General features: G+C 45.1%; 7 protein-coding genes and 1 long non-coding RNA gene across 14 annotated transcripts in view; 2 read left to right on the top strand and 6 right to left on the bottom strand.

The window, feature by feature from the left end:
- EMC8 (ER membrane protein complex subunit 8) overlaps window positions 1-2342 on the bottom strand; it is an 11201-nt gene extending 8859 nt beyond the window's left edge. The window contains exons 1-2 of one of the 3 annotated variants that reach the window (XM_032974965.2): window positions 2171-2342; window positions 719-865 (exon numbers count right to left, since the gene is read on the bottom strand). In XM_032974965.2, the coding sequence (XP_032830856.1) occupies window positions 719-796 (78 nt within the window). In that variant the 5' untranslated portion in view covers window positions 797-865; window positions 2171-2342. The other 2 variants (XM_032974975.2, XM_032974983.2) reach the window with 2 other exon arrangements.
- A 5127-nt stretch (window positions 2343-7469) lies between these two features.
- On the bottom strand, window positions 7470-34987 carry LOC116958204 (doublecortin domain-containing protein 2-like). Of its 2 annotated transcripts, none has more exons than XM_076074446.1 (10): window positions 34487-34987; window positions 30724-31053; window positions 24767-24833; window positions 23579-23658; window positions 22474-22605; window positions 16206-16352; window positions 14115-14160; window positions 13688-13763; window positions 11757-11857; window positions 7470-9318 (listed from the first exon to the last, which is right to left on the bottom strand). In XM_076074446.1, the coding sequence occupies exons 2-10, from the start codon at window positions 31044-31046 to the stop codon at window positions 8707-8709; spliced, it is 1584 nt and encodes a 527-aa protein (XP_075930561.1). In that variant the 5' UTR covers window positions 31047-31053; window positions 34487-34987; the 3' UTR covers window positions 7470-8706. The 2 variants fall into 2 exon arrangements, with proteins under 2 accessions (XP_075930561.1, XP_075930557.1); XM_076074442.1 differs by having other exon boundaries at window positions 11757-11860; window positions 34487-34954.
- Window positions 34988-35046: 59 nt separating this feature from the next.
- On the top strand, window positions 35047-46108 carry LOC116954473 (poly(U)-specific endoribonuclease-A-like). The gene is made up of 7 exons (XM_032975017.2): window positions 35047-35199; window positions 39360-39459; window positions 40995-41106; window positions 41525-41646; window positions 42118-42224; window positions 43793-43946; window positions 44541-46108. Exons 1-7 carry the CDS (start codon window positions 35153-35155, stop codon window positions 44817-44819), a joined length of 921 nt encoding a protein of 306 aa, XP_032830908.1. The 5' UTR covers window positions 35047-35152; the 3' UTR covers window positions 44820-46108.
- Window positions 44080-54531, bottom strand: INTS12 (integrator complex subunit 12). 2 transcript variants are annotated; one of them, XM_032975005.2, is made up of 7 exons: window positions 54357-54531; window positions 52522-52761; window positions 51335-51457; window positions 50482-50747; window positions 50079-50238; window positions 48991-49152; window positions 44080-47271 (listed from the first exon to the last, which is right to left on the bottom strand). In XM_032975005.2, the coding sequence occupies exons 2-7, from the start codon at window positions 52693-52695 to the stop codon at window positions 46576-46578; spliced, it is 1581 nt and encodes a 526-aa protein (XP_032830896.1). In that variant the 5' UTR covers window positions 52696-52761; window positions 54357-54531; the 3' UTR covers window positions 44080-46575. The 2 variants fall into 2 exon arrangements, with proteins under 2 accessions (XP_032830896.1, XP_032830887.1); XM_032974996.2 differs by lacking the exon at window positions 54357-54531 and adding an exon at window positions 53696-54327.
- Window positions 54532-54974: 443 nt separating this feature from the next.
- Window positions 54975-59318, bottom strand: SSNA1 (SS nuclear autoantigen 1). The gene is made up of 3 exons (XM_032975030.2): window positions 59102-59318; window positions 57408-57607; window positions 54975-56322 (listed from the first exon to the last, which is right to left on the bottom strand). The coding sequence occupies exons 1-3, from the start codon at window positions 59151-59153 to the stop codon at window positions 56221-56223; spliced, it is 354 nt and encodes a 117-aa protein (XP_032830921.1). The 5' UTR covers window positions 59154-59318; the 3' UTR covers window positions 54975-56220.
- A 4354-nt stretch (window positions 59319-63672) lies between these two features.
- On the top strand, window positions 63673-99934 carry LOC116954486 (transforming growth factor-beta-induced protein ig-h3-like). Its single transcript, XM_032975041.2, has 16 exons — window positions 63673-63848; window positions 67036-67134; window positions 77361-77425; window positions 79259-79416; window positions 80519-80683; window positions 81787-81933; window positions 82362-82503; window positions 88349-88567; window positions 91310-91447; window positions 93376-93524; window positions 94293-94432; window positions 95132-95262; window positions 96678-96808; window positions 97889-97985; window positions 98160-98263; window positions 98499-99934. Exons 1-16 carry the CDS (start codon window positions 63721-63723, stop codon window positions 98616-98618), a joined length of 2133 nt encoding a protein of 710 aa, XP_032830932.2. The 5' UTR covers window positions 63673-63720; the 3' UTR covers window positions 98619-99934.
- LOC116954494 (uncharacterized) lies at window positions 88510-95227 on the bottom strand. The gene is made up of 3 exons (XR_004404720.2): window positions 95102-95227; window positions 93321-93384; window positions 88510-88623 (listed from the first exon to the last, which is right to left on the bottom strand). It is a non-coding gene; the product is annotated as an uncharacterized LOC116954494 (long non-coding RNA).
- Window positions 99935-106752: 6818 nt separating the features above from the next.
- On the bottom strand, window positions 106753-116958 carry LOC116954501 (3 beta-hydroxysteroid dehydrogenase/Delta 5-->4-isomerase-like). 3 transcript variants are annotated; one of them, XM_032975062.2, is made up of 6 exons: window positions 116824-116958; window positions 115981-116108; window positions 112825-113030; window positions 111691-111953; window positions 110136-110297; window positions 106753-107878 (listed from the first exon to the last, which is right to left on the bottom strand). In XM_032975062.2, exons 4-6 carry the CDS (start codon window positions 111899-111901, stop codon window positions 107055-107057), a joined length of 1197 nt encoding a protein of 398 aa, XP_032830953.1. In that variant the 5' UTR covers window positions 111902-111953; window positions 112825-113030; window positions 115981-116108; window positions 116824-116958; the 3' UTR covers window positions 106753-107054. The 3 variants fall into 3 exon arrangements, with proteins under 3 accessions (XP_032830953.1, XP_032830946.1, XP_075930580.1); XM_032975055.2 differs by lacking the exons at window positions 115981-116108; window positions 116824-116958 and having other exon boundaries at window positions 112825-113210; XM_076074465.1 differs by lacking the exons at window positions 112825-113030; window positions 115981-116108; window positions 116824-116958 and adding an exon at window positions 112293-112803.
- Window positions 116959-123458: the final 6500 nt, after the last annotated feature.

Below are 123458 nucleotides of genomic sequence, written 5' to 3' on the forward strand. Positions count from 1 at the left end.
AGGAGCTGTTTGCAAGTTCTTATTAAGGCCTGCAGAGCACATGAGGGAATGGTATGTAAAACACCACTTGTTAAAGAATTAATTCACCACCCGTGGTTCAGCGTTTCCAGCTCACACGCTGTGCATTTGGAACCACACAGCAAGACTATTCTAAACCATCATAACGTTTTCCTCTCTTTTAAATAACTTTAAAAGCATCTTGGAAATGGTCACTACAAAGCACTAACATTGCAAGCATAATATTTCAGACATAATTTAGTGTTAGGAAACTATTTGCATATGACAGAGTAGTACTGGATATTCTAAAGGTGACCATATCTGGCATATGAAGGCTTTTGAAGTGGCCCCCCAAGCAATAGCTCAGCAATAGATATGGCTTGCTGATAAATAAATAGAAACATTAATGAGAAGAAAGAGATAGAGGTGAGAGAACTGTAGACAAGAGATGGAGTTTAATGAGATGAGTGAAATAAACAACCTTCAGATGAGAGACCTGGAGTTAAGAGGTAAAAATTGGTAGTCAGATTTTTACTATACACTGGAATGTTTGACAAATGACATCACGTGGCCTGTCAGAACATGCTTATCATGAAAATACTTGAAGAAACCTGTAAGTACGGTAGTAGTAAAATATGAACATAATTAATCGGCATAGCATCTCCCTGTAGAAAATTTTCAGAAAATGTTGGCCAGAGTGAAAAGTGTGGAGATTATTCACCTTGGCGGCATGAAGGATCATTTTGCTGTATGCTTGCACAGAAATCTCAACCTCCGCTTCACCAATGTTGTTCTGCATTTTCCCGTTTGCGTAATTAACTTAACATTTAAAAAGTTGAGTTTTAGTGAAATGTCCGTTCTGTCTTGTCTGGAGAATGATAAACACAAAGTCATATCAGGTCAATAAAGACAAGTCAATATAATTATGTACACACACCACACACATCCATGCAGTGACAAGTACACAAACTTGCATACCGTGTGTAAAATACATGCACAAACATTCTCCCTAACACATATATACACTCGAATGTGTAAAAAAACCCCACAAAGATAGTCAGCTTAACCTTAGAGCTTGTGCAAGCGCTATGAATTCACACATATGCAAAGATCCACTGTAAATCCTGAACATACTTTGGGGTGGAGGGGGGGTACTGTTAAGGGAGCACCTATGAAGGCCAGAACGACGTACGAGGGGGGTTGGTGTGGCCAGGACTACACCCGGCCAAGTTGACCTCGGGGAGGGCCAAGACTGGTTCAGATATTCATCGCTGGTGTCGGCCGTGCCGCGCCCGTTAATCCCCACATCTCTCCGGCCAAATAGAGAGGCTGCTTTGCTCACGCGGTGTGGCTGGACATGCGGGCTACATGACCCAGCCAACGGAGCCTCGTTTTGTCAGATGTCTCTGCGAGCTCCTCACACGATGCAAGCAACCCAGGAGGGATCGTGGGTCAGGCTATAACGCGGTCACTCACGCACACATCGTCTCTCTTATAAAGGTGTATAACTCCAGTATAGCGTTTAATAGACCATACCCGCTCACTTACGCAACCCCCTCATACAGTCACTCTCTCAACTCGATGCTGTGTCGCTAAGCTTCTACGGCACCACGAGGGGGGTGGTTGATATGCAAACTATGCTCGGCCGCCTTTTGAGGCTGAGTAGACCTTGGGGAGACCCAGGACCGGTTCAGATAAATTGTCACTTAGCGTTGGCCGTTATCGGGGCATCGAACTCTGGTTACCGGGTTCGTCGTGAAGCGAGCTCGCTGCTACAACTACCGCTCACCTCGCACAGTCTCTCACACCCTCACAAACTCTCAACCCTCGCACTCGCCCACAGGTAACAAAGATCCCCCGTGTAGCCTTCACAGACTGATGGGGCAAGTGTTGTTAGCGAGCACCTGTAAAGGCCGGCACGGTACAAGAGGGCGTGGGTGGCCAGCACCACGCCCGACCGCCTTTGTCTCCCCAGCGGCGATGTTTTACTACACACACCGCACCAGGTGACTCATTTGAGGCTGAGTCGAGCTCGCCCACGGGACACTCCACCCTCACGCCGTCTCACCTCACACAATCTCTCGCAGTCTCACGGAGTAACCCTCACACCCAGTCGCACTCCCTCACGCTGTCGCACGTTCACGGTATGACCCTCTGACACAGTCTCTCTCACCCTCCCTCAGCCCCTCCTCCGCCTTCTCTTCCTCCAAGCAGCACCGGGGGAAGGTGTCGACCCGCGGCCTCCTCCTCCACAGCTCCGCGTGCACACGCGCGGCCCCGGCTCTCCCGGCGCCCGCGAGCTCCACGCGGCGGCCATGTTGGGTGGGGGGAGCGCCCCGCCCGCGTCTATCCATGACGCGCCAACGGACCCCGCCCCCTCCCCGTCCACCAACTCCGCCCCCTCCACCAACTCCGCCCCCTCCACCAACCCCCTCCACCAACTCCCTCCCCTCCACCAACTCCGCCCCCTCAACCAACCCCTCCACCAACTCCGCCCCCTCCACCAACCTCCTCCACCAACTCCGCCCCCTCAACCAACCCCTCCCCCTCCACCAACTCCGCCCCCTTCACCAACTCCGCCCCCTCCACCAACCCCCTCCCCTCCACCAACTCCGCCCCCTCAACCAACCCCTCCCCCTCCACCAACCCCTCCCCTCCACCAACTCCGCCCCCTCAACCAACCCCGCCCCCTCAACCAACCCCTCCACCAACCCGCCCCCTCCACCAATCCCCCCCCTCCGCTAACCCGCCCCTCCACCCCCCCCCCTCCTACAACAACCCGCCCCCTCCACTAACTCCCCCTCCACCAACCCGCCCCCTCCACCAACACCCCCTCCGCTAACCCGCCCCTCCACCACCCCCCCCTACAACAACCCGCCCCCTCCACTAACTCCCCCTCCATCAACCCCACCCCCTCCACCAACCCCCCCCTCACCCCCCCCACCTCCACCCCCTCACGAGGACGGCGCGACTCCCCACCCAACATGGCCTCCGTCTCCTCCTGGGCCCGCCCCCTTTGTATTGATGACGCAACACAAAATGAAGCGGGTTGGTGTACGGTGCTTTTTTCAGGAATATTTTTTGCTGGTTTTTTTTCCCCCTGGATTTTCTGTTTGCACAGTCACATAAAGTCACTTTAAAATGTTTTCTTGTTCATGTGTTTTGTTTGTTGCGGTTGCACCCGATTCAAGAGCCGAATGGCTCACAGGGCTATACCAAAACAAATAAAACTGAAAACTGAACCGAGCTCGCGGTTCTCAAGAGTCGAAAGGTGCGCGCGGGGTTTGTTGTTGTTATTATTTACTTATCAATTTAAATCGGCTATAAAAGCGGGGCCGTTATCGTGGCGACTTTGTTGACGTTTGAGCTCGGATATATAATTGCGATTAATGTTCTCCCGCGTTTTGAGGCGCGCGCCCCGGACCTTGAGTGAAGCTTCACGTTAAAAAGAAAAATCGAAATTACATTTCCACGCCTTTTCACCTTTATTATCTTAACTTAAAATAACTGCCGTTTGTGAGCTATCCATTAACCCCGTTTTAAACTTAGTTGGATTTAAAGACACTGCGACGTTGACGATAGCCACGGAATTTAACAAACTCGCACGCGATTATCTGGGAGAAATTAATCCCAAATAAATCCATTAATCTCAAATCCGTTAATCTTGGGACTCGGGTCACGGTCCCGACCACCTCGTTGTACGTGTTACGATTAATGAATCAAAACGCAATTCAAAAGCTCACGATCACCGCGCCCACCGAATGGAACGTGATGACAACGCGCGAGAGGGGGCCCTGTGAATTAGGGGCCGTCCATAAATGACGTCACGCACCTGGAGGGGGGGAGGGGTCAGACATTTGTGACGATTGACCCCATTGGAACCTCCTTTGACAGTAGCAAAATAAGATCATTGGTTTCTTTTTTACCCTTTTATCTGGCAACAAACTAGGCTGTAAGGAAAGCTTTCTCGGGTGTGGACCAATCAATTTCAAGGACAGTGCCACATACTTTATCAGAGTTGTTGTTTTTTTGTTTGCATTCCGACTGCAGGTATTGTGGTCAATGCAAACATGACTCCTTGTAAAAAAAGGTGTTTGTTGCCAGATAAAAGGGTAAAAAAACAATGATCATATGTGACGGGGGGGGGGGTTTAAGAAATGTGACGTCACATCAAAATGCGCAACTTTAAATAAATATAGACAACACGTTCTACTTAATTAAATAGACTTTTTAATAAATGTTTTCTCCTACAACATCAGAGTGCAGCGCCACATTAAATACGCACTACAATGACAATAGTTTAAAGCGATTTGAAGCATGTTTTATATTTTTCTTTGGGGGGGGGGGGGCAGAGCTTTGTGACGTCATATTTGAGGGGGGGGTCTGACTTTTTGTGACGCCGTGTGACGAGGTGGGAGGGGGGGGGTCAAAAACCGTCCAAAATCGCGTGACGTCATTTATGGACGGCCCCTTAGTCACTTTGAGTCGGACGAACCCCTCTTGCCCCACCGACTGATCCTCAGCGTTAGGCTGCGATTAGACGAGAGGGCATGCCAGAAAGCGGCTGTTACGGTGTGAAAGAAGTTTAACATACACGTGTCCTGCTTGAGTCTCCAGCGTCAGGTCGGGGAGCCACGGTGGCGAGACGTTAACTACCTCGCTTGGTTTGAAGCTTTCGTGACTGCAGGAATTCATGTTCTATGGTTCTTTCGGTAAAGTCACGTAGATAGAAATAATAATAAAAAGAAAACACGACGTTTCGGTCGCAGCACAAGTGGCCGTCTTTAGGTGAGAAAAAATTATCTGCTTTTTTTTTCTCACCTGAAGACGGCCGCTTGTGTTGCGATCGAAACGTCGTGTTTTATTTTATTATTTTTCTATCTACGTGACTTTACCGAAAGAACCAGAAAGTACCTCGCTTGGTATACCAGGGAGGTCGTGGATGCGATCCCGACCCTGACGCCTGCTGCTGGAGTTTGCGGTGTCTCTCCGGTTCTTCCCTGCACATCTAGAAACGTGCGTTTAGAGTATTTGGCTGCTGTACATTTGCACGCGAATAGCCACTTCGGTGAGCTGTCATTTGTGGCCAGGTCCCTTCTGAAAATGAGCTATATTGCTCAGCGGTTCTTACCTGGTAAAAAAAAATGTTTATAGGTTTTGTTTATGAATGACGTCCATTTCGCCAAGATGACGGTATTGTGTTTAAGGTAACAAGAACACGTAAAAGGTCGAACCACCGCGCGATGGCTACCTCCCATCTCCCACCCGTAAACTGTCGTCAAAACCACCGCAGTCTGCACCCCTTCAACGGAGGAACGGCAAAAACGAAACGGAATTCTCTCACGAAGCCCTCTCGGTCATGGCTCACAGACCTCGACAGCGGCATTCAGCTCCTGAACATATTTGCCACACGCAAAAGTAGACTATCGTCAGGCTTTACTTCCCCGGGTGATGGTGGCACAACAGAGATCGATTTAACCCCGCTCGCCCCTCCCTGACCTCTCGGGAGGATGCGGTTGTGCCTATACATGTCAACCCATACGATTTATCCGTATTCTTGTACTGAGAAAGTGATCGTTCAGGTCCATACGGCGTACAGCCGTTTCAATACGTGTCTCTCCCTTGTGATGGGACTTTGTAGGATGAACGTTGAGACTTATAAGGGCACGGGGTGACCAATAAGGTCTGAATTGGTTTGTAATGAGGTAGGCACTAATAAGGGGTTGACAGGTATGTATACAGTACAGTACTGCACAGTTCCGATAGATCTAGAGGCATAATGAGACATTTGTTTGGGGTTGGTCTTTAACGAGCAGCAGCTTCACATGCTGGTGCAGTGGTCCAACAATGAAAACGTTTCAATTGCAATCAGTACTTAAACAGGATTTACGTAAAAGGGTTTTACAGTGCTTACAATTGTGGAGGGTTTAAATATTTTATTTGCGGAAACACTTTTTTTTCAGGGGAAAAATCCACCGCAAGCAAAGAAACGTTACGATCCTACATTCAGCAAACCAAAAAACTCCAGTTGGGACGTATAATGATGCATAAATCATTACTAATATCGGTTCTTACACTAATATATGCATCAAATCATAAGTGTGATCATGCAAATGATATGCGCACGTTACATTCAGGCTAACAGAGTTAACAATACTGGGCAAACGACACGGAACATTAAACGATATAAATGAGACGGTAATAATGGGACAATAATGAATTCTTCAATCAAACCACGACCCAAATCATAATGACTCATCGAATCGCTGGGAGTGTGAATCTATACACAACCAACATTGTGGAGCTGAGACCAGAGGCGATAGTGTATCCTTAAACCCAGGCAGATGAGCCCCTGCTAATTGTTTTTTTTGTGTGTCCAAAAATGCCTCAACGCAGTATATAATGTGGATTTTCACTTAACAGCCGAATGTCTCACGGTCACCCTCCTTCGCTGTCATTATTCCCGCTCGCTCTGCTTCCGAGCCCCGAGCGTGTGTGGTTACTGCCACTGCCACCTCCACCCACGGTAACTCTGGATGTGGCCCTTGTGCACCTTCCGTGGTGGTGCTGCCAACGCGGATGCCAGGATGCTAGTTACAAGGCAAGCATGCATTGCTTTGCATGTTTTTAAGCCACAGCCAATCATCGGCTGCTGCTAAACAAGAATGGGAATTCGTTTTTTCGTAGTCCTTGAGCTGAGACCAGATACGTCACTCGTCGGTACTGAGGTGACACAAATATTGTGGTTCCAATTTCTTAATGTGGTAAATACAAGTGAATTACGTGATAACAATTTGAAATGAATTGCCTATCAAATAATTCACTCAGCCATACTCGCAACCGTTTGCCCATAGCACACCACAAGAGCCAAGGGAATTATGTAAGGAAGACAAAGGAACGTAGAAAAAAAGTGGAAAATTAATGTAAATTGTCGATTAAGAAGGGTCAGGATAGATGGTAGGGAAGAAAGGCTACCTAATGGCCTGGATACTGCCCAGACGTGTCCCTTCTCACACGGGACGTGGAGAAGGGAGGGAGTATGGGGATGGTCGCATATGTCACGTGATTTATGGGAGGCTTGAGCTTATTTATATTTATATAAATCGGTACTCCTAAAGTTTTGCTAACGTATGTTCAACATCTTTTAACAACAATTTTTGCTTTGACCCATGATCTGTCATGGCCGATAACTGTGGCTGGAGCATCTGGCTTTGTGTGAGAAGTCGCAGCAGTCATGAGCTTCACGACCGTAAAGAGTATGTGTTCATAAACAATAACAAGTTTGACAGTCACCCATTATTCATAAAATGCTTGCAACTTTCAGCATTGATAAATGTTTAAATATAAATGTTTCCACGATACTACAGTAAATATTGTAGCACTGCATCTCAGAGAGTAAATGAATAAATATATAGCTAGTTAAGACATGTCTCTTTAAATAGCAGGCTTTTTCATTACACGTTTTTTTTAAATTTTGGAACCCATAAGTAATACAAATTGGAAAAGCTCCTGCACCAGATGGTATAACAATGCACATCATCAACGAGTAAGTGCTTGCTCTGTATGTATCACTTGACATATTGGACACCCTCTCAAAGCATTATTATCCAGAACAAATATTTTGATGAATAAAATAAAAAGCCGGACCGTATGGAACAAATTAACAGATTTGTTCATGGTATGTTTACACTGAAATGACATACCACAATCATGGAATGATGCCTCAAACATATGAAGGTCAATTTAATAATTAAAACTGTTAAGAAAAGTCTTGGGGAGGACACTTTGCTACAAGGTATGATCGCCAATTATCAATAATAATGGCCTGGGAAGCCAAGGAATCGAATACATCTGAGATGGGGGGGTATGAAGCAGGTGGATCTTAGAATCATAAGATGTGGCTTCAGCAGTGGATTGATCATGGCTGATAATTATGACAATGGTTCAAATAATGACACGTGCTCATTATGGCTGCACTAAGCGGTTACATCCTTTTACAATGGCCAAGGGTTTACAATGGCCAAGTGAGAGCAATGAGCCAGCGCCATTTAATTTTGGGTTGAAATATTTTTTATTGTTGTCACGAGATGATGGAATAACTATTCAGAGCTTTAGCAAACAGCAGTGGAACATCACCCTGTGTTAGGAGAACAGCCTTCAGAAGATGGACATCACAGACCTACTCATGAGATCCCTTCAATGCATATACTAGTGGTGGATAATATATTCATTGCATGGCATTCATATGGAAATATTTGTTTTCAGTGGTGGAATGTTTCGTGCCAAATGAATAAAAAAATTATCTGTGTTTTTGTACAGTTATTGGTGTTTGGGATGAGACTATTATCTACACTTGAGATCCTAGATAAATCTTGGGTGGCTTATACCAAGATTTTAACCCAGGATCTCCAGTAATCCAGCTCAGTGCTCTCAAGCAGGATTGACCCCAAGCTATATTGCCGCCTCTGGGCTGAAGTCACGGGGCTCGGAATCTCTGTCTTGGGGACTGTGATAAAGCAAGGAACCAGGAATCAAGTGTCAGACACCTGCTGACTTGTAATTACATTAGGGAATCATTTACAGTCAGTGGGATAGTATCGGCCCATTCATCATCAAGGTACATAACAACTAACCCATTATGCAATACATTTTGATTTGTAGTTGATTCAGTTCAGTGTTGGCCATTGTGAACGGAGTGAGGAAGACACATCAGTACACGGAAGAAGCGGCGCTGATGGGGCGAGAAGGGGAATCACATAGTCCTCTTCCCGGAGAGTCACGCGCAGGCTCACGTGGGGAGCTACGTGGGGAGTTGCATGGAGACTCACGCTGTACCCTAGAGGATTCACGTGGATATTCACGTGGGCTCCTAGTAGGAGAGTTACGTGGAGACTTCTGTTGGGAGTCACGACGTTTCCTTCTCGGAGAGTCACGCTTGCGGTTACGTGGGGAGTTACGAGGGGAGTCACGTGGGGAGTCATCTGGGGAGTCACGACGGTTCCTTCTTGGAGAGTCACGCTTGCGGTTATTTGGGGAGTCACGTGGGGAGTCACGTGGGGAGTCATCTGGGGAGTCACGACGACCCCTTCTCAGAGAGTCATGAGTGCGGTTATTTGGCGAGGCACGAGCATTGTCACGTGGGGAGTCACGTACGGAGTCACGTAGATAGTTACGAGCGCAGTCTTTTGGGGAGTCACGTGGGGAATTAGGCGGGGAGTCATGACGGCCCCTGGCAAGCGCGCCACGTACAAGGTGACGTGGAGATTGCCATCGCTCATGACATTCCTCCTCCATCTCCTCTTCCACAATCTCTGCCACGAGCTGTCAACGCAAAGCGGAGTGTTCATGAACACAAGCACTGGGGAGGCACAGGCAGTCACGAGTGTGCAAAACTCCCATTACTGCCATCCACGCCACATCATTCCTGCATTAATAGGCATTTGATAACAGTACATGCTCCCACAGTGAACCGCAATTAACTTGGTGCTGTACTTTTGTTTTTGTGGATCACAGTGTATGTTTACTTGTAACCATACTGGGCTTCGCCGCTTTCTATGAACTGTCATTTTTGGAGGACCAAATTCGATAATATTCTTTGGTTTTATTCGGTAAAGTCACGTAGATAAAATAAAACAAAATAAAAGAAAACAATTAAATCACGACGTTTCGGAGGCAACACAAGCTTCCGTCTTCAGGTGGAATAGTCAACGCAGAATATCTGTCAGGAGCACAGTTCAGAGATGACCGGGATTATATACAGGTTAAGGGGGGGGGAGGAGTCAGTAAGGGGGGTGGGTGGGTGGGAGGGCTGGGTTAAGCAGCCTTTTGATAGACTGCTGCGGCTAACAACCACTTCGCACTGCACGAGAGTGGGTGAAACCCACCTTTTGTTATGCTGCGTGGGGGGTCGGGGGGAGGAAGAGACATGCTGCATTTTTTTAAAGCGGCGGCAAACGGCTGTTCAATTATAAGGTAGCTAAAGTTTGATATACAACCACTGAGAAAAGGAAATGGCTGTACAAAAAATTGAAAGGCAGCTTACGTTTGACTTGATTTATAACATCTTTCCAGTGATTGCTCAATTTGAAACCATCCTCTCGGTTGAAGTTGTGTCTGTGTTTGTAAATCTGGATGGCCTCGTGGACAAATCTCTGATAATAACCGGTAGGTTTGCAGAGCACCTTGGTATCGGAGAAAACAATATCATGATCACTCACAGCGTTGTAACAATGATCAGCCACGGCAGAATAATTCATTCTGAATAATTCATTCTGCCGTGTTTCAAATCTGATTTGTGCTCGCGAATTTGGTCAGAGATATGTCGCTTCGTCTCCCCGATATAGCAGTCCCTGCAGGTACAACTCAATTTGTAAACACCGGGGTACTCTAAGTCAGGAATAACATCCTTTACTGATGGGATCAGATCACGGATTTTGTGCACTGTGTTGAACCGGACCTGGATCTTGTGTTTGTTTAGAATTTTGGAAATCTTTTTAGTAGCGCCTGCTATGTATGGTAACGTAATGATTTTGATCGGAGTGTCAAGTGGTTGTTTCTGTATGGTGGGAGAAACAGCTTGGCGGATGGTACGGTCAGAGTAACCGTTCATCTTGAGGGCCAGATGTACATGTTTTAATGCACTGGTCAGGTGGTGTTTGTCATAAATGCAATGAGCCCTATGGATTAACGTTTTGATGAGAGAATTATTCTGAGTCGGGTGGTGGTGGGAATCAGGTTTCAAGTAGGAGTCTGTGTGGGTGGGCTTCCTGTAAACAGAATGTCCCAAAGAGCCATCAGTCCTTCTCTCAAACAGGACATCCAAGAATGGTAGCTTGCCATCTTTCTCCACTTCCATGGTGAATTTGATGAAAGGGTGTCTGGAATTGATGTGGTCTAGGAAAAGGTTCAAAGCTGGGAGGCCATGTGGCCAAATGACGAAAGTGTCATCCACATATCTCTGGAAAGATGTTATAAATCAAGTCAAACGTTAGCTGCCTTTCAATTTTTTGTACAGCCATTTCCTTTTCTCAGTGGTTGTATATCAAACTTTAGCTACCTTATAATTGAACAGCCGTTTGCCGCCGCTTTAAAAAAATGCAGGATGTCTCTTCCTCCCCCCGACCCCCCACGCAGCATAACAAAAGGTGGGTTTTACCCACTCTCGTGGAGTGCGAAGTGGTTGTTACCCGCAGCAGTCTATCAAAAGGCTGCTTAACCCAGCCCTCCCACCCACCCACGCCCCCTTACTGACTCCTCCCCCCTCCCTTAACCTGTATATAATCCCGGTCGTCTCTGAACTGTGCTCCTGACACAGATATTCTGCGTTGACTATTCCACCTGAAGACGGAAGCTTGTGTTGCCTCCGAAACGTCGTGATTTAATTGTTTTATTTTGTTTAATTTTATCTACGTGACTTTACCAAATAAAACCAAAGAGTATGAAAGCTTCAAATCTATAACAAATTCGATAATTTTGCTTTTCAGAAATGTTCCAGTTATAAGCACACTCGACTATACCTGTGCCAAATTTCAGCTTTCTAGAAGTTCTAGATCAATATAAAAATCCACACCTCTCAGTTACAATCAACTAAATGTATGGTTTAATTGTAGCCATGGTCATGTGAACTCATTTAATAAAAAATATACAAATTGAAAAAAACATCAGTTATTACAAGCACAACTCGATGAATATATTGTGAGCTCAATAATTTATATGAATCGGTGATCCAATGCATCGTTACACCTGTGTTAGATATATACCTGGTCAATAGGTAGTTCAACTTTTGTGTCTTTATCTTCTGACACCTCTGTAACGTCGTTATTATCTTCTCTGCTCTCCGATGCTTGGAAGACACTTCTGTCTTCTGAAGAAGGGACATATGTGTTATCATCATCATGATCATGTCATCAACATCTTCATATCAACACCAGTGACAATGAGAAACCACCAAACAAGATGTGTAGCTTCAAAATAATGTCATGATAATTTAAAGTTATTTCTCAATCTACTGCTGGATGGAGTTCTCCCCACAGCTTTCGGCCATAGGGGTTGTTTGATCATATTTCACCACGCTGGTTCAATGTGGGTTGATAAAGGCGTGGGTGGGAGCCAGAACCATTTTGGATATCACTCGCCGCAAATCTTACTTGGGTCACTGGTTTCATAGGGCGGTGCGTTACCCACTGCACCACCGCTCCACCCACACAAGATAACTAACAGTCATAGAACTGCACTTAATGCTATACTCCATTAGCATAACTTGAACTGGGCAATTCCTGCAGGAATCACAATTCGTCTATGGGCGATTCTATGTAAAATTTACATTCACTTGAATATTGTTACAAGACTTCATCACCCTGAATGCAGTAGTCTTGTCGGAACTCAGAATGTAAACAGGTTTGAGCCTCTACATCATTAGACCTCCTTTGCCAGTACAAAAATATAAGAATAGGGTTTCCCCCCCCCTTTTTTCTGGCAACAAAACTGAAACCTTTTTACAAGGATTCATGTCTGCATTAACCACAATACCTGCAGTCAAAATGCAAACAAAAAACATACTATGATAATATATGCATTGTCCTTGAAACTGATTGGTCCACACCAAGGGACGGCTTTCTTTTGAGCCTCGACCCAATTGGTACTCGACCAGATGACGCCAAAAGGCGTACAGCTCAAAGACAATGCTTTGATAGTGCATTGTCTTTGAGCCATGGCAGATGTGTTCTGCCATGGCTCTTGTAGTGGCCCGCCAAGCCGTGGCTCGCCAAGAGATATGTCTCACCATGAATAAAAAGGTACAGATTCGGGAGATTAAAGAGAAAAATGAAAGAGAGATGACACGAGTGACCTGTCAATTCCTGGCTACCTTGTAGGCCAGTGAGTGTGGATGTTTCACAAATCCGTGTGATTCTCCAACATTCTTCTCTCGAGCTTAGGATCACAGGCGTTTGCCACCACGCACCACTAATGCGACCACCAGGAACCTATTCACTCATTATGCAATGATAACCGATGCATGTGTTGTTACATGGTTTATAGTCTTGACATGGCCATTAGTAGCCTCTGATTAGGGACAATAATATACCTAAGCCTCAGCACACGACGCTCATTGTTGGTGACACGAACATTAAGGGCATGGTACATAAAGACAATTTCAGGACACTCAGCTTAGGCATTCGTCACCGACTGGTTGCCGCATCATTAAATATTGTAAAAAAAAACATAGCTATCCAAATTTGGACAAATTGCTTCTGGACTGGTGCTTCCTCCAAGTCGGCAACAGGGATGGCACCTTCCAATCAGATCATAGAGAGAGACCACATGACTACCCTGGATTGTGTGCGATGTAGACCACTCTTTTTACATTCAACACAATTTGGTTCTTTCGGTAAAGTCACGTGACTTTACCGAAAGAACCAAAGAGTATGGATTCCTCCAGTCACGAAAGCTTAAAATCAATTTTATTAATACTCTATTTTAATTGATTAAACGCAATCACGTCTCTCTATGCCATTGTAATACTGTACCAAGTTGCCATAGCTGCTCAAAGTATACAGTATATATGTTATGGGTGATGCCCTACGATGGTACTAGCTTGTCATGACATTCACGATCCTCCTGAGAGACCGAGGCAGATGATAACGATGCCAGACAATTACGATGAAGTGATAGTAAGAGGGTGGATTCTCACCGTCACCAGAGAAAGCTCCCTCCCGCTGGGAGGATGTCTCCCTCAAGTTAGCGGTGTAATCAGATCTCCCAGACGTCTGCCAAGGGAAGACACACGTGCATCTTCTTCATCACCATCATCATCTCCATAATCACCATCTCCATCCATATCACCATTAGCAAAATCATAATCATCACCACTACTAGGTATATAACAATTCAACCCCTCCAGCTATTCAATGAATTTTTATGATTCGGGGTCATGATTTTATTCAGAAATTAACTTTTTTCTGTCTCATTTGCATTGTTACGATTAAGACCATCAGTATCATAATTTGTATTCACTGTGCCAATGTCATTTCATCTGCTCTGCCAATGTTACAACTCTAAACACAAAGCAGAAATTATTGGTATAAATGTGTATGCTTCAAAATGTGCACTCCACTTACTCTCGATAGCTTCTTTTTAATTGGAGGCAGGAAAAGAGGTTTGGGCCTGCAAAAATAACAGATTCCCGCAAAAGTAAGTCAGGGTCACAGGGCATAGAAAATGTTAACGTTTTTAGGGCACTAAGCCAGTAGCTTCGAGGGCCCCTGTTCAATTATTGGGCCTTGGTGTCTCAATGAACTCACAACAGCCAAATTGGGGACATTAATTAGAATTGCTGCGAACCTTCATGTAGTGCTTTTTAACAATTTAGATTTTTCATATTACTTTTGACTACAATTGTGCTAAATTTTGATTTAAAGCTTTCGTTACTGCAGTGATTCATATTCTTGGTTCTTTCGGTAAAGTCACGTTGAAGGGAAACAATAAAATAATAAAATATATATAAAACAATTAAATTATCACGACGTTTCGACTACAACACAAGCAGTCATCATCAGGTGTGAAAACCAACGGCAAGAACATTTGAAAGAAGTGGCGGTTTGTATTTATTTATTTTTAAACGTTAGCACCACGGATAGCGATTTGACAGTTTGTTTAGATGGACGAGTCCATCTATGTTCGGAAACGTGACTTTACCGAAAGAACCAAGAATACAATTGTGCTATTGTCATCATGCATGAGTAGAAGGGTCCATTGGGTATTATCGTAGAGCTGTGCTTCGCACCGTGTGGCTGAGAGAGGGTCATGCTAAAGAAGTTAAATGCTCCTGAGGTTCCTTCAAGTGAACTTTTCATATTCACACACTTTGTATGGGTCACACTTTTCCATACATCCTGCGATGCAGACAACATCGCTGTATATGAAAAATGATAAGAGATTTTACCCTTTTTAGCAATAAAACAGGTGGTAAGATGTTCAAACACCAAATAGATACCTTTTGCAAGGAATAAAGTCTGCATTAACCACACACAGTACTTGTGGTCAACATACAAACAAACATCCTCTGATTATAATATATGTATTGTCTTTCAAACTGATTGGCCTATACCAGAGACAGCCTTCTTTTTGTGTAGGCCAGTCAGTGGACAAAGACAATGCATATATTATCAGAGCATGTTTGTTTTCATGTTCACCACAAGTACGTGTAGTTAATGCAGACTTGATTCCTTGCAAAATTATCTATTTGGTGTTTAAACATCTTAACACATGAACCTTATGGCAGTACCCTGGGGTACCATAGTACCCGGCTCACGCATAATGTCCGTGATGCAATAATGTTTAGTCTGTTGATGGTCGCCGATGCGGCAATCGACTCATCTCGACGAGCTGTACACGATGCACTGCTGTGCGTACGAGCGTTCAGGGTTTCAGCGCAATCGTCCTCGCTGCGTTTCGACATCGCGGAGTAGCAGCGATGTCGGATTGATTATTACCCCAGTTGCGGAAAAAATAGTGTCCCAAAAATAAAATATTTAATTTCCTCGGCCATTTTGTATTATTTGGTACCCCGGAGTACCGCCAGAAGGATCACATGTTTGATTGCCAGAAAGTGTAAAACCTATTATTAGTATCATGAAACATCGCTGCATGGCAATGAAACTGATATTATACATTTGTAGAAGTGGAATTGACCTAAATTAAGTTAAAACAATATTTTATTTGATAGGTTATTTTGTTGACTGAGCTGACATCAACTCAATAAATGTAAAACCCAGTTTAATCAAGACCCCTAAGTCACCCGACCACATTTAATTTACTATTTGTATAAACCCAAATATTGATCTCAGGTTTCCTTAACGAAAGGGTTATGCTATTTAGTGATCTTTATTTACATAACACCATGTATCTGGACTACAGCTACCATACAGCTGTATTTAGTTACTCTCGTGTTGCAGAGGAACATTTCACTTACTGGGGGCCAAAATGAATTTTTTATCATCTTTGGTGGGGTCACACTTTACACGATACAAATCTTTGATAATGCTAAGTCTGTATGCATTGACTGTGAGTGAGCCTGCGAAATATAGAAACATAGTGGTTACAGGTCCAAAATATTCCCCTCTGGTACCAAATCAGTGCACTTAATATGCTTGCAGTATTGGGTACACATTGTTTTTGTGTGCGTGCATGCATGTGCACTCGCCACGCACCCGTTCGTTGGCTGAGGGAAGTATTTTGGGTGTGGAACTTCGCCGTAGGGAAGATTCCGAAACTTTTCTTTTCCGACGGCAACATAATGGAGGCCACTCTCCAGGAAAGATCCGCTCATGACGGCGGTGCCGTCCAGAGTGCACAGCCTAAGGGGCACCGAGAGGATGGAGGTGAGAGGACACAGGCCAGGGCAATCGCCACTGATGATCAACACTGGAAAAGAATGCTGCTTCCAGATTCCGCGCCCACACTCATAAACCATACCACCCCAACACTCCGAAAGCTCCTCTGGCTTCCGATACAATTAAAGATCACACCATCTTCAAGTTCCTACATGGACTCGTCCATGCCTACCATTCCCCTCTCATCGCACTCTACTCCAGCTCCACTCACTCAAGCAACCAAGACTTTCAGTAGACGCCCCCAGTCAACTTTTGCTCAGTGGCAGGTCACTCGTGCTCCTCTGCTGCCCCGAAAGTTTGGAACTCCCTTCCCAGATCCATCCGTGCTGTTGGCTCCCTGTACCTGTTGCAGTCCAGTCTCAAGACCTTAATTTTTTCTCTGCTTATGACTTACTGCCTTTCCAAAATAAATATTCACAGTTACTCTACAGTGTCGTGTGAGCTTACATGTATGTGCATACATATGTGTGTGTATGTGTGTGGCTCTATACATGTGTGTATACGTGTGTGTGTGTGTGGCTCTATACATGTGTGTATACGTGTGTGTGTGTATGTGTGTGGCTCTATACATGTGTGTATACGTGTGTGTGTGTGTGGCTCTATACATGTGTGTATACGTGTGTGTGTGTGTGGCTCTATACATGTGTGTATACGTGTGTGTGTGTATGTGTGTGGCTCTATACATGTGTGTATACGTGTGTGTGTGTATGTGTGTGGCTGTATACATGTGTGTATACGTGTGTGTGTGTATGTGTGTGGCTCTATACATGTGTGTATACGTGTGTGTGTGTATGTGTGTGGCTCTATACATGTGTGTATACGTGTGTGTGTATGTGTGTGGCTGTATACATGTGTGTATACGTGTGTGTGTATGTGTGTGGCTCTATACATGTGTGTATACGTGTGTGTGTGTATGTGTGTGGCTCTATACATGTGTGTATACGTGTGTGTGTGTATGTGTGTGGCTGTATACATGTGTGTATACGTGTGTGTGTGTGTGGCTCTATACATGTGTGTATACGTGTGTGTGTGTGTGGCTCTATACATGTGTGTATACGTGTGTGTGTGTATGTGTGTGGCTCTATACATGTGTGTATACGTGTGTGTGTGTATGTGTGTGGCTGTATACATGTGTGTATACGTGTGTGTGTGTGTGTGGCTCTATACATGTGTGTATACGTGTGTGTGTGTATGTGTGTGGCTGTATACATGTGTGTATACGTGTGTGTGTGTATGTGTGTGGCTCTATACATGTGTGTATACGTGTGTGTGTGTATGTGTGTGGCTCTATACATGTGTGTATACGTGTGTGTGTGGCTCTATACATGTGTGTATACGTGTGTGTATGTGTGTGGCTCTATACATGTGTGTATACGTGTGTATGTGTGTGGCTCTATACATGTGTGTATACGTGTGTATGTGTGTGGCTCTATACATGTGTGTATACGTGTGTGTGTGTATGTGTGTGGCTCTATACATGTGTGTATACGTGTGTGTGTGTGTGGCTCTATACATGTGTGTATACGTGTGTGTGTGTGTGGCTCTATACATGTGTGTATACGTGTGTGTGTGTATGTGTGTGGCTGTATACATGTGTGTATACGTGTGTGTGTGTGTATGTGTGTGGCTCTATACATGTGTGTATACGTGTGTGTGTGTGGCTCTATACATGTGTGTATACGTGTGTGTGTGTGTGGCTCTATACATGTGTGTATACGTGTGTGTGTGTATGTGTGTGGCTGTATACATGTGTGTATACGTGTGTGTGTGTGTGTGGCTCTATACATGTGTGTATACGTGTGTGTATGTGTGTGGCTCTATACATGTGTGTATACGTGTGTATGTGTGTGGCTCTATACATGTGTGTATACGTGTGTGTGTGTATGTGTGTGGCTCTATACATGTGTGTATACGTGTGTGTGTGTGTGGCTCTATACATGTGTGTATACGTGTGTGTGTGTGTGGCTCTATACATGTGTGTATACGTGTGTGTGTGTATGTGTGTGGCTGTATACATGTGTGTATACGTGTGTGTGTGTGTATGTGTGTGGCTCTATACATGTGTGTATACGTGTGTGTGTGTATGTGTGTGGCTCTATACATGTGTGTATACGTGTGTGTGTGTATACGTGTGTGTGTGTGTGTGGCTCTATACATGTGTGTATACGTGTGTGTGTGTGTATGTGTGTGGCTCTATACATGTGTGTATACGTGTGTGTGTGTATGTGTGTGGCTCTATACATGTGTGTATACGTGTGTGTGTGTATGTGTGTGGCTCTATACATGTGTGTATACGTGTGTGTGTGTATGTGTGTGGCTGTATACATGTGTGTATACGTGTGTGTGTGTGTATGTGTGTGGCTCTATACATGTGTGTATACGTGTGTGTGTGTATGTGTGTGGCTCTATACATGTGTGTATACGTGTGTGTGTGTATGTGTGTGGCTGTATACATGTGTGTATACGTGTGTGTGTGTATGTGTGTGGCTCTATACATGTGTGTATACGTGTGTGTGTGTATGTGTGTGGCTCTAAACATGTGTGTATACGTGTGTGTGTGTATGTGTGTGGCTGTATACATGTGTGTATACGTGTGTGTGTGTGTGGCTCTATACATGTGTGTATACGTGTGTGTGTGTGTGGCTCTATACATGTGTGTATACGTATGTGTGTGTATGTGTGTGGCTCTATACATGTGTGTATACGTGTGTGTGTGTATGTGTGTGGCTGTATACATGTGTGTATACGTGTGTGTGTGTGGCTCTATACATGTGTGTATACGTGTGTGTGTGTATGTGTGTGGCTGTATACATGTGTGTATACGTGTGTGTGTGTATGTGTGTGGCTCTATACATGTGTGTATACGTGTGTGTGTGTATGTGTGTGGCTCTATACATGTGTGTATACGTGTGTGTGTGTGTGTGGCTCTATACATGTGTGTATACGTGTGTGTATGTGTGTGGCTCTATACATGTGTGTATACGTGTGTGTGTGTATGTGTGTGGCTCTATACATGTGTGTATACGTGTGTGTGTGTATGTGTGTGGCTCTATACATGTGTGTATACGTGTGTGTGTGTGTGTGGCTCTATACATGTGTGTATACGTGTGTGTGTGTATGTGTGTGGCTCTATACATGTGTGTATACGTGTGTGTGTGTATGTGTGTGGCTCTATACATGTGTGTATACGTGTGTGTGTGTGTATGTGTGTGGCTCTATACATGTGTGTATACGTGTGTGTGTGTATGTGTGTGGCTCTATACATGTGTGTATACGTGTGTGTGTGTGTGTGGCTCTATACATGTGTGTATACGTGTGTGTGTGTATGTGTGTGGCTCTATACATGTGTGTATACGTGTGTGTGTGTGTATGTGTGTGGCTGTATACATGTGTGTATACGTGTGTGTGTGTATGTGTGTGGCTCTATACATGTGTGTATACGTGTGTGTGTGCATGTGTGTGGCTCTATACATGTGTGTATACGTGTGTGTATGTGTGTGGCTCTATACATGTGTGTATACGTGTGTGTGTGTATGTGTGTGGCTCTATACATGTGTGTATACGTGTGTGTGTGTGTGGCTCTATACATGTGTGTATACGTGTGTATGTGTGTGGCTCTATACATGTGTGTATACGTGTGTGTGTGTGTGGCTCTATACATGTGTGTATACGTGTGTATGTGTGTGGCTCTATACATGTGTGTATACGTGTGTGTGTGTGTGGCTCTATACATGTGTGTATACGTGTGTGTGTGTGTATGTGTGTGGCTCTATACATGTGTGTATACGTGTGTGTGTGTATGTGTGTGGCTCTATACATGTGTGTATACGTGTGTGTGTGTGTGTATGTGTGTGGCTCTATACATGTGTGTATACGTGTGTGTGTGTATGTGTGTGGCTCTATACATGTGTGTATACGTGTGTGTGTGTATGTGTGTGGCTCTATACATGTGTGTATACGTGTGTGTGTGTGTGTGGCTCTATACATGTGTGTATACGTGTGTGTGTGTATGTGTGTGGCTCTATACATGTGTGTATACGTGTGTATGTGTGTATGTGTGTGGCTCTATACGTGTGTATACGTGTGTGTGTGTATGTGTGTGGCTCTATACATGTGTGTATACGTGTGTGTGTGTGTGGCTCTATACATGTGTGTATACGTGTGTGTGTGTGTGGCTCTATACATGTGTGTATACGTGTGTGTGTGTATGTGTGTGGCTCTATACATGTGTGTATACGTGTGTGTGTGTGTATGTGTGTGGCTCTATACATGTGTGTATACGTGTGTGTGTGTATGTGTGTGGCTCTATACATGTGTGTATACGTGTGTGTGTGTGTGGCTCTATACATGTGTGTATACGTGTGTGTGTGTATGTGTGTGGCTCTATACATGTGTGTATACGTGTGTGTGTGTATGTGTGTGGCTCTATACATGTGTGTATACGTGTGTGTGTGTATGTGTGTGGCTCTATACATGTGTGTATACGTGTGTGTGTGTATGTGTGTGGCTCTATACATGTGTGTATACGTGTGTGTGTGTATGTGTGTGGCTGTATACATGTGTGTATACGTGTGTGTGTGTGTGTGGCTCTATACATGTGTGTATACGTGTGTGTGTGTATGTGTGTGGCTGTATACATGTGTGTATACGTGTGTGTGTGTGTATGTGTGTGGCTCTATACATGTGTGTATACGTGTGTGTGTGTGGCTCTATACATGTGTGTATACGTGTGTGTGTGTGTATGTGTGTGGCTGTATACATGTGTGTATACGTGTGTGTGTGTGTATGTGTGTGGCTCTATACATGTGTGTATACGTGTGTGTGTGTATGTGTGTGGCTCTATACATGTGTGTATACGTGTGTGTGTGTATGTGTGTGGCTCTATACATGTGTGTATACGTGTGTGTGTGTGTGGCTCTATACATGTGTGTATACGTGTGTATACGTGTGTGTATACGTGTGTGGCTCTATACATGTGTGTATACGTGTGTGTGTGTATACGTGTGTGTATACATGTGTGTATACGTGTGTGTGTGTGTGGCTGTATACATGTGTGTATACGTGTGTGTGTGTATACATGTGTGTATACGTGTGTGTGTGTATACGTGTGTGTGTGTATGTGTGTGGCTCTATACATGTGTGTATACGTGTGTGTGTGTGTATACGTGTGTGTATACGTGTGTGTATACATGTGTGTATACGTGTGTGTGTATACGTGTGTGTGTGTATGTGTGTGGCTCTATACATGTGTGTATACGTGTGTGTATACGTGTGTGTGGCTCTATACATGTGTGTATACGTGTGTGTGTGTATGTGTGTGGCTCTATACATGTGTGTATACGTGTGTGTGTGTATACATGTGTGTATACGTGTGCGTGTGTATACGTGTGTGTATACGTGTGTGTATACGTGTGTGTGTATACATGTGTGTATACGTGTGTGTGTGTGTGGCTCTATACATGTGTGTATACGTGTGTGTGTGTGTGGCTCTATACATGTGTGTATACGTGTGTGTGTATACGTGTGTGTATACGTGTGTGTATACGTGTGTGTATACGTGTGGCTCTATACGTGTGTGTATACGTGTGCGTGTGTATGTGTGTGGCTCTATACATGTGTGTATACGTGTGTGTGTGTATGTGTGTGGCTGTATACATGTGTGTATACGTGTGTGTGTGTATGTGTGTGGCTCTATACATGTGTGTATACGTGTGTGTGTGTATGTGTGTGGCTCTATACATGTGTGTATACGTGTGTGTGTGTATGTGTGTGGCTCTATACATGTGTGTATACGTGTGTATGTGTGTGGCTGTATACATGTGTGTATACGTGTGTGTGTGTATGTGTGTGGCTGTATACATGTGTGTATACGTGTGTGTGTGTATGTGTGTGGCTCTATACATGTGTGTATACGTGTGTGTGTGTATGTGTGTGGCTCTATACATGTGTGTATACGTGTGTGTGTGTATGTGTGTGGCTCTATACATGTGTGTATACGTGTGTATGTGTGTGGCTCTATACATGTGTGTATACGTGTGCGTGTGTATACATGTGTGTATACGTGTGCGTGTGCATTTGTGCATACCTGCGAGCAGCCCCAGTGCGTAGGTCGACCCTGTCTGTCACGACCTTGAGCACATTCTCCCAATTACCCAGAATCCTCTGTGTGAGGAGTATGCGGACTGCAGGCCGGACTGCGTCTCCGTTAGTAAACACACTGCATACACATACACATACAAAGATTAGCCTGGCCGCCTATGTCTACCCAGTGGCAATGTTTACACACTGCACCAGGTACTCATTTTAGGCCGAATTGACCATGGGGAGGCCCAGAACCAGTTCAGATAATCATCACTGGCATTGGCTGTGAGCGGGAATCGAATCGAACCGAGTTCACCATGTTTGTAGTGAAGTGAACTCACACCTACACTCCGGTTCCCCACACATACAAAAGAAAGACCCCCACACCCCCCGTATAGCTTAAACAGACTTTTGGGGAAAGTGCTGTTAGTGAGCACCTATGAAGGCTGGCACGGCACACGAGGCAGTCGGTGGCCAGCACCACACCCGGCCGTCTTCGTCTCCCTAATGGCAGTATTTGCACATCACACCTCATTTGAGGCTGAGGGACCTAGGGGAGGCCAGGAAACCAGTTCAGATAATGGTCACTGGTGTTTCCGTGAGCGGGAATCGAAATCGGGTCGCCGGTTTCGTAGCACGGCGCATTAACCGCTGAACGACTGCTCCCCACATTCACACACAAAGAGACTGGTCACTCATCAAGTGAGTTGCTATTGAGGTGAGCAAGGTGGTACATGTCAACAACACAAGAAATAATTAAATGGGATAAACCACACCAGTGATGAAATCATATATCCAACATGCTGTCGATTATTGCAAAGTCATGTTTGGAAAGCACTCATTTAATAGGTAACAGTTATTTCATGATTGTGCTTTTGTTATTTAATAAATATGAAGAAAAAGCATGAAGGAGCCGAGATAAGCACTAAATAACAAAACAAATTATCACGATAATCATATCGTCGGTAGATCATTGTAATGCCAAATCATGGCAACGCTCGATTGAACTCAGGCCGTCATTGGGTGTGGGGTGAGTTTTCTCGGCCCCACGACCTCTGCTCGTGATCGACATTAAGGAATGAAACTGGAGCCAGAGTCGGTGTCCGTACAAGATGGTGATAGGCTCCTCGGTCGGCCTCTTCCAGCGCGAGGAGACGACGCGGTGGCGGCGAGGCTGGGACGGCAGATCCTGACAGAGTAAAGAACAAGCTGATAGGATTTACAATCATTGCGCGAACCACTGCACCAAACCGCTCCCACCCTCAGGCATCATTTTGGGGTCCGCAAAATGTTGAGGAGTGTGCAGTGGGTCTCAGGCACCGAGCGCAGGGTTTGTGTTAGATCTACACACTCATGAGCATCCGTGTGTTATGCACTGTGTGTGGGGAGTGTATTTCACCTTACTGTAGAGCATAGGGTGTTCACACATTGTGCATCGAATGGCATACTGTGCATGGGTGTGTTGTGTGTGCATTAGGAGAGCAGTGGCACAGTTTGTTAACTCACTGCGCTACAACACCGGTGAACCAAATTGTATTTGTGCCACGAACAAAACGAATGGTTAGCATTATAATATCTAGTCTTGGAACTTTCCTTGGTCGACGAACGTTACATGGATACCTGATGCGGTAAGTTAACATCAGTATTGGGGAGACGAAGGTGGCAAGGCATGATGCGGTAAGTTAACATCAGTATTGGGGAGACAAAGGTGGCAAGGCATGATGCGGTAAGTTAACATCAGTATTGGGGAGACGAAGGTGGCAAGGCATGATGCGGTAAGTTAACATCAGTATTGGGGAGACAAAGGTGACAAGGCATGATGCGGTAAGTGAACATCAGTATTGGGGAGACACAGTGGCAAGGCATGATGCGGTAAGTTAACATCAGTATTGGGGAGACAAAGGTGACAAGGCATGATGCGGTAAGTTAACATCAGTATTGGGGAGACACAGTGGCAAGGCATGATGCGGTAAGTGAACATCAGTATTGGGGAGACACAGTGGCAAGGCATGATGCGGTAAATTAACATCAGTATTGGGGAGACACAGTGGCAAGGCATGATGCGGTAAGTTAACATCAGTATTGGGGAGACAAAGGTGGCAAGGCTTGATGCGGTAAGTGAACATCAGTATTGGGGAGACAAAGGTGGCAAGGCATGATGCTGTAAGTTAACATCAGTATTGGGGAGACAAAGGTGGCAAGGCATGATGCGGACCACACCACCCCTTTGTGCACTTTTCCGGTTGTAATCACACTGGGGTGAGAAAGAGACAGAATATGTGTTTTGAAACACATACGGATTTTTCCTCTGAGTTTGTCTCCTTCCGAGGAGGGTTTTCCTTCTTTGCTCCATTCTGCTTGTACCTGCACAACACAAGCACACACCACATGACGGGTCCTATTTACAAACCACGCCACACTGATGTAGTACCGGGTGGCGTATATTTTCCCTCAACTCCAGTTCTAATGACCCATCGCCAACGGTGCAGCTTGCCATGATCACCAACCATCAGGTGCATGTAATGTGATGGAGCCTATTTTGCATACAAACGATTGGTAATCATGAAGAGGCGGACTGTGGGAAATTTCGAGGACTGGAGTTGATAATCGCTGGTCTTGAGACAGTTTTGCTATTGCCATCATCCCATGAGACAAAGCGTCTCTTCGCAACTTTCGCAGAGTGGTGCATTACCACGTGTGAGAGAACGGCTCGTGGAAAGAAGGCAGATATCACAGAATTCCCGAGTTCCCTTCAGATGCACTCTTTTATACACACTCGTGGCAGTGAAACCAATATTTGTAATTCTGAGAGCTGGAAATGGGCAAAATTAATTGAAAGACAAAATGAAAGTGATGTTTTTGTGTAGTCATTTGAGGCTGGCAGAGAACGTGAGCTTGCTACACTTGAAAACGCAGTTTAGTCACGTATGGCTGACATCCATGTTTGAATGAACGATGTCAGCGATGCCAGTTCTGTGGTCGACAGGGAGCACTGGATAGTGACGCACAAGAGAGATGAGTGGTCTAGACTCTAGAGGGAGCACCTATGGGTTGAAAGTCACACCTTTAGACACCGGTCCCAGGCCTCAAATTCAAGTCCTTAGAGAAAACGGACTCAATTATCTGATGACATGCCCATTATGAGCCCGAGTGGCACCTCGTTGTATTAACTACGAATAACTGGTAACCTTCTCAACTAAAACCATCACTCTCCAGGGGTTCATATTCTAAATATTGGGTTATCATATTCATCTAGTTGTATGCAATAACTTTATATTTGTGCCAAACTTGATCTTCGAGCCCTTCTAGAACATAATTAGAATATGCATCACTCAGTAATGATCATCTTTACATTTTAGTTGAGCCTTTGTTCAAACCGTCCAGACATTGATTGGCTCTTTTAATTAAAATTATTGCTCAACTAATTATCCTGAAGGTGACCACAATTAGTCATTAGGAACTGGTCCCCTTCCAGTGTCATTCATTAAAAACAAACACTGACACAAAGAGCCGTAGTTAAGCACACAAAGCCATCTCGGATTGTTTTCCCGTCATTTGATCTTTACACGCATCACTTAGAAATGTGACACGAGACACCTGTCCGAGTGCTATAATGGCCGTGTCCTCACAAAGCACGAGCAGAGCCCATACTCTGTGAGGACCGAGGTTGGAGTCCTGGTGCTGGGTGTCTCTCTCACTCAGGGGCTCATATAGGCGACAATGTCCGAGCGCTGAGACAGAAACCTTGAGTCAATGTCTAAGCGCTAGGGCCAAGAGTTTATCCCTTAGGCTCCTGGTAAGGTAAAGGTGAAGCCCTACAAAATCTTGCTCACGCTTCTGCTGATGGAAGGGCCTCCGCTATTAGGAGCTCTAGAGAATTCCTTGAGCGGGTATTTGGCCTATCCTTCCTTGCTGGCTCGAGGTCTTGGAAGAAGAAGGGATATCTACATGTTACACCACCCTATGCGACCTGCCCATCGGCTTTGGTGTTACTATTTACACTGCTGGGTGGTCAGAGGTAGGGGAATGTAAGAAACTTGACTATTGTTTAAAGAGCTATATTGGGAAATCTAACCAGCAATGTCCAGTGTGCGAACCATTACACCTCAACTGCATTCGTAACTGTAGGAAGCTGCAAATGTAAATGGTCGAAGCAGACTCTTATAAATAATCAAAACAAATCTCCAATATGATGAACATGTACAGAGGACGAGCGTTGGTGACAGGCTACCACTGCTCACGGTGCTGCGAGGATGAGCAGAAGGTTGAAGAATAGATCAAGAAGAAGCCGGTCAGCTGATATTACATTTAGGCTAATGTAGCAAAGTACATCGTACAAAGCAGACAACAAAACACAATAAGCACCATAAAGGAGGCGATCAAAACGAATCGCATCTATTAATCGTGAAAATCGTATTGCTTTGGCAGGGTGGGGAGGCGGGGGGTGGTGAATCATTGCATGGCTATAATAATTTAAACACATTCACGAGTTACTTGAGAATGGAAACCCCAAGAATGTTTGGGGGGGGCGGAATTTACCGCCTTCTCAGCCCAGCTCCACGATCCACTGCCGTGGGTGACTAATGGCCGATAAATAATGCACGTGGCGGGGCGCCACTCGCGTGAGGATTGACGCGAGGCTTGACATGGCCCCGGCATCATCTCCTGAAAGGATGATACCTCCAGGCCTCGATATTGAGATACAGATCCAGTTTCACTCGCGAGAAGGGCGGCGCTGGGGAACTAGAGTGATGGCATGAGCTGGAAGAGTGGATTCGGAGCCGTGCCGATCTCCGGTGCCCGAGCCCTGCTCTGGAAATCCTCAAGTCACCTCAGCGAGCCCTTTACCGTGAAACGCTCAAACGAGCCATCACATCAACCGTGAAATTCGTGCCATATATCTATCTATGTAATGATGCATTGAGTCATCGATTAAAATCTATTGTTACGTCTAAGATAGGTGCATTGAATCGTGTGTGTGGGTATTGATTATTTATAGTTGTTTTTGTTAATTATAAGCAAATGGAATGCTTTGGAGAAAACAAAACTGTCTATGAAGTGTCTTCACTCTTCTACCTTCGTGTCATCTCAACTCTTTCTTTGGCTCGTGTAATTCCACCTTATTCCCTGCTTTAAAACGAAAAACATGTGAACAATGTTTAAATGCCTCTAAACACAGAGGCATTTAAATGTGAACAATGTTACTTTATTCGTACGGCATCTTCAGATGCGTCCACATTTTGTAACGCCATGAATTAAAATTGTATTGTACCTAGTATCAATAACCACATATTAAACTCTCAAAGCAATGAGCAAAGTAACTGACTTAAGTATACAATTACGTAAATATATTATTTTCACTTTCTTTCAAGATCCCTCTCTACCCCTCATTGCCTAGATTCTTGCCCAGGAAAGGTGCTCCCTCCCTGGGTTTATAACGAGGCCAATGTGCGTGAGATGAAGGAAGGTTATAGCGTGGGAGCTACGCAGCTCACGAAGACAGGGGGACGTGTCATTTCATATCAAAAAGACGCGGGACTTGCTGTGCAGCACGATGTTTTACAAGGACCGCATTAATATTGCCCGTTGTGCCATCGCTTGATTTACGTCCATGTTGTCTGCCAGCGCACGACGCTGGTCGCATGTAATTATTATCGCTCCTGAAACGTGACCTGAACAGAAAAAAAACTCAACAGCCCGACAGGGACGAGCCGGGTTGGATCGCGTCCAGTGTCGGGCCGTTCCACGTTTCTGTGCGCCTCCTGGGCTCGATATGTTTACGCGTTGCTAAGCAAGGAACGTGCCAGGCCCATCACTGACACGTGTCTCCTCCTTCATTACTTATTCACGAGGGGGGCATGGGGAGGTGGGGGGGGCAAAACGCGTAACCGGCGTTTCCAGTCACACTGCTGTAGATGCGTACCCCGGACAAGGGGTCATTGGCAACGCGACCACCACAACCACGACCTCCACGGTGACGCACAAACCCGGCAGCGTGGGTGGCATAAAATATCGTCGTGGGTGCTGCTACCTCTGTTTAGAGCCTGGTCTTGTCAACTCTCACAAGTGGAAAATTGCCTAAGGAACAAGTTGCCAAATGCTGCTAGATCGACCTTCTAAAGTCGTCAACAATGTCACTTCAAAATGTACCAAGCACTGCGCACAATAAACTGAAGCAAGATCCTGAATACACACCTGGAATTGTGGTCATCAAACAATTTACCGCGTTTTACGCATAGTGTCAACTGACACAGGATCCTTATTAAATGTCTGTAATCATGTCACTGGACAATGTGAAAAATGTATTACGTACAGTGAACAGGACCCTTATCGCACACCACGAAACCAAGCACTACGCAGAGTAAACTGATACCGGATTCTTATTACACACCTGTAATAGCTCCTAAATCTGCCATCAGTTCATTGTCTCGGAAAGTCGCAAGAATTTACATCATATAGTTTATAGGTAAATCCAAAAAGTCGCTAGAACTAGTAACAAAATCGATAACTTGGCAACACTGAACTCTGTATAAACACCGTGGGCGCTGGTCAGCGCTGAGCCAGCACTGAGATCATGCAAGGATAGATGCCTTTGCTGCAGTGGCTTTATGAATGCACACGAGCATTTGGTGGTGGAGAAGAGCGTAGACGTCTCCGCAACCTGTATCAACTTCACTGCAAGGGAAATTGGAGCCATGCCTCCTCTTATCCGCACTGATGGGGCGCTATTGGCGAATCCTCACGTTGATCCACGCAGTAAAATGTCGATGAATGTGGATCAGAGGATGAATCAGGTGCAATTTGTGGATGATTCCTCTTATCTGCATTTTCACAAGGATACGAGGGTAAGAGTTTGCAGCAAGTCACGTGTGATGATAGATCGAGTCCTCAACACGAGGGGAGGAATGAACGGGTGAAATACACAGACACCGGAACCATCGCATTAGCGCCAGAAGTGTGACCACAGTTGAGCGAGTGACTGGAGTAACGGTGGCAGTAATGGTAGCAGTAGTAGTAGTGATGGTAGTAGTAGTTGGTGGTAGTTATGGTAGTAGTGGTGGTAGTAATAATTGTAGTAGTAATGGTAGTAGTAGGTGGTAGTAATGGTAGCAGTAGTAGGAGTGATTGTAGTAGCAGTTGGTGGTAGTTATGGTAGTAGTGGTGGCAGTAATGGTAGCAGTAGTAGTAGTGATGGTAGTAGTAGTTAGTGGTAGTCATGGTCGTAGTGGTGGTAGTAATGGTACTAGTAATGGTAGTAGTAGGTGGTAGTAATGGTAGCAGTATTCGGAGTGATGGTAGTAGCAGTTGGTGGTAGTTATGGTAGTAGTGGTGGTAGTAGTAGGTGGTAGTTATGGTAGTAGATGGTAGTAATGGTAGCAGTAGTAGTAATGGTAGTAGCAGTTGGTGGTAGTTATGCTAGTAGTGGTGGTAGTAGTAGGTGGTAGTTATGGTAGTAATGGTAGCAGTAGTAGTAATGGTAGTAGCAGTTGGTGGTAGTTATGGTCATAGTGGTGGTAGTAGTAGTAGGTGGTAGTTATGGTAGTAGGTGGTAGTAATGGTAGCAGTAGTAGTAATGGTAGAAGCAGTTGGTGGTAGTCATGGTAGTAGTGGTGGTAGTAGTAGTAGGTGGTAGTTATGGTAGTAGTAGGTGGTAGTAATGGTAGCAGTAGTAGTAATGGTAGTTGCAGTTGGTGGTAGTTATGCTAGTAGTGGTGGTAGTAATGGTAGCAGTAGTAGTAATGGTAGTAGCAGTTGGTGGTAGTCATGCTAGTAGTGGTGGTAGTAGTAGGTGGTAGTTATGGTAGTAATGGTAGCAGTAGTAGTAATGGTAGAAGCAGTTGGTGGTAGTCATGGTAGTAGAGGTGGTAGTAGTAGTTGGTGGTAGTTATGGTAGTAGTGGTGGTAGTAGTAGTAGGTGGTAGTTATGCTAGTAGTAGGTGGTAGTAATGGTAGTAGTGGTGGTAGTAGTAGTAGGTGCTAGTTATAGTAGTAGTAGGTGGTAGTAATGGTAACAGCAGTAGTAGTCATGGTAGTAGTAGTAAGTGGTAGTTATGGTAGTAGTGGTGGTAGTAGCAGTAGGTGGTAGTTATGCTAGTAGGTGGTAGTAATGGTAACAGTAGTAGTAATGGTAGTAGCAGTTGGTGGTAGTCATGGTAGTAGTGGTGGTAGTAGTAGGTGGTAGTTATGGTAGCAGCAGTAGTAGTCATGGTAGGAGTCGCTGGTAGTTGTCTCTGCTGCTCAGTCGGGTACTCACGAGAGCTTCTTGAAGCGCTCAGTACCCGTCGCCACGTACTCGCCACCGCTGCTCAGCTCGCCGAGAGCCGAGAGGCGGTGTCCGCCGCGGGGCGTGAACACGGAGCGCACCGCACCGAAGTTGGCCCCGAGCCCTCGAGTGAGAACCCCCAGCAGGTTCTCGTAGGAGCCGACCTGCTTGGCGTTCACCACGAAGCGCCGGCCCGAGAAGTATGCGTCGCCGTTCTTGTACACGGTGATGTGCTTCACAGCCGCCGCCGTCGATTGCTGCTGCTGCTGTTGTTGTTGTTCGGAGGAGGAAGGCGCTGACGAGACCTCGCTCATGGTTGCGCTGAGAAGATCGAAAGTGAACAGCGAGGCGTGGGGCACAGAGACGCGTTCAGACCGCGCTCGTGGATTGCCTCTCCGCGGTGGTCTACGGATTCACGGGCCCCGCGTTTCAAGGTCGTTCTACTTCGTGGTTATTTTCCCCTTCCATTGTTGTCGCGAATAGCGGCCGCTCGTGGCTGGAAGAGTCACGCTGACGCGTGCCAACGTACATTTAGAGATATACAAAAGCAAAGAATAGATTCTTCTGAAATTACTTGTTTGGGATTATGAACAGCAAGCATCGAGCCCCTCCTCCTGCAAAAACTTGGCAGGAACCTCCTGACAAAGAGTCAGAAGACTCACTGAGACTTTCCTGAGTAAACGAACATATTCATATTTTTTTTAAAAAATCATACAAGCACCATTCCATACCTGCTAAGATAATTTATATTAATCGATGACTCAGCACGTCGTTAACATCTTTAGGAATGAACCACCGTTACCTCTGTAAGAAGGCGCATAGGCCGATGCAGTCTATTTTATGTATTTAAAACAAATCTCATAGCTTGTTGTTTGTGAGGGAGTTGCGTAACGCTGTGTGTATCTACCTGGTCTGTCGCTCCGCACTAAGCTTCAAGTCTTCTCGGCCACGGTCATTCCCTCCTTTCTCTACTCTTGCGAAACGTGGACCCCCCTAATGGAATATCTTCGCCGGTTAGAGACATTTAGGCTGGCCTGCCTACGATCCATCTTGGGTTTAACCAGACTGGATTGTGTGAGGAGCTCACAAATCCTCGAAAGATCTGGACAAGGTCCCATCGGTGAGCTCCTCCGGCGGGGAAGGCTGTGTTGGCTGGGTCATGTAGCCCGCATGCCCAGCCACCGCATGCCGAAACAGCTTTTGTTCGGCCGGATCGAGGGGGCTAAACGGGCGCGGCACGTGCTAGAGAAGAGATGGAGTGATGTGGTACAGGAGGCACGGGGCTAGAGAAGAGATGGAGTGATGTGGTACAGGAGGCACGGGGCTAGAGAAGAGATGGAGTGATGTGGTACAGGAGGCACGGGGCTAGAGAAGAGATGGAGTGATGTGGTACAGGAGGCACGGGCTAGAGAAGAGATGGAGTGACGTGGTACAGGAGGCACGGGCTAGAGAAGAGATGGGGTGATGTGGTACAGGAGGACGTGGAGCTGAGTGGACTTGCCGATGACTGGTACCAGCGGTGTCAAGATCGGCCTCTGTGGAGGAGGCTCGTGAAGGACGCTGCTACTGGGGAGTTGGAGGCAGTCGCCCTCCAACAACAACAGAGGGCGGAGGAGCGACGCTCACAACAACGAGCAGAGCGCCGGGTGGATAAAGCACATCAGGTTGGCACAGTAGGGGGCACAGGTGGTGCATCGGCCAGCAGTCATCTCAGTCAGTCGACCCGTGGCACCTGGGTCTGCCCCGTGACCTCCTGCCAGCGGGCGTTCGACACTTCACGTGGCCTCAACGTGCACATAGCCTGGCACAAGCGTCGTGGTGACGTTACCGCCACTTAGTGGCGAATGGCGGTTGTTGTTGTTGCACAGTGGTCAGCACACTGCACTATGAACACAGAGACCCGAGTTCGCTTCCTACCCACGACTAACATCAGTGGCAAGCGATATATGAATTAATTTTGCCCCAACTCCCGGTCGCCCCCGCCGCCCGCCTTCACCAACCCGCACTGACCGGCGCGATGAAGTATGGTCAAACAACCCCAACGACCGACGTGATATTGGGAAGCTTTCATCATTTACTACATTGATGAATGGCTGTAAATGACTATCAGCTTATACGAACTCAGCGTTCCTTCAACGAAGGGATCGTCAGTGTGCCGGACACCACGAGCGTGAAGGTTCGATTCCCGCTCGAGTCGCCGCTAATCTGAACGCGGCTTCATCTTTACCGTTACGCCAGTAGCCAGCAGCGTGTTTTTGCCCGCTCTCTATGTGCGTTAACGTGACTATCATTATGATAGTGATAGTCATTGTGATAGTCAAACGCAGGCAAGTTACTTCATTTACGAGGTTCACTGATGATGCGTAGCGTCTGTTTGTGCAGTTTATTTTACGACGAGACTTTACGCAATGTAGACCTTTATGCTGACTCTGCCCTATGAGTGAAAGCAATCAACCTCGGGGTCTTAATTGTTGGTTTTCGATTGCATTTCTCCAGTGATAAGTATAGATTCAACTCGCTACGCACAATGTTAGCTATCTGGCCCGCCTAAAACACCATTAGAATTGGCATCGGTCGCGATCACCGTGATGAATTACAGTTTCAGCGCGAAACATAATTCGGGACCATTTTCACTCGACAAAATTACGCGTTACCAGGACCCGACTAGTGTGGCTAAAATGTTCTCTTCGTGATCCATCAACCCTGCCTGATAGAGCGCTGCTATCGGTGTCTCGTCGGACAAAATGTCAATTATAAACAAGCCGACGACGAAGCAGGCGATTTAAGGCAACTTCCAGTGTGTAGTTTGGGAGGATTCGACTGCATATAAAGAAAGACGTGCGCACGGAAACTCGGGCACGCGTGCGTTGCGTGCGCGCGTTCTAACACCAGCGTGCGTTCTAACACCCGCTTAACACGGTTGGCTACGTAGGAAAGAAGTTAAGCATACAAAACACACAACACCGCCGCGCTCCAAGACCACAGTGCTCCAACACATTGGCGGACCACTCTGGTTACGCATTTGATGGAACATTTTTTGTTGTTGTAGATAACTGTGACCAAAATATATTACACTTGTGGTCCTTGGTGTTGGTGAGCTGCGTGGTAAGTCGTGGCGAGAGGTTCGGCATGATTGTAGTGTTGGTAAACACTAGAGAAGAGCTCTGAGAGGGACGTAACGTCTCATCACCACTGCCTGTGGGCTCCCTTGAACACACCGCGCGTCCCTGCTTTTAAAATCAACAATCATCAACGGACCCTGTGATAGAGAAGACACTTGCATGTCTAAACTCCTTGACTGGACAAAACTGGTATTATAGTAAGTGTGTGGCGATGATGGTTTTGATGATATGACTATTTTGATGATGATAGCGATGAGAATAGGGATATGGCGTTTTTATGTGTGCTGCTAATGGTGGTGATGAAAAACAAACATTTGTAATCATGATAATTAGGGGGATTTTTCATCACTCGTCTGAAATTTTCATGATGATTTCACGGTGTTGATATCAATGGTGGTGATCAAATGATGGGTATTGGTGATTTTCATGATGCTAGTGATGGTGGGTGATGTTCAAGGTATAGATGATGCTGATAGTGATAACAATGCTGATGTTCATGATAATGATGCTGAAAATTGCTAGCCTGGTCGCTGTTCCTGATAATGATTATAAAGATATTGATGGTAATGTTGACGGGTGATGTTGACGATGGTCGTGAGAGAGGTGATACACACACACACACACGCGCGCACCTCGGTTAGTGCCGCTTTGTTGAGGATGAGTGCCGCTCGTCTGGACTTGTCCCGATGCGGCAATGCTGAAGTCTGGACGTCACCCGGTCTTTAACATCATCGCAATCATCCTCCAGTAGAGTGGGGGGAGGCTCCAGGAACAGGGGCGGGGCTTCAGCTGAAAGTAGGCTGGGCCTCGACAGGAGCGTATCTCAATGGACAACTAATAGGTAACTCTTCACTTGCCAGTTTAAACTAACTGTTCATCAGGACACACTTTTAAAATGTGATTCTTATCAGACCATATGGTGTAAAGTGCAGTCTACAACTCTTAACCACTCTATCTCTCTAAAGGGCCATTGCCCGAAACATCGCCGATTGTTTTTACTTTTAAGGCCACGTGTTTTTTGTTTGACTGAAGGGCCATTGCCCGAAACATCGCCGATTGTTTTTCCTTTTCAGGCCACGTGTGTTTTTTGTTTGTCTCATTTGGCGTGGTCTCGGGAAGGGGCGGGACAGAAGTGGGCCGGGGTCTGGCGAAGGGGGCTGGGCTCGGTTTGTGGGGCGGAGCTTCGGGGGAAATGGGGCGGTGCCACATAAAGCTTCTTTTGCTCCAGATCATCATCATCGTCGTCCGCTATTCTCTATCCACTGCTACATTTGAGACAAGAGGGCGTTGAGGAGTGTATGTACACGCGACAGTGTCTGGCACCTCCGCTAGCTGCAATGTCAAGGTGAGTTGGTCTTCGCTAGTTCTGTCACAGTCCTCAACTCAAGAAGTTAATGAGCGACACGCGTGATGATGACGGTCGACGCACTGAGCTGTTTTGATTAGTAAATGAAATGACCACAATGGCCATCACCGGGTGTGCCAAGGCTGAGTCGATGAGCCGAGAACAGGACCACAAAGGCCATCATAGGCTATGCCGGGATGCACTGCAGGGAGACCGAATGCCAAATTTAGAGTGGACAACTTAAAATAGACCAGGCAGCCGCCATGCGTGCAGTTCGCCCCATCTGTGTGCACGTGGTGTTTGTGTCTATACGGCAGAGGATACATTATACGGATGTAACTTTCAACAACCTGTCAACTTCATGATACGCTAGTAACTGGTAACGGGCTTCTCCGCTTTCAATTGTATGTAGCGTCACACTCGATAGAAAGCGAATTATTTAGATTATTGATAATGAACCAATGTGGGAGTTCGATTCGCAGCTAATGCCCGCATGGCATCATGATTACTTTCAAGCACTACGCTAATTGCAACGTGCTTCGCCAACTTTTTCATCGGCTCAACTGGAAGCGAATCTCTGCAATTACTGATGATGTGTGCCGTGCGTTTGGAAGTGTCTAACACGAGACGTAAGTAAAGTATAACTTTAGGTTGACCCTGACCTATGAGTGAAACCAATCAACCTCCAACCTAATATTAGTGAGCCCAAATATTAAATACATGTACCGGTAGTTAGTTTTCGGGCGGGTCTAGTTATAATAATATACTCGAATGCATTTTTGCCAGATTTAATATTTCTATCCCTTCTAGAACGTTATAATGTAGGTTGTCGATAAGTACTTTAACATAGATTTAAAGCTTTCGTGACTCAAGGATCCATACTCTTTGGTTCTATTCGTTTTTTACGTGACTTTACCGAATAGAACCAAATTATCTGCTGGGTAGCGCCTGGTTAAATACTGGTCCAGCGTTCATTGGTAAAATTCTGTTGTCACGCAATAAATTTAACATTTTCGTTTTTATCTGATTACCTTAATTAAATCGCGCAAGTGCGAGGTGACATTCGAGCTTGGAACGTCATCCATCTGTGTGGGTTTTCTCTGGGTACTCCAGTTTCCTCCCAAAAAGCACTCGTTAATTCAGAATCTGAATATTTATTAATACAGGACGAATCCTATGAGCTACAGTGAGGGAAAAAAAGTATTTGATCCCCTGCTGATTGTGTACGTTTGCCCACTGATAAATAAATTATCAGTCTATAATTTTAATGGTAGGTTTATTTGAACAGTGAGAGACAGAATAACAACAAAATCCAGAAAAAAAATGTTATAAATTGATTTGCATTTTAGTGAGGGAAATATTTGACCCCTCTACCAAACATGACTTAGTGCTTGGTGGCAAAACCCTTGTTGGCAATAACAGATATCAGACGTTTCATGTAGTTGGCCACCAGGTTTGCACACATCTCAGGAGAGATTTTGTCCCACTCCTCTTTGCAGATCTTCTCCAAGTCATTAAGGTTTCGAGGCTGACGTTTGGCAACTCGAACCTTCAGCTCCCTCCACAGATTGTCTATGGGATTAAGGTCTGGAAACTGGCTAGGCCACTCAGGACCTTAATGTGCTTCTTCTTGAGCCACTCCTTTGTTGCCTTGGCCGTATGTTTTGGGTCATTGTCATGCTGGAATACCCATCCACGACCCATTTTCAATGCCCTGGCTGAGGGAAGGAGGTTCTCACCCAAGATGTGACGGTACATGGCCCCGTCCATCGTCCCTTTGATGCGGTGAAGTTGTCCTGTCCCCTTAGCAGAAAAACACCCCAAAAGCATAATGTTTCCACCTCCATGTTTGACGGTGGGGATGGTCTTCTTTGGGTCATAGGCAGCATTCCTCCTCCTCCAAACACGGCGAGTTGAGTTGATGACAAAGAGCTCCATTTTGGTCTCATCTGACCACAACACTTTCACCCAGTTGTCCTCTAAATCATTCAGATGTTCATTGGCAAACTTCAGACGGGCATGTATATGTGCTTTCTTGAGCAGGGGGACCTTGCAGGCGCTGCAGGATTTCAGTCCTTCACGGCATAGTGTGTTACCAATTGTTTTCTTGGTGACTATAGTCCCAGCTGCCTTGAGATCATTGACAAGATCCTCCCGTGTAGTTCTGGGCTGAATCCTCACCGTTCTCATGATCATTGCAACTCCACGAGGTGAGATATTGCATGGAGCCCCAGGCTGAGGGAGATTTACAGTTCTTTTGTGTTTCTTCCATTTGCGAATAATCGAACCAACTGTTGTCACCTTCTCACCAAGCTGCTTGGAAATGGTCTTGTAGCCCATTCCAGCCTTGTGTAGGTCTACAATCTTGTCCCTGACATCCTTGGAGAGCTCTTTGGTCTTGGCCATGGTGCAGAGTTTAGAATCTGATTGATTGCTTCTGTGGACAGGTGTCTTTTATAAAGGTAACAAGCTGAGATTAGGAGCACTCCCTTTAAGAGTGTGCTCCTAATCTCAGCTCGTTACCTGTATAAAAGACACATGGGAGCCAGAAATCTTTCTGATTGAGAGGGGGTCAAATACTTATTTCCCTCATTAAAATGCAAATCAATTTATAACATTTTTGACATGCGTTTTTCTGGATTTTTTTGTTATTATGTCTCTCACTGTTCAAATAAACCTACCATTAAAATTATAGACTGATCATTTCTTTGTCAGTGGGCAAACGTACAAAAGCAGCAGGGGATCAAATACTTTTTTCCCTCACTGTATAAAGTATTTTTTCACAGATTTCCAGTAGGGGCGGGTAAGAGCATTACACAACAAACAATACAAAAACACGATAGTAGTGCAAATTACAGGAAAGGCAAACAAATCACCCAAAAACATAACGAAACTAAACCATCCCTGTCTTACCAGGAAAAGTCCACTGAGGTATTAAGTTATTTTTCAAAAACGACCTGGCCACAAATGATAGTTCAACAAAGTGGCTTATCATGTGGAAATGTATAGCAGCAAAATAATCTAAATAATTTCAATGCATGTTTCGAAATGTGGAGGGAAAAACCGGAGGACCCGGAGAAAAAAATCCAAGCGACCACAGTGAGAACATGCAAACTCCAAATATACAGCGGGCGTCAGGATTCGGATAAAAACCCCCACCTCCTTCATACCAGGCGAGGAAGATCACATGACACCACCGTGGCGCCCCTGAAATAAATTTAATATTTTTCAATTCCCAAGCTTGGGAAAGGCAGTAAAACAGCAACAGTCCCAGACCAAATTTTGATTTAAAGCTTTCGTGACTGCAGTGATTCATATTCTTGGTTCTTTCGGTAAAGTCACGTTGAAGGGAAACAATACAATAATAAAATATATAAAACAATAAAAACACAGAGACAATTTCAACCGAGAAGATGGATTCTGACTTAGCAATCATTGGAAGGATTTGATAAACCATTTCGGGTCTTATTTGATTGTTCACGCTTACGGTGGCTTTCAGACAGCATACATTAATTTTTCGTCTCCCCCCTCCTCTTTTCCGAACATAGATAGACTCGTCCATCTAACAAACTGTCAAATCGCTATCCGTGGTGCTAACGTTTAAAAAAAATACAAACCGCCACTTCTTTCAAATGTTTCTTGTCATTGGTTTTCACACCTGATGATGAGTGTTTGTGTTACAGTCGAAACGTCTTGAGAATTTTATTGTTTTATATATTTTATTATTTTATTGTTTCCCTTCAACGTGACTTTACCGAAAGAACCAAGAATATAGTCCCAGACCACATCACTTCTCAATACAATACCCGCCTGAAATTGAGTTTTGAGGAATTCGCTTTTCCAGCGCACAATCACGCAGCCCTTTTGACAATCCACTGCAAGACGAGGGTCGCCCGACGCCGTGCGGGTCGTCTGGGTTATTTGACTGTGCTCCATCACGCTGGTCAGGGCTGGTAGGCGCATAATATAGGACAACAATGGATTTAACTCCACTCCTCTCTGCTGCCAGCAACGTGGCGGAGCCCTGCACACCCGATGGCAACCAGGCTCACATTTGCTTAGCTTGCGAGTTCAGACGAGATCTGGTCATAAGGCTTGCTGGGTACAGGGCACTCGTGTATTGAGGAGATATGTCGGGGGTTTGGGTTTGTGCATTGCAGCCGCGTGGAGCTGTCCGAGCTGGAGGGGGTGCTGAACGAGCTGTGGAAGGCGGACGTGAACCGTTTAACTCCTGGGACTCACTACGCCATCTCTCCACAGGTGATAATACCTACTATAATCACCCAAGAATTTATGTCCTTAACGCTGGTGACGTCGCTCCACATCGACCAGCCCCCATAATATTCGTGAGCAGATGACGTTCTCCAAATTGACACCCCCGCCATTCTCTTTGGTTCTTTCGGTAAAGTCACATAGGTATAAAATAAAATAAATCACGTTTCGGGCGCAACACAAGCGTCCGTCATCAGGTGACAGACGCTTGTGTTGCGTAACTTTACCGAAAGAAGCAAAGAGCATGGATTCCTGCAGTTACGAAAGCTTCAAATCAAGATACCCCCGCCATTATTATTATTACCTACTGAGCCAAGAATGTGTGTGCAACGCTCGTGACGTCACTCCACGTCGACCAGCCCCCCTCATTAATAATCATGAGCAGGTGACGTCACTCCACATGGAGCATCCTCCCTCATCATTAATAATCATGAGCAGGTGACGTCACCCCAAATCAAACAGCCCCTCTCATTAATAATCATAAGGTGACGTCCTCCAAATGGACACCCCCCCTCCCATTCATAATAATTAGCGGCTGACGTCACTCCACATGGGGGGGGGGGCGAGGCGCCTCCTCCCCCGTCCTCGGCATGAACTTACAACCCTCACTAGAAAGGTAGAACCCTCACGTCACGCAATCTCCATAACGCTATTGAGACATCAAAGTAAAAAGGACGTCATGATGAACAAAGGATTATAACCTTACAATGAAATAAGTCTGTGTCACCGCGCCCTTACAAATTGCACACGCATTAATGCAATGAATATCACGTCGCGGTCTGTTTTTCGCTTGCAAGTTTCAGATTTACTGCAATACACCCGTCCTTGGAAGGTCAAAAGGCCAGTAAATAAATAGGGACGCATGGGAATACGCAAGTTATCACTGTAATCAATTACAACGTTGCGTATATGTGCTAGATCATACAGCACATTTAATGTACAACACATTTCTTAATAGTCATGTATGGTTACCATCGTCACCATCAGTCATGATCAATCCACTGCAAGATGTTCTCATCAAGCCCACTTATAAAACATTTTCACCTGACCTGACTCTTCCTTTGATGCTGGAAAATCTTAAAGTCAAACTAAAAAACAAACATTAAGAAATACTGCATAACATTTTTGCTTTAGTTGTGTAATTAGTTATTACGCATTAAGTTGATGTTTCAGGTGTTAATTACGTATGTATTCATATTTTTTAACTATAAAACTCATATGCTGGTAGAGGTACGCGCACAGTTGATAGGTCTGGTAGGCGTTACATGACAAAGGGTTGGAACGACTGGTCTACACTATAGAGCAACCATTGCGCCTTTTAGAGTGAGCATGTATGTTTGTCGCATACGACTGATATCAATGTGCTAGACTGTAAAGGTATATCACTGCTTGTTCTAAGCTGTAGTGGCGTCGCTGTGAGGTCTCGTTGGGTTCTGTAGCGCTGTTAGGTCACGTTGGGTTCTGCAGCGCTGTTAGGTCTCGTTGGGTTCTGTAGCGCTGTGCCGGGGTGTGGTGTCTCACAGGGCAAGGCGGGGTACGTTCCCCCAGGGAGCGACTCTGCACGGGACTGTGCCGCTCGTCCTTTGTTCATCTTCGTGGACGAGGCTGCGCTTCAGAGCCGAGACACCTACAAGAGTGAGAGAGCCCATGACAATAAGTACATGTGCTGCCTCTCTACCTTATGTCGTGCATTAAGTGTTTTTTTTCTAATTGTCAGGTTTCTGGACAGCCCGCCCCTCCCCTCCTCCCACGCGACTTGAGAAGCTTTTAGCTCCGCTTTTGCCTTAATAGGTGCTCGTGACGTCACTCCACATCGACCAGCCCCCCCCTAATTAATATTTTGCCTTAATAGCACTTACTCTTTGGTTCTTTCGGTAAAGTCACGTAGGTATAAAATAAAAAATAAATTAAATCACGACGTTTCGAAAGAACCAAAGAGTATGGATCCCTGCAGTCACGAAAACTTCAAATCTAGATTAATAGCACTTGCTCCAAGACGCTGTATAGCTATTGGGGGGGGGGGGTCTTTATCTTTGTGTGCGTGCGCTGCCAGCTTTCATCGCATTACTCGACAATTACGAGGAGCAAACGGGCACCACCGAGACGGTGACGGCCGAAGAAGTGCGGGAGAACCATCGCTTCCTCGACGCCGTCATGCAGACGGCCGTCATGCAGGTGGGAAGGCCCGCCGGACAAGGCAGCTAGCTGGACTGGGGGTTACCCATAAAATGTGACATCACAAATTCATCATCAACCGTGACCAATCCACTGATGGATAACATACACAATACAAAGTGTATTTATATTGTAATAGCGGGGATGGCTTGAGTGGGGGGGGGAAGGGAGTTCTCGGCTACGAGGGCAGCAGAGGAGAAGCAACCGCCCGCTGAACAAAGGTTGACTGCGAGATTTGACAGAAATTAAAACGTAACGCAGCGTGGTTTCCATTCCTTTTAACACAGAGCAAAACGAAACGCGCAGTTGAACAACTTCACCTCCTTGTTTTGGGCTGTCACCAGTGGGAGAGATGGTTGAGATGGTAACATTAATCATGTATGAACGTCCGAGTAATAGGGACAGGGTTCATTTAACGAGAGTCGAGCGTATGAACACGTGGAAATGTTTGCGGATGCAATGTTTGTGTAGATCGCCCACGAGTTCCTGGCGAGCAAAGGCCTGGCGAGCAAGGATCCTGGAAAGTTCAAACAGCACCTCTACCGCATCTGGTTTGAGCTGTACTCGCGTGGAGGCTGGTGAGCGGACATGTATGGATTAACCGATTAAAATAAAATGTTACACTCACGTGCGTGGATCTAAACACAGGGATATTCCTATTCCAATACTATCGGCGGTGCAATTTGAAGCTACAATATTTTTTTGCCATGACCATTGGTTATTTTTGGAAATTTCCCCAGTATTATCCCGATTGTGTTCTTGGTGTCATGTGATGCGATACTACTTCCATTTGGATATCTTGCAGAGCATTTCAAACCCTTTGTGTTAAGAGTGATCTAAGTAAGCATTTACCAGAGCTACCTGTGATCTATTCAAATGATCTGTGGTCCACACAGTCGAGGGCAGTACTTGGCCACCAACGAAACAAATGATGTTCGTCACATGACAGTAAAAACTAAATATTCTCAGCGATGGAATTTAGCCAAATTAAGTCGAAAAGCTATTTTAATCTCACGATTTTTGTCGTCACTTGCGAGTGGGCTGAGACCATCAGCTTACCACACGTGAGAACCGTTTTCTTTACGTCAACTCCTCAAGTTGCCCACTCTCTCGTGTTGTGTACACATAATTGCGTCTCGTTGGTGAACCCAGCGTCTTGTCCTCAAGAGGCGTTCGGTGGCAGTCTACACTGCTAGGTGGTGGAACATTAACGCCTATAGTGGGAAGCTATCTGTCTCGTAACTTGGTACCAATTGTACTGGGCCTGGAGAGGCGTTGCGCCGAGTCGATCACGGACTGGGATTGAAGCTCACAACCTTCCAAATGCAAGTCGAGTGCTATACGGCTGAGCTTTCAGCACGAGCAGTTTTTCTTCCACTGCAACACTTGAGAACATTGGGACAAGGCTGAGAACAAGGGCTGCATCTATACACACTCTTGTCCTCAAACTTTGCAATTTTTGTCATTATCAACCATGATCTATTCACTGCTACGTGAAGGCATCCCTACACTGTTGCCATCTCGCACTGTCCTGTGATATCACAACCTGTTTTACCCCTGTGCACGAGTTAATGTTATCGGCCCATCTCTGCAAGTGGTTTTCCTTTTGGCATGTTTTATTAGACTCTGTCCACACACCCACACTGCGCGTACAATTAAATTGTCGGGAAAGTTTAGAAGGGGTATTTTGGAACATCTGGCACAGGCCCATCCAGAAGTTCATAGCGGCCCAAGCACGAGAGTGAATTCCAGAAAACAGGCCCGTTGCAGGGTCCTATCTACGTGTGATACCCGGGGCAGACTTCCCCCTTTGCCTCCTACTCTCGACGGCCCTGCAGTACAGACATAGCCACTGGAAATATGCACGTTCGTGACTTGCTGATACAGGCGTATGTTAGTGCAAACAAATGTTCTCTGAAAATAACTACCTATTTAAACACCCGTCTACTTAAATTTTGATTTAAAGCTTTCGTGACTGCAGGGATTCATATTCTTGGTTCTTTCGGTAAAGTCACGTAGAAGGGAAACGATAAGATAATAAAAATATATTTTTAAAGAACCAAGAATACCCGTCTACTTGATACAGACTTTCAATGACATGAATAAAATCGCCGTCAACAAACTTGTTTATTTATGCTTGTATCAGCGCCGACTCGAGTGGCTTCGAGCACGTGTTTGTGGGCGAGACGAGGCGCTCTCGAGAGCTGCTCGGATTCCACAACTGGGTGCAGTTCTACCTCCAGGAGAAGCGCGGCAACGTCGACTACAAAGGCTTCGTCGCCCGCAGATACAAGGACAAGGTCAAGGCACAAATCCGTAAACATGCTGGTATAGCGCAGCAATCGGTGCTCGAGCCAGACCAGACAACCCCAGCTATAAGAACTATACACTCCAGGGCGACCTCGAGCGCAGCCCATGCAGACCACGCAACCCTCCCTGATCCATGTTTATTATTTAAATGGAAATGTTATTCATGACAAACAGCACGCATCTGATGGTTTATATGATGGAAGGCCATGGGGAGGGGAAGTGGGGACCGAAGTTGAGTACTTCTCGACACCACCGAGTGCTACCACTGGACCTTTCAGCGCTAACTCTAGATAATAGCCCAGCTCGAGCTTAATCTCTCAGTCGCAATGATCCCTCTTATCTTATAGTCCACTCTGCACTTAAAATCTCCCTCTGCTATGCCCATCTGTAAGGAAATGTTTCCCCGTTATCTATCTGTATGTCCTCATTTCTATCACTGCATCACTTTTTATCAATCTGGTCTCACTCCAAGCGGTGTCATCTACATTGTATTGGCCATAACCTCTTGACCTTTTCTTCTTCCGCACCACAACTCTATTCTTACCCCTATCGTTTTTTCTCTCTGCTGCCCACCCCCCGCTCAGCCTGATGAGGACGACCACCTGCTCACCCTGCAGTTCAGCTGGAAGGCAGCTGTAAAGCCTGCGGGCAGCTCCTTCATCGGCTGCAGCCCCGAATTTGAGCTCGCCACTTACACACTGTGCTTCCTGGCTGGCGGAGGCGGCCGGGATGGGGAGCGTTCATCACGATATCCCCTACGTCTCGATGAATTCCGTCTCGAACTCGTATGCCACCGCCATGGCACACACATTGGCACAGTCTATCCCGTACTGCTCGAACACAACCTTGACACTCAAGCCTGAGACATGCAGACACGAGGGCTCCAGAAGGCCAGATCTTAGGATCAATGTCTAGGGTCAGGGTTCCAGGGTGAGTGTTTTCGGGCCAGGTTTGCATTTAATTGTTTTGCAATTCGACTACTCATGATAGGGTTAGAGGAACTCAATATTTCAGAGGAAAATGGGTTTAAAGACAATTATCTTAAAATAATAAATTAGGATGTGTACATTGAGACCTGGCTATATGAGACTGAGTTTCAGAACCAGGGTCCTGAGACTTATCCACAAAAAAACAGGATTTGGACCAGGCTACAGGCACACCAACCAGCAACTCTTAAATGTCTGGCTCCGAGTAAAGTTTAAACGATATTCTCACATGTGGCAAAGTGACGGTCCCAGCCTAGTCTAGTTAATACATGAAGATGGCCAACACGGTTATTAGGGTGTATTCACGATGGGGGCAGAACGCATATTTTCATGGTTGTGGCAAGGCAGACCCTGGAAGGATGTTTTCAGCAGATATACGATTGCTTGGGACCCCGGTTAGGGGAACGCAATCCTGTGGTTGTTATAAATTACCCTTGAAGGATGTGGAGGAGCAAGGTCTATGCTATTTCACTCTGCTGTCACTAGATAAACGTAGGAGTTTTAAAAATACTTTAACCTGTGCCCAGATGCCAACTCACAAATTTAAAATGTATAGAGTGCTTATAAAGAGGATGGTCTACTAAAATCAACCTGTCAGCCCTTCCTCTGGGTGTAAATACAAATGTTGGGACTGGTAATCGTAAATATTATCAACATGCATTTCATTTCAATCCCTTTTGTATTTTTTATCACAGGACAATACTTGATCGCTTATTTTGGTGACAAAGTAAAGATTGTGCCATAAGAGTGTGCCACTGTTGTGATGGCCGGAAGTTCACGTTAGAATCGTTACCAAAAACTATGCATTTAATTAAGTCACAATGCTCCTTAAAGTACAACTGTTATATGGGTCTTTATCGGTGACTTATCAGTGGGAGACTGCAATGCCGATGACCAACAGTCTCTAGAGACATTCTTTACACAATTGTTATTATTGTAATCAGGTTGTCACCTGGCTAAATAAAGGGTGTCACTCGTCTAATGAAACGTTCTGAATGCTTTTGTATAATCTTTCAAGCTTTCCAGGTGTTTGTTTTTCAGTTGAAAGGTGTCTGAGGTGGCAGACATACAAACTGGTAACTTTACAATGGTGAATACCAATATTAAAATACATCCTAGCAGACTCGAATATAGTTTTATCATTACAATAAAAGTTGCCGCAATTGCCTGAGGATGTTGCATTTCATTTTAGAGTCCCAGTTTCCTATGCAGGAGAAAAAGTAACAGTTTTTTTACTAAGTTCCCACAGTACTCTTCTCCTCCATCGCAATGACATTCTGTTTAAAGTTGGCTCATGGGATGAGGCCAAGAGAGTGAGTCAAGTCGACTGAGCACAGAAAGAGTCAGAGAGAAATATGAAAGAAAAATTAGTGGGAGTGATCGTGTTGAGTGTGAGCAAAAACGAATGCAGGAGAGTAGTAGTGAACATGAGAAAGATGAGAGGATATAAATGTAAATTAGAGAGATTTTAATGTCTGAAGGAGAGAGCATAAAAGTTATAGCAAACCAGGCTGAGAAGGTGAGAATGAGGGAATGAGTGTTATATGGAAAAATAATATGAATGGTGGAAGACAAAACGGAGTGTGAGTGCCAACTGTAGAGCTCTCGCGCTACCCGACCAAGCGCCATCTTTTCACTTCTTTAGCTTCTTCTGAGCCGCCTTCTTCTTCACGAGGTGCAGCCTCCGCAGGGCATTCATCTGCGACTCCTGTGACGTCGGCGCCTTCCCTGCACCATTCCCTGAGCTGCTGCTTCCCCCACTGCCCGCAGTGATTGCCGAACTCGGCGCTGCAATCACTGTAGCAGTAGCTGCCCCCACTGTCGCACCAGCCCCAATGCTACCAGTTCCAACACCGGACATTCCCGCTGTGCTGATGGTGATGCTGATGCCACCGCTGCTGTTGCCGCCAGCACTAGTTTTCCCCAGGCTGCTGCTGCTTGATTTAATGGACGGCACGGCCATCAGGCCTGCTGGGGACACTGGCCCACTACCACCTCCTGTTGCTGCTGCTGTTGTTGTTGTCCCCACTGAGGAAGCTGAGGGCGACGCCTTGAGGAGCACCTTGACAGAGGGCAGCTTAGAGGCCTTGGTAACCTGGACTCCAGGAGGGGCAGCTGTGGAAAATGATGAAGAGGAGACTGAGGGCATCTGCGATGACAACGTTAATGACGACGATGATGACGACGTTGAGGATGACGATGAGGTTTTGGTGTTGAAGTTGGCGGCCCACCCCGCGAGTCCACCTGCCCCCGTGGGGCCGGCAGCCGACGCTGTGGAGCAGGAGGCTGGAGTCGACTGCAAGGGGGCGACGGCCGAGGAGGATGTAGCCTGAGTGCAAGGGAACACAGAGCAAGCCATCCATATATACAGACACAATTTCCACCGAGAGGATGGTTAAAAACTCAGCAATCATTGGAAAGATGTCATCAACCACTTTCGTTCATGACTTTATTTGTGTTTTCTTGTCAACCTCCAATGTCAGCAGTTTGGGTGTGTGGAGCGAGGTGCAATGATTGCCTGGCGACCCTTTGATTGGTGTAGTTGCTTATCTTCTCCTACATTTACATTAGCTGCCCCGCCCATGCTGCTGACACACTTTGGCTACGCCCATCTCTAAACCTTTATAAACAGTTTGCCTTTAGAGGCTAACCCCCCTTTTCCTGATGACGACCGCTTGTGTTGCGATCGAAACGTCGTGGTTTTTGTTTTTAATTGTATTTATTTTATTTATATTACTGAAAGAACCAATAATAAGTCTACATTATAGACTGCCAGTACACTCACTCAGGTTAAGAACCAGGCTCCAGTCTACATTATAAACTGCCAGTACGCTCACCGAGGTTAAGAACCAGGCTAGTCTACATTATAGACTGCCAGTACACTCACCCAGCTTAATAACCATTGCTACAGTCTACATTATAGACTACCAGTACACTCACCAAACTTAATAACCAGGCTACAGTCTACATTATAGATTGCCAGTACACTCACTCCGATTAAGAACCAGGCTTCAGTCTACATTAGTGGTTTTGTTTTTTATTATTTTATTTTTATGAACTTTATATTTTTTTTCTATCGACGTGACTTTACCGAAAGAACCAAATATGAATTCCTGCAGTCACGAAAGTTCAGTCAAAATGTAACACAGAGAAACATAAGAATCTTGTTTCTCACAAGGAACACCACAAAGGTATGCAGGTATTTCAGGCTTGAGACTCATAGGTGGCCAGAACAGGAGAAGGCCCTATAGCAATGGCTTTAGTCCACAGGTTCAACAGATTGGATGTATCGACGGCCTGAATCTATGAGCGGAGTTTTCTGTATTACCCCTTGTGCGCATGCCTCTTCTCCAGGTACTCTGGTTTCTTCCTACATGCTAAAAAGTTCATAATTAAACTGGGCAAACATCCCAATGCAGCACATCCCAAACAACTAAAAACTCTTCTACAATAAAAAAACTCGAAACCTAACATTTGTCAGTTCTCATTAACAAAGCTTTATACTCATGTCAGACAGTCTGGGGCACAATGCCTAGGAATGCACCTCGAACACAATAAGACTTTAGGTTTTATTTTAGATTGTGCCTTCCTTATTTCAATTTTTTTTTACCAAAACTATGCAATATCACATTATGCCTCATTATCTACAGGTCCGCAAAAAGAACAATGCCATGAGCATGTTAAGTTAATATATGATTTCTCTGTAGGAAAATTATGAGCATGTAGATGTCGCAAAAAAAATCCTGAATAATTTGACGAGAAAAATTCCGTTAACTCAAGTGAGGCAGCATGGAATGTGAGCACTCGTACAACAAGATGTGGCACACCAACATATAAGCTGACAATTTAGACATTCAACTACAGTGAGTGGTGTGTAGTCTGAAGATAACAAAAGTTGATGTGCCCCTTTCTGTTTAATTGTAATGCATCTGTATACTTGTTTTTGCCGTAATCAATGTAACACGTCCATGGAATTACCCAAACACAGTACAATACAATATAACATAAGCAACCGTACAGGTGATTTGGTCAGCTCATGGCAGTGCACCTTGAGTTCGGAGCGCTTGAAGGCCTGGAAGGAGAAGTCCGATGGGCTCTTGTTTTCTGGCTTCTTCACGGCTGCCTCCTTGGTCACGTAGGGGCTCGGTGCTGACGACAGCGACATCGAAGCTTTGGCCACCACCTTCTGCAGCTTGTGGGACTGCACGGCCTGCAGACGCACCCACCGCACGCACACACACAGGCACACGTGTACTTATAACCTTACACACAACCATCATCATCCGTTACAAGGACGCAGTGGCGTGACATAATGGGCATGGGCGCTCTTGCAAACAATTAAATGGGGCTCCATGTCTTTAATTTCTTCCCTGGTGCCTGGGCCCCTCCACCCTTGGGCTCCAGTACAGTTAAACTGCCTGCACACTTGATAGCTATGCCAACACGTTCTCACATACAGTCAAATCTGTACGAGTCAGTCGGCATGCACTCTTAAAATCCAGTGAGCTGAATATTGGGAATGGTTCATCACACAGAGATATAAACATGAATAATATGCATGTAACAAAGCTGTTATTCATTGATTATGATGAATTCTCACTATTGCTAATTTATGAGTTAGGAATATTATATGGAAATTACATTGTTAACAAGTCTGTATCAAGTCAAGAAATGAAAAATTAGAAATAATACAAATTTTATAATAAACGTGCGACCAAAAAGGAAACTCCTGAATCGAATCGTGACTCCGAAGCGAATTAACTGATCGTTCACTTGTGGGGGCGGGAAAATCGTTACACGATTAGTGAAGATTTTTGAGACATGCATCTGAAAATATACATTAGAGGTACATATTTTTTTAACAGTACATGCACGTTAACAGTACATACACTTTCTCTGTAACAATTTTTTACATAAAAAATTCAGGATTTTTTTTTACATAAAAAATTGTTACATAGAAAGTGAAAAGTGTGAATGTTAAAATGAGATTTCACCTGCAATAGATTCTTATCATGTAATTAAATGCATTTGTCAAAACGGCAACAACATTTTTTGTTGATGTGTTGCTCCACCCTCGCTGTTCTGCGTGAGAGCATGTGACCATGTGAGAGTGTGTGGGTGTCTGTGTGCTCGTACCATCTTCTTCATCTGCTTGGTGCAGCGAGCACAGTACCATACAAGGCGGGGGTCAGTGGCCTCCTTGTCGGAAACGCCTGGGCGGTGGCATTCCTGGTGATACAGGTCGTGGCAGTCCTGGCACTCAACCAGCTGGTTCCCCGGGCTCACTGTCATCTGCCTGCTCAGACGCAAGCACACCACACAGATAAATGAACTCGCACTCTAAGGACGTGTGTAAAATCGCTACTTAACCCTCTGAACAGGGGTGAGGAATATTTTCCTTTCCAAGGGTCAAACAAGACTTTCACATACCTTTGGTGGGCTACACATTAACACATCTGACCAACTCGTGACAAGTTTGTTACAAAACATACGTATACAATAATACACTCCACAATCGCCCTCACACCCTCACACTCACCGGCACACAACGCATGCCAGTCCCATCTCCATGGCGAAATCGTCGGCGTTGGTTTCATCAGACAACTCGGGGCCTCCGGTGATGGGGGCTTCCTGTGCCGGGCTGTCGGCCACACGGCTCGGGGCCGGCTGCTGCGGTGCATGCAGCAAGGGCAACAGCGCAGGGGAGTTTCCCCCGCCACCAGCACCATTCCGGCCACTGTCCACTCGCTCCAGCTTCGGCTTCTTGGGGGGCTCATGAGCCACATCCAGCCCCTCCGGCCTAGCCTGTACAATCGCATCCAACACCATTCACTTGGTGATGATTCATGGATTAAAAAATAATACATTTTCGAATCGATTAATTGGTAGGCATTTAAAATGGAGAACACAGGGCACGCGCCTCCTAAAAATTAAGAATTCACTGCAGTGCGTGTCCAGCGTGACACAGTGATGACGTGATCAATCCTTCCTTACCTTGACCTCGGGTCTAGTGTCATTCCAAAGATTCACTCAAGATTAACCAGAATAACACTCATAATCTAGATTTGAAGTTTACTTAAGTGGCAACAATTAAGATCACTTTCAGTGCAAAAAAACTAACTCTTGCACTTAAAACACATATTTGGAGAATTATATGTGGAAATTGTTTATTTAATAAGGCAAACACTATATGCAAATTGCATGATTTAAAAAAAATGCTTCATTGATTGACTTGCCCAATAATAAAGTCATTATTTCAACAGCTTAAGGTTGCGGTTTTGAGAATTAAATGACTATACATCCTGTGCACGTGGGTCCTCTGTATGTGCATCCTGTGGGGTGCATGTGTGTGTCCCATGTATTTGTGTACGTCTTGTGTATGTGTGTCGTACCCTGTCCGTCTTCCTGTCCCCGTCTCTCCTGCTCTTGTCCGAGGGCGGTCGTGACCCATGTTTTCCCTCGTGATGCTTGGAGGACGAGTGTCCTTTGCTTCCTTTGACCGCACCTTCCAGGTCCTGCAAATGACAGACTCAATCTCTTGGCCCGCAATCGAAGGGAATCCGGTATACACACTCGGCCTTCTGCATTATAGAGTTTGTATTCGCATCAAACAAAAAGCACATGTACCTTTGCACAGATGCAACAAATTTTCAACGGTGGAGACATCAATTACTGTAATGTACCTTGGCACCAGTGCCATGTTTATTGCACGTCGTAACCAAACATCCATATCATACACGTGCATAAGTGTATAACCGTACACTTGCACATACACAAATACACTTATAACGTACACGTTACATAGGAACACAATCCAATACAAAAAGACCGAGATCCCCCATACAGCCAGTAAAGGGCGTCACCTACTTTCTAGAAGCATGATCGTCACACTCCATGGGAGACAAATTGTTTAGCACAAGACTTAACACAATTTACAATGTTAGGCTTGACCCAAGCCTTTCAAGTAAAACCAATCAACCTCCAGGCTGTAATTCCTAGGGACCCACCTTTCATAATTTAAATTGTATACTTATAGTTACATAGACTCGTCTTTGGTGCCAAATATCAGAGAAACCTTCTTTAACATCACTAGAATTTACATAAGTCACTCGCTCATTTTGTCAGTCAGAAGCATATAATATAAAGAATGTGATATTACCCATGGCATTAAGTTAGTGTTGGTAATGGGTGTTGTGGACGCATGATACTGATTATATTAATTAACAGCAGAGTTGTAAGAAGTTGCTCTTTCTTACTTTGCTGTATCTAAATGTATATTATCCCTCAATCGCAATATATAATTTGTTTTAGAGCAATGACTTCTAGTGTATTATCATTCATTGTTTTGTTTAATAGAACATATAGTATTCTATAAGCAAGGAAGTAACATGCATTGCATGTGATTGGCGTGATAAAAGTTCAGTGCAACTTTTTTTGATCCTGGCTCACCACATTTCCCCGCGTCCTTCCGGAGAAAATAAAATTAAGTGCTGTGACTCATAGTCCAATGACGATGACATTGGACAATGTTGCAAGTTGCAGGGAGTCTCGAAGGTTGGGGTGGGGGGGGGTTGCTAACCCTGTGGGGGATGCGAGTGCCCGGATCTCCCGAGCTGCGTGTCAGGGCGTCATCGAGCAGCGTGCGGAGTCGCTCGGCCGAGTCGCGCGAACGCGAGCGGAGGTACCCGAGGGCGCGCACGAACAGGGGGTCCAGCTCCCCAGCCAAGACTGGCACTGCCAGGGGCTGCACCATCTCTCGCTGGCACGCCCGGGGGCTGGGGGTATGGGGTGTAGGAGGGAGAAACCCAAAAAAGCCAACCTATGGAGGGTGGAGAGAAGAGGCAAAAATAGGCAGTGACACGAGAGTGAATAAGTAATATTTTTTTAAAAAACTTAAAAAAACACGCTTTAATGAAATGTACCGTACTAGTAATGGAAGAACTCCACGACTCCAGGAAGTGGCCCCGAAGCTTGCCATAACGTAAGGGACCGTGGACAATTATACCCAAGCCGAAACATAACATCTAAAAAAATAACGTTTAAAATATATATATTTTTATGATAGAATATAGTTTTGTCATCAGTATGACATAAGTATACCAAGTTTGCAGTCGACACCACATTGGTAAGTGGGTTAAAATTGAGTTACAAGATCTGAGGATACAACAACAGAGTGCGTTAAATAAAAGCGTGTAAAAAGAGTTGCAACGATCCATGAGTTGTCCTTCACATTTACTTGGTCAATGCTTCCAATAACTATGATAATTCCCTTTATCCAGAAAAGCCACACTCAGTCTCTGCATTGGGATGTTTGGTAAATTTTAGAAAGATAAAAATACATAAATGTATAATCTCGAGAATGTATTATTAGCCACCTGTAGTGGTTTTTATTTTCCTTCATACCATCATGTTAGTGATGTAAGTATATTCTGGGGTCTTTCGATGATGAACTAACAAGTTAGTAGGGTCTAGGTTTAGAGACCAGTCTCTCCTTAGAAATATTACAAAATGTTGCCACTTTAGAAACGTAAGAAAAAGCCTATGTATCGGACACACACATTAAACACTGAACACCTTAAGGGTGCCTCGTGTGGTTTAGCGACTGGACAATTAAATTGAACCCAGAGTATTCTAACGGCGTCTTCGTCGTATTCAGAAGCCTTAGAAAACTACACTGAATCCAAAGAACACTATGGCAGCCTTAGCCTGGGTATCGGTGCCTTCGTCCGCATTAATGGGCTTCAGATACTAACCCTATGCATCCTATGAATGCCTTATAGTCTCGATCGATGAGCGTTCAGTATGAAAAGTGAACCATCACGAATCCAATGCATCACTGCCTTTCGTCCGGTTCAATGAGCAATAGAAACACTAAACAAAAAACCCCGCTAAGGATCCGTCGTCGTGTTAAAAGTCTGTCTCGCCGAGAACTTGAGCGTTAACAATGTGGGGCAGAGCTTCAGCCTGGCCTCCTGCGAGCCTTGATCAATGATAATTATTCCCAAGTATTCGATCGGTAACCCCCCCCCATCCCATCCCGCCGCCGCCTCCTGTGAGACTCAGGCGCTCACAATGAAGCTGCTGGGGACCCCCGTGACACAGCGAACCCTAAGAATCGCAAGGTTACCTCCCCGGCGTAAGGCCTGTGAACTCGTTATCAGCGACAATGAAAGGCACTGCGAACAAAAAGGCGAGATCGTGACAATGCGATACGCGTGTCCTACTGCGGACACGGTTCTAAGTATAACTTAAATTGCACGTTTTAATTTTAAAGTATAAGCAAATTAGAAGTGTACATTGCACGCGGCCTACGGAAAGATACCTCCACCCCACCCCCCTCGACTGGCTTTAGCCGGAAAGGAATTACATCAATATATACAAATGTAGAAAAATACAATTATTGAGTTCACGAACCGTAAAGAGAGACTTTGTTTTAGCAGCGGAAACCTTGCTCTGTTGAAGTTGTACTCATTAAACGCTTTCCTTTCTCTTAGCTGTATAACATCTTTCGCTCTGAGCTCAACCACCGACCGGCTCAACGAATGAAACGTAGCGCCAGTTTGGGAAGTGCCGATTCCAAGTTTAAAAAAATCTCCCCCCCCCGCCAGCCCCCTACAATACAGGTGGTACATCCCAGGGTGGACGGCTTGCACTCGGCCACAGCGGAGCGAACCATTAATATGCAGGGGTGCAAATGCGCTCAATTACAGTGAAAAACAATGGCAAGTTCCAAAATTGAATGACCTACAAGCGTATAAACGACTCCCCCTCCCAATCACGATTCGTTTCAAAGATTACTTTTTTTTAGTGGTGCACACAGTGGACTCTGATTGCTTCAAGGGCTACCTGGAGGGCATCACAAACTATGGATATTTATTCCATTTCCGATTTCAACCTGAATTGGAAAGCAATAAAGTGAAACCATTACAGCTGTCAGAACCGATAGTAATCAAGGCGATCGGGGAAAACTGTCATGTAGGGGTAGCAGGCGCAAATCAAGAACAACGGCTTATAATAAACCAAGCCACAACATTATTAATACAAATATAAGACTTTATTACAATGTACATTTCATATCTCACTTTAACTTTGGAAAATGTATGTCAAAGAGCTAAATACAGAAGTTATTAAAATCACGTTTTGGATTTAAAATGTTCTAAATAGTCCCGACAGCATCACACACAACACCTATGAGCAGGGTTCCTCCTGTAAACCTCGACAGATCGTCAGATACTGTTAAAAGCAAGTACATATTAAGGGCGGCATACCAAAACACATGGTGGAAACAGCACCACATATCCCACTACCCTTTTGTCTCTTGCACTTGTTGGTGTTGACCATACTAATCAACCTATGGACAGCTTGGAATATTTAATAGGGTTGCCATATCATTTTTCACGGTACATGTCAAAATACGAAATACAAAAATTACAAATATTGCGGTATCAGTTTCCCATATTCTTTGTACTTCAATTGTATTCACATTTGTATTGTTTTTGTGCTTTGCTGGTCTAGAAAAAAGAAGATCACTTTAACTGCAGTTCACTCAACATAAGCCTGCCATAATTGTTCTAATCATTACAAGTTATTATAATTATTACAAATATTGTCACACGAATAACAATGAAATTAATCAAATTAAGTATGGAAATTACATCATATAATCGCCATGCCATCTATTACTCTGGATATTTATCAATGAAAATATTGTATAGGTTTTTTTTACAACTGTAATCATTGGGATTGTTATGTCAGGAAATACAATATTTAGAAAAATGAAAGATGAACATGAAATATATTTAGCAAAACGGACGATAAGATTGTGGATGTTATAGCATACGCATATCGTAGTACTGTATTGCAATACCGAGGCAACCCTAGTGATCAGATTTGAGAAAACACCTGCGTTGTGCCAGGAATTGAACCCGCAATGCAGGTCATGTAACACAGCAAAGTAATGAACACAATTCACAAATGCACACTTATTAAACCGCACACGGACATAATTATACATATCGTCTTCAGATACACACATTCTAACTCGTGTTAACTCCCACACATGCTCACTAGCATCCACACTCATGCACACTCCAACGCAAATGACCATAATCATATTGTCCCTCAATCCAAAAATAAAATACATTCAAGAGCACATACACATTCCTAGAGAAACCCATAGCCCGTATGCATAGGTGTATGTGTGTAATGTTTAGCCTGGCACAGCGCTGTGGTGATGTTACTGCCACTTAGTGGCAAATGGGACTGTTGTTGTATCATGTCAACAGTCTGTGCGGGGGCTGCCCATGTGCTCTGTCAGGCGGCCCAGGCCACCCGTCTCTTGCTTGAGCACTGTGAGCAGCGTTTGTGAGCTCTCCAGAATCTGTTGGGTGAGAGGAGGAGAAGCCAGTGTTGGGAATAAGCAGGCAGGCAAGGAGAGTGGGGGGGGGCATGAGGATTGTGCACATCTCAGATTGTGTAGTGGGTGTCCATGTGTGTGAATATTTGTATGTGTGGGTAAGCATATGTAAGTACACAAAGGCAGTGATCAATGATTCATGTTGCGAGTTTTTTTTTATGCATGTTGTCATTATTTTTTAAGGAAAACCTTGCACAACACGGTTTTAACGAATGTGTGTTTTGGCAATGCATGGTTGACCTAATGAGGTCTGTTTTCCGGGATACAGAGGTCATGTTTCGGTTACACGTCGTTTGACGCAACTAAAGATTTTCATCTCCTTGTCGAAAAGTTGTGTGAGAAGTGCTGCATCCGTTGGAAGGTGTGAATTAATAAACTGTGAGAATAAAATGTTTACTATACATGTTTTTGCATGCGTATATTTTTTGTGTGAATGTAATACAATCAATGCGCACAAAGGCAATATGCAAATGTTCACATATTGCCGCAAGCATCTAGCTGTCCACTTGTTGAGAACGTTAGTTCATATGGACTAGATGGTGGATCATTAACACCCAAGTGCAGTTCGGGGTGAGCATTGGACGTGAGTGCCGCAGTGTGGGAAGAGTAATGGGGATGGGTTTTTTGTGTTGAGGTGAAATTTAAAAATAACGATTGTGCAAACACACAAGAAATGTACAGAAACTCCGCACACTCTAGTGCAATAACAATTGTGGAAATTATGTGTAGTTAGTTAAACAAAGAGCGTGGGGGTGATAATTTTGGACCCAGGAACACAACCCTATTTTTCCTATGGAAGTTAATTATTTGTCGAACCTAGTTTTGCCCAATATGGCATTTTTCAGAAACATAACCCCCGCATTCGGCAACGTCTGCCTCTACTTTATTGTCTACATGCATGTATAGTTTATCGTATGTGGTTTTATTCATGTATTGCGTGTGCTGTGTGTTGTAATTACTATGATGTGGTGTCTCAGTGTTGTGGAAACTGCATATGCTTTCTGAGTACTGTCTCGACGACATTTGTGTGTACGAGTGTATCCTCTCACCTTGGTGTACGCAGCTTGGGTCTGCGCGATAGTGCGCTCATACTGGTTGCGTGTATGTGTGCGGGCAGCGAGCGTTTCATTTGTGCGGGCAAGACGCTCAGAGATGGAGCGCAGCTCCCTCTCCAGCTCTGTCTTCTCGCGCTCTGCCTCGGCCACCTCGCGCGCCGCCACATCGCGCCGTGCGCATAGCTCCTCCAGGCCTGCACACACACACACACCACATGCACAGAGACAGCGAGCCTCGTTAGGTCTTACAGGCAATACAGCACAAAGTGCTGTTAGTGAACATCTGTGACATTATAATCAGGCTTCTTCAACTATATATTTCAGCAGGTTACGTCATAAAATGAGCATGTGCTGGTGGGCCAAGTGACGTCATACATGTATAGCCGTTATGACTTCAAACGTCTTTGTGATTACTAAATTGTACCTTGTTTCCAGGTCTCCCACCTGTATCCTTTTTTATCTCTTTCATTCATCTGTATCTCTGTCTCGGCAGGCTAAAGCTCAAGTGGGCTACTACAAGAGCCTTCCAGGGGTTGAAATTTGAAGAACCTTGCACTACATATATTTATTTCACACACTTAAACATAAACATGCACAAAATATAATTCTCATTGGTGCATGCATTCTTATACATATACACACACAGACTTCTACACTCAGATATGCTGCACAAACACTAGCTATACGTATATCCCACGTTTGGCCTATAGACTGCAAGGACAATTCCTGCAAGCAAACATCAAAAGGCGGGTGATGTGACAACCATGCCTAACCACTTTTGTTTCCCCAGTGTTAATGTTCACATATCGCACCATCAACTTTAAGAGCAAGTTGACGTAGGGGAGGCTTATAACCGGTTCAGATATGTATCTTCCAAAAATCAAACCCAGATTACTGGGTCCACCACTCTCGGATCTGCACATATAATAGAGACAACCACACACACGTATACAATCACATAAAAATACGTGCACATAACCATACACATGTGTATACACGATACACTTGGATATAAAGACGTGTGTATATATAGGCATATACAACCATATACAGTGACATTTATCCAAAATATACACACGTACACATTCGCCCCGGTCTCTCCCTCTGATTGCTTTGCTCTCAGTCTTGTAACTAGCGTGGGGGCAGGGGGTGCCTCCTGGTGGCCAAAGCTCAGAGTTGGGGCCCCTTTGGCAACCACCATGAGATATATTTTCAACAGTGTAAAATAACGAAACGTATTTAAAACGGAGTGCCCCGAACAGCATTCCATTTTCCAGACCATGAGCGTAATGATGCGATTCGGCAAGAGGAGCCGCGATATATTGCCTGGGTGCGACTTTTGTTTTGCCCGTATTTAAACGGCTGTATGCCGTATGAACCTGAGAACTCAATTTCCCTGCACAAGAATACGGGTAAACCGTAGGGTTTTAAACCGATAAATCGTCTACTGTCAAACAACTGCTGGATGAGGGACTCCTCACACAGTGCTGGTTGCCGGCGTTGTTTGACCATACTGGTCAATGAATGCGGGTTGGTGAAGGTGGTGAGCATAGCTGTACAGTACACCATTGCATTTTGTAAAACAAAACAAAAACCCATGTTAATGTTATATGGGCGACACACAACGAACGGTTATTACCGTATTACAGTCCTGTATGACCAACAATAGAAGACACGGAAACGCGTACATTTCACGAGCTCGTTGTTGTAGTTCTGCAACGCGGCTCCCTGCTGAGACATGCCTCTTCGCAAAGTGGAACGTAATTTAAAGAGGTTATTAATAAACGTTGCAAGCTCAAAAGATTTGGGATTTGTTTTTGCTCCGTGTCAACGGAGCCGGCCGCCTTAACAGCAAACCACGCGCAAACGGTGATCTTGACGACACGCCGGACGTGACGTCCGACCCCAACAGGAAGCTAAACTATTTAAACTTTTTTTTTAAACGACTTCATACAAATAACATTAACTGTTTGTAGTAGTACTAATAACAGCAACGAAAGCGATACGGCAGAAGATGTATCGGTTTAAAAATTGAATAGGAAAAAAAACTGAAAGAAGCGAACCGTTACCATGACGACAGAGCCTGATGGGCCCGTTGTATTTTGAATACTTCAAATAAACATCGCAATCAATATAAAGCGACCAAAAGTTAAAATCATTAGTGTCAGAATTAAAAAAAATCTATACATACGAAAAACGATTATTGTACCTTGGCAAACGACCAAGAAATGTTATTAAAGGTAGACATGTATCAACGTTAAAAGATGGCTTTGTAAATTAAAACGAAATACTGTACACATCATTTCAGTAGCCTCTTTATTAGAATAACGTACGCAAAACAGAAAGACAAGTCATGATAATGCATAATACAACCAAATATCTGTCAACACCTTATCAGTGCCCTAACTTATTACAGACCAATTCAGACCTTATTGGTCACCCCGTGCCCCCTTATAAATCTCAACGTTCATCCTACAAAGTCCCATCACAGGGTAGAAACACAAATAAAAAGACAAAATACATGTTTTGCCCGTATTAAAACGGCTGTACGCCGTATCGACCCGATAACTCAATTTCCCTGTCCAAGAATACGGGTAAACCGTATGGGTTGACAGGAATTCAACAATCATCGTCCCAACGTTGGGCCAACGTTGGGGCAACGTTGGGCCAACGGTTCCAAAACCACATGGCAACGCAAGTTTACTGGGGTTCTAGATTTGAAGCTTTCGTGACTGCAAGGATCCATACTCTTTGGTTCTATACGGTAAAGGCACGTAAAAGTATAAAACAATTCAAAATAAAAATAAAAAATTCACGACGTTTCGGCCACAACACAAGTGGCCTTCATCAGATGAAGGGACCAGACTGTCTCGAGGACAGCGCTGTGGTTATTTACGTTGGACGTGAGAACAAGTATTTTTAAACACGTGAAAGCCCATTGAGCTAGATGATCTCTGGTTTTCAAGCAACAGTTAAAATACGTGTATTTAAATACGTGTATTTCAATTGAAGTAGTTACGGTGCTGTATAAAAGCACCGGTTCTCAACCCTTGGGGGTTCAATACGTGGAAATGCGCCAGGGGTCATTTATAAATGCCTGAAATTGTGTCGTACATGAGAGTCATTGGTGAATAATCACGTATGAATCTGCCAATGTAAAATAACTGCGATAACATTTTACATACGTATGGTAACCTGGCACGATATAAAAGGCATTTCTAAACTCGTTGATCGTAAGCAAAGTGGGTTTCCAAGAGTAACCAGCGAACTCGAACAAATTACGCCGTGGATGCAGAGCACCCGTTGTTATATTCGCTTGTTAACTAGTAGTGTAGGGCACCTAACGAAATGGGCAATTGGTTAAAATATTGATGTTCATTATTCGTACATTTATTTCTCAGAACCATGTTGGGCCAGGCAAGGGGGTTCTCGCTTGAAACAAAATTCAGTCAAGTGGTAGAGTAGCCAAAAAAAAAGTTGAAATTCACTGCTGTCGAGAATGATTCAAGCGATGTTTCTGAGCAGCGTGGGGGCGCAGCTAACAAAGTCTTAATTGCTTTTGCTCGCTGTTCAGATTTTGAGATTTGAGAGTGCGAATTTCACTCTCTTAACAGTCCACGAAGGTGTTGATAGATGTCAGCGTTCAGCAAAAATACAATAACTGGTCGATTATATACCACTTTTGTCGCCATCCCAAACAGTAATATAGTCATGATTACAGCCGTCTCATCTCCACTTGTCCAATTATAGCCATATTTTAGCTTACCGTGCTACCCATTGGCACAATATGCCACTTTATAAGTTTGACCATATCTCAGCTCAATTTTCTAAAACTATTTTACTCTGGCATTTATTAGCACTCTCGAAGTTTTACGTTGCGCAAGGTAACCGATATTTGTATTTTATCATGTGAGAAGTGTGCCACCTAGCGACACAATCTGGAGAGAAAAAAAGGCACTGGCGTAAACAATCAATTTTACGAATCCTCGAAACACTTACTCCTTGTAAACATGCAGGTCGCGACTATAATGCTGACATTATTAGCGCACATTTATTTGAACCTTTTCTTGGAACTAAAACAATAAAAATATATATGTATTTTCATAGGTTATGGAGGGTCAAGGTCAGTCTAAATATCTATATTCCCTAGTTTTTTGCTAAACATTAAAGAACCAAGACTATGAATATTATTCGGTAAAGTCACGTAGGTAAAAAAAAGACAACAAAAGTCGCGACGTTTCGGCCACAACACAAGCGGCCTTCATCAGGTGAAGGGACCAGTATGGATCCTTGCAGTCACGAAAGCTTCAAATCTAGAACTATGAATATTAAAACATGTTCCCATAATAAATGAATGAAGTAAATCGCCTCCTGTGGATTGGTTGATGGTGCACTGTGCGTGCTGGAGAGCGCAGAAGACATCGGACAGCTCGGTTGCATCCATCGATGGACAGGGAATGACTCCGATTTCTGTTCATAGAGATCAACTTCACCCAGGTTCATCCACCGCTATGCTCCTTGGTCTCCCTGCCTCTGCTCTCACTCCCCTCCAAACCCTTCCGCACGGGTTACTTTCAATCTCTAACTTTCCGACCCGCCCTGGGTGGACATCTGTGAAAAAAAAGCTTCATAGCTCATTGGATTCCTCCAGTTTAAATCAAGATTCTGATTGTGATCAAATAATCTGATTTAAATCATTATATCCTGTCACCGTGTGCTATTATGTCAAGCGCCTTGAGTGAGCGAAGGCGCTCTGTACATATAAAATAATATGAGATACACTGGGCTCTCATTCAAAATGACGAGAAAAATCTCAACTCGAACTATTTGTATTCGAATACATACGGTAATTTTACCGTTTTCCGTAAAGGAATTATTTGACTGAACTACCGGCGTTGTGCACTGTGATGCATACGTGGTTTTTACAGTCACGTCCGGATTACAACTTGATTTCATGGAATCTGTCACGACCTCAAAAACATCCCCTCTGTCCTAAATGCATTTATTCAACATTCCGTTCACGAGTAGGATAATATTGTTTTGTTCCTTTGGACGGATCTATATTTCTCACGCCTATAACCAAATCACCCGCAATGCGCCTGATCTCTTCAGATCCCGGAGGTTAAGTAGGGTTCAGCCTGGATATCATTCGGATGAGTGGCACCTTTGCGCGCCTGGTCATCATAGGCAACTTCGGGGTTTAATAATAAATGAGGTTTCCCCCTTTTTTCTGGCAACAAATCTGAAACCTTTTAACAAGGATTCATGCTTGCATTAACCACAATACCTGCAGTCAAAATGCAAACAAAAACATACTATGATAATATATGCATTTTGGTGTCATCTGGTCGAGCACCAATTGGGTCGAGGCTCAAAAGAAAGCCGTCCCTTGGTGTGGACCAATCAGTTTCAAGGACAATGCATCATCATATTATCATAGTATGTTTTTGTTTGCATTTTGACTGCAGGTATTGTGGTTAATGCAGACATGAATCCTTGTCAAAAGGTTTCAATTTTTGTTGCCATAAAAAAGGGGAAAAACCCTATTATTATATTTTTGGTACTGGCAAAGGAGGTCTAATGATGTAGAACTTCGGGGTTCTTTTGCGTTTTGGTCAGCAGGGGGCAGTGCAGAGATATTCATTATTGTACTGTGCTTCGATGCTGCTCGCTTCACCAACTCGCGCTGACCGACGTACTGAGAGATGGTGAAATAACTTTCCACAGCTCCCAACGCGTGGGGATGCCCTCATCCACCAGCGTATTAAGCTAATGGACAAAGAGGGCTGTACATTTTGATTTAAAGCTTTCGTGACTGCAGTAATTCATATTCTTAGTTCTTTCGGTAAAGTCACGTTGAAGGGAAACAATAAAATAATGAAATATATATAAAAATAAAAAAATATATAAAAATAGATATTTTATTATTTTATTGTTTCCCTTCAACGTGACTTTACCGAAAGAACTAAGATTATAGGGCTGTACATTGTATATGTGCACATGGTAACGCTATTCAATTATTTGGAACCCTTCCAGGAAACGAACACGCTGCACATGTGCGCGTTGTGGGTGTTAAAATCATATCCACACCAACTTGGGCCGGCTAAACAGTTATTTCCCCCAGCAATCTAATCTGCAAGCTATACGGGGGATATCTTGGTCTCTGCATGTGATGGCATTACGCAGTGACGGACACCAGCCAGCCACCCACTCCCACATCCCGCCCCCCCGACTCCTTCCCGGGTCCCGCCTCCCATAAAGCCGGGGTCCGACCCGGCCAGGTCCCAGTGCGGGGTCCCCAGGGAGGATGATGATGATGATGATGCTTGCCGTGTGCCTGCTGCTGCTGCTGGGCGATGTCACCGTCGTCCCCTCGGAAGGATCTGCCTTCGACAAACACCTGTACCACAGCCGTGTGCGCGGGAACAAGCAGGGGTACGGTGTGTGTGTGAGTGCCTGCGTGCGTCCGAGTGTGTGGCTGTGTCTTTGTTGGGTCTGTGGTTTTGGCTTCTTCCCTATGTCGACTCAGCATTTAATTAGTGCCTGGGGTGTAAGACATCAGCATGGAAAATGGGGCCAATGCATGGTGCTGGGCACACCACTCCCTGCTGCATAGTACCGGCCTTTAAGAAATAAAACATTTGTGCTCGCCAACAGCACTTTCCCCAATAGACCGGATAGGTTATATGCGGATCTTTGGCTTTGTGTAGGAGTATTAATATAGGGAGCGGTGTTACAGGAATCCGGCGACCAGATTTCGATTCCGGGCTACGGATATCAGTGGCAAACGGCATCAGAAACTGTCTTTGGCCCATCCTGGTTGACTCAACCTTACATAAGTATTTGATTCGATATCTAAAACTGGGGAGGCAAGGGTAGCCAGGGTGGTCTTGTTCACCCATCCCCTCCTGTGTCATACCAGCCTTCATAGGTGCTCGCTAACAGCACTTTCTGTTCAGGCTATACGGGGGATCTTTGTGTCTGTGAGTCTGTACGTATGGGATTGTGTGAATTTCGTTGTGTTTAGTAGTTGTTTTTATTTGGGTGTGTGTCTATGTCTTTATGCATGTTTATGTAACGCTGTGTGCATGTGCCTGAGTGAGTGCTTGCTTCAATGCATGAGTCCTATGGGCCCGTGTCTCTTTTCGCCTACGTGCGTACATGTCAAGGTGTCGGTGAGTTAGCGTGCCCAAGTCGCTTACACACATAAGTGCCGATCCAAAAGTTTACTCAGTATAAATATGGGATCCTTATACTGGCATGAGAGCGGGCCGGTGTGCGTGAGAGAGTGGGATTAATCTACATACCTGTGTCCATGGTGTCGCCTGTATGCATCATTGTGTTTATGGGGTGCAGGGTGAAGCGGTGGTGCAGTTTTGAGCACACAGCCCTTCGAATCTGGCTAGCTGAGTTCGATTAGTGAACACGGCTCACATCAGTGGCGAATGCCAATAGCGGTTCTAGGCATCGCCTAGGTCGCATCAGCCTTCAATTAGTATTTGTCGCGGTGTCTAAACATCAGCACCCTTTTTGTGCGGCGTGCCGACCTTAATAGGCTCTCGCTAAACGTCAGTTGAATTACAGTCTGTGAAAAATCTTTAACGATCTTTAATCTATAAACGAGGTGTAGTGAGGCAATAGATGAGGGGCTGAGTTCGATTCCTGCAGACCATCATGCACATACTCTGCCTCAACATTAACGCTGGGGTGACAAAGGCGTCACCCCAGGTTCTGGTCACACCACCGACTCGAGAGCATTGACGCGCGTAATTGCACGTGGCACAATTCTATCCAGAATAATGAACGGATATATGGGGGATCTTCACACATATTTGAACTGAATGGATTTCATGTATGGACAGGTAAAAAGAGAAGAAGACGCTTGGTGACCTTTATTATTTCACTGTGGAAATGGCCACAGGTCTTGCTCATCTGAAAACTTGTTTGTGAGAGTATGGGATTTCATATTCTTAGCTCTTTCGGTAAAGTCACGTTGAAGAATATGGGATTTGTTTTTGCTATACATTTGTATCATTCCTCCTCCATAATGCATTATTGTTCCATCTTTCCGGTCGTTATTCTAGCCACACCACCCCCTTATGCGCCGTTCCAGCCTTTTCATAGTCGCTCACTAACAGAACTTGCTTCAACAACCCGTGTAGGCTATGCGAGAAATCTGTGTCTTTGTAAATCAATTTGCCGGTGTACGAAACGGATAGAGGAGATCAATTAATGTACGTGCAGGAGTGAGATGAATTGTGAAATCGCAATACCACGAGGGGTGGCGACGGCATAGAGTGGAGAGCTTCATCTTGCAGCGGATAGATCATGTTTCGACAATGATGGGAAACCCTTCATCCAGCAGCGCATTAATCATGGCACTTGACGCTGATGGGGCAACATTTATCCAGCAGTATATAGACCACGGCCGACGATGATAGAACGTTTGACACGCATAAGACAGGTTATTGATGCAATACGCCTTTGGTCACGGAGCTTTGTTCGTTCCATTCCCTGACAAGGGCTCACTTTGTGGATGAAGGCGCCAGCTTGTTCACACAACCAGCGGGCATTCCCAGACGGCGAACAATGACTTTTGCGTGTATGTTTATGCGTCGTCTGGACAAATATATATAAAACTTGTTATAAGCCGTTTACTTATCGGAGATCAAGGACAATATGCCGTGAAAAGACATTTGTCAGTCGAATTGTACGTTTCTAATTTCACAAAATATCTGCATATTCTGAGTTGCATCAATGGGAGGCTGGGTGGAGAGCGTTGGTCCAGCGTCCAGTGGATGCTGCCACCTTCCTGTATTCGAATCTCGGCCATGGTTAGCATCAGTGACGAGAGATATATGAACCGGTCCTGGGCCCGCCCCCTTTCACCAACCCGCAGTGACCATCGTGGTGAAGTATGATCAAACAGCCTCCATGACCTCCACGATGTCGGGGAAGCCTCTATCCAACAGTGGCTTGAGAAAGGGATGTAAATGACTATAGTTACGTATTTTAAACTGTAGGCAACTATAATACTGTGTACTGCATAATGCTACGCGTTAATAGCTTTCATTCGCTACTTTATAATCACCAACGATTGTTAAACTTTCCACGAATCGTCTAAAGTCGTGGTCTGTTATTCGATGATGAACGCAATCTAATTCACGCCAGGCTATGGGAACAATTCTCATTCTCGCATCCCGTATTAAATATAACTTAAAATAGTCATGAGCGTCGTTGAAGAGACTATAAATATTAAAACAGATCAGCATAAAATATCCCTTCACGTAAAAATAAAAAGTATTCCTCACACAAGCCAATAGCCGCAAGGCCTTCTGGGAGCACATACATTCAGCAGTATTGATTCAAGACAAGAAAACTCTGAATCAGTTTTACCACATAGTATCTGAATGTTAACTCCAATTTCTTGAATTTAGACTGCATCTTCGACGTCAAATATGACATGTTCTTATCGTCAATTCCTAAAATATAACATTTTTAAAATCGTCTTTGTGATCGCATTAAGTCACGCAATTGTGTGCTATCGGTGTTAAGTCATGGACGAGAGTGTCAATTAGGAAATCCTCAGTGATGGTGGTTGCACCTTTTCCTTCTCCTACAGACCCAACGTGTGCGCCGTGCAACAGATCGAAGGCACCGGCAAGAAGTACTACTCCAGCTGCAAGCAGTGGTACGCGCGGAAGATCTGCGGGCAGCCCACGTGAGCGAAGCGACATGCGGGAGGGCACCATGGGAAACACGGGGGCGAGGCATTGTTGTAGGACACGGAAGAAAACTTGCACATCGTGGGAAGGAAATTTTGAAGTTAAAACCGTGACATTTCACGGGCATTTTCTGGCGTCTAATGCGAACTAAATAATATTAACGATAATATTTATACATCTATCCTTGGCACCGTTCCATCACCATGTCAGCTGTTAGGAGCGGAGATGACAGCACTTTATTTTGAGCGTTCGCTATGCACTGCTGTAACGCAAGACTCAGTTCCCAACTGGAGAGTTGGGGCTCATCAGTAAGATGTAACCGCACAAACCAAATACACGGAGGGTCTCGACTTTTACGAAATAAGTCGCCGTGTGGCAATGGCTCATGAGTTCGTACCTTGTAAGTGAGACTACAATTACTCTTACGAGGATGTAAAAAAATCTCATTCACTGAAAATAGTTAAGTATAACGTGAAAATCTCTTTGGTTCCTTCGTTAAAGTCACGTAGAAAGAGAAAATAAATTAGATAAAAGCATACGACGTTTTGGTTGCAAAACAAGCAATCATCAGGTACAAATGAAAGAGAAAACAAAGCTAGTAAACTTAGAAATATAATGTAATACAACACAGAGAGTCGGCTAACATAACAGTCAACACCATACCTGGTTGATTACGTTATTTCAAAGATTGCTACATTTGAGAGAGATAAAACACAGAACCGGAGACACATAGACAGACACATAAGCAGAGAGAGAAAACACAGAGACACACAGAGAGAGATACTGTACACACATAGGCACACAGAGAAACAACGCCTTTGTGTCGAGGCCTTAAATAGAGAGAGAGGGGGGCAGAGAGAGAGGGGGGGTAGAGAAATTAGCATGTCAATGAGAGACTTGGAGCCTTCGTAACTGCAGGAAATAAGAGCAACAAAACGAGGGGAGACAGAGAGAGAGAAAACACACTAAATCAAACAAACTTAGTAAAATTTGGAAATGTAATGCAATGCAACACAGAGAGTCAGTCAACACACAATTAACGCATAGCCTGGTTGATTACACTCTTCCAGAGATTGCTAAATTAGAAGTTAAGTGTGAAATTTGAGAGAGAGACAAGACACAAACACGGAGACACAAAGACAGACACACGGGCAGAGAGAGACAACACAGAGACAGAGCGCCAAATCAAGTTTATAACGTGGAAAATTATGCCCTTTAGAAATTACAGAGCTTACCTGAGTCTCAAGACTCTTTTCATGAGGATAATGCACTGAGATGTTTGCCAACTTCCTAAATGAGTACAGTATTTTACATATGGGATGAAATTGGAGTAACCGAAGAAAAACAACACGTACGAGGGGGTAACAATCAAAGTTCCACACGCTTAGATTCAATCATTTTCTGTACTGCCACCTGATGGCCACCTCGCAGTCAGTCCGACAACACCTGGTGTTCCTCGGTATTCTCTCATCCAAGTACTAACCAGGCTGAAATCTGTTGAGATTTTTTTTATTTGATGAGACCAGGTGCATTCAGGGTGATTTGAGCATCGAAAAAATATGTGAACTGATCTAACGCGGTACATTTTTTTAAAGGCATGTAATTTTTCCCATGATGTCACTTTTACAAAACATTTGTACACGAACAAACAATTCTGCTATTACAGCTGCAGACCCAATCAGAAACTCTGTGTGGGTGGGTAAAACTTGTCCAAGGTTGCCTTGTTTAATAAACAAGTAACGCTTTGGAATCTATCATCTGGAAGAAGTCTTTGTTGCAAGATCTATTCGATGACATGCCCTTTCAGTCGTTAGAACAAACTTCGCCAGCTTTATTTATTTCATTGCAATAAACACATTAATTCATCCATATCACGGGAAACGGTGCCAGCGTGCGTCACGCTTTATCGGAGCCCAGCCCCGTGGCCTCTATTTGTTCCATAAGCAAGGAACACGCGAGCACAGCGGAGAATCAATCGGGAGTATTCATCAACCTTCAGTGGTGCTCTACATGTACAGCCCTTTTGTCAAACATCTACTGGATGGGAACATTTCCCCCACGCAGTGTGTATTGTGGAGGTTATTAGCTCATACTTCGCCACGATGGTCAATGTGTGTTGGTGAAGGGACGTGGTACAATACAAGTGGATGTTGCTGCACTGCCCTCTGCTGACGATGTAGCCGCGGTGCAGTCTATGACACCTGTTTGTGTATGGTGGTCACCTACCCAAAGCACGATCCAAGCTCAACCATTCTTTGCTCCGGAGATCTGACAAAATCGGGCGCACTCACGTAAATCAAAATCTTCGTGGACTTTTCATGAACGATTTTTTTAAAACGTAGAATTGTGTGTAGCCAGATCTTCCTTGAAGTGGTGTGTTTGAACCCTAACTCCAACCCTAACGCGAAATACTACAGAGGCCCACACGAGTCAGAAACCAAATAAGATGCTCTTCCGAGTACCCACTCTACATTCATCTAATTATTTGGTGATATTGTATTGGTAGTGCTGGACAAGTACACATAACAATAAACTCAATACATTTGTCGTTTACACTGCCTTAAAATAAATCAATTTATAGAAGAGGTGATTCGTGGGTAATGGGCCTTCTTCATAGCGCATACATAGAGACCAGAGAGGTAGAGTGACTCTTTTTGACTCTACATGTTTGGCCTCTATATTTATATTCTGTCATGAAGGGCCATTGCCGGATACATCGCCAATAATGTGTTTCCTTATCAGGCAGTGCTACACTAATCAAGTGTGTAGATCCATTATAAAACAGTACCCACACTAGTTTGACTCCCAGACTAGCATGACTTTACAATGTTTGCATGTAGAAATACAAAAATGAAGTAGTTTCATTTATTTCATTTCGGCTGATAAAACCCCGTCATTTAGAGAACGTGCAATCATCTGGTAAGTGAGCAGTATTTGCTGAGCATGTCTGACTGCAGATATACCCAGAAGCTTGAAACCAGTCCAGAGTTAGCTTGCTTAAACATAGCCCAAGTCTAGAAAGCCAGTCGACCAATAGACAAAAGAAGTGGAGATATAGAAGATAATTTAAGTAATGTATTGACCCATAATGCTCCAGTATGGTGCACAAAAAGTTTTTACACTAATGTCAACATGAGTCAGGGCTGCCACAACCTTCCTATCCCTTCTCACATCACGACTGCCCCAAGTCCACTCTGCTCCAGTAGCCAAGGCCTCCTGTCAAATCCTGAGTCAATCCTCACTCAGTTGAAGGTTACACCTTCTCTGCTGCTGCTCCCACTGTCTGGAAGTCTCACTTCAATCTGTCCACATGGCTGACTTCATCGGTTTGTTCAAGTCCAGAATTAAGATGTTCCTCTTATCATCTGTCTGTGTTTCTTTCCATTAATCCGAATATATTGTTTGGTACAAACCAGCACTCTCCATTTGCTAAGTCTCCCTTCCAATAAGTAAAAATCGCTTCTCAAGGTGGCCAGGACACTCAGAGGTCAGAGCGCTGAGCTGGCACTTTTGAGATCCTAGAATTGAATCCAGGCAGCCACCGGGTTCTCAAGGGTTCATGGTGTCAGCTCGGTCAACATTGCCTGCACAAAAATAACCGTCACATGTAATTTGGTTCTACACTTAATTTGGATATATTTCAGTTCTGAAATGTACTAATACAGTAATTGTTTTGACTATTGTGTGACAAACGTTACTCTCAGTGGCAGATTTAGTGGGAAAGTGTTGCCCTCTACTATATAGACCAGAGGTCACTTGAAGGGATCTCAGAGGTAGCTCTGTGATATCTGCTTCCACAGCTCATTCTCTTAACATGAAGGGTTGTACTGCTCTGCAAGAGATCCAATAAATATCTCAAGAGATGACGTTGATAACACAATCACTAAAAGGGAGAGGAAGGCAATCCTCCAAAAATAAAAAAATAAAAATTTTAACCGCAATCTCATGCAGTGAGTCTCTTTGAATTCAGATTTTTAGGATGCAATCGCATTGAGATGCTTGAGGAATTCCACTAAATCTTAATACAGTAATTTGTCGTAAGTCTGAATTCCATATTAATCACCAGTCACTGATGTTTTGTACTGCATTTAAAAGCAGATATTTGACTGTAGGACACCTGTACAACCTTTTCAATGTCCATTACATTGATTTCAGATGTTTGAAATAATCTCTTTCCATGTATTCTACCATATACAGTGACATGGGAGACTATACTATGGAGCAGTGGATAGAGGCTGTCATCACCAGCATCGTGAGCCAGTCCATCGGTGTCTACTGACATCGATTAGCAAGTTATAATCATAAAGCGACAGCACTTTTTATATATATACACTGTGACATAATTGTGTCGGAATTTTTTGGGCAACGGATACTGTAGTTAAGACAGCGGATGGGACACTTATAGCCCGACGAGTAAATTATCCGACTTAACGACAGACACACACGCGTGCGCGCGTACACACATGCATACACGTACATGCGGGCAGACGCTCTCACATACAACACGCATCGATATTAATACACACACGTATTCATATACCCCCTATCACACACAGAGCGTGCCCGTTGTAACGTGTAGTCACTCGTGGTGGGATGATGCGTCGACTCTTTTATCACTGTCGATTTAAAAATATATTATTAATCTCATGCTACACGTATTGTGTTATGAACAGCACAGGGCAGCCTAGCAAAATTACCTATGCTTATCTCCCGCCGCGTGTCAATGAGCTTGCAATATATACATGAATTCAGCGCACTCGGAATAACCGAGGTTATAATAGTTGCGTGCACATTTTTTCCACTCTGACCAAAGTAGTGAAGTATGGTCAAACAACCCGCACAGCGAGAGGAGACCGTCACCAGCACTGGATTGACAATGGGGCTGGATATGTAACAGATTGCACTATTAGGGGCCGTCCATAAATGACGTCACGCACCTGGGGGGGGGGGGTCAGACATTTGTGACGATGTGTGACGAGGGGGGGGGGGGCGTTGAGAAATGTGATGTCACAAAAAATAGACAACACGTTCTACTTAATTAAATAGACTTTTTAATAAATGTTTTCTCCTACAACATCAGAGTGCAGCGCCACATTAAATACGCACTACAATGACACTACTGTAGTTTAAAGCGATTTGAAGCATGTTTTATCTATATATATTTTTGGAGGGGGGGGGGGCAGAGCTTTGTGACGTCATATTTGAGGGGGGGGTCTGACTTTTTGTGACGCCGTGTGACGAGGGGGGGGGTCAAAAATCGTCCAAAATCGCGTGACGTCATTTATGGACGGCCCCTTATATTCCTATGTCATTGTATAGAATGGCAACAATGCCCCACATACTTCGACCATTTTAGCTGGCAGCATCTCAGACATTCACAACACTACCCCCGTAGCCCTGAACTGGCACACCAACTTCAACATTAACATACAGGCCTATATATAACGTTGCTAATCACCCTGCCAAAGGATAAACAATGTAATTTATCTGCAGCCACAAGAGGCACTTCCAGTCAGCGCAATCCATTCATTTGAATCGCGATAATTCTTCGATGAGTCAGTGTCTGTGCGGGGCAGGGTGGTGAGTCGGTCCACCACCAATATTCACACACCTACACACATAGGCTTTCACTTACTACTCGAGCATACAGTGAGGGAAAAAAGTATTTGATCCCCTGCTGATTTGTACGTTTGCCCACTGACAAAGAAATGATCAGCCTATAATTTTAATGGTAGGTTTATTTGAACTGTGAAAGACAGAATAACAACAATAAAATCCAGAAAAACGCATGTCAAAAATGTTATAAATTGATTTGCATTTTAATGAGGGAAATAAATATTTGACCCTCTCTCAATCAGAAAGATTTCTGGCTCCCAGGTGTCTTTTATACAGGTAACGAGCTGAGATTAGGAGCACACTCTTAAAGGGAGTGCTCCTAATCTCAGCTCGTTACCTGTATAAAAGACACCTGTCCACAGAAGCAATCAACCAATCAGATTCCAAACTCTCCACCATGGCCAAGACCAAAGAGCTCTCCAAGGATGTCAGGGACAAGATTGTAGACCTACACAAGGCTGGAATGGGCTACAAGACCATTGCCAAGCAGCTTGGTGAGAAGGTGACAACAGTTGGTGCGATTATTCGCAGTTGGTGCGATTATTCGCAAATGGAAGAAACACAAAAGAACTGTCAATCTCCCTCGGCCTGGGGCTCCATGCAAGATCTCACCTCGTGGAGTTGCAATGATCATGAGAACGTTGAGGATTCAGCCCAAAACTACACGGGAGGATCTTGTCAATGATCTCAAGGCAGCTGGGACCATAGTCACCAAGAAAACAATTGGTAACACACTACGCCGTTAAGGACTGAAATCCTGCAGCGCCTGCAAGGTCCCCCTGCTCAAGAAACCACATATACATGCCCGTCTGAAGTTTGTCAATGAACATCTGAATGATTCAGAGGACAACTGGGTGAAAGTGTTGTGGTCAGATGAGACCAAAATGGAGCTCTTTGGCATCAACTCAACTCGCCGTGTTTGGAGAAGGAGGAATGCTGCCTATGACCCCAAGAACATCATCCCCACCGTCAAACATGGAGGTGGAAACATTATGCTTTGGGAGTGTTTTTCTGCTAAGGGGACAGGACAACTTCACCGCATCAAAAGGTCGTGGATGGGTATTCCAGCATGACAATGACCCAAAACACACGGCCAAGGCAACAAAAGGTTGGCTCAAGAAGAAGCACATTAAGGTCCTGGAGTGGCCTAGCCAGTCTCCAGACCTTAATCCCATCTAAAATCTGTGGAGGGAGCTGAAGGTTCGAGTTGCCAAACGTCAGCCTCGACACCTTAATGACTTGGAGAAGATCTGCAAAGAGGAGTGGGACAAAATCCCTCCTGAGATGTGTGCAAACCTGGTGGCCAACTACAAGAAACGTCTGATCTCTGTGATTGCCAACAAGGGTTTTGCCACCAAGTACTAAGTCATGTTTTGCAGAGGGGTCAAATACTTATTTCCCTCATTAAAATGCAAATCAATTTATAACATTTTTGACATGCGTTTTTCTGGATTTTTGTTGTTGTTATTCTGTCTCTCACTGTTCAAATAAACATACCATTAAAATTATAGACTAGTCATTTCTTTGTCAGTGGGCAAACGTACAAAATCAGTAGGGGATCAAATACTTTTTTCCCTCACTGTAAGGGTCACATTACCCACACTGTGACATAAAAGGACAAAGATCCCCCGTGTAGCTTACAGACTGTTGGGACATGTGCTGTTAGCGAGTACGTATGAAGGCCGGCACGGCACACGGGGTGGGGCGGGTGGGGGTAGAACCACGCCCTCCGCCTTTGTCTTCCTGAGTGGCGATGTTTACACATCGCACCAGGTACTCATTTGAGTCTGAGTCGACCTAGGGGAGTTCCAGGACCGGGAGTCTGAGTCGCCCTAGGGGAGGTCCAGAACCGGTTCAGATCATTGTCACTGGTGTTGGGCGTGAGCAGGAATCGAACTCGGGCCGCCGGGTTCATAGCGCAGCGCAGCGCTAACCGCTACACTACACACACACAGCAGTCACACACGCGCACAGATTAACATTACCGGTTGAGAAAACATTAAAGCAGGAATTTTAACGTGATAATTTTTTACTAATAGAAACATTCTCGTTTGATTGCTGATTAACCTGCTTTTTATTGTGCAAGATCACTGAAGTGGCAAGACTCAATGCACTACTACATGCCCCAAGCTTAAACGAGACACATTCACGCAATTCCTTGCACGATATGTTGCACATACTCTCAGACACATGCACACACGCTCAAATAAGTTTGCACGTGTAAACCGCCGTTTGTCAATCCACTGGTGGATATGGGCTTCCCCAGAGCGATCCTTAGGGTATGTCTAATCTGGTACCGTTTGAAGGCGTCGGGGGGGTCCACAAGGTGTCATTTACCCCAGAAGGCCCTGGGACCTCCCTACACTGGCTGGGTTGTGGGAATAATTTGGCCATATTTCTCGATGCTGGTGAGAGCGGGTTGAAGGTGGACAGCAGAGTCGTGGGAGCACAGAAGTAAATTACAACCATAAATATAGCTGCACTGCCCTTTGCTTCCCACCGCGTAATCGCACAGCAGCCTATAAGAACCGTTCATGTTGTTTACCCATACAAGCAGTATCCAGGATCAAGTCTGTTTAGTTTCCAAGACCTGACAAAATCTGGCACATTCCGGGTGATTTGATCACAGGCTCTACAAATATGCACATGCCTACACAATAATATACAGACTCCAGATACTCATGTTCATAGGTACTACACAGATATACTACAGTTATAGATACACACATACAATGAAAAAGGCCATGCTTTTGCGAGCACGCATCTTGCCACCGTAGGGAGCCACGGTGGTGATATGTTAACTACCTCGCCCGACGGCTGTATATTTGAGTTTGCATGTTCTCCCCGTGGTCGCGTGGATTTTTTTCCGGATCCTCCCGTTTTTCCACCCACATTTAGAATAATGCATTTAGAGTGTTTGGCTGCTGTACATTTCTACATGATAAGCCACTTCGTTGAGCTATGTGGCCAGGTCGCTTCTGAAAAATAGCTTTATAGCTCAGTGGGCCTTACTTGATAACATTTTAATACTGTAGTTTAGTTTATTAAAGGTTTGCCTAGTAGAGGAGGAGGTCCACATACGGTCACTTTTGTCTCCACACCTTTTAAGGCCGAGGAAACTTAAGGGAGACCCAATACATGTTCTAATACCACTTGCAACTGATGTTATCACGTGATCACTGGAAAGACAAAGGTGGCTAAGCATATATGATATTGGCCTCGTCGTTCAGTCGAGGACTTATTCCAGGCAGGTAGAAATAGATTTCACTGTCGCCATTGGCTATAAAATAACCCATGTTCAAGCTGACAAAATACCTGATCACTACCAACTCAAAGACAACCCAGTTCATGCTTATATCACCTAAGCTAGATGTCAATTCAACTATTCCTCTGGTCACATTTAACAATGCTAATCATATCCCCAGTTAATACATCAATCTGCTTAGCACGGCCATTCAATGTGAACCGTCACAGAACAGCCACCTTGATAATCTGGCTAAGGAGGTGTTGAAAACGCTTGGATTTCGTTTTAGAGCCAAAGCTTTCTTCACCTCTAATCACTTACTGGCACCGTACAAAGCACAAGTCCAGCTGGAGTGGGAGAACGACAGTGACATCTGATTCTGCTCTCGGCTAAATACAGTACAACGTAAAGTGGTTAAGTTGATTGATGCTCCCAAAATCACCGATTCACTCCGATAACTCCATCACAACGCTTCAGTCTATTCCTTTTTACTCATATCGTTACTGCCGTATGAATGTATTTTGAACTTCTTTTGCACCATACGTAGCCACCCGTGCTCATCAGAGGCACAGCAGCTTTTGTGCTCATGAACCTTACGTCTCAATCTCTCCACCAATGTCAAAGTTCACCAGATTTGCTGTTTTCTAACATGATCAGTTTCATTTCATTTATTTGGAATAACCCTGTGAGCCATTTGGCTCTTGATTCGGGAGCAACCGCAACAAACAAATTGAAACATCCCCTACAAAAACAATATCTTCCAGAAAAAGCACCATTTGTTTATGCTGCGTACAAAAATGTGCAAAATAATCCCATTTTTATGTTAGAACACAATAACAATCATAATACAATATAGATAAAAATTGTAAGTATAACTATATACTACATAAAAAATCAGGCTAAATTAAGCCTTTCTAGAAATTACTAAAATATTTTGATTTAAAGCTTTTGTGACTGCAGGGATTCATATTCTTGGTTCTTTCGGTAAAGTCACGTAGAAGGGAAACAATACTAAAATATTGCTATAAAACAATGTAACAGTGATCATAAGAAATGTGATTGACAACAACCACAACATAGCAAACAACATTTATCCGAGTCTCTCATTCATCTTACTGCTCAACTTTGGAAATCCTTCATAATGTATCTTTCCCCGAGTTCACAGCACCCTGCACAGTGCAAGAAACCAGTAAATTCTTATCTGCTGGTCTGTCATAATTGCTCTCTGTTTCTGGCCACTCCATAGGCCTGTGCTCTGCAACTGTGAAAAAAAATTCCAACCACATCAGGTGCTTAATAAAAGCATTTGCCTCAATAATCTCAGAAGCTAAATGTGAATATTTGTGTTTGCATCTCGAACAGAGTGGTGACCTATGACTGCTGCCCGGGATACGTGAAGGTGGACGGCATAAATGGCTGCTCTGCAAGTAAAAGACTACAACCCTAACCACAACCACCACTGTCACGACATAGCTATAACCTTAACTGCATCCACAACAACGTTAGTGCGATACAAGTGTAATGACAGGGTGCCATCTGTTGGCCAGGAGGGATAATCGCGGGTATGGGTGCGTGATATAATAACCAACTATAAGGGGGCGTAACTGGGCTAAAGGTTAAAGGCGGGGTCAGTCGGGAAGCTCCGGGAACCTGCTCGAAGGTTCTAGAATGGGGCGTGGCCGGGGGCGGGGCCTGGCCACGCCGAGGAGTATATAAGGGGGACGGGACCAGAGGTTTGGGTCCTGGCTGCCGTCACTGTCTTCGCCGTCATCTCTCTTCATCGTCCGTCCGCATGGCCGATCCGCTGTACGGCTATCATCGTCGTTGTTGCTATATTAGTCAGGCAGCTATATAGTTAGACGCCGACGATGGGGATGTGTGGATGTGTCAGCTATGCGTAGCCCTATGTATATATATATATGGCGCTCAGTGATTGTTGTGCCTGCAAGTGTTAGAAATAAATGAGAAGCCCTCTACATGTCGTGTCTGGAAGTCGCTCATTACACAAGTATGGATGGAGACATTGGGAGGCCTTCACCCAGCAGTGGATAGATCATAGCTGATGATAATGATCAAAATGTCTAACAATAATAATACAGTCTCGTACGTGTGAGTCCGTTGTAATGTGCCACGCGGTGACTGAGGAGTACTATGTGGTTTGAACGTTCTTTACTAAAATTTCACGGTATTCAGTTATTGATTTATACACTTTGGAATCGATAATCAAGTCCAAACCGATTATAAATAAATGAATAGCCATTGCTAAATCAATAATCGGATTGGGCTTTAATAATTGATCAATAATCGTTTAGAATCCTTATGTGAGATATAAGGATTCATACCCCTCCACAATAATTTAGATGAATTGCCATGATTTCGGTTTTGATTCGATTCGAATGTTGGCTTTTTATTGTTTATGATTTGCTATGTCTAGTTTGTAGTCTTGTTCACTTCTTTACCTATATGCAACAGCTTATAATTTGCATAATTGAAAAGTAATATATGACACACTCAATTGGATACATGCGTTGTGAGTGTAGGAATCGTTTTTATCCCATTAAAATGTGCATCTCTAAATGGCTATTACACATGGGACAGACCCATGTAAGGGTTCAGTATTTTTCTGGCTTGGTGTTCACATGCCATACATGCTAGCACACAACACTTAAATTAGTCATAGCCATTAGAGTGCATTCATGTGGATAGCAATTGGGCACGAGTGCGTCGACGCCGATGCTATTTCTCGTTTGCAGTGGCCACGATGCAAGACTGGAATGTCATGTTAATATACAGCAATCTCGCCCACATTTAGAGCCACCGAGTCATATTATCTGCAGATTTATAAGGGATACAAAGGACAAAGAGTCCCCATGGAGCCTACATAGACTGTTAAAAATGGCTGTTTGCGAGCGCCTATTAAGGCTGGAACAACTAGCGAATGAGTGTTGTGGCCAGAACCATGCCCAACTGCCTTTTAAAAGGGATACGTGCACTCGCGCACATATGTATAGTATGCTCGTACACATATATATACGCTCATACACTTGCATAAACGAGCAATGGAGCAATGCCCTTCGGCTTTGGAAGCCCTGAGCTAGTGGTGGAAATTCCACATTCCCATGGTGGGGGTCAGTATCTGTAGGAGAATCAAGCAATATGTTGGCTAAAAGTATCCGCTCGCAGCACCCTCCCCATATCAGCATGGACAAGAGAAATGCCACTTTCTTGACCAAATGTAAGCCTGGATTATCTGCTGGCAGTCACACCCATGGAGAACGTCTACAATACCATGGAGTACGTGGAGGCCATGTCCACACAGAGCTACTTCAACATCTCTGGCCTGAGACCCAACGTGGAGGCCTCCGGGATCCACACAGTCTTTACGCCCAGTGACGAGGCCTGGGAGGCTCTGTCTGAGGTACGGCCCATACATGGACCCATAATATGGCTTTATAAGGCACTGTGTCTCTTTACAATTGCTGGCACTGTGGCCGTGATCGCTTTGGGTGGTTAAACATTCACAAGCACCAATCATCATCATCATCACATCACGATCGATGGGCAGATAGCCCATAGGTGTCCATTGCACATTTTGTCATGTTTCCACTTTCTTCTGTCTTGGCCAAGTATGCGCACGTAGTGCACATCTTCCTGGCACCAACCTCTTCTGTCAAGTCATTCTCTATTAGGTCTTCCTCTCTTTCCAGTTCCTTCCATTTTTCCGAACAACACACTTTGAATTTTCCTGTTGCTGTCCATCCCACATATGTGTTCAAATAGTGACAATTTCCTTCTCCTCACTGCCTGCATCAGGTCTTCTTCTATGTGCAATCGTTTTCTTACTTCTACATTGGGCACTCTTTGGGTCCAGCTTAGATGCACTATCCCTCTTATAGCAATACATTTCTAGTGCGAATCTCCAAGTCTTGCAGGCATTCAAAGCTGTACTGCTGAACACGCATGTTCTTAAGATGTTCAGTTTGGTCTTGTAGCTGAATTCCTGGCTTCTCCGGATGTTATATAATCCTGCCATTTTTTCCTTTTCCCTTTGTGATCCTCTCTCTTATGCCTTTCGTGCAGTCGTTGTTCCGTGTTAGTAGACTTCCCAAGTATATTAATTAATTTACACTCACAATCTTGCTGCTTTCTATTATTACTTCTTCACAAGCACCAATATAATAATAAAAATAGGCAGCGCTTCAGTATTTGTTATTTAATCATTTACAAAAGTTTGTACAAATAATAAATGTCTGGACTTGGGATACAGGTGCTTGCAGATTACATTAGGAAGCTCATGGAAGGATAGGGTATGCAACGTGCAGCTTTATTAAAGCACATGGCTCTCCGGCTTGTACAATTTTATCCCCTATCCAGTCTCCACTGCACCCATTTACCTCTTGGCACTGTGTAGACCATCACCATGACTTCTGCACCACCACGGACTCCAGCAATGCTTCCTGTGAGCCCATGCCTGTGATGTCCCCTTTCCTCTCCTCCCTCTGCCGCCTTCCTGCGGCCAGGATATCAGAGAGGCTCTGGTGAGCAATGTGAATCTGGAGCTGAGGAATGCCCTGAGCTACCACATGGTTTCCCGGCGCCTGCTCACAAGCGACCTCCGAGACGGACTCGTCCTCACCTCCAACTACGAGAACCAACCGCTTTTCATCAACCACCACAGCAATGGGGTCAGGGGTCATGCAGACGACATGTGTGTGTACGTGTGTGTGCGTGCGAGTGTTTGTCTGTATGGACGTGTGTGTGCACGTGGGTATCTGTGTCTGGGCGTGTGTGTGTATAGTCATTTTTATTGATGTTTGTGTATACAGTCATGTGTGTGTGCATGTGTGGATCTCTGTGTGTATAGACGTGTGTGGGGAGCGGTGGCACAGTGGTTATCTCGCTGCACCATGAATTCGGTGACCCGAGTTCGATTCCCACTCACGGCCAACACCAATGACGATTATTTGAACCGGTATTGGGCCTCCCCCAGGTCGACTCAGCCTCAAATGAGTACCAGGTGTGGTGCGTAAAAACATCACAAGGGAGACAAAGGTGGCCGGGCATAGTGCTGACAACCCACCCCCTCATGTGCCGTGGCGGCCTTCATAGGCACTCGCTAACAGCACTTGCCCCAATAGTCTGTTAAGGCTATATGGAGGATCTTTGTCTCTGTATGCGCATACATGTGTATGTGTATTGGAGTAGTGACGTGGTGGTTAGTGAAAAGTGCTATGAACCTTGTAACCCGAGTTTGATACCTGGCCAAAGCTTACATCAGTGCTGCAAATGTGCATTGGCCCCAGGCCTCCCCAAGTTTGACTCAGCCTAAAATGAGTAACTGGTGCAGTGTGTTAACATGTTTTTCATGTCCTGAGTGTAACTGTCTGTGGTTCGATAGAATGTGTCAAGCGTGGCTTATCACAACTTCAGTCTCATTCACCGCATCCTAAATGTATTTATTTAACAATATTTTGGATAAGTGCACTTTTATCCTGTTGAGTCATATTTGGAAGGACGTATACCTCTTTGTTCATCCTATACATTTCCTACATCCTTTTAATTGTCATACATGGCACTTATTCGAGAACATATTTTTTTTCATAAAAACCCCATCATGTGTCTGAGCCATTACCTCCTGACAGCGATGCATCACAGTTTTATATGATCTCAAATGACAAATCGGAGGTGTAGAACGGTGTGTGAATGATCTTTCTTTGGAACTGGTGGCAGTTGTCCTGCAGCACATTTGTGGTTATGGCAAAATGATGGTAGTGGTTGTTTATTTCAGGTGGTGACAGTAAACTGTGCTCGATTAATTCGTCCAAACTTCCTGGCCACAAATGGCGTGGTTCATACGATCGACAGAGTCATCGTTCCTGTCTCAAACCGCATCTCTGAGATTGTGGAGTTTACCGCTGAACTGGAGTCACTGAAGGTACTACGTACACTCAGGCACAGACACATTCATAGAAAAACACACGCGTGCCTATACATTCATGCACACTCTCATGCACACACACGCATACACAACTCACATACATTCAAACTTATCTAATTAGCCAATTGCTGTTGTCTCGAAATCACCTGCGGTCTCCATAGTCATCACCCCACGTTGCATCTCCTTTCTGTAGGCCATGCTGCCAAGGGGCCTGCCTAGTGTCTCTCCTGTATTCCAAAATCTAATCTCCTTGTTTAGACCACCCTTAAACTCAACATAGACTTTATATCACCTCCTGTTTCCTTCCCCAATCTTCATGTTCACTTCGTGATCTTAGCATGACCTTCTATTGTCCCCATGCCCCTTGTCCCCAGGTCTGCTTCTCTGGTGTTCCATGCTTCGTGTCTCCATGTCTCCGTGTGCAGGTCTTGATGGAGAAGGCTGGGATGATGCCCCTCCTGTCATCCGAGGGGCCCCTTACGCTCTTTGCTCCGACAAATGAGGCCATAGAGAGGGTTCCAAAGGAGACAATGGATCGCATCATGGGCGACCCCAAAACCCTCAAGAGTAAGGCAACTTTTTCGGGAATCCTATGGCACAGCGGGCACCACGGGGTGGAGGCAGGGGAAATATTAGCCCCTTACTTGGTGGACTGAGGGGACTCACAAGAAATTGCGTCCCTCCAGCTATACACCCTCATGGTATGGGGGTAGGAGCAGGTTGATTCAATACTATCAGTCAAGTAACTATGATATTTTTAAGGCATTCTTTTCGATGGTATAATGAATTGTAAAATGATTTTGTAGGGCCCCAGTAAGCAGGTACTAGACGGGAACATATTCAATTTGTGTTTCAAAGTTTTGCCTACTCAGTCACTGCAAAGGCCTGGTCGACACTCTTACCTTATTATTGGACAACACAGAGGGATGTGTTAATGTGTGTGACCCACCAAAGAGATTTGAAAGTCCTATTCAACACTCGTGCTCTAGTATATTAAATTTAAAAAAATCAGTGAAGAGGTCATGTAACCAAGAGAGTGGGTTATAGACAGTTCTGTAGATTGTAAGACAGGGATTCAAACCCCTTTTTGTTAAACTAATCCGTATAGTGTCCTACCTCTCAGCTCCTAAGCAAAGGCAATGTCGTTCTTTCCTACTTAAAATCCACAGCATCACCTTAGCCCTGCCTCCACTGCCCAGCTCCATCCCCCTCCAACATCTCTCATGAACCCACCACCACACAACGTTAGCTAAGGGCTGTAGAGACAGGGGGGCCGGTGTGGTAATCTGCTTTGGGCACGAGATCTGCCAGGCCTCAAAAAGATCTGAAGGGGCTTCAGATAGGGCCTCATCTGATATTTTGCCCAGGGTCTCCAAAAAAGTTTGAACAGCCCTGGTCTAAATTTATGCATTTGCACCTAGCCTGGGCATCCCTTAAACCGACTCAGTCTTAAATGAGTAATATAGGGTGCATGTGGTCATGGGGTTGGATTCACATCCTGAAGAAACGGCGGAAATGCATCACTTTTATGATTTGTCCATTTACTGGTGATGAACACATCGGTACATTTCCACAAAAAGTTAGGCACAATCGAAAATTTGCCAGCAACACGTGAATCAGATATTTTAATATCTGGGAAGACAAAGATGGTTTAGCACACGACTGTATGTATGTGTGTTTGAACTTCTTTCACACTGTATGTAGCCAATCGTGCTAATAAGATGTTTGGTGCTATTCACATGACCCCTCCTTAAAGCACCATGCTGACTTCCATGAGGTCAACTGTAAATCTGATGTCCAATTTGGTGTTTGAACATCAGCATTAGTGAGTTATATGTAGCTTATTGTTATGCAAGGCCACACTTCCCCCCTTGTGTGCTGTGCCAGCCAATAGGTGCTTGCTAACATAACTTATCCCAGCCGTTTACAAGGCCAAACGGCGGATGTTTTGATAAACCATTGAGTGCTCTAATAACACAAACGTCCTTGTCTCAAACAACATTTTCTCTCTTTAATCCTCAACAAATGACCCCATGGGAATCTGTGGCAAACTATTCACAGTTTACTTAGGAGCAGTATTTCCTGCATATTTGCAGTTTACTGAACTTTTATTATGTTTGTTTAAAATTTATATTCAGAATTCCAATGCCGTAATTAAATGAATGATTCATGTGGAGACCACGGGGCAGACAGAGTTCATTACGCCGGTGTTGCAGCACCGAGGCAGCACCACTGAGAGCCTGGGTTCAGTTCCTGGGGCCTGGGTGCCTCTCAGAGCTTAGACTGTAGCCCATAGAGGTTCTTGCTCTGAGTGCCTCCTCTAACATGGCCAATATGAGCCTCCGAGAGAAAGAGAGCAAAAGACCCAGGTCTCGGGTTCACAAATGCAATAGCATAAGAAAGATAAGTAGTGAATGAAATAAACAAGTCAATAAACAGGACTTTTCCCCCCCTTATATTTGAGATATTAAGGGAAGGCAAGTCTGAACAGATGTGGCTTGTATAGACCACAGAATTGAGAAACACTCGGTGTGTTTCGGACGTCCAGTGGCAGGGTGAACCAGATTTTTGGGGCTGCGCTTGAGAAGGCCCCATTTCCCACCAGCGGTGGCTGAACAATCCTCAGTGTGTGCGCCTGAGGATTGCAGGGAGAAGTGGTTTTGTAGGTACAGTAAATAGGGGCCAAGCCATGCAGTGCTTTATATGTTAGGAGAGTAATCTTGAATTGGATGCAGAAGCAGACGGTAGCCAGTGCAAGCTGCGGAGGGTAGGTGTAATGTGTTCAAAACGGCTAACCCGCCTGATCATCTGGGCAGCTTCATTCTGTACTAACTGTAGCATCTGCACCAATCCAAGTTGGTAGCTCTGTGTAGAGGGCGTTACCATAATCCAGATGTGTTGACACAAAGGCATGAACTAATGATTCCAGGTCTGGGGCAGAGAGGAGCGGGCGCAATCCTCGGAGTGTTCGGAGGTGGTAGAAACCTGCTCTGACCGTAGCTGCGATCTGCGAATGTATAGTCAAGCTCTATAATTTTCAGAGCATCCAACAGTGATTTACAATGATTTACGATTAAAACCCCAAAAAGGCAATCCATCCGGATTGAAAAGAGGCCAACTTAAACAAACGTGTTTTTTTTTATTCAAAAGATTAAATTGTGCCAGCATCCCTGATATGATTTAGAGGATATTTCCGGAGACAGGAAGCGTAACAAATAAAGGTCCTCGCCCCTCCTAATTTTAGACGACTGTAAGGAGCTTCCGAAAGTTCAGCAAAATTAGCCAGCAAAATGTTAAAACAGTCATGAAATGTACAGGGAACCAGTGTGGTGAATAGAGGATAGGAGTAATGTATTGTGAATGGCATACGCGAGTGAGCACTGTGGCTGCAGCATATTGAACCAGTTGGAACCGAGACAGTGTAGAATCGACAAGGTGAACAAACAAAACGCCACAGTATTCTAACTCAGAAATTAAAAAAAGCATCGACTGACATCTCAGTATCTTTATCAGATAGAATGGATCTAAATTTTCAATGTGTGAACCCATGCCGTCAGGGGCACTGTTTCACTGTCCTACTAAGGTCAGTTTGAGTCTCTGAGAGAGGCACAACATAGCCCTAATTATTGAACCCAGTCCAGAAGTTCTAATTTAAGCTGTGAACAGAGCCATTATGAGCCACGAAGAGATAAGGATGCCCATTCCCATGGTGTGAACGCATGTCCTTAGTGGTGCTGGCACGGGGCCATGCGGGCCCCCTCACGTGGCACGGGAGTTTAATCTCGGCACGTGGTGAAGGATTTATGGTGACGATTCCTCCAATTTCTGGGAGTGGCTGATGACCTAAATGAGCGTGATCGGACTGGCAAGCACATGTTGGGGAGTATCAGCACCACTGGTGTGGACATCAACGATGGCTCTTGTGTACTCTGTAGCTGAGTACTGTGCACCAGTATGGACAAGAAGTAGTCACAACTCGACTTGTTGATGTCCAACTGAACACTGCAAGTCGACCCCAATAAATCTCTCCCCTACCCATCTGCCGCAATGCTGCAACTCTCTGGGAAATCTTTCCCATTCATCAGGACCTCAATAACGTCCCCCTTCATTGCTTGAAGTCATGCAAACCCTTTTGGACCCATGCGGTTAACCGCCGACAATGCGAGATTAACCCCGATGAAGCTTTGAGAGCTCAATGGAGTTCAAAAGAACTCCACGAAGCTCATGGTCAACCCTAAATCGCATCTGCACAACCCATGGCAGATTCATAAATGAAAAAGTAAAAACTCTCTAGTGTGCGACTGTGGTCATCCAGAACAGACCATACAACATATAACGACGCAATTCCTGGTCCACAAATACGAAGGAGACATCACAGCGATACACTTCGCTACTCCTGAAGCGGTGATATGGCTTGACTACCTGAATGTGAAACTTTAGTTGTTGCTCTGCATCTACACCAGCCATACGAAAGAAGAAGATGCGTGAGGGGAGAGGAGGAAGAGTGCAGGGAATAGAGAGATCAATCGCAAGGAATGGAGAAATAAATTAACAGAGAAGTTAGGGAGGAATTGGTGAACGGAGAGATGAATAAAAGGAAGGTAGAGTGGATAATCACATTCAGAATTAGTATTTATCCTGCAGAAATCCAATGAGCTATTTGTGAAATAGATACAGTGCAAAAGTATATAAATTCCTGTCGATTGTTAGCGAATTAGTGAGTGATCAATCATATGGGTGGGCGTGAGTTATTGTGAGTGAGTGAAGTGGCGATGGGTAATGAGGGATAACACACGCGTGAAAGAAGGGAGATGGATGAAAGCGAGGGAGGGAGATCTGTGAAACAAGGTGGAGAGAGGGTTTGGAAGAGAGAGAGTGTGGGTGGGACATTGGAGAAGTGAGATGGAGCAGGAGGGAGAATGTGAAGGCAGGGATAGAGAGGGAGATAGGAGGAGGGCGAGGCAGGCTGCTGTGTCGGCGTGTTGTCGGAATGCTGCCGTCGCTATATTTGTGTGGATGCTCTTGGCATCTCGAGGGGTTGCGTTGTGCGATATTTAACCGGTGTCAAAGTGAAGATGATGTTTCTACCAAAACATGCTCCATGTAAGGTTCCTTGATGGAAACCCTATGTTCAGAGGGGAATACATTTATATATGTTTAGAACTATATATGTGTGTGTGTATATATACCCTACTAGTAACTGGCAGCAGGCTACACTAACTTTATATCAGATTTAGCATCACACGCTCAACAGTCAAATTACTTGGTAAATCGATCATAGAGATTAAACATTTTAAGTCTTTATCACGGGACTTAAAGCAATGTTGAACTTTAGGCTGACCCTGCTCTGTCTGAAACCAATCTACATCCGAACTGCAATGTTTTGCGGCCCAAATGTTTTAAATTTCGATTTAAAGCTTTCGTGACTGCAAGGATTCATCTTCTTTGGTTCTTTCGGTAAAGTCACGTAGAATGAGAATAAAATAATAAATTGATAAAATAAAATAACACAATAATATTCTCACGACGTTTCGGCCAATATTATTGTGTTATTTTATTTTATCAATGTATTATTTTATTCTCATTCTACGTGACTTTACCGAAATAACCAAAGACAATGTTTTAATGTTCGGTTATATAGTAGTAGACTATTTGTTCGACATTCCTTCCTTCGAGTCCTTATAAAACATAATTTATGATAATCATGTCCAATGATCTCCATTAATTTTAGTTTTCTTCCTTTTGTCAAATCATCCCTGCATCAAGGCCTTCTACACTGTGCGTGTCATATTGGTTATTTGACTATGCTTCAGGTTGGTGAAAGTTGAGTACCCAGGACAGTTTCAGATATCATTATCCATTGGCATTGGCCGCGGCCAGGAATCAAACTCAGGTCGCCGCGTTCATAACGCAATGCACGAACCACTGCGTCACAGCTCTTCCCTCATCTTGAATCATACACACATAACTCAAACCGAATGGTCCTGCGGTCAGAGGCAAGCGGAAGTTCACACGGTCAGGAATACACTCCGCTGATAATCATCCCTCTCGGGTTGTTCGGTATGAGTGTCATTTGTGAGAAGTGTACGGTGGTGGCCTTAATAGGTGCATGCTGGCAGCACTTCCCCCTAGAGTATAATGTAATATAAATGCACATAATCATTTCATCATCAGCCACGTTATTTTTATTAAATCAGCACGTGTGCAGGTGCCACGTTGATTATCACATCGCAGCATCGTGAGTGATGGCAGTGGCTTTGGGGGGGGGGGGGGGCGGGGGGCCTTCATTCAGGAATGGATTGAGGAGCGTGGTTGATGATGACGACGTTATTACAAGGATGTCACCAGCGATGTCCTTCCTCACGTTGTGTGCTCCTCCCCGCCAATCCCTGCTCCTCGCCGCTGTGCGCAGTGGTGCTCGAGGGCCACATGATGCGCTCTGTGATCTGCTCCGAGTCGCTGCTGGGAGAGGACGTGGTGCTGCCCACGGCCGGGGGGGCGCCCGCACTCGTCGCATCGTGCCAGGGCTCCTCGATCCGCCTGCGCGGGGGCGGCGAGGTGACGCGGCGTGACATCGTGACCACCAACGGCGTCGTGCACCTCATCGACCACCTCGTGCTGCCCGACTCCGGTGGGGATTTGCGGACGCAGTTACCGAGCGCGCAAGCAGTGCAGCTGCACTGCTACCTACAGGCCGGAGGGCCCCAGGTGCCAGGATACACAGAGGAACCAAGATTGGACAGGGGGAGGCCCCATGACAACCACGCTATGCCACTGAATATATGTGCTATTAAAGGCAGATGCAATCGAGAGCACAAGCTGGCTAGCCAGTCCATTGAGTGTGCCTCCATTTTATGGGATTCAATAGAGCAGAGTGAATCGTGCACGGAAACACGCAAACGCACGAACAAACGGACAGGCGTGTTCTAACGCACTCTCACCCACACAAACGTGATCTAACGCGCGCATTTACATCTGCACGTTCATGTTCTAAATATTGTTGGGAGTTTTGTTTTTTGTTGATACAGATGTGGTGAGTGATATTGGTGAATACTATTTTGAATGGTTTTGGATTTTGCAGTTTTCGGGAAAACATGGGAGGTGTGACGCAATGTGCGAGCACTAGCATCGAATCGACTTTCAACAAAGTTGCTCAACAGGGATGTTAAGTGTTGCAATATGAATGCCTGAAACTTGCCTAGTGGTGGCAACCAATATATCTTATACAGTACTTATTTTATATCAAAGTGTAATTGCAGGGATTCATATTCTTGGTTCTTTCGGTAAAGTCACGTAGAAGGGAAACAATAAAATAATAAAAATATAAAACAATAAAATTCTCACGATGATGATTGCTTGCGTTGCAGTCGAAACGTCGTGAGAATTTTATTGTTTTATATTTTCATTATTTTATTGTGAAAACCACACCTGATGATGATTGCTTGCGTTGCAGTGGAAACGTCGTGAGAATTTTATTGTTTTATATTTGTATTATTTTATTGTTTCCCTTCCACGTGACTTTACCGAAAGAACCTAGAATATGAATCCCTGCAGTCACGAAAGCTTTAAATCAAAATGTATGGACCTGTTTGTTTTTGAATTTCGTCTTCGTGTGCGTGTGTGTATCCGTGAGAGAGCTTATGGTGAAACGTTATGGCCCTTCATGTGTGTGACTGCCGTGCGTGTGTGGGTGTGTTAAGGGCCCTAATGCGTGTGTCTCACATGCGATGCACCAATCTGTCACGGTCGGCCAGAAAGACGCATACAAATGACTCGTGAACCTGGCCTCTGGTGTTTACAGCAAAACCTCCACATCAATTGAAGATGATCTATTCGAGACACTGAACGCAACTGGCCCTTCAGAACAATTCATCATCATAACTCTCATAAATCATTATTTCCCTGTTCACTCTTATGGTCACCAACATTATGACTATCGTCGTGATTATAACTTATTATCTTGACTAGCATTGTCATAATATTATGTTTGTGCTTTTCCCTCAATTTTATCGACTTCCATCCGGCAATAAAATTCACCCGGGAAATAATAAAATTCAGCCTCTCTTTTTGGGCATCAGACTGTCGATTATAGGGAGATAAACTATCGACACACAAATCAACAGCCTCACATTTGCTGTACACTTACAAATCAACATTCCTACTTGCTAAACTACCTGTGGCCACACCGAGAGGACAGTTTAATTTCCACAGTTTCGTTGCCTCTGTCACTTATGCAGTGATGATGGTCAATTAATCAACAGAAGCAATGAAATGAGGGCTTTCTCTACCACTCAAGAACACTGTGCCATACCGACCAACGTGGCCTGTTGGTTGAACGGACCTTTGAAACAGTGACCGGTCAACCGAAGGACACAACACAGGGTTCCATTTGTATTCACGTAACACCAATGAAATGTTGCCATTAAGAAAGAACCCTCCACAACATCCAAATTCTCAAGAGTGACACAAACACTGCGATCATTGTCAAGGAACCACCTCCGCATCCTACTTGGCTCAGAGCTCAATGTGAGACACAAGCGTTAGCAGCGAACTGGTCACCTCCTCCGCAACACTTGCACCTTCACAATAGCAGGCACTAATAGGAACAGCCTACATCAACTGTGATGTGTCGTAGGTCCATGAGTACAGAACCTCACTCGGCTTGGCTTACTACCTCACCTGCCAATTCAGCAGTTGCCACTGCACGGATGCATGTACACAGGCTGTTGTGCCTCTGTACACCTGGCAGTACAGTCCCTTTTGTTTGACTAATCACTATCAACACGATTGTTATTATCATTATTATTCATCATTCGACGAGTAGATTCACTGCCTCCCATTCAGTGAAATTGATGACCTGCCATAGTAAGAATGCACCAGATCTTGTCAGATCTCAGAAGCTAAGCAGGTTTGAGCTTTGGTAGTGCTTGGATGGGGAACTACCATGCACACCAGGTTGTCATACGTGGCTGCAGGGCTGTGTTACGGGTGGTCAGCAGAGGACGGTGCAGCAAGCTGCACTGTCGTTGTTGTTCTCAAGGCTACATTTCTCACAAAGTATGTTTTGAGTTGCCGATAAAATTGGAGTAGGCAAGTGAGTAGTAGCCACAACGTATAATGAGTAGCCACAACCGTAGAGATGTACAGTATACTGAAGCTCATGTTGTGCTGCACTTGTATATACTATATCTATACTCACACCTTCACCAACCCGCACTGACCAGCATGATGAAGCATAGTCATGTAACTTCCAAAACCTGCACAATGTGGGGAGGCCCTCCACCAGGAGTGAATTGCCATGCATGTTTTGCAGTGTTGAAAAGCGATATAAAATCCCTGCCATCCTCTCTGTCGTCTCTGCATCTCCCATCAGCCAGGGACGTGCTGGAGGTGGCGGAAGACAGTGGCGTCAATACCTTCATGGATCTGCTCGAAGAGTCTGGGGCAAAGGCCCAACTCCAGCACGAGGAGAGCTACACCCTGCTCACAGTCAAGGACAGTGCCGTCACTGGTAGACCTCACCATGCCTTAAAATAGTCTGACCTATAACCACACTCATATAGCCTTTACCACGCTTACTGATCCCTCACTGCGATCACCGAGACCCCACCACGCTGACCCAACCTTAGCTACTCTCAAACAAACCTTCACCACTGTCACCCAACCAACACCATCCTTTCTAGATTTGAAGCTTTCGTGACTGCAAGGATCCATACTCTTGGGTTCTATTCGGTAAAGTCACGTAAAAGTATAAAACAACAACAAAAAACTCACGACGTTTCGGCCACAACACAAGTGGCCTTCATCAGGTGAAGGGACCAGACTGTCTCGAGGACAGCGCTGGAGTGAACACAGCCAAGCTCAGACCGCGACCTTCAAGCTTGCAGGCGTTACTAAAAAGATCTCCAAAATTCTAAACAAACACAAGATCCTGGTCCTGTTCAATACAGTACACAAAATCCGTGACCTGATCCCTTCCGTGAAGGATGTCATTCCTGACTTACAGTACCCCGGAGTTTACAGATTGATCTGCACCTGTGGTGACTGCTATATCAGGGAGATGAAACGACATGTCTCTGACCGAATTCGCGAGCACAAATCAGATTTGAAACACGGCAGAACAAATTCTTCTGCCGTAGCTGATCACTGTTACAATGCTGTGGGTGATCACGATGTAATTTTCTCCAATACCAAGGTTCTTTGCAAACCCACGGGTTTTTATCAGAGATTTGTTCACGAGGCAATTCAAATTGATTTACAAACACAGACACAATTTCAACCGAGAAGATGGTTTCAAATTAAGCAACCATTGGAAAGATGTTCTGAATCAAACCAAACATTAAACTAATTTTCAATGGTACAGTATATTTTTTCAAGTAGTGGTATCCCAAACTTTCGCAGCTGCTTAAATTCCCTTTTCACACCATCAATATGTAAACTCCCCCTCCCCCCCTCGCCAGTCTGCACATGTTCACCCCCTCTACACCGTTCATCATGCTAAGTCTGCCAATTAAATGGTAATTTTTATGCTAATTCCTTTGTCAAGGCACCTTAATTCCTCTCACACAAGCTTAAAGGTCGCGGTCTGAGCTTGGCTGTGTTCACTCCAGCGCTGTCCTCGAGACAGTCTGGTCCCTTCACCTGATGAAGGCCACTTGTGTTGTGGCCGAAACGTCGTGATTTTTTAAATTTTTTTATTTTTTGTTGTTTTATACTTTTACGTGACTTTACCGATTAGAACCAAAGAGTACAACACCATCCTCATCCAGTCCTCACTTTCCTCACCCAATTTTCACCATCCTCACCGAAACATAACCACAATCACCTAGTCTTTACCACCCTCACCGTGGCTGCATAGAGGTGTTATACTTACTCTTCATGGAAAACCTTTCACCCAGAGGAACTATGTGGTGATGGGCTGATGAACCCAGGAGCTCAATTATGAAAGCTCACTGTCACTGAGAGAAAAAAAAATCAATCCCAGGGCTTGATCCGAGGCCTTCACAGGAGGCGAGTAACACTGAAATTAATTCAACAAATAAAATGTATTCTTAAATTAAATTAATTGTGCATGCGATGATTATTATTATTATACTGTACATGACTTGTATAAATTGGTAAATATTTACATGGTTATATTCAATTTAGGCGAATGGAACAAATAACACTGTTAATTAGAGACAAAACTACGAGAAACAATAAAACAAGTCCGTGCAAATATTAATTATTGCATCAGATTGGACCATGACTCGTGACACTATCGAATCTCTAATGGGGTGGGTGTGTGACTCATTACGTACTGACTCGAGAGCTCTTGTCGTTGTGCTGTGATGTGACGATTATGACGAGCCCCTTCAGGGGGAGGATGAGAGCGAGAAACCCACCAGAGCTGATCGTCTTGTCCTCTCCCATGTCTCTTGTGACCCCTCTCCTCCGCAGAGTCTTTCACTGCGGACAGGGGAGAGAAGCTGAAGCAAAAGATGCTGGCGCATGTGGTGCGCGGGCGCTACCTCTCCGACCGCCTCTTCAACGGCCAGCGGCTCGAGACGCTCGCCGGGGGGACCCTCAGAGTGTTCATCTACCACCGGGTGACTCCCGCACTTGGCCACGCACTCGGCGAAGAGCCGCACAGTGTGTCCTCGGATCACCGGGCTCATTTAGGGCTGGGTTCCCCCACCCCACCACTTCCCCCAGTGTATCCGTGTCCTTAACACCCCCTCCCCCCCCACCGCCTTTATAATTTTCCATGAAAAAATTATGTGCAGCTTGTAATGTTATTCATATTGGTTTTTAATATATAAAACATAAATAGCAATATTAAAAAACCCAACATATTTGAAATGACAAAAACATCACGAACCAATTATACAATGCATGCACAAGCCAATACTACAGGAGAGTACTGAACTGGGACTGCCCAGCGAGGAAGGGTTCTGGACAGCGTGGACCATTGCTCGGCACCATTTCCATTGATTTTTGGGAGTGTAATGTTTGATTTGCATCGTAGTGATAATTGTTCAGAAGACTTTGGCGTTGATAAAAACCCAATTTTCTTCAATGTCTCATTAGCCAGATTAGTAATATAGATATTCCATGACGTGTTCTATGAGATGTGTGCCCGAAGGAGATTAATGATTTTACTTTGGCCAAAAATAGCACGAAATATGATGGAAGGAACTCTGGTATAAGGGCATTTTTGTTGTTGAATGTGTCCCGCCAATTACGCATATCATGAGTTGAGGATGAGGCCGTGAAATTTTTAACCAGCACAAAATCCCAATGTTTATAAATGATTTGGAACACTGGGACAACCTTTCTGAACTAGAACTCTCCCGTCCATGTTGGTCTCACCGCAGGCTCTGTGCATCGAGAGCTCGTGTGTGGACACCAAGGACAGGACGGCGCGCAATGGGGCTATCTTCATCCTCGACAAACCCCTGCCCCCCCCTCCCCGCAGCACCTTAATGAACATGCTGGAAGCAGACACTCGATTCACGTGAGTAGATGGGCTAGGAAGTCTATATAGGTTTATGTGTATTGGCATGTGAGTGCATGGGTGAGTGTGGGGAGCGGTAGTGGAGCAGTTCGCGCACTGCGCTACGAACCCAGCGGCCGGAGTTCAATTCCTGCTGACTGCCAACACCAGTGACAATGATTTAAAACGGTCCTGGGCCTTCCCTAGGTCGACCGAGCCTCAAATGAGTACCTAGCGTGATGTGTAAACATTACCACTGGGGAGACAAAGGCGGTCGGGTGTGGTGCTGGCCACCCTCCTCCTCATGTGCCGTGCCGCCCTTCATAGGTGCTTGCTAAGAGCATTTGCCCCAACAGTCTATTAAGGCTATGCAGGGGATCTCTATATGCATGAGCGAGTGTTTTTGAGTGTGTGTGCATGTATAGGCATGCGTGCATGGTGTGTGAGTGTGCGTGTGCGGTAAATACGAGACAAAACAAATAATTGATTCTTGAATCAAATTGTAATCCCAAAGCTGGTGTTATCTAATCAGTGGGTTAGTGACTTGTTACAAGCCTAACAATTAGTAGCAACACAACCCAATATTAACATGAATGCTCATCAAATGGCAATTTATACCTCAACTAGGCAAGCCACACGTCGCGATTAGACGAGTGGAGGAGCCCACCGACGTCGGATCCGCTCACTTACCTGCATGCCACCCGTGCCGATCCCTCGCAGGATGCTGGTGTCGCTGCTGCGTACGGCGGGGTTTGCGGAGAAGCTGTCAATGCCAGTAGACCTCACGATCTTCGCTCCGACGAACGAGGCCTTCGGGACCCTCCCCGTCGCCGAGCTTGCTCGCCTCAGCCGTATGTTCCAGCGCTGCCGCGTGGCGCTGTTCTCTTTGACAAAATACACATTCCTCCAATCATGAATTGATTTTTTGGTTCAGTGTTGGTAATGAGTGGAGTATAAAAGCATGTATAGCATGTCTTTGATATGCGGTGCTTATTCAGGGTTGGGCTGCCCTGGTATATCAATTTAATTTACAACACCCCATTATATCCATGACGGCATTTCTTTGCCCATGTTTCAGTTCTCAGAAATTTGCATTAGATTAAAACACAAATAGTGTTTCATCTCAAGGTATAAAGCAACTTTCACTTATATGTTGTACAGATGCGCATGATGTTTATTGCATGGTGTACACTTTGAAGAGGTGCAGCTGACGCGAAGTTAGTTCTGCTTCGCACACTGTTCAGTTCTCGAGCTTCAGAACTGCGATATTCATTCTTTTTGTCTTTAACAGTTTTATGGGACCTCCCCAAAAATATGATATGCAGGATATGGTATATTTACTCACGCTATTTCTAAGACAAACTGTATGGAGAGAACGTAGGGTTGGAATGATTCCCTGCCCATAATTATAATAATCTATAATCATGCACTAATTATAGAGGATTAATTACTTTGTAATGAACGTTCGCAAATTGCCTAGAATTAAAATTGCATCATCATTATCCGTTATCTAATCACTCCTGGATGAAGACCACCCACGCTATTTCCACCCCCCACCCCCATAGCCCTTTAGTTCCACAGTCCATATCGCTCCCGCACGTGAACTTATATCATCACTCCATCTCTGTAGTGATCGTCCTCTCGGGTGCGATTCACAATTATTTACATACAACGTTTACGGATATCGTTTATTTTAATGCTCACGATCTCATGCATGTATCGTGAACATCAGAATTGATTTTAATCGATGAATCTGTGAATTGTTACAGGCCTAATGATCACCAATTAAATACAATTAAAGACAAATACAGGTAATTATTATATAAAAAAAAACTATTAATAATTACTTTCAATAGAATGTTATGGTTTATTTAATTAGTTTAGATTTTTCGCCTATGATCAAATCTCCCAGATATCAGAAGCTAAGCGGGTTTGAACCTGGATAGTGCTTGGATTGGTGACCACAGTCAATAAACAGGTGCTGTAGGCTACCGCAGGGCTACGTTGTGGGCAGCACAGAAAAATACATTGTGCTACTGTACGTCTATGCTTGCATGTATATGCTTCCCTCCACCAATCTGCACTGACCAGCTTTGTGAAGTTAAGTAAAATAACCCCGACGACCTACACAGCATGGAGGGCTATGGTCCACCAGTGCATGGACGTAAAGGATGTACATTTAATCTGCACTAAGGGCCCATTTGAAACAATAACAGTGACAAAGCTTCAGCGGGAGTCTAACTGTGTGAGTATGTGTGCGGCGTAGGGAACTCGAAGGAGCTACAGGAGTTGCTCTTGAGCCACGTCAGCTCGGGGATCCTCGTGAGAGGGGGCCTCATCCCCATCGGGACCAACCTGGTGATGGCGCTCAGCGGCGTGAACATCGACGTCACGCAGGTTCCGCCACCCACCCCCGTGCACGTACCTCTATCGCTGGGTTTACGTGGCTCAATTCACATCTCTCAGAGATTCACATCGCAATGAATATCACTAATCGCTGAGATTCACATCTCTCAGGAAACCTCACTAATCGCTGAGATTTATATCTCTAAGAGATTCACATCTCTCAGGAAATCTCACTGAGCACTGAGATTCACATCTCTAAAGATATTACGGTGAGGGTTGAGCCATTACCACTGAGATCATGAGTTCAAGTCAAGCCGCCTCTGATTAAACCGGGTTCTCAAGTATAGTGAGTTGATGATCCTCAGCCTTGTCACCAATGACTTACATTGAGATATATCATAGAGACCCACAACATTACATAGAGACCCATGTAATTATATAACGCAAAAAAAATCCATTCGGGGAATAGGACTGTCAGAGCAGATGTTGGAGGGTCGGTGTGGACTGTTCAAGATCTGGCAGAAGGTAGGAAGTAATGGCAATGTTTGTAGCATCATTGGTATTGGCACGTGATCACTTCACCTCAAATTGAGTGTCCCTCAGCTGCATCTGAATGGGGGGCAAACGGGGGGAGGGGCGTACTGCTGTTCCTTTGTGCCAAATAAATAGCTACTATTAGGTAACTATTAATTTGCCGATTTAAAAACTGGTCATCATAATTTGTTTTATGTAATTCTCATAAAGCCCCATGGTGTCAATTACGAGCTCCAACTCTTATGAATGCTAATTATCTATATATTTCTTATGAGGCCAGTGTTATTAATGGGTGTGTTGAGTTTTTTGTTCTTTTGTGTGACATTTTCCTTCCTAATCCATTTTGTTAAATTGCCACAATGATGATGTGGTGATTGTGATGATATTAGCAATAGTGGTAATGACAGTGACCACGTTGACGGTAGTGGTGATGGTGATTAAAACCATGCTGATGATGGGACATGCAATATATACTGATGCAGCTGGTGGTAATGGTGGTGGTTGTGATGATACTGATATGTTGAGAGGGCAGGCTATATGTCATTGATGGCCCCACTAACGCGACCGTCTTCCCCACGTTATACCCCCTTTTTGCAGAAAGGTGGAGTGATGTCCATTAACGAAAAGCAGACGGTGATCGAGGCCGACATTATGGCCACAAACGGTGTCATACACGTTATTGACGGAGTGCTGGGTGAGGCACACAGAGATTCAATGCACAGACAAACAAAGAAAAATGAATTGCTGTAATCTCCTGACCACCTCGCAAGCCAACAGCCCCTCATGATCAGGGCTGGGAACCATGACCCACGCCCTTTGTGTTAAGGTGAGTGGCAGAGGGCTGATATTGTCGATCCTCTTTCCCCAGGCCAGAGACCGTCGCGCCGGCGCCATGCCCTCGTGAACTTCGGCCCCGGTGCCCCCTCGGGCCTCGAGCTCTACCGTCGCCTTACCCACAAGCCCCTGCACTGGGTGAGTGCCGTCGTCACTTCCAGGGTTGGGGATTCTCTTCCTTCTGAGGGCCCAATAGGACTTTCAGATCCCTTCGGCAGACAGCAACACATTAACATTCGCCTCAATCACCAATGTCTAGGCCTTTTCCGATTTATGTGGAGTTTACGTTACAACTGTGCTCTGGTTTGACGTTCACGTTCACTAACATTCTCTCTGCCCCTAACCCCATCCTAACCCTTGTTCCTACCCACAGAAACGCCCAGGGCACGCTGTGTCCAGGAAGAGATTGCGTGGCTTGGTGGCAAAGTCCTCACTTCGGAAACAAGCTGGCAAAGTGGAAACACACGGCCACGACTCGTTTGTGGGCATGTGACAATGGACAACGTGGCCTCTCGAGTCAAAGAATTGTCACGATTCATTATCTTTTTAACACATTGTGCAAATGTGGCACCCTCCAGTAGCTACAGGGGTCATACGAATCCATTTAATTGATTCCCACATGCACAATTTGATGCATGTGCTGCGAGTGAAAAAAATGTATCTTAATAAATGAACCAGTGCATCCTTAGGGTGTGATTTGGACACTAGTGAAGGTAGTGCTGTGGTTAGTGATTATTCTATGGTTAGCATGACTGTAGTGATGGAGGTAGTGTTGGTGTTACGGTTAGGGATATGGTTACTGTTTCGGGTCAGGTATTCATGTTTGGAATAGGGTTCTTGTTAGTGATAACAATTGGGCTAAGGTTAAAGAGATAGTTCATTCTAGGGAGAGAGTGAGAGATTCATTTAATTCTATAGGGTTCATGTTAGTGACAATATTTGTGCTGGGGTTAGAGATATGATTCATATTCTTGGTTCTTTCGGTAAAGTCACATGACTTTACCGAAAGAACCAAGAATATGAATCCCTGCAGTCACGAAAGCTTTAAATGAAGATATGATTAGTGTTAGAGATAGTGGGAGGGTTAATGCTAGAGACAGGGTGTGTGGTACAGATAGGGATAAGATTATTGTTAGACAAAGTGTTAGAGTTATGGATTGTGGAAGGAATATGAATATCATGATACAGTGGTGGAATCAGTGACTCTAAGCAGTGTTCGTGATTGGAGTAGTCTTATCGTGAAATGATTAGTGTTAGAGTTAGAGCTAGTGTTAGTGCCAGGGAAACGATGAGTATTCGTGTCAACATTCAGGATAGGGAAAGTTATGGTTTAGGATAGGGTTTGTGTTGGAGTTAGAATTAAAGTTTGAGTTATTGTAGAGCAAATTCTCAAAAGACTAATACGGCCAATGTTAATGTTAGTGGTAAGGATAGGGTCGGCCCAAGTCAACTTATAAAATCACAATATTTGATTTAAAAAAATCCCTCATTGGTAATTGTTTCAGACATATTTTATGCTTACGTGCAATCAAGAAACATAAATATCAGCTGTTTCCATTAAAAATACTGCAAATATAACCTTAAATTTGACCTCGGTGTACATCGTCCCATTTATTATCTTAGCTCAGGTCCGCTCTGCAAATAAGCCCTCCCTATTTTCATTGGGCTCTCATAGCTTTTCACTTTTCAAGCATAACATTTAAAGTTAACATTTCAAAATATAAAGGCTTTGGCAACTACATAGTAAATGTTTACTTGTGTGTATCATTTCTTTTTCTTTATCACATTTAATCTCAACAAAAAACATCATTTTGTGCGTGTGTGTTTGTGTTGTGTGCGAGTCTGGACCCGTGTTGTGATGTTTCGCGTGCTGCACCACATTTCAAGCCACGCAATGAGATGACATCGCATGGTAATGTGACAAAACAATTGAACAATTTAACTCGTTTTCTCAGTGTTAAATCCCTAATAGCGACACAACTCCATACCACAAATTGGTTCGTATCGCATAATTGTGTTCTTTATCGTGATCCTGAGCTACGGACAGATGAACAGAGCGAATGCATTCATGCTTTCGACCTTTGTTAAATCGAATCATAACCTGACTTGTGACGAGTAAAGAGGTGTGGGGGCAGAGTCGTTCCAGGATTTTATTTTTTAAAACGTCTGTGTAGAGGTGAATGAAATTAAACCCGTGCTAGATGCCACCAAAGGGAAACTCATCACTGCTGTGATTTTGTCCAGTGGTGGTGATGGATACGTCGTCTGCCAAGTTAAAAAAAAATCAGATGAAAATTAAGATTCACTAACATAGGAATGTGGCAATATGTTTGCTTTTAAGATTATATCTGTAGTCTTTCATCCAAGATTGTTTAACTCATAGTAGAGCGTAATGAGTTGTTACCATCATCACATTTTGCATGGCCATAGTGATGTGCAGAATCCGGGTTTCATTATTCTTGAAGCAAACCTAGATACAATTGCAGTAAATGATCCAGATGATAAATGTCCTCTATCTCAGTGCAGTGCTTGCTTGCCTCTTGGTGAAATCAGTTCCGACACGTGTCACTCCATCCCCAAACAGCAGGCGGCGATGTGGAACCTATCGATGTCAGCGTGACACGAGGGGATGGCGTGGCTCAGCCCCTTTTGTCTCCCCAGTGCTGATGTTTACAGCCCGCTCCAGCTACTTATTTAGGGCCGAGTAGACCTAAGGGAGGCCCTAACCCGGTTCTAAAACAACATTGAGCGGTTGGTTAACCCGCGAGGTTCGTCGAATGTTGCGCAACCCATTGCGCCACTGCGCCCGACACGAGACAAAGATCTCCTATTCTCCCTTGTCGTCGAAACAGACTGCTTGGGCCAGTGCAGTACTGTCAGCGAGCACCTATGAAGGCCGACAACACAACACGAGGGGATGGGTGGGTGGGTGTCCAGCACTTGCGCTCACGCACCAACATGCAATCGCCGTTCGACATTCAGTGGCGGTGACGGCACCACGGCGCATGTGCCAAGCTGGGTGCACCTTGAAGCCACTTGAAATGCCGAAGAATCGCTGGCAAAGAGAATCACGGAACAGATCGAGGTGCCATGGGTTGACAGAGATGACCGGCTCGACACTACCACCTCGCTACGTTTTAGCCACCTGGCGCTCCGCTTGATATCACCTCACACCCATGCTGGCCTTAATATGTGTTCGCTAACATTACTTGCCCCAGGTGTCTTAATACCTGGACGAGAGACCTGTATTTGTTGCGGGTACGCACATTCAGGCAGCATGAGTCTCCAGAGAGACAGAGACTCACACGAGCGCATAGAGACAGACAGATACAGAGATAGACACACAGGCGCATAGAGACAGACAGATACCGAGATAGACACACAGGCGCATAGAGACAGACAGATACAGAGATAGACACACAGGCGCATAGAGACAGACAGATACAGAGATAGACACACAGGCGCATAGAGACAGACAGATACAGAGATAGACACACAGGCGCATAGAGACAGACAGATACAGAGATAGACACACAGGCGCATAGAGACAGACAGATACAGAGATAGACACACAGGCGCATAGAGACAGACAGATACAGAGATAGACACACAGGCGCATAGAGACAGACAGATACAGAGATAGACACACAGGCGCATAGAGACAGACAGATACAGAGATAGACACAGGCGCATAGAGACAGACAGGTACAGAGATACAGACACACAGATCCAAATAAAAAGGCACATGGAGGCAACAACGGAGAGATATACAATGACGAAGGGAGAGATACAGAAGCCGATACACATAAGACCCGTCACCACAAGTCGTTTTTTTTCTTGAATGGAAGTGTTGTTATTTCAACATGTTAATGGGGTGCAGAATGACGGCAATGAGCTGTAATACAAAGCGGCATGGCTAAGGAGTGTGCAAGCAGTGAGACTGTACCGGGGACCACGTGGCGGAGGAGCCCAGACGCCGGGCTGCGAATGAGAGGACATTTGTTGGAGTGGGGCACCAGTGCCATTGTCAGCCACGTTGCGCCACTGGCTATACGAGCAGAAAGGCATTGCGGTGTGCAGCAGTGAACTTGATTATGGCTTTAAACGAGGCCTAATGGCCCAGTTACCACTTGGCCATTAGTTCAATTCCAGCTTGAGCCATCACTGAAACATTTCTGACCCATTTATTACATAATTAAGCAAATAATTTGGTGATGCTGCGTTGGCAGTGGTGAAAAGGCACGATAACAAAAACAACTCAACACATTATACATAACGTTTAGAGCAATGACCCTTCTTCATAGTACAAGATGTGTTGAAGAACACTTGTTCCACCTCATCCAGCATAGAATCCTTATTCCATAACATCCAATAAAATAATATACAATGTTCAATGTTTGTGCCTATATTGAATAGTTCCCCATACATGGGCAGTGTAATTATGACAAGCTCTAGTTTAACAGCAGAGGTCTCACTCCGAATCAGTCGGGCAGCATTATATTTTCATCGGCTGCATAATGCTGTGTGGAAGCTACCTGGTCTTTCGTTGCGCACGAAGCTTGGGGTCTTCTCGGCCACACTCATGCCCTCCCTTCTCTATGCTTGTGAAACGCTGAACCCTCTGGTGGAACATCTGTGCCAGTTAGAAACATTCAGGCTAGCCTGCCTACGATCCATCCTGGGTTTAACCAGGCTGGATTGTATGAGCTCACAAATCCTTGAAAGAACTGGACTAATTCCCATCAGTGAGCTCCTCCGGCAGGCAAGGCTGCATTAGCTGGGTCATGTAGCCCGCATGCCCAGCCACCACATGCCCAAGCAGCTTCTGTTTGGCCGCATAGAGGGGCCTAAACGGGCACGACATGGGCTGGAGAAGAGATGGGCTGATACGGTACGGGAGGATGTGGAGCTGAGTGGACTTGCCAATGACTGGTACCACCGGTGTCGGGATCGGCTTCTGTGGAGGAGGCTCGTAAAGGACGCTGCTGGGCAGTTGGAGGCAGTCGCCCTCCAACAACAACTGATGGCAGAAGAGCGACGCTCACAACAACGAGCGGAACGCCGGGCTGATAAAACAGAGCAAGTTAGCACGGTGGGGGGTACAGACGGTGCATCTGCGGGTCATCTCAGTCAGCCAACCCATGTCAGCTGGGTCTGTCCCGTGACCTCCTGTCAGCGAACCTTCGACACTTCACGTAGCCTCGGGGTACACCGAGCGTGGCACGGGCGCTGTGGTGACGTCACCGTCACTTCGTGGCGAATAGATAGCGGGTATTGGTATTGGCCATTTTCAGTCATATTCTTGGTTCTTTCGGTAAAGTCACGTAGATAGAAAATAATAAAAATAATAAAATACTAAAATAAATAAGCAATAAAAATAATAAAATTTAAAGTAATAAAAGCAAAAAAAACACGATAAAAATAGTCAAAGAAAAAAGAAAAAAATGAAAATAAAAGCAAAAAAAACATTTTATTTTTTAATTATTTTTATTGTGTTTTTTTGCTTTTATTATTTTTTATTTTATTAAAAATTTATTTCATAATTTTAGATTTTTTTCTATTCTATCGACGTGACTTTACCGAAAGAACCAAGAATATTAATTCCTGTAGTCACGAAAGTTGACTATATAGCTTTTATTCTTAGCTCTTTCGGTAAAGTCACGTTGAAGGGAAACAATAAAATAATAAAATATATAAAAAATAAATATTCTCACGACGTTTCGACCATAACACAAACGGTCAGTATCGTAATTGTATATCGGTTTACTATATGGTAGTCATTATATAGTGTAGTGTATACCCAGTTACTTAATGTTAATAGCTCAGCTTATTGTAGAGTATATTGAGTACATTGATGTAGTTTATATCTATTTATTTTCACATCGATTTATTGTATAGTAGTAGGGTATTTGTAGTTCTTTAGAAACTCCTTTTTTGTTTTCCACTTAATGCACTAGCTTGATACGCGGTGGTTTGGCTGCTGCAGTTCTTTATTATAAAAATTTCCCTCCCTTTATTAATGCTAATCCTACATAATACACTAGCATAATATGACTTTGAGACCCCCCCGCCCACTGCCTACACATTCCACAAAGAGTGACTAACCCCATATCTGCATTTGTCATCAACATGTTAAATTCCTTTGTTGATATGTAAACTCCTTTGTCAAGGCGCTCTCCTCCTCCCACCCAGCTTAAAATACGCTGCCAAGCTTAGCAGTGTTCATGAAGACGGTGTCTTTCCGACAGCTCTGTTCTTCACCAGAGGACGGCTGCTTGCGTTGTGGCCCAAACGTCCTGAGAATTTTATTATGGTTTAATTTTATTACTTTATTATTTCCCTTTTACGTGACTTTACCGAAAGAACCAAGAATATGCTGATTTACTGTTGACTGTTAGTTGCAGCTCTGCACGTGCAGCCTAATTCGGTGAGCTAGCCACGAGATGGAAACACGGAAATGGACACTTTCATGTATGGGTGCGCAGCTTTGAGTGTTACTCCCACGTAAAGCTAAACAATAATTCATCGAATTGGCCAAACATCCCGATGCACGGCCATGCTGAAAAATAGGTCTCGAGACTTATTGAGGCTTTCCTAGTTCAAGAACGGAAATTGTTGTTATAATTATTGGTTTATGCTGGGAATTCTTGTTATAATTATTGGTTTATGCCGGGAATTATTGTTATAATTATTGGTTTATGCCGAATCTGAAAGGTTTCTCTTCGGTAACTTTATCTGGAAGCATAACATGTTAAACATGTCCTCTGCATAGTCACCGTGGTCACACCTTATTTATATATTCCCACGGGCCGCACGTAGGTCCCACTTTAAAAATGGTACGTGGCAGCTTTGCATTGCTCAGTTGCTTGCTGGGCATTCCAGAGTTAGTGGTGAAAATTCCACATTTCTATGACAGAGGACAATATCTTTTTACAAGGAAACCACTGTTTTACAAGGAAACCACTGATGGGTTCAGTCCATTCTCTGACATGTTTTAAACTTACAAACTATATTGTACGAGTCATCTGCTCTAACCACAACGTGCTTGACCTTTTCCATTTCTTTAGTTATTTTAGAACAGTATTCGCGGTATACTCTTGATTAACTACTCATTTAGGGGAATACCCTGTTGTGTATTTGGGGAAGATCAAGAGGAAGGGGCAAGAGGGAGATGAAGGGTACGAGGCACAGGAGTAAAAGCATTTGGGGCTTGACAATAATGAGAATTCATGCAGCACTGCAGCATGGGTAATGATGTAAAAGTATCCACTTCTGAGATGAATTTTGTAAATCACCTGAAGACGATTGCTTGTGCTGCGATGGAAACGTCGTAATTATTAAATTATTTTTCTATCTACGTGACTTTACCGAAAGACCCAAAGAGTATGATTCAGTTCAAGGATTTATTCTGTGAATGTATAGAGACCAGGGTTTGATAATGTTAATTCTTCCAACACTTACACAAATACTTTATTACTTGCACCTGTGATGTTCAACAAAGTGTTGCTGAAGAGAGTTACAGAAGCTGTTATCCTGTAGACGGGTGTGGGTTAGGGATGTCAAACGTGAGTATGGCGCTTTATTTATGTAACACAAGATTCAAAGTGACTCAGGCCCGTTTCCGTGATGACACTGTGGTGACATCAATACAGTCACACACCAGTGACAAAACAAGAGCACCAGAGAATCACTTGGATGTGTTTTTTTTTTCTCAATAACAGAGAAGAGTGGAACAATTGCCGGCGTGTCTCGCTAATGAGCGTTCTTTCCACGTGAATTCACTGGAAAGAACCATTTGAATTTTGACCCAATTGTTTGCAAAAAGAGCAAAATCTTTGCTTATCGAGCGGAGACCGATCGATAAATATGCGTCCTGTGGAGGCAGGGGGCCCAAGGTGGCCTGCAGCTGTTTGTTTATCAGCTGTCACGTGCCGTGCCTCCATGTGGGGGAATGGGGCCTCGTGGTGGCACTGTAATCGGTGGGTGGCGGGAGGAGAGCGGTTGAGTGAGCAAGCGGTGTAACGAACCCGGCGACTCGAGTTCGATTCTCGCTCATAGCCAAAACCAGTGACGATTATCTGAACCGGTCCTGGGCCTCCCCTAGGTCGACTCAGCCTCAAATGAGTACCTGGTGCGGTATGTAAACATCGCCACTGGGGAGATAAAGGTGATCGGGCGTCGTGCTGCCCACCCACCCCTCATGTGCCATACCGGTCTTCATAGGTGCTGCTCGCTAACAGCACTTGGCCCAAAAGTCTGTAAAGGCTATACGGTGGATCTTGTACTGTTTCTTTTCATGTGCGGTGTTACATTTGTTGTTTCATTACTTTATTATCACATTATAATTTGTATTTCTCACGTTAGATGGGAGTGAGTCAATGGGAAAACGATGATGGTTTCACGATTTTCGCTTCCCGAGCTAATTTCATGGAACATATCTCGCTCGTTAAGCGAGACACACCTGTAATCGCCTGGGTGTTTCCACAAATTCATGTGATTCAGGGTCATGCCTCCTGAAAAGAATAAAACATGTTTACATTGTTATGAATGGTAGCGCCCCTCGTGGTGAAAACAGAGGTGACATAAACCAAAAAAACATTTTAAAAATATATATGAATTCATACTCAGCCGATTCAATGCATTTATTAAGCTTAAGAATTAAAATGAACTTATGAATCGATACATTCTTCCACCCCTAATAACAAAGCATTCCACACTACCTAGCGACACAGCCGATATAACTAGCGTAATTATCAAGTGTGCAGGTAGGGCTACAGAGATGGGGGCGAAATTGGACAGCTCCATTTGATCCCTTGCACTCGGGCCCATGCCAACCAGCCTACACTCTACTGGCCTAGGTAACTAGCCACAATAGATATCTGCTCCTCGGGTTGCATCTTCTTTCAGCTCGCAAAGCGTCGACGGCACGTTATTTCTTGTTTTGTTTCAGCTCAGCCTCTATCAAGGGCACCTCCTTGGCGAGCCACTCGGTGGTGCGGGCGTGCGCCTCCTCCCACGAGAAGCGGGGTTTGTAGCCCAGCTCGCGCCGCGCGCGCTCGTGCTTGAACGTGAAGTGCGTGTTGACCATGACCACGAGCTGACGGTTGATGGGTGGGACGAACTTGTAGAACGGCCGCATCAAGAAGCGGAGCAGCTCGAGCAGGGCCGCCACGGCGTATAGGACGACGAACGGCATCGGCAGCCGCTTCTGAATGCCGAAGCCAAGGTCGCGCGCCACCATGTAGTTGAAATCTGAGTAGCTGATGGGCGGCGTGTCATCCGACACGTAGTAGACGCGCCCGCCGGGGCGACGTCGCTCCGCCTCGGTGCCGCCCGTCAGTGCCAGGCGTGCTGCCAGCACGTGCGCGTGCGCCACGTTGCCGACGTAGACGGGATTCACGAGGGCGCTGGGGCGCGACCCGCGCAGCAGCACGCGCCCGTTGGCGAGGCCATTGGTTATGTGGAATCGCAAGAAGCGGCAGCGCTCGCCGTAGATGTACATGGGCCGCAGAGCGCACGTCGTCAGGGTGCCGCCGCCCGGAAGAGCCGCGCCGTCGTAGGACAGCGTGAGACGTTCGGCCTCTGCCTTGCTGCGGCTGTAGGTGAAACAGAGGTTGTGCTTGTACGGGGTCTCCTCGTCGCCATTGACAATGGGGTCACCCTGCCCGTTGGGCCCGGCCACCTCCACGGAGCTGGTGTAGATGGCGACGCTCACACCCTCGTGCACGCAGGCCTCCAATAGCACATGCGTGCCTGCAGTCAGGGCATCGGACAGGAGGGGCAGAGAGAGAGAGAGATATATCAAAGTTCAGTCTCATGGAATGTAGTCCTTCATGGATTCTTAACACGTGGCTCGGTAGCTCAGAGGTTAGAGAGACACCAAACTGGCACCACTGAGATCCTAAGTTAAAATCCTGGTCTCAGAGCAGTCACGATTGACGACAGAATGCATCAAAAATATGATGCATTAAAGGTATGTTTTCACATTGAACGTGCACCTCCTAAACACTGATAAAACAAAATGTGCAAAACCTTGGAGTTGTCATTGACCCTGAGCTCTCGTTCTCTTCCGATATGCCTCAACTCTGCAGGACCTCATAATCCCATCTGCATATCTCCCACATTCTTATACAGTACCTGCCACTAAGCCCCTTATCCACTGGCGGAGCCAGTGGTGGGGGGGCACGTGCCCCCCCAAAGATCCGATCAAAATCCCTAATTTCGATTAGATCGTTGGGGTTTATTAGTAATAAATCGGAATTTTGCGACCCCACTGTGCAGCATATTACTACGTGCCAGGGACTATATGAGATGAATAGGACAATAGTCTGAGTCCATAATTGGCAATAAGTAACAGCAAAGCAGTTATAAGTGACTCAGAATTGTGCGCAGTTGCGTCTACAGAGTCCACGACTTCTCTTCAGCGAGCGCGATGCCGATCACACAACGCGGTTTAAATTCGTCCCTCGATCGATGGCTGCGCCATCGCCACACACGTGTCGAATTAAAAGCAAGGGACAAGTCCTTACTTACTAACAACTCCGATCATTTTTCATTGCTGGAGTGGTTGCACCCTCTACCTGAAAATCCTGGCTCCGCCATTGCCCTTATCCATGCCTTCATTACATCCCAACTTGACTATTGCAAATCTCTCCTCTCCAGCCTCCCCAACTCCCTCACCTACAAACTCTAGATAGCACTAATTGCCACTGCCAGTCTTACATAAAATCCATCACTCTTGTACTCCAATCGCTCTGCAGTCAATCAATTTTAATGATGCACTCATCATCCTCAGGATATGCCATAGATTCGCCCCTGCCTATTTATTCTCTCACTCTCCTCCCATATATGAACGATAGTAATTTTTTTACACCAGCAACCAAGGTTTTCTGTACCAAGCCTCCAATCAATCTTTGCTCAGTGGTAAGTCATTCAAACTTGCTCAATCTCCTCTGCTGCTCCGATAGTCTGAAACTCCCTTACTCCAGCCATATGTGCTTTCGACTCCGCTCCTGTTCAAGCCCAATAACTTTTTATCTGCCTTTGATTGAAATGAGTACATTTCCAGTTTTCGAAACAGCATTTGAGATGTGGTCCCCTCTAGATGCGACATAATGCCTAATTATAATGTACGATTATATAAAGCATCGAGTAGAAATGTCATCATCTCGATTTAAATATAACTGGAAGGAAAACATGCTTTAAAGGGATGATGTCTTCAAATTTAGCTCCATAAACGTTTCACAAACAACAGTTCCAGATATCATGCAGTCGGATATCTTAAAACACAGACAAAAAACATTCACAGCCAATAGATGATAAAACTAGTGTGAGTTCAAATGTGGCATGTAGTGTGGAAAGTTACTAGGTTTTTGGGGCAGTTACCCTCGACAACTCGATACTAAGATCTCTTCTTGCAGGGCAAGGTTAAGCAATGCTTAATATTCGAACCTTATATGTTTTGGGTCACTGGTAGCCTAGAGTATGTGTGTGACTAATGACCACAGTCATTGCGATAGATAAACTGGATGTGGTGTGCCAGATGCGGAAATATTTTCCTGGTCGCTTGAAGCGAAGGCTTGCGCAGAAATCACTTGTAGATTCATGCATTGAGATGGAAGGTCTCCCCATAGCGCCGTGTTAAGACTCGCGTAGAGCAGGACTGTCCGATGATATACGTTATGGATTACTTGTACGTTTGTTGGTTCGATTACTCATTTTATCAGATAACATATATTTAAGTGTAACCTCTGTTTTTAAGTGCGCCACTGGCTGTGAAGTGATGTGCGAGGCTTGGCGATCTCATAGAAATAATTAACCACGTCATGCTGGATGTGGCTTGTAGGGAGTTTACCACCTTCAGGAAGCAAGATGTGAGTGCTGGCACCATGCTTAAATGGCCCCTGATTAATTGACCACGAAAGAAAATAGTACATTGTAACGATTTAGTTTGACAATCGACTTAATCGAATACAGATCCCAGCTCTAGAAGCGTAACCCCCGATCTCACCGTGCTGGTTCACGGAAAAGATCTCTGCCTCGCTGTTGCGGTCCCACACGTCGATGAGCGAGGCCGTGTGCAGGAGGACATGGGCGCCTCGGCACGCCGCCCGCATCGCACGCTCATCGCGGATGTCGGCCTGGATCACGCGGATCTTGCCTCGCACGGCCTCTGCACGCATGCAAGCATAGATAGGAGAGGGCATAACTGTTGCCAAGAAAACTCGGGGGTCCGTATGCATTGACAGGCCAAACAGCTTCCACACACTTAATACTTTGGTTTTCAGAGGTATTATTACGAGTGATGATAGATTTGTTTTGGGTTTGACCGCATAATGTGATCAAATTTGTGGCAATAAGGCACTCCACCATCTGACAGTCATACACATTTTTATTGTTAAGTGTATAAGAGTTTAACACACCAGTTATGATTGTTTTAGCTCACTTCTGAAGCAACATCAAACATGATCACGACTTAATCCAGGTGGTCAAAGCAACATTTTACAATTTCATGAAAGGTTTTGAATATTCTTTGAAAGTGTGTTCGGAGTGATCAGAACTGTGTCGGTACCAGCGCATTTGTTTCAAGCTCGTCAATATTTGAAAAACATGATTACTGCTGATTGCAACGGAAAATGGGCTCTGCATGTGGAAACAGTAGAATCTCTGATCGAGGTTTTTCAGGAATTGGACTATTGCGCCGCTTGGCATCTGGGAAAAGTGAAAACGCTTCAAGTGAAGCATCCAACTCTGTACAGACATTTTATCCAAGGCCATTTTGTGGTGAAGAAAACAAAACAGGAAAGTTCAATGACATTAATTTTTGGAGAAAAAATATGAAGTGCTCTCAAAAAACGTTGAAGGGAATTGTTCGTCAAACACAGACAAGTATGTAGGTCAGTTGTCGCTTGTGTACCTTGAGGTGCTGGCAATCTGCAAATTGCGCTGTGATCTGACAACCTCAAAAAGCATGAACAATCACGAGGCAGCAGCAAACCATGAACTTGTCGGGAAAATTGTGAAATATTCAACGACATCTCCTAGTATTTGTTGGGCAGCAGGGATATCTGTACAGCGTTATCACACATGTGAAGCTTCGCAACTTTGTTACCAAAAAGCATGCAACTGAGAAAACACGACTCGGCTTCTGAATGCTTTGGAACATGGACAGGAAAAAAAAACATTGCGTTCATGCGGGAGAGATTCATCAAGCAAAGAAGGAATTGTCATCTCGACAGTCGATCTAACATGTTTTTAGGAAAAAAAAGAAGTCGTAGTCTCGGTTGACAACAAACAGCTGCCATAGACTCAGAAAGAAATCAGAGGGGGAGATCTGAAAAAAAATGATTACACATGATGTACTCCCAAACAGTACGCTCTGCGAAGAGATGAAAACAACGGCTCATCGTTGAGCTTGAGACAAATCAATCCACGATTTGTCACGCACCATTGTTAGCAAAAAATTATGAGACCTTCGCCAAAACACCGTGCGTGCACACAACACACCAATTTTTGCACACACACACGCACACACACCGTGCCCATTGCACAGGAAATCGCAGTACCTGGATAGGACAAAATCTCATCGCCCTTGAAGGCGCAGTCTACGAGTCGAACTTCGGCGACCTCCTCCCCGAGCTCCAGCAGCTGAGGGGTCAAGAAGCCGCCCAGGAAGCCCGCACCGCCCGTCACCACGTACACGTGCGGGGGCGGCACGGGGCCCGACGAGTCCCCTTGCAGGGGGCCCTGGTCCGTGGGCGCTGTGGGCCCCTCCATGAGCCCAGGATGTGGGGCGGTGGCACTGGAGATTGAGCGGCGACTCGGAGAGCTGAAGCCAAACATCGGCCAAGTGCAAGAACAAGAAATGACACCACGAGTACAATTGAACACTACTCCACACTCACAACTGCTGTAAAACCTCTCAAACCGGCAAATTCGAAATGAACCGGTTGGTCACTGTAAACCGGAACAAAAGGAGACGTGGGTACATGCACTAACAATTCTGAAGCTTGTTACTTGCGGTGTACAAATATGTTGTATGGAATTTGCTCCTGCCTCTGGAATGTGATATGGACAGCCGTTCCCCGAATGCCTTTATTAAGTTTTTTTTTACTTTAAGGCAGTGTTATTGACCGTTTATATATTTGCACGTACATATTACACAAACCTTTCGCTTAGGTTGTTATTGCTGTTCGTTGTGTTTGTGCAGCACCGTCAATGAAGCAGCAGCAACACCAAATAATTCGCTCTTTGTTGACGTCGCTTCCTCGAGATTTTTTTTTTTGAAACGGTATCATCACGCTGTCCAAATAAACCAAAAACATTCTTCTAAAAACATTATTCGTGCCTCTCTTGTTTGCCATGTCCAGGAATCGAATTCGGGCGGCCACCAGGGCTCATACAGCAACACCACCCACAGTTACGCGATTGCTTCATCTATATCTATGAAAATGCAAGAGTCCGTTGCGCTCTGTATCTACAAAACTGTACGTCGGAGGAAAACATTAAGCCAGCCAAAAAATGCGTCTCTTACCGAGGAGATTACCAAAAAATTGCCGGCTTTCTGATATTTGCAACATTTTCAAGAGTGTGCGCGTATGTGCGGTTGTACGTATACGTCACGCACGTGAGAGTGCGTACGTATGCGTGTGCGCACGTGTTATGAGAGGGTTAGGTTATATTTGTGATGGCGCACTTACTGGCGTGTGACTTGCGCGGGTCGCTCCCCTCGCTCGCTCTGCCCTTCCTCGCTGCTGCTCGCCGCCTCGCTCGCAAGTTTTGGGTCGCGCAAATGCCGTTTCGCGAGACTTAACTCGGCGATGGGCTACTCCCCTCCTCTCCCCTGGCCTTCTTCGTCTTCTCGCCGTCCCGGGTTTATATGGGCAGCGAAGTGCGCGCACGAGGTCTGTGAAACCGCGTGAAGACGCGCGTGTTGGATCGGTGGGCGGGACCTCTGCGCGCAACAGGGGCTGGAAGAGCGCGCCCGTGTTGATGGAAAGAGCGTGGCGGGGGGGAGACGCGTTCTTAGAATGGCAACAACAAAGAAGTCGCGTGGATTTAGAGAACAGAGGAATTAATTACGTATAACTTATTCGTTATATTGACCGAGTAAAACCCCACTGAGCTATTGACTCTTTTTCAGAGGCGACCTGGCCACACGTGTGGCTCTTATCATATGTGGACATTTACATCGGTCAAATAATCTAAACGCGTGTTTCTAAATGTGGAGGGCAAAACTGGAGGACCCGCAGAAATATCCTTGCGACCACGCGACCGAGGGAGAACATGCTTTTCCAAATATCTAGGCATCGTCAGGGTCAGTATCGAGCCAACTTCCTCCATGCACACCAGGCGAGGGAGACAACATCTCGCCACCGCCGCAGCCACCGCGGGTTCATGGCATAATTCAACCCGTATTCAGAAAAAGTGGGATTGGTCAACGCATTGTCGGGAGATAGAAGGGATGATGATGGCTGATGGTCAAGAATAATGAAGGATTAACAGTCAAGGAGAGAAGAAGCAATGGAATCAGCTTGTGCACAGACGCAAGGTAGATTACTGTCGAATTTGGGCTTTAGCTACCCATGTTCAACCAGGTTCTCAAGGGTAGAACATTGATGCTTTCATCCCATTCACCAATAAATACACGCACAAAAATTCATTACATTTGATTTGTCACTTGATCTGGCTAATTTAAAAAAGAGAGCATTGGCTTGACTATCATGTGACCGTATGATGAACGGAAAGCTTATCCCCCTAGTGTTTGTATAAATAACGAGGAGTTGCATCTATGTTAAGATGTTTTAGACAATTAATGAGCATTTACACATGTGAAATGAAACACGACCACCCAGAGAAAACACACGTGCAAGGAGTAACACTCTATCCCATGCAGACAGGACAGGTATTGTTAGTCTGCACTTTGCTGTATCGAATTCTCCTGGCAAACTCGCCGAAGGGGAGTTAATACAACCTCCACAGTGTTTGATCACAAACCATGCGCATAGCCACCACAGCCCAGTTACTGTTTCAACAGTATTGTGAATAACTGGCCCATACTTTTTTTTACACCCACCAAAATCCTCGGATCATCATCCATTCAGACATTAAAATCACCCAATAAATCGACTCCATTCCGAGGGAGCAATATATTCATAATTTTGGAGAGGAGGTAAACAAGACTTCTGACTCGGCAGGCCTTGCTAACATCCCTCCACGGTTGCAAATCTTTGATGGAATGCTCATCAGCCTGGGGCGTGTGGCCTCCTATACCTCACCGTCATATTATTCTTTCCATTAACTCTTTTTCAGAGGCGACCTGGCCACACATGGCAACTTGTCATATGTGGGAAATTATAGCAGCCAAATAATATGAACATATGTGGAGGGAAACAAGCCGAAGGACCTGTGGAAAAATCCACGCGACCGAGGGAGAACATACATTCCAAATATACAGGCGTCGTTAGGGTCGTCATCAAACCCACGACCTCCTGTATCCCAGGCGAGGAAGGTAACATCTCACCACCGTGGTTTAAACTCTTTGTACACGTGACAAATGATTAGTTTGGCTGTGTTGGATGGTGGCGGGGCAAGGAAGGGGGGGGGGAGAGTCAAATTATCATATAGCCTAACCCAAAATTAACTTGGCAAACATAAATCGTTATATTTTATGCAAAACTCTTACCGGTAATAATTCTGGTGTGTTTGACGAGAAATGGAGACTAATAGGACAAGTCTCTACTGCATTTAAGTTGCATTCTATCACGAGTTCTGTCTGTTCATTGCCCAATACTTCATTGCTAAAAACGTTGCTCAACTCAAGCGTCACTCATCCGATGCCTAGTTTCGATACTTCCACCGCTGGCATTCCAGCCATAGCACAGTGATACACGCGTGAAACTTGGAATGAAACGCTTTTTGCCCTCCAATTTTATTACAAATGTGCCCATCATGTCACGTGATGAGAATCCGTTCCCAATTCCAACAGAAAGCGGTGAATCACTCCATGTAACATTTACCTCGTCAAAACGAGGGACATGCTGTACTTTTAAAAGAGCCCTGCTGTTATAGCATGGCAGTGACATTTTTATAAATCTATAAGCTGGATGAAAAATGTATGTATGTTGAACCTCTGTTTTCACCGTATGTAACCAACCGTGATAATCGGAGGTTCGGGGGAAGGACAACAAACTAAACACATAAAGCAGTTCTCTAGATTTGAAAGTGCATGGCTCCAGCGGCGTCCCTCTGTAAGCACATCTCTGTCACTACCTGCACAATTATACATGCTTACTTACTCAGGGGTGGAGCCAGGATTTCAGGCCGTGGTGACATTCAACAAATTTTAATTTCAAGAATGATTAGAGAGTCAGGCTGTTGAACTAGACGCCATCGGTTGGCGACACACTCTGACAATGCAGTTGCACGGAGTTCGCCAGACCGAGTGTCGTACACTTATACGCAGAATGTCACCCCTGTCACCCCCCCTGGCTCCGCCCCATGCTTACTTTGACCTGGAAAACCTAATTGAATGCTTAATTGTCTTGTTCATGGTGAGGGCTCTATTTCGTTTTGTGATGGTCACTTCCTATGCACAGCTTGATTGAGTTATGTTATGTACTAACCATATAAATGTGCAACAATTATTCAAACGTTATCGGTATATTTGTTTACGGTCATAACACATTAGTCAATCATTGTGTGAAAATCTGTGACAATTTCTAAAAAGCTTATACAAATACAATTCTGATACAATTAGGCCTATGAATTGACCAACACTGTCTACACAAGATAGAAAACTACCATAAATTGTACATAAGACAATTGAAAACCGAGCAGGGGCCTTGAATGCTTACTTGGGGCATCGGCTTGGCCAGTTTGCCCAAGGCTGTTGTTGGCGGCCCTGTAAGATAGGGGTGCCTTAATCTTGCCTCTTGTAGCCCATCCTGTTTGTGACATCTGTGGCAGAGATAGCGCATCTGGCCTAAAATAAAGGACCACAAAAAATGAATCGAAGCTATTAGCATTAAAAACAATCCTAACATAATATGTTCACTGTTTGCCCTTTAAAGCAGTACAAGAGACAATTGTTACTCAGGGTGATTAAAGAAAGCAGGCACAGATTGTCAAACAATAACTATAGTTTACAACCCTTTGGCTATATCAAATTGACTGTTACTGGCAAGACGTATAAGATAGGGAGCCCGTTTGAAGGATTTCCAGGAGAAACCATAGGAGTTGTGCGTGTGTGTGTGCGCCTGCGCTCACGTGTGTGTATGTGAAAGTGAGTGTGTGAAAGTGCATGGAATTGCGTGCGTGCGTGCGCGCGTGCCTCCGTGCGTGTTTGTGTGTGGGGAGCGGTAGTGCAATGTTCAGCGTGCTGCGCTACAATCCCAGCGACCCGAGTGACCAACACCAGTGACGATTATCTTGAATGGGTTCTGTGCCTCTCCTAGGTCGATGCAACCTCAAATGTGTGTAAACATCGCCACTGGGGAGTCAATGATGATGAATGGTGGCCAGGCGTGGTGCTGCCGACTCACCCCCTCGTGTGCCGTGCCGGCCTTCATAGGCGCTGCTCTTCAACAGTCTGTTAAGACTATATGGGGGATCGTTGTCGTTGAAGTGTTTGTGTTTGTGTGCGCGTGCCCCGTGTATGTGTGTGTTTGTCTGTCTTTGTCCTTGACACCAGGACCTACCGTGGAGCTGATCTTCCCACTGACCATCGACTTGTCATCTGTAAGATGCGTCTGCCATTCTTCCACTCCGGTGGTGGGTGAACACCCAGGACCCCATTCAAACCCTTAGTAGCATGGCCTCAGCTAGCTGATCAAAGTTGAAAGTGAGAATTTCATCATCACTTGCAGCTGCGGTTGGCATCGTCCCCCACTCCTGATGTCGAGGGGAAATGGGCGAGGTTTAGGACTGTGGCTCATGCAGCTGCAATGGCTGCTTTGGGTAGACGGTCCAGACCTCCCCAGAGACCCTGGCTGAGAGAGGAGGTGTTCAAGCTGGCTGAGAAAAAGCAACAGGCCCACTCTCATCGGCTAGAGCATCCCACGTCGGAGATTGAGGAGGCTTACCACAGCCTTTGCTCGAAGGTTCGAAGAGCCGTGAGGCGCTGCAAGGATGGGTGGTGGTCGCGGGTTGCTGAGGAGATGGAGTCGGCCTCAGTGGCCCGTGATCACAAATCGCTCTTTAATTCCATCAAAAAAGTAACCAGCAGTGCCACACCTATTACCATCATTAGGGGAAAGAATGGTGATCCAATCTCCGACCCCCAGGAACAGGTTTGCAGATTTGCTGAGCATTCTGTGAGGTCCTGGGGTAGGGGACATCCCTCAGCCTGGATAACAACGTGGGAAAAAGTGGGGATGACCCTGCCGAAGCTGCGGTGCCTCAAATATTGGAAGAAGTCACCCCCTATGAGCGTCTGGCTGAGTGCCATCTGTTGAGGAAGTACTGAGGGCGATCCAGAGTCTGAGACCAGGAAAGGCACCGGGCAGAGATGATCTCCCAAGCGAAATGCTGAGGGAGGGTGGCGTTTGTGCAAGACTGCCCTACATGACATCATAACAACAGTCTGGACCACTGGACAGGTTCTGCAGAATTGGAAGGATGCCCTGGTGGTCCCCCTCTTTAAGAAGGGGGACCGCAAAGACTGTAACAACTACAGGGGCATCTCACTCCTCAGTGTGCCAGGAAAGGTCCTGGCAAGGATTATTCAACATCGCCTTGCTAGGCACGCTGAAGAGAGGCTTGTGGAGCCCCAATGCGGTTTCAGGAAAGGACGGTCATGCACACATGCCATATTTTCTGTCCGTTTGCTACAGCAGAGGTGTAGGGATTTCCAACAAGACCTACATCTCTGCTTTATTGACCTGGTCACGGCCTATGATACCATCAGTAGGCCTAGGCTCTGGGTTGTTCTTCGTGCTTTCGGAGTCCCTGACCCTCTGCTCATGATCATTAAGGACCATCATGATGGTGAGCGGGCCCGGGTAAAACTACGTGGCCGGGAGTCAGAGTCATTCCCTGTACACCTTGGGTGCGATAGGGATGTCCTCTGGCTCCCACATTATTTAACATCTATTTTGACCACGTAGTTCATGAAGCCTTCGATCACTGTACCGGAGGAATTTCCATTTGGTCCAGATACAATGGGAGGCTGATCGATGCCCGGGTGCGGTCAAGGGATGGCTCCCTATTGCTCAACCACATTATGTATGCCGATGATCTGGTAATTGCTGCTCACTCAGAGGAGGAGTTGGAGGCGCTGCTGCTGAACCTGGAGCTTGCCACCAAGAGGTGGGGCCTTACCATCAGCCCCACCAAAACTAAGCACCTGCCTGGGTATTTTGTACCATCGGACAATCCACCCCCACAACTCCAAATTGGTGATAGGGTAGTTGTGGAGAGAGTGGAGAGTTTCCCATACCTTGGCAGTGTACTCATGTCCTTGACACCAGGACCTACCGTGGAGCTGATCTGCCCACTGACCATCGACTTGTCATCTGTAAGATGCGCCTGCCATTCTTCCACTCCGGTGGTGGGTGTACACCCAGGACCCCATTCAAACCCTTAGTGGCATGGTCTCAGCTAGCTGATCAAAGTTGAAAGTGAGAATTTCATCATCACTTGCAGCTGGGGTTGGCATCGTCCCCCACTCCTGATGTCGAGGGGAAATGGGCGAGGTTTAGAACTGTGGCTCATGCAGCTGCAATGGCTGCTTTGGGAACACGGTCCAGACCTCCCCAGAGACCCTGGCTGAGAGAGGAGGTGTTCAAGCTGGCTGAGAAAAAGCGACAGGCCCACTCTCATCGGCTAGAGCATCCCACGTCGGAGATTGAGGAGGCTTACCACAGCTTTTGCTCGGAGGTTCGGAGAGCCGTGAGGCGCTGCAAGGATGGGTGGTGGTCGCGGGTTGCTGAGGAGATGGAGTCTGCCTCAGTGGCCCGCGATCACAAATCGCTCTTTAATTCCATCAAAAAAGTAACCAGCAGTGCCACACCTATTACCATCATTAGGGGAAAGAATGGTGATCCAATCTCCGACCCCCAGGAACAGGTTTGCAGATTTGTTGAGCATTTCTGTAAGGTGCTAGGGGAGGGGACATCCCTCAGCCTGGATAACAATGTGGGAAAAAGTGGGGATGACTCTGCCGAAGCTGCGGTGCCTCAAATACTGGAAGAAGTCACCCCCTGTGAGTGTCTGGCTGAGGTGCCATCTGTTGAGGAAGTACTGAGGGCGATCCAGAGTTTGAGACCAGGAAAGGCACCGGGCAGAGATGATCTCCCAAGCGAAATGCTGAGGGAGGGTGGCGTTTGTGCAAGACTACCCTACATGACATCATAACAACAGTCTGGACCACTGGACGGGTTCTGCAGAATTGGAAGGATGCCCTGGTGGTCCCCCTATTTAAGAAGGGGGACCGCAAAGACTGTAACAACTACAGGGGCATCTCACTCCTCAGTGTGCCAGGAAAGGTCCTGGCAAGGATTATTCAACATCGCCTTGCTAGGCACGCTGAGGAGAAGCTTGCGGAGCCCCAATGCGGTTTCAGGAAAGGACGGTCATGCACATATGCAATATTTTCTGTCCGTTTGCTACAGCAGAGGTGTAGGGAATTCCAACAAGACCTAGATCTCTGCTTTATTGACCTGGTCAAGGCCTATGCTACTATCAGTAGGCCTGGGCTCTGGGTTGTTCTTCGTGCTTTCGGAGTCCCTGACCCTCTGCTCACGATCATTAAGGACCTTCATGATGGTGAGCGGGCCTGGGTAAAACTACGTGGCCGGGAGTCAGAGTCATTCCCTGTACACCTTGGGGTGCGACAGGGATGTCCTCTGGCTCCCACATTATTTAACATCTATTTTGACCACGTAGTTTGTGAAGCCTTCAATCGCTGTACCGGGGGAATTTCCATTTGGTCCAGATACAGTGGGAGGCTGATCGATGCCCGGGTGCGGTCAAGGGATGGCTCCCTATTGCTCAACCACGTTATGTATACCGATGATATGGTAATTGCTGCTCACTCAGAGGAGGAGTTGGAGGCGCTGCTGTTGAACCTGGAGCTTGCCACCAAGAGGTGGGGCCTTACCATCAGCCCCACCAAAACTAAGCACCTGCCTGGGTACTTTGTACCATCGCACAATCCACCCCCACAACTCCAAATTGGTGATAGGGCAGTTGTGGAGAGAGTGGAGAGTTTCCCATACCTTGGCAGTGTGCTCATGAACGGTTCCGGTTTTACAACAGAGGTCTTACTCCGAATCAGTCGAGCGGCATTATCTTTTCATCGGTTGCATAACGCTGTATGGAAGCTACCTGGTCTATCACTCGCACGGAGCTTCAGGTCTTCTCGAACACGGTCATTCCCTCCCTTCTCTACGCTTGCGAAACGTGGACACCCCTCATGGAACATCTTCACTGGTTAGAAACATTTAGGCTGGCCTGCCTTCGATCCATCCTGGGTTTAACCAGGTGGTATTGTGTGAGGAGCTCATAAATCCTTTAAAGATGTGGACAAAGTCCCATTGGTGAGCTCTTCCGGCAGGCAAGGCTATGTTGGCTGGGTCATGTAGCCCGCATGCCCAGCCACCGCATGCCTAAACAGCTTTTGTTCGGCCGGATCGAGCGGGCTAAACGGGCACGGCACGGGCTAGAGAAGAGATGGAGTGATGTGGTACAGGAGGACGTGGAGCTGAGTGGACTTGCCGATGACTGGTACCAGCGGTGTCAAGATCGGCCTCTGTGGAGGAGGCTCGTGAAGGACGCTACTGGGCAGTTGGAGGCAGTCGCCCTCCAACAACAATGGAGGGCGGAGGAGCGACGCTCACAACAACGATAGGAGCGCCGGGTAGCTAAAGCACAGCAAGTTGGCACAGTCAGAGGCACAGGTGGTGCATCAGTCGTCTCAGTCAGTCAACCTGTGGCATCTGGGTCTGCCCCGTGACCTTCTGTCAGCGGGCGTTCGACACTTCACGTGGCCTCAAGGTGTCTGTGTGTCTTTGTTTGTGTGTGTGTAGAATTGTAGTGACTCATTATGTCCTTTCCGACAAGCAAACTGGCATTAGGACTCAAGGTAAGTGAAGTAAAACGAACTCTTTTCTACTTATGTTACTTTATATCATCTTTTATTTACTATACAGCATTTTTTACAGTGTTACATCCAAATGTACAATATTTATTCTCATTTATGAGTTTAAGAATGCTTTTCTTTATTATTGAACTGCAACACATTTCATAACACTGACTGGATATACAATATGGGTCTGTTCCGACTTAAGAACAGTTCGGCTTACGAACGAGTCTTGAGAACTAATTATGTTCGTAAGTCGAGGCGTGCGTGAAAAAATGATACATATGCCTATAACCAAATCACAACGAATGCACCAGATCTCATAAGATCTCAGAAGCTAAGCAGAGTTGAGTATGATTAGTTCTTGAAAGGAAGATTTCCTGGGAATGTCAGGTGTTGTAGGCTTGTGCTGTGAGATGGTTAGAAGATGGCAGTAGAGAAATTTATTTTTGAAGATATATGTGGAGATTAGAGTGTTATCCCTTCGTTTGTGCGATTGATTTTATCTAGGTTCGGTACTAGTTTCCTTTAAATTACTAAATATCCCAATGCAAGACAATCCTACATTGGGACTTGGTCAGACTTTATGAAATACTATAAACAAAGGGCATTACGAGAATTAAAATAACTTTAACCAGATGAGAGCCCATCGACATATCATTCTTGGTGATGGGTAACCGTTGGAATTCCAGACAAAAGTTTAAGTCATTATCTGCTGAAATGAGCACTGAGGCAGTGCTCATCTCCTGTTTACAGTCCTGAGTCAGTGCTGGAAATATCGAATGTCTATAGCAGGAGCGAGTTTATCCATAGGGCAACCACAGTCGACTTCCCCACAAAGTGGTGCTTATTTAATCGACCCCAGAGGGATCATGGTCTGAGTCAAACCCTGACCAGGATTTTAACTCGCAACCTTCCGATTGCAAGCCGCTCGCTCTCCCACTGAGCCACCTGCAACTATGTTGCTGCAATGCATCACTGAGTGTGCGATAATGATGATGATTATGATGATGACTATTGTTGACATAATTTGGCAATGAAGACTGGAACAAAATAATTCAAAGAGAGGCACACTGGGATTCATGATCTTGGAACCGCGATGTGCAAGCACTGATAAGAGACATTTCTACGATTCACAATTTAGCGTGTATAACATCTGACGCATTCTTTCAATGCCAAGGCTGATCTGTCCTACGTCAGCATACTCCGATATGCCTGCACACATTAAGATCATTCCATGGTTTCCAGACATCAGTTTTAAAGGTCATCATCACATCCATGAGCACGCATACACAAACACAGTTGACGGGCAATCATCACGTAACTGACTACATACTACAACAACGTCACCACAGTGCTTGTGCCAGGCGAGATGCACCTTGAGGCCACGTGAATTGTCATCGGCTCGCTGGCAGATAACAGGACAGACCAAGATGCCATGAGTTGATCGACTGAGATGACTGGCGGATGACCACTTGTGCTCCCTAGTGTGGCTATATGCAGACAGGAGAGCGCACCACAAGCTGTACACACAGCAAACTAGATGGCACGCTGCACACACAGATGGGCCAGGCACAGGTTGTACGCAGATCAGGCGTTCAGAAAATACATTTAGTGATCGAAGGCAACCATACAGAGCCTAACGCTGTGAGGGGCACAGTTGTCAACTCCTTAGGGAACCTTGTATGCTAAGGCTGGCCTTGGGTCACATTTATATCAGTTGTATTAAAAAAAGTGTCATTCGTATCAAAAGGCTTAAGGCTGAATGTTTCTTACTCGCGTAAACAAATATAATCAATCAACGAAAAAGAATCATAGAATGAATGTAACTGAGATCACTCCCATATAGCTGTTTGTTGTTGCAATGTATGGGAGCCGCGGTGGTGAGATATGATCTCCGTCACCTTGTATCGAGGAGGTCGTGGGTTCGGTCCTGTTCCTGACACCTGTATATTTGGAGTTTGCATGTTCTTCCCGTGGTCGAATGTTTTTTGTTTGTTTTCCGGGTCCTCCGGTTTTCCCCTCTATATTTATAAACATGCGTTAATATTTTGCTGCTATAAATGTCCACATGATAAGCCACTTCGTTGAGCTATCATTTGTGGTCAGATTGCTTCTGAAAAGGAGCTAATAGCCAAGTGGGCTTTGTGTAATCGTAACATGTTGCCATCGTGAAATATACTGCTTTGAAATTGGGTCATGCTTTTTAAAACACCCTGTATATGCATTGTCTTTGAAACGGATTGGTCCACA

The sequence above is a fragment of the Petromyzon marinus genome, chromosome 3 (assembly GCF_048934315.1).
Source record: "Petromyzon marinus isolate PM22_M1 ecotype Great Lakes invasive population chromosome 3, UKy_Petmar_22M1.pri1.0, whole genome shotgun sequence".
Taxonomy (NCBI): domain Eukaryota; kingdom Metazoa; phylum Chordata; class Hyperoartia; order Petromyzontiformes; family Petromyzontidae; genus Petromyzon; species Petromyzon marinus.

Excerpts from the sequence above, each read along its gene's own strand:
- LOC116954486 (XM_032975041.2), top strand. The coding sequence starts at position 63,721 with ATGATGATGATGATGATGCTTGCCGTGTGCCTGCTGCTGCTGCTGGGC. Across the intron at positions 80,684-81,786 it reads TCAACCACCACAGCAATGGG|GTGGTGACAGTAAACTGTGC; the intron begins GTCAGGGGTCAT and ends TGTTTATTTCAG. Across the intron at positions 88,568-91,309 it reads CCTCGTGCTGCCCGACTCCG|CCAGGGACGTGCTGGAGGTG; the intron begins GTGGGGATTTGC and ends ATCTCCCATCAG.
- LOC116958204 (XM_076074442.1), bottom strand. The coding sequence starts at position 31,046 with ATGAGCGAGGTCTCGTCAGCGCCTTCCTCCTCCGAACAACAACAACAG. Across the intron at positions 16,353-22,473 it reads CGCACTGGGGCTGCTCGCAG|GCTGTGCACTCTGGACGGCA; the intron begins GTATGCACAAAT and ends GGTGCCCCTTAG. Across the intron at positions 14,161-16,205 it reads TTCCCTCAGCCAACGAACGG|GCCCAAACCTCTTTTCCTGC; the intron begins GTGCGTGGCGAG and ends TTATTTTTGCAG.
- SSNA1 (XM_032975030.2), bottom strand. The coding sequence starts at position 59,153 with ATGTCTCAGCAGGGAGCCGCGTTGCAGAACTACAACAACGAGCTCGTG. Across the intron at positions 57,608-59,101 it reads CAACAACGAGCTCGTGAAAT|GCCTGGAGGAGCTATGCGCA; the intron begins GTACGCGTTTCC and ends GTGTGTGTGCAG. Across the intron at positions 56,323-57,407 it reads CCCAAGCTGCGTACACCAAG|ATTCTGGAGAGCTCACAAAC; the intron begins GTGAGAGGATAC and ends CTCACCCAACAG.
- LOC116954473 (XM_032975017.2), top strand. The coding sequence starts at position 35,153 with ATGTACACGCGACAGTGTCTGGCACCTCCGCTAGCTGCAATGTCAAG. Across the intron at positions 41,107-41,524 it reads GAGCCGAGACACCTACAAGA|CTTTCATCGCATTACTCGAC; the intron begins GTGAGAGAGCCC and ends GTGCGCTGCCAG. Across the intron at positions 41,647-42,117 it reads TGCAGACGGCCGTCATGCAG|ATCGCCCACGAGTTCCTGGC; the intron begins GTGGGAAGGCCC and ends ATGTTTGTGTAG.
- INTS12 (XM_032974996.2), bottom strand. Across the intron at positions 50,748-51,334 it reads GGGACAGGAAGACGGACAGG|GCTAGGCCGGAGGGGCTGGA; the intron begins GTACGACACACA and ends GCGATTGTACAG. Across the intron at positions 49,153-50,078 it reads CCAAGCAGATGAAGAAGATG|GCCGTGCAGTCCCACAAGCT; the intron begins GTACGAGCACAC and ends GTGCGTCTGCAG.
- LOC116954501 (XM_032975062.2), bottom strand. The coding sequence starts at position 111,901 with ATGGAGGGGCCCACAGCGCCCACGGACCAGGGCCCCCTGCAAGGGGAC. Across the intron at positions 110,298-111,690 it reads TGAGATTTTGTCCTATCCAG|AGGCCGTGCGAGGCAAGATC; the intron begins GTACTGCGATTT and ends GCATGCGTGCAG. Across the intron at positions 107,879-110,135 it reads CTTTTCCGTGAACCAGCACG|GCACGCATGTGCTATTGGAG; the intron begins GTGAGATCGGGG and ends CCCTGACTGCAG.